The following is a 144,179-nucleotide window of genomic DNA, read 5'->3' on the forward strand; positions in this document are numbered from 1 at the left end:
AGAGGGTTGGACTAAATTACCTTGAATTACCTTTTAAATAAACTTATGACGTGACTTCCTCCATGTCAGACAGATAGTAAGGAAAAGGGCCTGAACCTAAACCCTGTACTCAAACTTCAAACATAGTGCTATTTCAACCATCATATGCAAATAACTTCTGGATTATATGTCTGTGTCAGCTTTTTCCAGATTTAAGACTTGAAACTTTCCTTAAGTGAACCTGCCTTTTGCAGAGTCAGTCATGAACTCTTAGTCGCCAGAGCCACTGGACCTTTGTCAATCCTCATCTTTCTTGATCTCTCTGCAGTCTTTGGCACTGTGGATCACGGGTACTCTCTTCTCTGCAGGCTTTCATGACATTTTCCTGCCTATCTGTAGGACTGCATTCTGAAGGAATTACTCTTGACAATGTGAGTCACAATTGTACAATCACAGAACGTTTAAGCTGAAGGGGACATTGGAGATTATTTCATAAAACTCTCTCACTTGTCTGATGAGAACAGTGAGGACTAGAGAGGTACAGTAATTTACTGAGGGTCACACAGGCAGTAAGTAGTAGAGACAAGATGCAAACACAGGCCATCTCACTCCAAATCCAATGCTCTTTGTTCCCCCACAAAAAAAAAATACTCTCATTCCATGCCTTCCTCAGTGACAATTCCTTTTTTATTTTCTTTAGGGGTCCTTATCCCCTAGTACCATACAGAGGAACACTGCACCAATGATCCAATTACACTCCCTACTCTTGATTCTTTATCCCAGGAATGCCCTCCCCTCCAAGCTCATTGACACATGATATTGGACCAGGAGCCAAGTGGTCTGGACTCAATTGGGTCTTGATTTTCTTGCCTATTAAATAAGAGGGTTGGACTAAATGATCTCTAAGGAGTGTGGTAAAAATTATTTGTGATAAAATTATTGCAGTTTTTAGCTGACTCATTTGGGAGGGGCCAAACCTGGCCCACCCTGAAGTTATGTATGCTACTGAGGTCAGAAGAAGAACTCTCCATAGGCAGTTTTTGAAGGACCTCCCCTTTTGGGGGAGGAAGATTGAACGCTCCCTGAGGGGAGGCTGAGGGACTTCCAGAATGCTAGCTCTCTCTCTCTGTTCTCTCCCCTTCCGGTGGCGGGAGCAATGGCAGACTTTCCAGGTGTTGGTGAATTAATTACGTAAAACCCTAAATTCCTTTGAATTAGCTTAATTGGAAATGATCTGGGGATTGCATAGGCTAAATTTAGAGTTAAGAGTATTTATCTGTATTTCTTTATTTCCTATTTCCTTATCTTTGATTTTATTAGTTTTATCTTTGTTATTTAATTTATTCCCAAGTAATAAAATCTGATCCTTCTGTGAAATAAAGCTGTAAGGCTCCTTTCTTATTGGCCTGGGAGATATATCTAAAAAGGGCAGTTCAGAGGGGAGGGTAAACCTAAAAGTTCCCTCATATTTCTGGGACCCCAATATTTAGGCGAGTCACCCAATTAACACTCTGTATATCAAATTTTGGCCCTCACAGGAGCTTTCCAGCTCTGACAGCTAGGAATTTACAAACCTTCATTATCTTATTCTTCTTTAGATAATCCATCCTCACTCATTCATGTAGTACACTGAATGTGTGCCCCTTCTTCATTCTATGACCATGGGTTGGTCTCTTCCCTTGTCTGAGTCTCAGTCTCCCCACATGGACAATGAGGAGGTTAGATTAGATCATCTCTAAGGTCCCTTCCAGCATAGCCATTCTATGGACATCCCCACTGGAGGAAGTTGCCATTTCCCCTGTACTCAGCCAGTGTTTTATGTTATCTTCTCCGTGTTTCAACATGCTACCCCCACATACCTATTGCAGTTATCTCCAGAATAAGTAGGACATAATAATCACTTAGTCCTTCAAAAGATCATTAGTAAATTTCCAGGTCTAAAATGAAACATATAGTTATTCTGTCAGCAAAAGACAGGAATGTTTACCAATCTGCATCCACTCTGGGATGTATAATAAAAACAGAAAAAAATGAACGGAGATACTTTCTAATAATACCTAGGCTGGCAAAGTACCCGATTCTTTGGAAATCAAAAGAACTTACAAGTTTCTGTCTTTTTAATTCATTTTATAGAGAATTCTCTCAACCTCCCTGTGAACTTGATTATAGGGAAGAAAAAAAAGGAAAGAAAAAGAATCTTCAATCATGGACATTGAGGCCCAAGTAGATGGTATCAGGGCCCTACACCCAGGCCAAGCCCACAATTTGGCCTAGAAGACAGGTATAGAACCACCAAATAAGGACAAAAGCACTTCGGGGAATGAGGATGATTCTCTTCCTTCAGAGGACCTTAGTCTGTGATATAATTGGTTTATAGAATCATCAGAATAGAGAGGAATGACTACTGGACCAGCAAAGTATGTTCTGTGTATATCCCCCCTTCCTTCCAGAGATCTGGTTGTTACAAGCACACTTATGGCTGGAACTCAGTCCTTATTCCCTTCTCACCTCTATTCCTACCTTTTGATATCAATCCCTTCCTTCAAGGCCTGGATGAGGTTCTGCTTTCCTTCATAAAATCACCCTGATGTGCCTACCTGATTTCCTACTTAGTTAAAAACAAAGAAGTTTGCCTGGATCCCTCCTCTGTCCTATTCCATTCTATCTATACCTTATGTCCATGGTATATCCCCTCTTGTTGTTCAATCATTTTTAGTTGTGTCCAATTCTCCATGACCCCATTTGGGGATTTCTTGGCAAAGATACTGGAGTAGTTTGCCATTTTGTTTTCCAGCTCATTTGATAGATGAGGAAACTGAGGCAAACAGTGTAAAGTGACTTGCCCAGGATCACACAGCTAGTAAATATCTGAGGCAGATTTGAACTCAGAAAAGATGTATCTTCCTGACTCCCAAGTCCAGCACTCTACCTATCCACCTAGCTGCCGTGTCCCCTCTATTCTATTATAAGCAACTCAAAAACAGGAACTGTGATTTGGTGGTTGTTGTTATTCTTGTCTTTATAATTCCAGTGTTGCACAGTGCCTCATATCATATGTGCTTTGTGCATTTTTGTTGAGTTGAAATGAATTGATCTAGAGCACCTGCTGGCTTTGAAACTTGCTTCCCATGACTATGATAGCCTCAATAGTAGCTGCCAGATCCAGCCCATACCTAGCTCAGTTCTGCCCTGGCTAGTTTCTGGCCTGGTTTCTATAAGAGAGATTCCAGTTGGTGAGCTTTCATCAAATCAGATCTATTACAATTAGCCCCAAAGGGACTATTTAAGATCCTTTGTCATGTGTAATGCTGGTATTTTGGATTGTGGTGTCAAAAATAGGTTGAAGGACCTGGGCCTTTGACTGGAAGTTTGGACTTTGGTTCTATAGAGATGTTTGTGGTGAGAGTATTTGTCACACAGGATAAAAAGTCATAGAGTCAATAAGCATTTATCAACTATCTAATATGTGTCAGGTAGTGCTGGGGATACAAAGAAATGCAAAAGACAGTCCCTATCCTCAGGGAGCCCACAGTCCTATGTGGGCAACAACATGAAATGCGGTGTTATGTAGTATAGAAATACAGGATTTACAGGCAGGGATTCAGGTTCAAGCCATCATTGTCAAGGGAAGCAAGTTTACTTCCTACATGAATCAGTTTCCGCATATGTAAATTGACTAGTTCCAGGTCCCTTCTTCTCTAAATCCTACAACTGTTTTATAACAGGGAAAGTGGAATGGACTGCACTGGTAAGTGTTTAACAACAGGTTCTCTTGGCGGAAGGTGGGGGAATGGGGAGGTGGGAATATATTACATAACACACTTTTAAGTTTAACCTATTTGTTAACATTTTTTCTTCATTTTCTTAACTCTAGACAATTAAACCACAAATCCACCCCTGATTTGTAGTGTTTGCCTATTTCTGAGGTATAAATATTACACAGATAATTTAACAATTGGCTTTCTAGAACTGGTTAGAGCTAGCTGCAGCACACTCCCAGGAATGGCTGGGAGTCACAGGGTGACAAGTATATCTGTCACTCAGGAGAACAGTTGGAAGGTCTTTAAATGTCCATTGAATAGCAGACCTAAGCAGGCAGATGGACAAGTATGACAGCTCCTCAAGAAAAGTGTCCAGAGACACCAGAATAAGCTATACAGCATGTTAATTTGGGGAAACTACAGGGTCTTAAGTGGATGGTGGAAAATGGTTAGAAATGTCTTCTTACTCATGATCATAGACTCATGGACTATTAGAAATGAAAAGGGATATACTGAAGGTGATTTAAATAAATTCTGTAGTGTATATGGAATATATTTATGTCTCTATAAATATATATGTAGTATGTATGGGTTATAGCCAAAGACCAAACATTAGCTCAAATCCACAGCAAAGAAAAGGTATGACCAGATCCATGAATGCTATTTGCATTTTTGCTGGGAAGTATAATCCATTGTTAATCTACTGTGTAGCTTTAGTACCAGAATATCTTTAACAAATCTAAGTTCTTCCTAAGTTTTGAATTGAGACAAATAGAAATTCAAACACATTTCTACTTACTACTGGCCACTCAAGTCCTTAATTGTGGTAGAGGGTATTATTACAAACAAACACATGAGTATGGGGGTACTTGGACCATTTTCTTTCTTCAGTTCTAATTCTTGAGGACAAATTGAATGCCTACAGAACCCATTGGACTTTTTTGTCAAGAGGAATTAATTTCTTCCAAAATATGACTGTATTCATGCTTGAAGGGGATAGGTTCCTCTCCAGCCATTGTCAATAGAAATAGGGAAAATGACTGAAGTGAGTTCAGAATTATCAGCATTTAAGAACGAATTGCACAGTCAGCATATTACACGAGTCTGTTTATACTGGTTTGTGTAAAAGGTAAATAACAGGGGGTAGGGAGAGAGATTGAGGCGATTTGATTAACTTGATGAGTCTTTGGAACTTTTGACTATGTCTTCTATGGGAGGACATGAGGGTGCTTTTGGAACTTCATTGAGAGAATAGAGGAATTCTTCTGGTCCTGAAAATCATTCATAGTTCACTCAGAATGAGTGATGACTTCATAGCAAGTGAGGCAACAAACATTTATTAAATGACTACTATGTGCCAGGCACTGTAATAAATACTGGGGGTAGAAAGAGAGGCAAAAATGGTAGCTGCCCTCAAGGAGCTCACAGTCTAATGGGAGAGACAACATTCAAGACCAACTATGAGCATATACAGTATAATAAGATAAATCAGAGGTAGTCCCAAAGGGATGACATTCACATTAAGAGAGACTGGGGGCAGCTAGGTGGAGCAGTGGATAGAGCACCGGCCCTGGAGTCAGGAGTACCTGAGTTCAAATCCGGCCTCAGACACTTAACACTTACTAGCTGTGTGACCCTGGGCAAGTCACTGAACCCCAATTGCCTCACTAAAACAAAAACAAAAACAAAAACAAAAAAAGAGAGACTGGAAAAATTTCTTGTAAAAGATGGAATTTTAGCTGAGACTTAAAGAAATCTGGGCAAATCAGGAGACTGAGGTGAGGAGGCAGAGCAGTCCAGGCCAGGGTAGGGGGTTTCACTGAATCAAAGAGTATATAAGGAAGGGGGAGGCAAGAAGAGGTATGAGTATGAGAAGACTGCATAGGTAGGAAGGAGTTGGATTACAAAGGACTTTAAAAACTAAATACAAGATTTAATATGTGATCCTGGAAGTAGTAGGGAACCATATTTGAACAGGATGATGACATGGTCAGACCTCTTCTTTAGGAAGATCCCTTTGACAGCTAAGCAGAGGATGGGCTTGAATGGGGAGAGACATCAGGCAGGGAGATGAAGAAGGCTATTGCAATGGTTCAGGCTATTGTAATAGAGAGGACCTTCCCCTTTAAAATTTTAGGATTGTAGACTTAGAGCTGAGAGACCTAAAAGGTCATCTGGCCAAAATCTACCATGTAGCACTGAATCTGAGGACCCATAAAAAACTGAACAACAATGTGAAGGAACAAACATCTGGATGCTGTCCTTCACTTTGTTGCGAGATCTTTATAAGATGCAAGTCAAATGAACAACAACAAAAAAAGATGCAAAGATGCAAGTCAAATGGTAAGGAGGAAAAAGCAGCTTCTCCACTGATCCCAAGTTTGTTTCCCTTCTGAGGAGAGTCCAAACTCTTTGGGTAGTGCCATTAGGCTGGAGGCCTCTGGGAGTCCCTGAGGTGAAAGTAAGACTCAACAGGATGTAACAAATCTGTAGGATCATAGATTTAGAGTAGGAAGGGACCATAGAGGCCATCAAGTTAAATCCTCTCATTTTATAGATGAGAAAAGTGAGGCATAGAGAGGCTAAATGATCTACTTGCCCACTGTCACAGGGTTTTCTCTCAGTATCGAATTTGTTTCCTTTCTGATTCCAAAGTATATTATCCCTAAAAGGGCCAAGCTTAGCCCCAGAAAAAAAAGTTGAGAAAAATGCACCTCCTTCCTTCATAGCAGGGAGCAGGGGATTATTTCATATTCTACACTGTTAGGTAGAGTTGATATGTTAGTTGGGTTTGCTGAACTACTATTTTTAAATTATTTTTTTATTTTTATGGTTTAATGACTAGGAAAGGGGAAAAGATGGGCATTGGTGCAATGGATAGAAAGCCAGGCCCGGAGTCAGGAAGACTCATTTTCCTGAATTCAGATCTGTCCAGAGATACTTTTAGTCATGTCACCCTGGGCAAGTCACTTAACTCTGCTTGTCTCAGTTTCTTCATCTGTAAAATGAACTGGAGAAGGAAATGGCAAAACCAGTCCAGTATCTTTGTCAAGAAAACCCAAAATGGGGTCGCAGAGTCAGATGTGACTGAAACAACTGAACAACAACAACTGCTACAGAAAGAAGGGAGAAAGGGATATATATATATATATATATATACTTCTGTTTAGAATTTTATTTACCAAATTACATGTAAAAACAAATTTTGACATAAATTTTTTTTTAAGTGAGGAAATTCGGGTTAAGTGACTTGCCCAGGGTCACACATCTAGTATGTGTTAAGTGCCTGAGGCCGGATTTGAACTCAGGTACTCCTGACTCCAGGGCCAGTGCTCTATCCACTGCACCATCTAGCTGCAAGATTTCTTCCTGGTTTCCTGCTGGGGTGGGATAGTCGAATTCCTCCTTAGGTCCTGCAGACAGCCCTGTATTTTCTTCCTGACCAGCTGTTCAGCCCTCTCACCAGACTGCAATATCAGTTCCAGAAGATGCTGGAGCTGCAGGTATTTCTGAGGCTCAAGGATAAGTTTCTCTGACACAGCCTGCCTGGGGACTGTATAGGTGCGATCACAGGATTAGACTCCTTTCTCAGCCCAGCACAGCCCCCTTTAATCTGTCTTTGGCTGGAGAATAATCTCTGCCAGTCTTGTTGTGGGTTTTGCTGCTCTAGGGGTTGTTTTATTTTATTGCTGTTTGGGGGGGTAATTGTGTCTGGAGCTCTATGTGTTTAATGTCTTTCCTCCACCACCTTGGCTCCACCCCTGGAAGACAAGAAAGGGATATATTTGGATATAAATGTGATATAAAGGACATTAACAACAATAATATCCATTAAAAAAAATAAAGTAGCAAATTATCTCCTAAGCTTCACTATAGTCCAGTCTCACAAATTTATAATCACATTGAATCAATGTTTGATACATTCCTGAGGGCAAAGTTTGAGAAAATAGAGGAAAGAGAGAGGAGGAGGACTCCAGGTAACTGACTGAGATGCATTTGTGTGGGTGGTGGGGGCAGACAGAGATGAACCACAGAGGAGAAAAGGGAAATAAGGTCCAGGGTTGAGCCAAGTACAACCTTCTTCATAAAAGGAGTCTTAAAGGGGTCTTAAACTACATGACAAACATTTGCCTATAATCAAAACATCAAGTCTAATGATACTTGTGTTCTATTTACCAAGATGAGAAGGGTCTTTTGATTGAGGACTGTTGATAATGGATGTAGAGTTAGGAACAGGGGGTGTAGACCTTTGCTCTGCCACTTAATAGCTGTGTGACCTTGGACAAGGTTTTAGAACTCTGTGGGCCTCAGTTTCCTCATCTATAAAAATAATGACAGTTATGTTTTGTTGGTTGTTAGAAGAAAAAACACTTTGAAAACCTTATAGTGTTACATAAATGAGAGGCATTATTGTCATTATCATTGCTGATGATAATAATGCCAATATTAAAACCAGCACTATTACATCAGCAGTCATGGCCAAGTTATTAAAAATCCATGAGATATAAAGAAGATGCTTTCAAAAATACTACATTTTTAGGGGCAGCTAGGTGGTGCAGTGGATAAAGCACTGGCACTAGATTCAGGAGGACCTGAGTTCAAATCTGACCTCAGACACTTAACATTTACTAGCTGTGTCACCCTGGGCAAGTCACTTAACCCTCATAGCCCCGTGTAAAAAAAAATACTACATTTTTTCATTCCTGGAAACCTTCCCAGTGGCAAGGACACTGAATCCTGAGGCATAGGACCTGAATTCAAACCCCAGATCTGCTATTTACTACCCATAAGCCTTTGGGCAAGTCTCTTCCTTTTTCTAGGCTCGAGTTTCCTCATCTATAAAATAAGTTTGGACTAGGTGACCTTTGAGGTCACCATCCCGCTCTAAAGCTCTAAATCTTATCTTCCTATGATCCTTGTGGTTGATTCCAGAGGCAATTACCAGGAAGGCCTTGTGGTTGAAATATGAAGGTAGGAGAAAAATGATGTCAGACTTTAAGAGAAGCTTGGAGGTTGAAAGAGAATCTCTCTAATTTATGGCCATAGTCATGAGGTGCTGTAAAAGGTCCTCATTGTGGGGGTTGTTCTTAGAGATAACTTAGTGCCACAAAAAGGAATTAAATACAGATTAGAAAACAACCCTCAGTCCAACTGGTAGAAGAAGCCTGCATGTATCATAGGCTGTGAAATGCACTCATAGTCTTTGTGTGGATGAATCTCTTCAAGAAAACTGTTGGCCAGGCAGCTAGTTGGAGCAGTGGGTAAAGCACTGGCCCTGGATTCAGGAGGACCTGAGTTCACATCCAGCTGTGTGACCCTGGGCAAGTCACTTAATTCTCATTGCCCCACAAATGAAATAAAAGAAAATTAAATTTAAAAAAGAAAACTGTTGTCCAGCACATCGACCATGTCTGACAGAATATGCACTATTATATACCCATAGTTCCCCACCTCTGCAATGAAGGGAGAAAGATGTATTTTCTCAACTTTTCTGTAGGACCAACCTGAGTCCTTACAATTATACAGGGTTCAGTTTTCATCTTATTATTTCCGCTGACATTTTTGTAGTTGTCACACCTGAAATTAATTGTCAGTCGTTAACACTGAGTTTCTAATGAGCTGTGATATGGAGGTAATAGGACTGGCTCTGGAATGAGAAGGCCTGGTTTCAGATTCTTCCTGTGATCCTCAGAGAGGTCCACAGGAGAGGGCTTTGGCCACCAGCCTCAACTGCCTTCTCCACCTGAAACTTCCTGTGTCACCTGGTGTCCACTTACCCAAAACATCACTACACCTCTCTGGCTCCCTTCTCCCATTAGCAAGCTCCTCCCTTCCCCTCTGTTTGGGGTAAGGGGCCAGGAAGGCCAAGCTTAACCCCTCCAAGCTATGCTCCTGATGTAGGACTTTGCCCCCGAGCTCCCGGGAATGTGCCCAAGGCCTTTCAACTCCCTTCAGGGTATTGTCTTCCATTGTTAGAATATTAAGTCCCTGGAAGAGAAAGACTGTCTTTCTCTAAGCCTGTATTTGTATTGTATATATACTCAGTGCTTGGCACACAGTAAACTCTTAATAAATGTTTGTGTCCCACAGCTGCCTTTACAAGGGCACCAAAATTTAGTCACAAAATTTAAAAACAATGACTGTAAAAGATCACATCTTTAAAATTTTTGTTACCTTTACATTTTGACAGAACTTTTATTAAGTCAATGTCATAGATATGATAGAATAATACATTAAAGTTTTTTTCTTTCTGACAAAAGAAAATTTAAAGCTATATGAGACAGTGACTGTGAGATGAAGACAAAAGACATCAAAAAACTTTTTATAAAGAATCATTAAACTAGGAAGCTCTCAGATACCATGCCTCCTTTCCATCCCACTCCCATCTGTGGGTTCTTCTTCAGCCCAGATGTACCATGCTTCTTTCTTGGTAATATATTAGAGTCTCTGTCTCCCTCCCATACAAAAACAGCAGTCAGTGTCTCAGGAATTTAGTACCTCATGGTATATTAAAAGGGAACATTTAGTGCTGCTTGCCCTGGGTCCCAAATATGTTATGTAGGGTTCTGTTAATGAGTCAAGGGGGAAAGATCAAAGGACTATCTACCCCTTCATTTTTTTTTTTAGTGAGGCAATTGGGGTTAAGCGACTTGCCCAGGGTCACACAGCTAGTAAGTGTTAAGTTTCTGAGACTGGATTTGAACTCAGGTACTCCTGACTCCAGGGCGGGTGTTCTATCCACTGTGCCATCTAGCTGCCCCAACAACCCCATTCACTTTTACAGATGTGGAAACTGAGGCCCAGAAAAGGGAAATGATTTGTCTTTTGGGGGAGGAGAAGAATATGGTGAATTTTGAGAAATTACAGCTTTGGGGTTGTCTGACCCAAGTAGAGTGTCCAGTCAGTTTAGGCCCTGGCACATTGAGGTCCACCCCCCTCCCTCCACTGCTGACATATCTTGCAGAGCTGTACACTACATGGCAGATACCAATCATGAAGCCCTACTGCAGTGACAACATTCTTCTCTGCCTCAACGGCATCCAGGAAGCTGCCTAGAGATTGTCTCTGGAGATCTTCACAATTGTTTCATGCACTAAATTCCCAACTTTCTTTAGATCAAAATTCATAACTTCCTTCCTTACCCATATGATGTTTACATGTCTATCCCAAGGTAACCAATGGTTCATAAATTCTTAGATCTTCCACTGAGTGTCACTTCCCATTCTTCTCTGACATAACCATCTAGGAAAATATTCCAGCTACAAACTTCTGGAGTATTTAATCTTTCCTTTTTAATTATTTTATCTTTATTTTTTATTAGGCCTGTGAGTTAATAGAGGGAATTCCCAATGAAGAAACTTCTGCTAAGAAAGATGGGCACTTACTCTAAAACTAAGTATTAGTTGTGTGAGCAACTTAGAGGTTAAGTGACTTGCCCAGTGTCACACAATCTATATATGTGTCAGAGGTGGAATATGAACCCAGGTCTTTTGGACTGCAAGGTCATATCTCTATCTACTATGTCATGTTCTTCTTGTGAGAGTTCATGAAATCACATTAAATCAGATGGTGTTCGTTTGAAATTTGTGATAATTCAGACAGAAGCTAATTCAAAGTTTGTCTTCTCACCATCTAGGCTTTAAGCAAATGAGTAGGGAAAAGGCCCTACTCACCTCTAACCTACCAAAAAGAACCATCTATTTTCAGCACATTAGAAGCTTCTAATTACATACAATTGATTATTGAAGCACTTTAGAAGCTTTTTATTGCATACAATTGATATTTTAATTTTGTATCATTCTTATGTATTCATTTATAGGTCCATACTCCATGAGGGAAGAGATCAATGTCATTTCTAAACTTTGTAACTGTATTCCCAAACTTTAATGCTTAAAACAGTGCTTACACATAGGCGCATAATAAATACTGGTTAAATTGAATTAAATTGAATGCATAAGGATTTTTATTAGTTTATTAGACCCTCTCTGGGTCCCATTTTTCTTATTTATAAGATGAGAAGATTGAACTAAATGAGCTTGAAGTTTCCTTCCAAGTCTAGATCGATGATTGTAGGGGGCAATGTGATACAGTGCAGAGCATATTGGTTTCAGAGTCAGAGGATCTGGATTCGAATCACACCTCTACTGCATAGTACTACTTGGATGATATTGGGCCAATCCTTTAACTCCTCTGGACCTCTGTTTCTTTCTTTTTTTTTTTTGCGGGGTAATGGGGTTAAGTGACTTGCCCAGGGTCACACAGCTGGTAAGTGTCAAGTGTCTGAGGCCAGATTTGAACTCAGGTACTCCTGAATCCAGGACTGGTGCTTTATCCACTGCACCACCTAGCTGCCCCAAGGACCTCTGTTTCTTATCAAAATGACACAGATTGACTATCTGTCCTCTAAGGTCCCTTCCAGCTCTAAATCTATTATCTGATGATGTATCATATGAGGACTGGCCTTCATAAGTTTATCAACACTTATTGTCACATTAATCATTGGGTGATACATTAAGGGGCCCTAGATACTCACAGACAATATCTACTATGGCAAAAAGAGTTTGTAATCACTATTGGTGTAAGGAGTATTCACATCAATGAAATCACTGAACCTTGAAGTGTTGAAGAATAAGAGAGATTTTACAGACTAGAAGCAATCAGACCCATTTGGTAGCTGGTGAGGCTTAGGAGAAAGGTTGGGGGCAGCTAGGTGGCACAGTGGATAGAGAACTGGCCCTGGATTCAGGAGGACTTGAGTTTAAATCCGACCTCAGACACATGACAATTACTAGCTGTGTGACCCTGAGCAAGTCACTTAACCCTCATTGCCCTGCAAAAGATGAAGAAGAAGAAGAAGAAGAAGAAGAAGAAGAAGAAGAAGAAGAAGAAGAAGAAGAAGAAGAAGAAGAAAGGTTGATCAGCTTCCATTGTAAACCAACAGGAATTCAATCTGAGTTTCAGGAATTGTTTTAGGAAGGTTACTTTGATCATTTAGTTTTTCAAATAGAGGGAATCAACACAGGAACCCAGGCTTTGTCATCCTTGCCAATGCAGGACATGCCCAGAACACCACTGCCCATTTCTCTGTTGCTAATGTTCCTGGGCTTTTCAACGTCTTCCTACCTGGCAGTTCCTGCTACAGCACTGAAATTGCTTTTCTACTGCCAGTGTGTATTTTATTTTGGCAACTGACAAAAGACCAAGATCCAGGCAGATTAAAGGCCAAAGTGAGCATCAATCAGGAGCTAGTATACACATTTCCTATTCTCCTGCATGTTTTTTCCCAAAGGAACACAGATTTATGGCATTGTGGGGAGAGTCTACCTTCTTTGCAGATAGTTTGAGTGAAGTCCTGGATGAAGTACAGGGTTGGGAGAGTTGTTGAATTGTATGGCCTCTAAAGCTCCCCTGAAATCCTAGGGGAGGGCACAAGTTAGCAGATAGAAGGATATGATTTTGATTCCACAATGACCTCTGCATGGAAAAGATAGGAGACACTAGTTGTGTGACCCTGGTCAAGTTAATTAATCCTATTTGCCTCAATTTCCTCATCTGTAAAATAATCTGGAGAAAGAAATGGTAAGCCACTCCAGTATCTCTGTCAAGAAAACCCTAAGTGTGGTTATGGAGAGTCAGACATGACTGAAATAGCTGAACAACACATAGTGTCTCCTACCTTGCTGCCCCAGGAGTTATCATTACTACCATATATTACAGAGGCAACATGCTGGAGTGGAAGGACCATTAGAGCCTGGAGTCTGAGGGGCTGAGTTCAAGCCCCACCTCTGATGTTTTTTACCTATTCTACCCTGGGTCACTTAACATTCCTGTGCCTCAGTTTGTTCATCTGTAAAATAAAAGGATGGACCAGATATCCTCTCAGATCCCCTATAACTCTAGGTCTCTGATCTTAGACTTGAGATCAGGAAGACATGGATCTCATTCCCTAGGACTTACTAAGTAAGTCATAAATGAGTCATGATGAGTGTTCCTAATGGCATTAGGGAAATAGGTCTGGACCTGTGATTTCTCTGGGATAGGGAATTCCCTTATGAAGAAGAACTCCCTCTACCAAAGCAGCATAGCATGTTTTTTGCCACCAATAGCCTTAAGAACTAGTTGCCTGGGTTGCTTAGAGGTTAAATGACTTGAGTGGGCTCTCATAGTCAGTGTGTATGTCAGAAGCTAGATTTGAATGAAGGTCTTTCTGGTTCTGAGACTGTCGTTCTATCACTATGCCACACTGCCTCTCTTATTAATGAAAAAAAGCACCCCACACACAACCCAAAGCATCCTTCAATATTTCACTGTGGTTTAGAAAAGACCCTGAGTTCTCAAAGTTTGGGACAACAGAACATAAGCTCTGGAATGTTCTATCAAACTATCACACCTTCAAGCATGGGCACAGGAAGAGGCTCCATCTGCTGTCCAAGGGCCAGCCTGGATGAATTCAAAGAGGGTCATCTTTAGGTTAGCCACAGGATGGTGAGCTATTTAGCTACCTTAACTCTGGAAGAACTTCAGATAATTGTAGAGGGGTTGCAATCTTCATTGTCCATCCTGATGAAATCACAGATCTTTGAAGTATTTTAGAAATATCAGTGAATTCATGAAAGTATTTGAATATTTGAAATGCTTGATGTTTTTTATTTTAATTTTGAATTTTGACATTTGAGATATTTAATTTATGAGAAAGTGCCTTGTAAGCCATAAAATATCACTTAAATATAAATGATCATGATGTATTATAGAGAGAGTCAGATGATTGTAGCCCTTTATACTTTTCAAAGTATGCTCACATCATGGAACTTGAAGACTGATTTTAAAGACATTCATCTTAACGTCATCCAATATTTGAATTGGTGCTCATAGTAGCCTTATTAAGGAAGGTCAGGTAGAGATTGTTATCCCCATTCCACAGATGGGGAAAATGAAGTTTTGAAAGGTGATGTGACTGGCTGAAGATTATGACATAGCCAAGATTTTCTGAATCCCTGGCCCAGGCTCATCCCAATGGCCAATATTGACAGTGTAATTGATTTCCTTTAGATATTCAGTATATGCTGTTATATGCCTCTATATTGGTCCATCTGATCCCTCTTAGTTGTCAGAGTTGAGCCAAGGAAAATAGCACTATGTTGGCCACTAATAATTCAAACCAAGAAGTTTATTAGGCAAATCATGCAGAGTGGGAGCTTGTATTACATTAGCTACACAATCACCACCAGGTCTGAGGAGAGACAATATGACATTGTGGAATGAACACTAAATCAATGACAAAGTCCTTTTAAGTCAAAGGACTTTCAGTTAAAATCCCAGCTCTGGCATGTAATATCTACGTCCTTGGAAAAGTCACTTGACTTCTCAGGTCTCCACGTCCTCATCTATAAAATGAGGAAGATGGATTAGTTAAGTTAGAGGTTGTGATGTGCTGGTAAAATTGTGATAAACAACTCTATGGGAAATATATATATATATATGTATGTATGTATGTATGTATACATATTTATTCACAAGGCATATTTTTAAGTTTAATCTTCACTATTAACTTTTTTCAATCATTTCTTAAGTGTAGACAATCAATAAACCAATAAATCAGGCTCTAATTTGTAGTATTTGCCAATTTCCAAGGTGTACTCACATTGAAAATATAACAATTATTTCCTACCAGCTGATTCGAGTTGGCTTGAGCTGTTTAGAGGTCTCTTCCAGCTCTAAATCTCTTCTTACAATTTTCAAACTCAGATACATAGTGGCCAAGATGGTACCAGAACATTCTCTAACCAGAAATGGCCAGGAACCATTCAGGACCAACCCCATTGACTGAGGTGACCTAAGGGTGGCTTCAGATAGGGGCTTTTTATATGAATTTCAGTTACAAATTAGCAAAAATCCTAAATCCAAAAATGGCTCAGAGGGTATTAAACCCTGCAGTGTGATGTGTGATCAATTATAGATAAGACTTAAAGCTTAGATAGAAATGGGTTGAATTGTGAACATCTAAGTTGCACATATCCAGAGGTTGTGGCTTTGGATCTTTACTGTTTTGTTCATACTACTTAAATGACATTAGGTAAGTCACCTCACTTCTCTGAGATAGCATGCTCATTTGTAAAATGAGAGAGTTGGACCAAATGGGCTCTAAGGTTCCTTCTGGCTCCAAATTTAATGATGTTTCAATCTGTGAGGTTAGCATAATGTACTACCCTAAACTCTAGGCCCACAGGACACTCTTATTCTTCTCTTTGAAGCTGTAAACTTTATAAACTTACACCACTGAATTGAAGGGCTGCTTCTGAAATATGATACACTGTGTGCCTTCCTACTTTGAATAGATAAGTTCAGATTTAACCATAACTAGATACATTACTAAACATAACTAACATATTGAATTGGAAAAACTTATGAGTACATGGAAGCTCAGTAGATCATATTGGGTGATCATAGAATTGGGCCAGTGTAGTTTCAAGCTATCTTTCCCCCATTGTGTGATAGCTGCATGTGTTAAAGGCAGACAGCATGCAGATCAGTATAAGGAAAAGCTTCCTTAAAAACAGAGCTGTTGAAAAAATGGAATGGATGATTTAGGGAAGTAGTGGTTTCCCTTTCACTGGAGGTCATCAAGTGGAGGTTATGATTGCTATGGCTGTTGTATCTAGGATTCATACTTTAGGGAAGGTTTGTATTAAGATAACCTCTAAGTTACCTTCCAACTCTGAAACAATTCCAGGGATACAGGGAGGAGCAATTCACAAGGACAATTCCAATAGGGGTATTATCAATAGGGGTTCTCTGTCAAAAACAAATCCCTAAAGTCTTCGCAGGCTTGCAAGGTCTCCTAAACCTCCATACTAGTCTTCAAAACTATAGTTAGACTAGGCTTCTTTTAGCAGATTCTAGAGCCACTTAATAATCAATACAGTCCCTTCTAGCTTTAAAATCCTATGATTCTAAGTAATGGATATGCACCAGTAAGCACCAAGGTGGAGCAGTGGATAGGACTTTAGACCTGGGGACAGGAAAACTCATCTTTCTGAATTCAAATCTGGCCTCAGACACTTACAAGTTGTGTGACCCTGGGCAAGTCACTTAACCCTGCTTGCCTTAGTTGGCTCATGTGTAAAAATGAGTTGGAGAAGGAACCGGCAAATATCTCCATTATCTATGCCAACTTATTCATTATCTATGCCTCCATTAAATCAGACATGACTGAAAAAAAATTAACAACAAATAAATTTTTTTAAAAAAATGAACAACAAAAGCACCAAAGTATTTCCCTAGAATTTCCAAAGAACTTCTGACAATAACTGTTGTACTTTCTGACTATCATGAGCAGGATTCTTCAATCAATATAGTCTCTAAAACTCTGGCCCTGTTAAGAATGCTAAGAAATCTATAATTCAAACTGAAGTATGCTCAAAGCAGTATTGTTTTCCTCACTCAGAAGAAAAACAGGATATGGTTTAGGATTTACTCTGGGATGACTATGAGGAATCCTATAAAATAGCAGTATAACCTCTCAGATAGGATATGATTGCTTTAGAATATTGCTGTAGTGGAGGAAATGGTGAGCTGGTTGATTTTGAAAAATATGGAAAGACTTGGACTTTTGAAGGAAGATGCTATCTACTTATGGAGAAAGAGATCACAAGTGGAAATATGCATAGTACAGTCTCACATATATGTGTATATTTATAGATGTTTATATATATATGTATATATATATATATATATATATATTTGTTTAATTATAGCCTTTTTTAGGGGTGGGAAAAGGGGGAAAGTGCACAGCAGAAAACAAAAGAAAAGCTACAAAGAAGGAAAGAAAAGCTAGGTACCTTGGAAAACAATATGTAGCATTAGGTAGATTTTTTTGAAATGGAAAGTTATTATTTTATATTGAATCTTCTCTTATGTTCTGCTGTGGGGCAGCTAGGTGGTGCAGTAGACAGAGCACTGTCCCTGGAGTCAAGAGAACCTGAATTCAAATCTCACCTCAGACATTTACTAGATGTGTGACCCTGGGGAAGTCATTTAACCCCAATTGCCTCAAACATCCATGGCCATCACCAGTCATCCTGATATATATCTTGCCTACTAGACTGAGATGGCTCTGAAGGAGGGAGAGAGTAGGGTTGGTGACCTTTGTACAGCCTTCTCTCACTTAAAATCCAATTCAGTGCAAGTCATGACATCACCTCAATGTCATGGTCCTCTTCCAGAATGAAAGACAATGTTCTACTGTATACATGACAATGTTCTCTTTTTTCTTTTCTCATCTTGTATTTAAGTTTAAAATGAATAAAAAATTTACGAAAAAGAATATTAAAAAACTTAATGTAACAAAATTATAAAACTCCAAAATGAATCAAATGAAGAGATTTGAGAGGATACTCCCAATCCACCACTTCATGAAGGTAGGTGCTGTTAACAGTAACAGGAAAGTTTGGAAGATGAAAGAGTTTTAGAGAGAAGATCATGAATTTCGTCTCAGGTATATTAAGTTTAGATGTCTTTACGACATCTAATTCCAAATTCTAATAAGCAGTTGAAGATGCAAAATTGGAGGTCAAGAAAAAAAAAAGATGAGAACTGAATAAATAGATCTGAGAATCATCAGCAAAGAGATAATAATTGAGTCCATGGTAGCTGATATTACCAATTGAGATAGTTTAGATGGAGAAGAGAAGCAGGCCAAAGACAGAACCTCAGGGAAACACCAACAGTGTGACCTGGATGAAGTGCAGGCAGGAGGAGAACCAAGAGAGAAGTGCATCATGAAAACGTAAAGAGAAGAGAGTATATACATACTTTTTGATTCCCCTGAAGCACTGAAGAACCCTGTGCCTACCAATACAGTAATCCAAAAATGGTTCCCCGGTGAACAAAGTCACTCTAGAATTCTCTCTGGATTAACACTGTGTCTCAATCTGATGCTTTCCCTTGTGATGAGGCCTAATTCTAATGTAATTGTATTCCTCTGTGCAAAGCCTCTGACCTCAGCATAAGCAGGACCAAGGTGTAAAGAGCCTCTGAGGTCGGAGTGAAAAGAACAAAAGCCAAATACTCTTGGATCCATGCATTTTGTTTCTACTAGTAGCTCCATTCTCCTAGTCACTAGGGGATATTTGCAATCAGGCAGATGAAACTTAAGGGACCAACCACTGAATCTTCTATCTTCTTCCTCTGGCAAAATGGATCAAGGCTGGAAATGCCCCACCTGTTCTCATCTAGTCCTCAGCACGTGGTAACTTTTGGGGAAAGAGGGGACAGGACTGGAGTTACCACTCTATTGAAATGTCCCATCTGTTCTCACTTTTGGGGAAGGAAGCATCTTCCCACTCTCTGCCACCCCTTCAGCCTGAAGTCAGATGGTAGAGTAAGCAGCTCCCAAACCGAACACAGAAAGTCATTTCAAGCTAGGATTCACAGGCAGAGAGCTCATGAGGAGAGAGGAGCAGAAAGGACAGGCAGAGATTGGTATCTCTAATTCCATTCCTGGAACTGCACTTGTTTGTAATGGGGTCAATGGGTTATAATTGAATCATCAAACTCTAGAGGTGTGAGGAACCTCAAAAGATAACTAGTCTCAACCTCACCTGTGTTGGCTTCCTGTCTTTCAACACCCCCCAAAGGGGATCAACTATTTTTTATCTGAAGACCTCTAAGAATAGTAGCACTCACTGTTCCTTTTTCTGTCCAATTCCACTCTCATGATTAGAAAGCTGGTTGTTTGTTTCCTTGTATGGAGCCACTTTAATCCATTGATCCTATTTCCAGAATCCAGGACCAAACAGTCTATATCTCCTCCTTTTCCCACCTGACAACTATTCAGATGCTAGTACACAACTAGAATATACTTCCTCTCCCAAGTCTCATTTCTAGGCTAAATAATTGAAGTTCCTCCAGCTGATCTTGGGTACAAGTTCCCATTCCTTCCCCATTAGGATGGTTCTTCTCTTTAGAAAACCCTAGATCTGGCTGGTTACTGCTTTGCCTTGGCTCTAGATTTGGTTGCTGCTAACTTCCTTGAGGAATGACCTTAACCTTGCTTGGCCTCACAGTTTCTTCATTTTCCAAATCATCTACCCAACCTACTTCACAGAATTGTTGATTATGAAATGAGGCAATTTATGTGGAAATTATTTGAAAGTTTAAAAGGCCTATACCAACATAAGGAATTACTTGGCTTCTAGCCTCATTTTTCTCTATACTATTCCCAAGACCTAGCTGGAGCCTGGTTTTGTTTTTTTTTTTTTTTACTGGTAAATTGGTTGGATTTTCTTTACTGAGTCTGCCATTTATGCATTCTTTTGAGACCAGCCTTTGTTAAATTTTTTTTAAACATTGTCAGGTAATAAAGAATTGACTGAATCTTACAGCTTCCAAGTGGGGTAGTGGAAAGAATTTGAATCAGGAGAAACAAGGGTTCAAATTCCAACTCCAGCATTCTGCAGCTGTGAAAAACTGGACAAATTCTTTAGCCTTCCCTTCCCTCTCCTGCCTTAGGTTTCTCATCTATAATATGAGGACAGTTCTATATTATCTCACATAATTGTTGCGAGGTTAAAATGAGAAGATGAATGTCAAGTGCTTCATAAACCTTAAAGCAAAATAAAGATATCAGATCTCATTACTGAATTCTTATAACACCAAAGAGTTAATGATTCTCCACTCATCAAACAGCACCTACTTTTTCTTTTTTGTAATTGGATCCTTAGCATTTAGCACAGTTCCTGCCACTAAGTAAAAGTTTAATAAACATTTTGTCATTTCTTCCTTCATCCATCCATCTATCCATCCATTCCTGGGAAGGAGGGGGAATCTAATCATTAAGTGTTGTTTTTTTAAGTGTTTTAAACAACTCCAAAAGAAGGTACCTGAAAATTTGGAGGATGTTTTTGCCATGGCTAATTTATAAAAAACACTAACAAAAATAAGCTTCTAAAATTAGAAATGATTGGATTCAAATGCAGGACTACTTCCCAGGAGGAGTGTCAGCATTTTTTGCCAGGAAGGATCAAAATGGGGTTTGAATCAAAGAGATGGAATGGACAGAATTAGACTCCTCTAGGGGAGAAGTCCCCCTTTCCCATTCAAGGCATCATTAAACCCCCATCCCTGCTCTGAGGAGGCTTCACTCATGCAGAACCCCTCTTAATTGACTTTGCTAGATATTTCTGCTTCTAACCCATCTGAGGATAATTCACAGCTAATGAAGTCCCTATTGGCTCCTCTGAGGTTCTTTCCCCCTCCCTCATCTCACCCCACTCCCAATCAGTAGTAACTTGGACTCCCTTGAAATCTGAATCCCTACAGAGTTAGGACCAAAGCCTGGTGATTTTGCCAGCAACCATGTGTTCTGTGAGCCCATTGATTTTGAAACTCAAGTGTCAGCAAAGCCCTAGGCTGGACACTCTAGGAGGATGCAGAGGGAGGAGGATAGAATATGCTTAGCTTCAGGGAAAATCAAATTCTTTTGCTTAGAAACACACACACACCCACACCCACGCACACACACAATTTTGAAGCACTTTTGTAATGGAAGCATCATTGGCCTAGGAGACATGAGATCTGAGCTTGAATCACTGCTCTGTCATCAATTTCCTGTGTGACCTTGAACAAGTCATTCCACCTCTCCAGGCCTCAGTTTCCTTATCTGTAAAAGGAGTTTGGATTAATAATAATAGCTGTTTCTATAGTACTTTAAAGTTTATGAAATACTTTTCTTGCAACAACTTGGTGACATTTTACAGATGAGGAAACTGAAGTGCAGGAATAAAAAAGTTATTCGTCCAGGGTCATACAGCTAATAATTGTTAGATCTGGGATTCAAACTCAGATTTCCTTCCTATACCATATCATCAATGTACCATGATCCTTTCTGACTCTGGGCCCTAAAGATCATATTTCACATAAAAAGCACAAAGTGAACAACGATACTGTTAATAGTAAGAGATATTTTTAGTGCTTTAAAGTCTGCAAAGTGCTACATACCCAATGACCTACAGTATGATAAGATTAATCAGAGGTGGTGCTCTGGTAGGGATTAGCCTGAAACTAAAAAGCCCCAAATTAACTAATTAGCTAAAAAGATTAAATATGGATTGCCATATGGGAAGTCATTCTTAATAAGAGGAATAGCTTGTACAGAGGGATGGAGAAGGTAGCACCTACTACCTGAAGCTTGGGAGCTCCTGAGAAAGATGTCAAAAGCATTAGCAGATTTTAAACAAGTTTTAATTCCATGAACAAGCATTGTATTATGCAAAAGAGGATCATGGGACATTAGAGGTCATCTAGTTCAACTCTCCTACTTTACATAGGTTGAAAATAAGGTCCCAAGAAGTCAAGTGACTTGCCAAAGATCACACAGAAAGTTGGTCTTAGAAGGAAGATTTGAACTCAGCTCCTCTGACTTCAGAGCCAATCCTCTTTTCCTTTTACCGCACCGGTTCTGCTTCACTATATAACTACTACTAGACATGTTCCGTAAACCATGACCTAAAATTCTTTGATTGATAACCATGATACCAAAACTTTGGGGACTCTGGAAGAGACTAGATAAGTTCTGTTCTTAATGATTAACGATCATCATCCTATATAAGAACATTAGAAGTGGCAGGTGCCCATTAATTGCTAGATGACTAAACCAGTTGTGGTATATGATTGTGATAGAATACTATTATGCCATATGAAATGATAAGGGTGGGGGGTCAGGAAAAACCTTGGAAGATTTATGTGAACTGATGCAAACTGAAGTGAACAAAACTAGGACAACATAGTACATAGTAACAGTAATACTGTAAAATCAACTATGAAAGACCAATAAAATGATCCATGACAATCTGTGACAAAGGACTCATGATCAAAAATTCTAGCTACCTCCAGAGAGAGAATGATTATCTCTGAGCATAAACTAAAGCATGTTTTTACCTTCTTTATTTTTCTTTCTTTTCTTACAACACAGCTAATATGGAAATATGTCTTGCATGATTTCATTTGTAAAAGAGTATCATATTGCTTGCCTTCTCAATGGTTGGGGGAGAAGCTGGGTGAAGAAAAAAATTGGAACTCCAAAAAAAAGAATGTTAAAAATAAATAGAAAATTTTTTAAAAGAAAGGGAAAACCACTTCACAGCAATGGTCCTCTAGCAAAGCCAAAGCTATCATAGGGCAACTGGCTCTCTGTCCTAAATGCCAGTATCCCAAGGGGCACAATATCCCTCTCTATTTTCACTGAACCACCTGCCTATATTCCCCTCCCCCACCATGAAAGTGACCTGTAGTCATCAAGACCTTCTCCTGAGACCACCTTCTCACTAGAGTGTGACATACTAGAAGCCAAAAGGACAACTGATCTGGAGAACTGTGTCCCCTGAATGTCCAGGAAAATAGGGGGAGCCTGTGTGGTGATAAGTGCCAAAGGTAGATAGTGCTCTAGCTATCAATGCTCCTCTCCCACTCCAGCCATCCCTAGCCCCCAGTAAATTCTCTTCTACCATCTTTATCATTTAAACCCTCTGGAACCATTCTCTATTGTGATAAAGCGGGAAAATTAGTGGATTTAGAGTCAGACCTGAGTTTCAGTCACTTCCGTTTTGTTTGACCTTAGACACGTGATCACAGTTCTACGGGATTCAGTTTCCTTCTCTATCAAATGAAAGACCTTGGACTAAACAGTCTCTAAGACCTTCCAGCACTCAGTCTAGGATTCTGTGACACTGGGTCTGTTCTTTTTACATTCCTTTCATTTTTTGTGTGTTCACTGAAGCCTAGCTTTCTTTTGAAGACATCACACCTCTTGACATCTTCTCTGAGTATGACTGTTCTTTCTTTCTCACTAAGGTATATAAAGCCAAAAGAAAGAGTTGACGCACATCCTGCACTCCATTACCACTCTCAGACCTTCTCTCTACCACCATCATTCAGGAACACTTCTTTAAAGTTCAGTTTATCTTCTCTGAATACTTGTTGCTGACATCTGTTGTTGTGTAGGTCAATCTCTCTCCTCTTCAGGAAATTTAGGACCCTGATCACAATTTTCTCTTCCTCAATGATGTGTTACCTTCAAACCAAAATGTTCAACTTTCTCAGTTCCAATGAGTAGTCTCCAGTTGACCTTAACCATATACATGAACAATCATACTTTAAATACATCCATCATACCCCCTCAGTGAAATTGTTCCTGGTGACAGAACCCCTAGCTCAAGAATGTTGTTTGGTTCATGTATAGATGGTATAAGAATGACCCAGAAAAGTAGGTTGGAAACAGATTGTGGAGAGCCTTGAATTCTATTTTAACCTCAGAGGGTCAAAAGAAGAGTTGTCCTCTGAATACCCTTTGTCTCCTTTAACAACCAGACTGTGGATTTGCCATCAATGGGTTTATCTAAACCTTCTGAAACCTGTTTAGAGTTTTATTCTTTGCCACCTGGGGTCTAATTTATCCCATCTGTTTACTCCCAACTGTGTAAAGCTGCCCCCTTCTAAGTTTTCCCCACATTTCTACATGCAGTTCTGAAGTCTGAAATTTTGTCAAAGGAGGTGGAGAGGTGAGGGGTAGACACATCTAGGAGAAAGGCCTCTAGATTCCTAGATTCCTTTTTTCAGCTCCCAGTCCTTACCTCCCCTAGAGTGAGAGGTGACTCAGCAGGCAACTCTACCACATTCTGTGGATGGTTCAATTCTGCCCCCCCCCATCATGTGATAAACTAATTCCCATAAACTTCAGGGTTAGTCTTCTGTAGAATGAAGGCAGGAGAGTGACTGTTTGGAACTCCAATGTACATCAGCAAGAACTTGTCCCATTGTTATAATTAAGAAATATATGGTTGATTCAGGCTTCATTTAAACCTGATGTTTACTGCCATATTTGCATTTGCCAAAAGTACTAATTTTGGAGTAAAAAGTTCAAATCCTGTATCTGTTCCTGACTACCTGTGTGGCCTTGAGCAAGTCACTAAATTTCCTTAGGCCTCAGTTCCCTCATTTGTAAAATAATAGGAGAGACTAAGTCAAAATTAAACAAGCATTTATCAATTCCGATGTTGAAGGTACTATGCTACATTCTGGGAATAAGCAAACAAAAAACAAATAATATCTGCCCTTAAGGAACTTACATTCTCAGTGATTACTAAGGTTTCTTTCAATTCTAAATCTATAATCAAATGATAACATGAAACAAATTATAGCTCTGTTCCTATTTTGAGAGAGCAAGAGACTCTGGAGTCTTCTCAAGTGTTTGCTTTTTCTATGGAAAAAAAGAGACAAACTTTATCCAAGTACTTATGTGAATGCCTGAAAAGGTTTGTGTTTGTCAGGAAACTCCTGTGGGGTGACAGTCTTTCTGCCCGCTTTCTCTAGGGCCTGACATTCAGAGGGATGACCACAAAGTCCCCACCAGGCTGCCAAAGCACACACACAGCACAGGGGCAACGTGAGGGGTGTGAAATGGTCATGTTGTGTCCATGCCGAGTTAAAAGGATTTGAGATGAAAGAATGAATTCCCGCAGGTTGGTTGCAGGCAACCCATGGAAGGACCAATAACAGGGGAGGGAAAAGGCCAGTGGGCTTAGAATCAATTATAGACCAGAACCACAAGGAAGTTGCTTGATTTTTTTAAGGTGAGATTTGAGGAGCAAGGAGGCTTGGTGGTTTGGAAGAAGGGAAAAAGTTCAGAACAAAAGAAAAACCTTTACAAAGAAGCCATGGCAAATGGTAGAGGCATCCAAGTTTGAAAACAAAAAGCTTAGCACAGTTGAGTACTCCACTAACAAGAACAACAAAATTCCAACGATCCTCTCAAATCATAATTATGTAGGGACTAAAGATCCAGTTTGTAGCATACCAGGCCCTTTAAATTTTTTCCCATCTGCCCTTTTTCTAATTTTGGATCTCCTCACTGCTACAGAAGATTTCTATAAGACAACATATAAGACAATGAAGGACATAATGCCAAGTAATGGTGTTTAGCATTATGCTCCCCACCTAGATGGAGAGCAAACCACTAATGATGAATAAAATAAGGTGGTCAGGCCATGTGTAGATTTTGATTCTCTGAGTCTTCCTCACCACAGTTATCCTACTACTTTCAGTAATAAGGAGCTATCCATAGAATCAAAGACTTAGAACTGAAAGGAACCTTAGAGATCAGCTAGCCCAAACCTCTTCCTCCCTCACTTTACAGATGGGGAAAATGAGACCTGGAAATGTTCAGCAACTTTTCCTAACAATACATGGCAAATTATTGATCCAGATCCAAATCCTCTGACTCCAAATGCACCAATTTTTCCACCATGCCTCAGTGCCTTCTTTAAAAAAAATGACACTTTCCTTTAGAAAAAAGGTTTAGAATAGCTGAGGAACGAATAGGTTTGTATTCATCTGCCTCTCTCAGTGTCTGTGCCTTTATGTTCTATCGCTTTATAGTCTTTGATCCTCTTTTCTAGTCCCAAAATTCTTGCCCTGGTCAGACCACATGTGGAGTATTATTTTTAGTTCTGGGCACCATATTTCGGGAAGAACATTGATAAGCTGGACCACATCCAGAGGAGGCCAGAATGATGAAGGGACTTGAAACCCCATTGTACAAGAATAGGTTGAAGGAACTGTAGAAGTGAAGACTTAGCAGGGATATAACTGTCTCTGGGTATCTGAAGAGCTGTGATGTGGGAGTACATATTGTCTCCCCTATTAGTATGGAAGTTTCTTGCAAGTAGAGATTGTTCCTTTCTTTGTACTTGTATCCCCTGTGCCTAGCACAGTGCCTGGAACATAGTATGTGCTCATTAGATGCTTGTTGAGCAACTGATTGATTATCCTTGGGCCTAGAGGCCAGGGCTAGTAGGAGGTAGAAATTAGATCAATAAAATTAAGTAAATAAAAATTTCCCAGTAATCTGACCTATCTAAAAGTAGAATGGGAGATAATTCTATGTCATTGGAGATCTTCATTTAGAAATTGGAGGGGGGAGGGTATTAGGACTGCTGACAAGAAGATACAGGTATGGGCTTGACCTGGGTGGTTTATAAGGTGCCTCCCACCTCTAAAAGTCAACACCTTTTCTGGGGCTGGAAGTGGGAGTTGATGTGGGCTGCTCAACTCCGCTTCTTGTCTGCAAGACAGAAGATATTTTCAAAATATTTTCTGATGGTGCTTTACTATCTAAACCTGATAGCTAAGACAAAGCAAAAATATCAAAAAACTGAGAGATAGACATTGAAATCGCCTGCCACTATTGTGTTATTCTTATGTTCTCTTATAGTTCAGTTCATTTCCTTCTTTTAAATTTAGATACTATGTGAATTGGAGCATATAAGTTTAATATTGCTATTGGTATATTTTCTAATGTTTCTTTCAGCAGGTGGTTTCCTTGTTTAATTCCCATTTATGTTTTCTTTTTGATTTGCCTGATTCATCTGATTTATCTTTATTTAATTTTTTATTTATTTTTATCTTAAAAATTTTTTTTTATCTTTATTTTAAAGAAAAGGAAACAAGCCCAGAGAAGGGAAAGTTGAGATCACATATCTAGTATCAGAGCAGAAATTCCAAGCCAGGGCTCCTGACTCCTGAATTCACTGCCCTTCCCATTACTCTATGCAGCCTCCCTTCAAAGAAGAAGTATTCTTCTCTTTCCTCCTTTTCTCCCACCTCCTCCTCCTCCTCCACAACAATAAGGACAAGTGTTTATTAAGCACCTGTACTTGGGGGGCTGGGCACTTGGGGATACAAAGAAAGGCAATAACAGTCCCTACATTTAAGGATCTTACATTCTAATATGTAGACAATATGCAAATAAACAAGGCATATACAGTGTAAATGGAAGATAACATCAGGCAGAAGGCACTAGAAGTGGAGGGGACAGGGAAAGGCTTCTTGAAGAAAGGATTTGAACTCAGCCTTGAAGGGAGGCTCAGAAGCCAGAAAGTAGAGGTGACAAGGGAGAGTGTTCCAGGTATGATGGATGACAACCAGAATAACAAGATACAGTGCCAGGAAGTTGGATGTCACGTGGAAAGAACCACAAGAAGACCAGTGGTGTTGGATCAGAAAGTACACTTAGAACACTGAAGTGTAAGAAGACAGAAATGGCAGGAAAGAGGGCAGGTTGTGAAAGTCCTTAAAAAGCAATGGAAGGGGGGCAGTTAGGTGGCGCAGTGGATAGAGCACTGGCCCTGAATTCAAATCTGGCCTCAGATCCCTGACACTTACTAGCTGTGTGACCCTGGGCAAGTCACTTAACCCCAATTGCCTCACCAAAAAAAAAAAAAAGCTATGGAAGGGGCAGCTAGGTGGTGCAGTGGATAAAGCACCGGCCCTGGATTCAGGAGGACCTGAATTCCTGACCTCAGACACTTGGCAAGTCACTTAACCCTCATTGCCTTCCTCAAAAAAAGCAATGGAAGGTTTGCATTTGTTTTCAGAGTTTATTGAGTGGGAACATAGAGGTTTGAACGGGTGAGATCTAAGTCTAAGAAACTTTGAAATTTGGCAGTTGAATGGAAAATGAATTGGAATGGGGAGAGACTTGAGGTAGGGAAACTACCCAGCAGGCCACTGCAATAATCCAGGCATAAGATGATGAGAGTCTATCTCAGTGTGGTGGGAGTGTGAGAGGAAAGAAGGGAGCATATATGAGAGATATTTTCAAGGTAGAAATAACAAAGTTTGCCAAGAGGTTGTATATGTGATGTGAATGAGAATGAGGAATCGAGAATGACATCCAGGTTGCAAGCCTGGGTGACTGGGGTTATGGTGGTGATAGTATTAAGGAGATTCAGAAATGAAGAAAGGTAATGAGTTCTGTTTTCGACATATTGAGTTTGAAATGTCTACTAGACATCTAGTTTGAGGTGTCCAACAGGCAATTGGTGATGTAAGAATAGAGTTCAGGAGAGGGGATTGATGTGTTGAATAAAGAATTCTGAGAAGCATCTGCATAGACATTGGAGCCTATGAGATCACTAACCAAAACAGTGTAGAAGGAGAAGAGAGTGCAGGATAGATCACTGAGGGAATAACCAAAATATAACCTGGATGAAGATCCAGCAAATGAGACTTGGAAGGAGCAGTCAGATAGGTAGTAGGCATGAAAACCTAGAGAGTAAAAAGTATCCAAGAGAATCAAGTGATTGACAATATCCAAAGTTGCTGAGATGCCAGGATGAGGATTGAAAAAAAAAAGCCATTAGATTTGGTATTTGAGAGATCTTGAAATCCAACTTTCTCAGATCAGTTTCCCTTAAGTGATCTTTCTCTTGCATAGAGATGAAGAGGTATGATCTGATAGAATCTACCTCTTCCTCTCTCTCCACACACACTTCCCTCAAGCAGTGGATAAGAAGTCCTGGAATTCTATTCAATGGCAAACAAAGCCAAATTATACACTAGTGTATCTGACTGACTGGCTTCTGCCTCTGCGCCAGGTGGGCTATGCATTGAGTGTTTATTTACTCTGCTTGAATCCAAAGGAGATTCTCAGGCAAATTTAATTCAAGAGGTTTGGGCAAAGGTGGAGTGGGGAGGGGGGAAGAAGCGATGCCTCCTTTGTGTTGGGAAAAAGTTGTGTGTTCCAAGCTATTTCCAATCACAGAATCACAGAAGGTTAGAACTGGAAATGCCCTTAGACATCATCTAGTTCAGTTCCCTCCTTTTCACAGATGAGCAATCTAAGGTCAAGGGAAGAGAGAGATGACTTGACCAAGATCACACTGGAACTGCTCCAGTTCTGAGTGGAAGCCAGGGAAACAAAAAAGAAAGGAAAAACAACAACAACAACAACCTCTTTCAGCTTCCTGATGGTGATCAGTGATGTCTGCTGGAGTATGCAGCCTTATGCCTTTAATTACAGTCCTAGACACGAAGCTGATAAATACCAAGTTCGGGCCATCACTGTCAGCTGAGCCCGGCCGGGCAAGTGTGGGACGGCTGGCTCCAAAAAGACTTTGATGAAGCAATGCTATCCAACCCAGCTACAAACACAGAGCAAAGGATCTGCTCAGGCCGTGCCAGTTCCAGGCATTAAGTATGCAAATTTCTCAGTGTCTCAGCTCCCAGGAACAGCGGGCGCTGAATGCAGTGGCAGCCGCGAGCCGCACGACATCATTCATTTCAATCATTAAAACAAAGGCGGGATAAATCGCTACCTAATTTGGAAAATATGCTTATCATATAGCCTCTTTGGTCTTTTAAGAAAGCAACAGCTGAATAAAAATCCTGGAATATGAGAGAGAGAGAGAGAGAGAGAGAGAGAGAGAGAGAGAGAGAGAGAGAGAGAGAGAGAGAGAGAGAGAGAGAGATTCTCCTGCCCCCTCCCCCTTTTTTTAGTAATTATTCTTTTCTCTTTTCCCCAGGTCTCCCTTTGAGGAGGAATAGGAATCCAGGCCTGCAGATGAAGCTCTGCTCACACATTCCATCAAACTCTCCCAACCTGAGCCCAGTAGTGTTTTCATTCCATCAGGCACCTTGCCCTTCCCCTGTAGAACAGTTCTACCTGCCCCAGCCTAAGAATGCTAGATTCATGCAGTGTTTCCACTGAAAAGAATTTCAGGTCATTCCCTTCTTTTGAAAGAGAGGGGAAAACATCTTGGAAGTTACAATTAGCAAGTGGCCAATCTTAGACGTTCTCCAGTCTCTGGCCTTCCAGTTTAGTGCTTTGGCTCTGCCCTATCTCATAGATGTGGAATTATTAGTTAGTCCAATGCTTTAATTCTATAAATAAGCACTTTTCCTTGCAAGTCAGTGAAATAGTTACTAGGAGAAATATTCTCATAAAAACACATACACACCTTATCATATCATCTTACAAATATTTTCTCATTTAAAACAACCTTGTGAGATAACTTTTTTTTTTTTGGCCTGGCAATGGGGGTTAAGTGACTTGCCCAGGGTCACACAGCTAGTAAGTGTCAAGTGTCTGAGGCTGGATTTGAACTCAGGTACTCCTGAATCCAGGGCTGGTGCTTTATCCACTGCCCCACCTAGCTGCCTCAACTCTGTGAGATACTTTTTAATCCCCATTTTGCAGATGAGGAAAATGATATTGAGAGGTTAAGGTAATTGGCCCAGGTCACACAGCTAGTAAGCTAGTAATTTTTTTTAAGCTAGAGCTCATGTCTTCCTGACTCCAAGTTCAGATCTCTGTTCACTATGCCACCTGGCTGCCTCATGAAGATGAGAAAACTGAGGTTCAGCAAAGAGAATGACTTTCCTACCTTCATACAGATGGTATGGCACACATATTCTAGGCCGAAACCATAGACTGTCATGATCATAGAATCCTTGAGCTGGAAAGGATCTTAGAAATCACCTGATTTCCTACACTTTCCGCCCCCCCCCCTTATTTTGTGGATGGGGAAATTAAGGCTAGAGAAATTCAAAGAAGCCCACAGTCACTTTGACTTGTTCAAGGTCACAGTTATCAGCAGATTTGACACTTAGGACCATGGTCACCGGACTCTGAGTTCAGCTAGCTCCCTTTCCTTTACACTATCAGTCACCCCTAAATCTCTAGGAAGGGGCCTTAAATATAAATCCTTCAGAGATTTATATTTCCTGTTCCTCCATTGGACACTACTCTAAGTAATCCCTTCTCTATTTAGGAATAACAATAGGAGCAATGATACTTTACCCATTTAAGAATTAGCAACCAGAGCCATAAAGAAGACATTATCTTGTGATTGATTGCATCCCACTTGAGCTCTCTGTGCCTCAGTTTCTCCTTCTGTGAAACAGGGGCAATAATGCTTGTTCCCAAGTACCATTTTAAATGGATAGATGACATGACAATAAATTAGGTAATACAAGGAAATGACTCAGTGTTTTTGGAGGAAAGGAACTTGGAAAAATCTAAGGAATTATTGTCATTGTGAATTATAGTCATTTCCAAAGGCATTGTTGATCTCTATTATAAAGGTGTCCCAAGGATTTCTATCCCAAGTTTAGATAGACATATTATGTATTGATGTTAAGTGAAAGGCAAAGTGACATATTAGAGGGATGACTAGCCATAGTCAGGAAGTTCTGGATTCAAGTCCTGAGTCTGACATGCCGTGCCCAGAGTAAGGCACTTAACTTCTCTGCCCTCTGACAAGTATCTAAAAATATGCTACCAAGGACTTTCTGATTTGCATCAGGAGAGTTTACTTCTACCCTGGGAGTCCCCTGAACTGATGAAATAATAAATCCAGACTAAGCCAAAAGAAGATCTCACTGAAAAGAATGAATTTAAATATATTTAATATTAAGATTCAGTTAAAAAAATTGATTAAGTCCCTACTGCAGTTTTAGCACTGAGGATGCAGTCCCTGCCCTCAAGGAGATTACATTCTATTGGATCAGATTACTCAGAATAATACAAGTTACCACTAATTCATCCTTTCCACTAAATCAGTGATTCTTAATCTTTTCTGTCATGAACCCCTCTGCCAGCCTGGAACAGCCTCTAGATCCCTTCTCAGAAGAATAAGACATATAACATTACAAGTCACAATGAAAGAATTGACAACATATTTTTTATAAAGAAGTCCAAGGGCCCCAGGTTGAGAACTTTGTTAACTAAGTCACAATCAGGAGTCTGTGAAGTTTTCTCTTCTTCTAGTAAATCATTCCTAGCTCCTTCAGTTCATTCTTGGTTGGCACTGGTGTGAAGACCTTCACTTTTCTGGCTGCCCTTCACTGGCAGCTGGGCTCTAGCATGTCAATATCATTTAGAAAACTGAGTTGCAAATGAAATTTTAGGGGGCAGGTAGGTGGTGCAGTGGATAAAGCACCCGTCCTGGATTCAGAATGACTTGAGTTCAAATCTGACTTCAGACACTTTACACTTACTAGCTGTGTGACCTTGGCCAAGTCACTTAACCCTCATTGCTCCACCCAAAAAAAAAAAAGAAGAAGAAAGAAAGAAAAGAAAATGAAATTCTAGAGATGGCCTAATGATAGTCGAGTATACAATAAGACTATAACTTCCCACCAGCTCAGAGGTCCAAGGACCCCTAGAGGTCTGTGAATAAATTTCAAGGGTCTATAAACTTTGATGGGAAACAAAACCTTTATTTAAATATAATTGGTTTCCTTTGTAATCCTATATATTTAATTTTATGTCTTTAAAAACATTATTCTGAGGAGGGGTCTATAGGTTTCACCAGATGTGCCCAGCAGTCCATGACACCAAGTTTAAGAATCCCTGGTCTAGCTGGATATTCTTCTTTGCTTAATATAACCTAATATTGCTCTGAGGCCTTGTGGCTGCCACATCACATTGATAAATCAGATTAAACTTTAAAATCCACAAAGATAACCCGGTCTCATTCTCTGTCTCTGTCTCTTTCTCTGTCTCTCTGTCTCTCTGTCTCTCTGTCTCTCTCTCTCTCTCTCTCTGTCTCTCTCTCTCTCTCTCTCTCTCACACACACACACACACACAAAACCTTCCCCACTTTGTACCTGTGCCATTGATTTTTTTTAGCTCAAATATATTACTACTATATTTCATCTTAGATCTGTCCTATTACTCTAGCCATGGAAATTATTTTAAGTCTGATTCTAACATATAAGCAAACCTGATCAGCTTAGTTACTGAAAAAAATTGAATAAAAGAGGACTGAGGATAGAGTCCTCTGGTACTACACTAGAGACAGGGGTATACTGGTAAATGTTTAACAGGTTGACTCTCTAGAGGGAAATGTAAGCACACATGCTTTTAAGATTTATCTGAATTATTAACACTTTAAGTATAGAAAATGAACAAAAGAATAAATCAAGCCCTGATTTCTGAGGTATAAATTCTCATATTAAAATTTTAATAATTGATATAACAAGCTGGTTAGAGCTTGCTCCAGCGCATCACTGCCCAGAGATTCATACCACCATCCCTTCCAGTTTGACATCATCAAGTTTATTTCCTTCATTCCTATACATACAGAAGTTTCAACCCAGAGAAGGGAAGAGATTTGGCCAAAGTCCACAGCTGGCTAGTGGCACAGCTGGGAATGGGAAAGAAAGCACTGTTCTTTACAAATACCTCTTTTGATACTCAAGAAGTCTAGCTGATAGGTACTATTATTAACCCCATTTTATATATGAGGAAACTGAGACAGAGGGTCATGCATCTAATAAATGTCTGAGGTCAGATTTGAACTTTAGTCTTCTTGACTCCAAAGCCAGTGCTCTATCTACTAGGCAACCTGGCTGTCTCTGAGACTAGAACCAAATCTCCATATTCCTACAATCTAATCCCTTTCTATTGCCTTTCCCCTCATGCACGGTGTCATGGTTTTGGAAGTATATGGGTCTAGGAAGTAGCCTCAGAATCAAAACTATTAAGCTACCCTTTGGAGGTCTAGTTTGCTAATTCATTGCAAGTTTCCTTAATCATACCACTATATAGCCCACACTTTCCCATTCTGTATATAAAGTTATGGTGTCACCCATGAATTTAATATGTTGATTTTGAACCCAGGTCCTCTGCCTCCAAATGCAGCACTCTTTCCAGAAGACAGGCTCACCAACTAATCACCTACCTCACAGGGTTGCTATAAGAAGGTGTTCTATAACAAAACCATCTAGTACCATATTCCCTGTCCTCCACAGCCCATCAAACCAATGGGGAAACAATAGTCCTAAGGAGCTGAGTGACCTATAAAAGGTGACATAGGTAATATAAGGGGTATAACTGGGAGAACAAAGGTCTTCTTACTCCAAATGCAATATTTTCCTAGAAATAAGCTGCCTTACCAATCAATCAAATTCACTTAATAAGTGCCTATTACATACCAGGCTCTGATACAAAGGCAGAAATGTTCTTGATCTCAAGAAGCTTACATTCCATTGGGGTATAATGAGTTGTCATATCTCTGGCTTGACCTACCAGTCTTGTAAACCTGTCCAAATAAACATAAGACAAAAGCAGCATGGAACCACCTATTGAGAAGAAAAGTTACTGAGGTGACTGAGGCTTTAAATGAACCTCTGTGTCCAACTGGCTAGATGTCCTCCACAAGAAGCCCCCTTCCCCCTGAGCATCACTTTGTCCCTGGGGATTCCTTGGTCTGTGTAGAGAGAGGGGTGCTTACCTGAGAACTGATTGAACAGGACTATAACATTGGCCCACTTATCCCCCACCTCCACTCTATTCACGGGTTTAGGGTTCCACCTTGACTAGTTCTGGTTCAACTGTCTAAAGTCCAAGTTCCTCCATCCATTAGACATGATTTCCAGATACTTGATACTTTCACCAAACCCATTTCCTTCTTATTGACCTTTCCCCAAATTTCCTCTACTTTTCCAACATGTTTCTAAAAAGTTGATTACAAAAGCAAAGTTATGCTAAATAAATTTTTGTTTTCAATGCATTAGGGGAATATGTTATTCTAAGGAACCCTGCCAGGGATCATTTACTTTAAAGACAAGCTCCTTCTGTAATATAAATTCCTTTCCTCTGATTACCATCACCCTTAACTTATTACTTGTAAACTGAATTTTTGCACAGTATTTTTCAGAAGGGGGCCCACCTGTCTTCATGCCAGGCTGCAATGTCTTTTTTTTGTCAGGGGACAGATTATAGCTTTCCTCCACTTTTTCTCAGCAGCTAACCTTGAGCTAGAATTTCAAGTAACCTTCTGAGAAGATCCTGAACTTTGGTTTCTTACATCTGTAGGAAGTCAGGAGGCAGCATGGGTCTCTTCTCTTGTTAGGATCATTGATTTAGAGGTAAAAAGGATTGTAAAGGCCATTTAGTCCAACCCCCCTCATTCTACAGATGAGAACCCTAAATAGCAGAGAGGATAACTGACATGTCCAAAGTCCGCCAGGCACTAGCAGAGCTGAGCTTCAAAGTCAGATTGTCTGATTCCAAATCTAGTGATCTTTCTATTGTACTCTAGGGATTCCACCTCCAGAAACACAGACAGGATCAGAGAAATCCCTAAACTAACAGTGATGCTAGGAAAGAGCTTCTTCTCCAGTTAAGTCAGCTTCAGCTCATCCAAAGGTCAGAGGGCTCTCAACCAGACTGGCCCCTGCCTGAAGGCAAGAACCTATGACCTCTCATCAGAGACTGAACTTTTACCCTTTACCCTTCAAATCTAAGAAATCTAATATTCTCCTCAATGTGCTCTTGACAAATGAATATATTTTAAGTTATTATAAAGAAGAAGTATAGTAGAATGCAGAGAAAATTGGACTCAAACCTAGGTTCTGGATCTGACTGTGGTTGATGATAATGATGATGTTAACAATAAATTCCTCAAAAACATTTAACAGTTTACAAAAAGCTTTTTATATATTATCCCTTTAGATCCTCAAAACAACCCTAAGAAGCACATGGGACAACCGTATTATTTTTCACCTGGCTGAAAAGGAAATAGAGATTCAGAAGGATAAAGTGAATTGCCCATCGTCTTTACCCAGACTGGGCCTTGGGTCTTCTAACTTTTCCTTCCACTACATCCAGTGTGCTAATCTTCTGTGACCCTAGACAAGGCAAGCCACCCCCTTCTTGTTTCAATTTCCATTATCTGTCAAATGGGAAAAATCACCTCTTTCGAGGGAGCCCAATTGTTCAGATGAATTCCTTTAAGACAGCGGTTCTTAACTTTGTGTCATAGACCCCTCTGGTGTTCTAGTGAAGCCTATAGACCCTTCTCAGAATAATGCTATTTAATGCACAAACTAAAATACGCAGAGTTGCAAAGGAAATAAATTATATGGGAATAGTAATAAAGCTGATTTTTTTTTAAAGTTCAAGGACCCCAGGAGAAGAACCCTTGCTTCTGAGGGCGTGCCTAAATTCTCTGTTCTAAAGGTGTCCTCATGAAACCATCCAGACAAGATCTCTCTTCTTGTAGCCAAGGAGATCCCCCTTCTGACTGGCCAAAGGCATCCCTGAGCACTTGTCTCCCATTGGTCCTTTTAGCATCCTTCAATGCAAATTAGTTCCTCTAACATTCCATTCCTGCCAATTAATCCTTCCTGGCCTGAGACTAGGGAGGGGAAAGCTGCGGAAACACAGCTTAATTATATGGTCCATGGGACTGGGAGAGAGGGGGAAGAATAGAGAAGGGAGGCTCTGAGCCTGGTGCCAGCCCACGAGCTCTTCTCTCTTTTTCCATTGTATTCTTCTGGTTCATCCCCTGACCCGTTTAACATTCATCAGGAGAGATGCATTGTCACTGGCTGGCCTGGTGTTGCTTGGAATACTATTAATCACAGAGAATTCATTAGGTTTTTCACTTGGGGATTGGATACCCAATTCAACATCCATTACATTGAAATTAAGCAACAGGGCCCGTGGCATTGGGACAGGGCTTGGGGGACTAAAAACTGGCTTCCAGAGTTTGTGGCTAGAAGCCAAAATCTAAGGCCCTCAACTCCCAGTTGGTCTCTAATTCTAACAGAAGCTCCAGTGCCAAGGTCAGTCTCAGATTTCTATCAGGTGGTCTGACAGTCAGCTGTCCTGGGGGCTTCCAAATCATAAACTAAAAAAGTGATTTTGATTAGGAACGCCGTGGCATGATGCAAACTTATAAATGAACAACTCTGCATAAAAGAAGGTTTGAGCATCATCTAACCCAGCAGTTTCCCAATCTTTTTGAATATGAGGACAGACTCCAAAGAATTTGTTTTTTATCATAAGCAGCTGTGTACAAAAAAATGGTTAAATAAGTATTCAAAAGGGGGTAAAATCACACCCCCTATTAGTCACTGACAAGGTAGAATTAAATGTACTAACAACGAACCAACAGAAAAAGAAAATACAAGATCTACCCTTTAACATCAAAAAAGTTCCTTGACCCCTGAAATTGCTCTTTTGGCATCTGTTGATTGAGAAAAATACTTAGTGACAAAAAGTTACTAGAAATCCAGTAGTCCTTTAAAATGAATTTATATTTTGTTCATCATAAGAACATTTGCATACATTTAAAAATATTAATATGTGTGCAAGGAATATTATTTATTCAGTTTCCAGAAATCTTGTTTGCTTATTTATAGATTAGCAGATGTGGTCTAGTGGGTAAAAAGCTCTGGTTTTGGAGTCCAAGAATGTGGTTTAGAATCCCAACTTTACCACTTCCTCCCTATGGAGCCTGTACAAATCAGTGGCTAGGTGGTACAGTGAGTGGATAGAGTGCTGGGCCTAGAGTCGGAAAGACTCATCTTCCTGGGTTCAAATATGTCCTCAGACACTTACTAGCTGTTTGATGTTGGACAAGTTATTTGACACTGTTTGCCTCAGTTTTTGCATCTGTAAAAATGACCTGGACAAGGAAATAGCAAACCACTCCAGAATCTTTGCCAAGAAAACCCCAAAATGGAGTCACAAAGAATCAGATATGACTGAACAACAAAAGCAAAAACCTCATCTGTGACCCAAAGTAGAATTCAATTCACTCCCTGCCCCAATACACACTCCAGGGTTTGTGGTTCACAGGTTGCAAACCACTGATCTAGTCCAACTCCTTTATTTTATGGAGGAGAGTGTTAGAGCCCAGTAAAGACATAGGACTTGCCTAACCTCACTCAGTTTGTCAGAAATCTAGCTGAGACTTGAATTTAGGTCTCCTGACTTTCAGGTTAGAGCCCTTTCCACTGTCCCACACTACCTCCATTATTTTGTCAAGTGTAGAAGTGGATAGAGCACTGGGCTTGGAGTCAGAGAGACTTGAGTTCAAGTCTCACCACAGACACTGACTGTGTGATCCTGGACACAGGATCTGCCTCAGTTTCCTCATCTGTAAAATGAGGATAATAAGACTTATGTGCCAGGGTTATTGTGAAGATCAAATGAGATAATACTTGTAAAATCCATAGCACAGTACTTGGCACATAGTAAATGCTTATTGAGTCCTTCCTTCCTTCTTTCCTTTCTATCACAGTTCAACAAATACAAAGAATTTGGGCAATATTAGACTTGGCCAGCATGCCCCATTGTGGGCATTCTCCTAGAACAAGTTCTCAGATTGCTCTTTCTTGTAAGAGTCAGAGAGATCAACTTCATAAGTCATTCTTTGAGATTGTGACATCCTCAGTTGGGCCTCCATTCTGAGTCCCTAGCCTCTGCTAGGGAAGTTGAGGAGAGAAAAGGGGAGTGGGGAGGGGGTAAGTGAGAAGGAGGAGTGTGTTCTAGCATGGGTGTTATATAAATATGTTGTGGGTATAAATATGTATTTGGATCATGTTTGGCCTCAATCCTGCCTGTTCTTCCAGCTGTCTGCTAACCTCTGCAAACAGCAGGGTCTTCCTGACAGATTGAGCCTGGGAAAACCTCTGCTCTTCTGTGGGAACATATTTAACTTGTTCAAAGACTGTGATTGTGTTACATTAATAAGCCCAGTGCAGGCAGAGGAGGCAGCTCCAAGGAAAGGAAGAGAAGGGAAGGGAAGAGAAGGAGGCATCCGGACTCACAAGTGCATTTTGTGGCGGTTTCTGGGTAATCCTGCAATTAAAATAAAGGTCCTGCAGGATCATGGGAAATGGGATTTGCATAATTTGAAATTTGAGGAAAATCTCTAAATACTTTAATTTTGATAGAAACTGTTTCCACTGCTGACATGTGTCTACACCTATAATTTCAGTTGATAAATTGCTGTAATTTCTCCTCCATTTCATGTTCTTTCTAACATTAATTGTCAGTTGTAGGGTAAGACACTATAGAAAGGGAGCTGAGGGGAGAGAGAGAATAATGCCATTGTGACGCTTGGGTGTGAATAGTCTTTGGGAGGATGATTGTCTATTGCACAGATGCAAATAAAAAAAAAAAAACTTGGCTTACACAAAGATGCATTGTCAGCCTCCCCCCCTCAACTCCCTCCCTCCCCATTCTGGAGAACTGAAGTTTTAAACCAAGAGAATATTATGTAGACATGACAGCTGAAATCTCTGAGAGATAACAGCTGTCACCCTGCTGAATCCTACATACACACGCGCACACACACACACACACACACACACACACACACACACAAAACCTTACAAGCTGGCTTCCTATCAAGACAGAGGATTGAAAAGGCTTTGGTTCTTAGTACCCCAGTACTAAGGCCCAGATAATGCTTTGAAAATTCCCAGCAGTCCCACAAGCTTGACCTTCTTTTAGTACCCACCGAAGGGTCACCCACTCTCCCACTTAGTTTGAGGTCCCTGTAATGCACCCCACTTGGAGAAATTGGGCTCTTGCACTTGGAGGAAGCCCAGGGTTTCTCCAATTTGACTGTCCAGTCAGAATTGGCCCAGTTGGCCCCACATGGGCCTGACACGGTGCCGCTGTCTCCTGAGCCATCTTGATGTTAAGCACTGACCTCCATTCCTCCAGGGCAGAGAGACAAAGGTAGCTGGCAGGAAACACACCACAATTACCTTGTAAAATTCATGAACTTTCAGGTCTGGGAGCAGTGATTTCCATGAGCTTAACCTTCAAAAGAGGATAACTGTGGATAAAATGTCCACAACTATTCCCCACTAGCTATCGCTCTCACTGTTTAGGCAATGGCATCTCTCTAAAAGAGGAGTTCTTAACCTGTGTCACTCCATGAATTGGAACGGGGGGGGGGATTATATACATATACACACTCATATGTAGATATCTTTATTTTTATGAATCAAAATTTAGCATTTCCTTTAAGTATGCACATAGGCAACAAAACATTATTCTGAGAAGGAACCCATAGACTTCACAAGATTCCCAAGAAGGTTCAAAAAAATTAAGACCCTTTGCTGTAAATCATCTCCTCCTTTCAGGGCTTCACTGGAGCCTTCTGGGAGATTCTGGTCCTTCTGATGCTGGCAGATAATCCTAATGTGCATAAACTATGCATCACTCAGAAAAACAAAAATAAAACAGGAATGCTCATCGGAGACAATTTATATGCAACCTCATCCTCTCCTTTCCTCTCTCTGTGTAATCTTTTTAGGAAGGTCAATGTCCTCATAGTGCCTAACACACACTAGCCACATAGACATCCTGTTCATTTTTTGGGGGGTGGGACAATGAGGGTTAAGTGACTTGCCCAGGGTCACACAGCTAGTAAGTGTCAAGTGTCTGAGGCTGGATTTGAACTCAGGTACTCCTGAATCCAGGGCCGGTGCTTTATCCACTGTGCCACCTAGCTGCCCCAAGCCTGCTCATTTTTTCAGGGAAAAAGCATCTTCATTTTTCTCTTACTATCCAGTCCATCCATAAGGGCCTTCATCAGTTTCCACGTCCAGTAAAAAAAAAATCTTCTAGGCATCTACAACCCCACAGTGCTCTTTGACTTCCCTAACTTCTGGGGCCTCTTATGGGATTGATTCCAGAACTAGACAATGCATTGGCATAGATTGTTCTCCTAGTCTCTCTCACAGGGTCTCATGTTCAGTGTCCATAAAGAAAAGGGCACTGAGATATGCTGGCTGATCTCTACTCCCTTAGGAGAGAGGCTAGTGTTGTTCTCATTTCACATAGAGGTAAGTGTAAAGTTAACAGTGTTGCCCCCTTCCTCCTCCTCCCACCCCTCCAACATACATAATTACCTTGATAATCAGATGCAGTAATTCTGTAGAAAAAGTATTGGAGCTAGTGGGTCTGGATTCAAATCTCTTCTCTTCCACTTAATACTGTATGATTTGGGGTATACAGTATTTTGTTTCCTCTTTGAGCCTGTTCCCTCATCTGTAAAATTTAGAGGTAGCACTATGACTAATCAGAGGTGCCAATCTCCCTGCCTCAAACACTTCAAAACTCCCAAATGTGACCTGAACCAGATTAAAATGAAATTTGGAAATATTTAACATAATAATAAAAATTAAATAAAAAAAGATAAAGTTAATGTGTGGTTCTCTAAATCAGGGATCCATTTCAATCTCAATCAATCAATAGACATTTATTAAGTATCTATTACGTGCCTGGTACTGTACTAAGCCCTGGGGATACCAAAAGAGGCCGAAGACAGTCTCTGTCCTCAAGTAGCTTACAATCTAAAGAAGGGGTCAAAAGGAAAACATTTATAAAAAGAAAGTTATGTAGAAGATAAAATAGGAATTAATTAATAGAGGGAAGGCATTAGACACCACTATACTAAATGATCTATTTCAAGGGAGCCTATCCAACTCTAAATTTATGATCCTGTGACTCAAAAACAGCATGTTATTATATAGAAACTTTGCAAGGATATGCTGTCTTGGGAGAAAATGTAGGCATAATACACTATTAAATTTAATCACATTATTAATACTTTCTTAAGTCTAGACAATCAATGAAACAATAAAGCCTTGATTTACAATGTTTGCCAATTTCCTAGGTGTAAATGGTCACCCTAAAAATTGAATAATCAGCTCTGAGTTGAGATGAGCTGGCTCCAGCAGCCCCCAGCTCACCTGTTAGAAATTTAAAATTCCAAACAGTCTTTGGTCCATTGGTGAGCATATCCCTATCCTCCATTGGCCATTCTTTTCTCAAGGAGCAAGTCATAGAATGTAGAGATGGAAGTGACCTCATGGGTCAGGGATTCTAATGATGTCAAACTAAAAGAGAGATGAGACCACTAAACCATTCTTAAGGATCCCTGTGGGCCACATATTGACTTAGGTTTATAGATTTCTTTTTAAAATTAATACAACAATGCATTAAAATCAGATAGGGACCACATTTTAACCTGGCCCTGTCCACACTGGAGAACACTGTGGACCCTTGAAGCTTGGGCAGCATTTGACGCCTCTGATTTAGTCCAACTTTCTCATTTTATAGACAAGGAAGGTCAGGACCAGAGCAGTGAAATTACTTCCTCAAAGCATTTGTCTAGGAGTAACAGAGTGGAAATTTGATTGGGCAGGCAGAGTATGTGGAGGAATCTTGGATTTGGAATGAAAGAACCTGGGTTCAAATCCCAGCTTTGCTATTCACAGCCTGTGTGCCTTGAGCAAATCACCTCAGCTCACTTTCTTCATCTATGAAATGAGTAGATTGGACTGGCTAATCAAAATGTCCCTTTCAGCTCTAAAGCTATGATTTTATGACCCCCAACTCCAATGTGAATATTTTTCCCTAATGCATCAAGTTGCTCACTTTTTAAATCACTTGAATAACAAGAAAAAAATCATTAGGATAATCAATTTGCTCAAGAAAAAAAAGTAGCATAAAGCATTCCAAAATTATATGAGTGACATGAGGGGCAGCTAGCTGGTGCAGTGGATAAAGCACTGGCCCTGGATTCAGGAGGACTTGAGTTCAAATCCAGCCTCAGACACTTACCTACCTGTGTGACCCTGGGCAAGTCACTTAATCCTCATTGCCTTGCAAAAAAAAAGTGACATGAGGATTATGTACTATTTATGGATTACCCATGGCAATATAGGTCAGCTAGCCAATACAATGGATAGAGCACAGGTCCTGAAGTCAGGAAGACCCAAGTTCAAATGTGATCTCAAACACTTATTAGCTGTGTGACCCTGGGCAAGTCACTTAATCCTGTTTGCCTCAGTTTTTTCACCTATAAAATGAGCTGGAGAAGGAAATGACAAACCACTTCTGTATCTTTGCTAAGAAAATCCCCAAAAGGGTCACAGAGAGTTGAACTTGACTGAAAAATGACTAAACAACAACAGCATGGCAATGTCTCTAAAGGTGGGTAGAGGGGGAATTCAGGGCCCTAAAAGAGGCTTTTTGGGTAACTAGCTCCATCTTTTTCAGCAGAAAGGATTCTGAGGTCCCGGACCCCTAAGTTTTTCAGTTTTTGGCCTAAGTAGTAAAACCAAAGAGATGATATGATGCCCACCCGTTCTATTCTGCAGGGGTCTGTCTCTTCTCACCTCAGCTCTCAGCACAAATGATCCTGCTCTGGTCCTCCCCTTCTCCCCCAAGCACAATATTCCAACGACTTGAACACAAAGCCCACTTTTAAACTGGGATGTAGTACTAAATTATTCTATTAATTTATTATTCATGATGAAAAATTATTCTAATAACATTTTCCATTCTATTAATATTCCAAAGATGAGCTGCTTAGAGCTACTTCCCGCGGTCCCTTTCTGTGGTTAGCTCCAATCTATTTTTAACAAAGTGTACTGAAATGAAAATCTAATCATTTGAAATATGCTACATTTAACAAATACAGTTAAAATATATGCATAAAATGAGGGGGGGAAGGAGCCATTCCAGGTCTCTGGGCTTAGTCCAATGTTCACAGGGAGATGAGAGTGATTTCTGTCTTTTCTTCTTAGCAAGATGGATACTAGAGGTTGTCTGCAGGCAGACTACAATTCATCATTTCCTAGTCGATATTAACCATTAATTTTCTCCTTTGTCCCCTTCCTATATGTATCTAGAATTGTCTATGGTTGATGAGAATTTTTTCCCTACTTGATTAGATGTTTTGGCCACATTTGGCTGGACTGTATGAGAATTGCTACTTGGATGAGAAAAGTAATGATACTATTTATATACTTTGATCCAGCATTGCCATTATTGGGCATGTAATGGGACTCCAAGTAGGCCAAAAGAAGAGAAAAGGGTCCTATATATAAAAATATTCACAGAAGGTTTTTTTTTTTCTTCCACCAAAATAGTGGAAACAAGGTAGGTGCTCATCAATTGGGGAATGGCTGAACAAATTATAGTATATGAATAGCACATTATTGTGCCATAGGAAACATGAATATGAGGTATTCAAAGAAGTTTGGGGATTAATGAATGGATGGGGGGTGGGAGAGATGAAGAAGCGTTTATTAAGCACTTATCTGCCAAGTACTGTGCTCAGCACTGCATATACAATGAGAAAAAGAAGAAAGTCCCTGCTCTTAAGGACCTCACTCTAACTGAGGGAAAAACACTCTTCTGTCCAGCACTTAGTACAGTATGTCACAGTTCTTAGCATAGTGCCAGAGACATAGGAAGTAGTTAATCAATGTGGGTTGACTTTATTGACATGGAGGAGAATTCACTTCAGGAAGACTGGAAATTCCCAGAGATCCTAAGAGTGCAGTCACAGGCCAGGTGGCAAGGCCAGGGATTCTTTAAGCTATACTGGGGTATCTGCCCCAGATGAGCAGCTTGCCACCTTTGGAAAGATGAGAGTGCTCCTAGGTGTTGGAGTGGAGAGTAGATTCTTGGTTACCTCTAGTAGGGATGGAGTTAGGGAAGGGATGGTCAGTGGATGACCAGGAAGGGAAAAGGGAAAGGGGGCATTGGCAGGAATGTTGGGGTGGCCTTTCTTTGGGGAAAGGGAAAGGTTAATACCACTTTGTTTCAGGTCCAGATGGGGTCTGCTGGGCACATCCCAATGAGGTCAGGGGCAGGCTGAATTAAAAGAGGGGGAAATTTGGCAAGTCTGCCAAGGAAGACCAGTATGAACTGATGAAGAGTGAAGAACAATACACATAGTAAACACACTAACGAATAGAGAAAGTGCACTGAGACATCAGAATTCAGATTAATTAAAAACCAACATTTATTCCAGAGGACTGATATTGAAACATATTTCCCACCTCTCAAAAGATTAATGCTAGAACACAACATACACCATCCTGGAACTGAGAAGACCCAAGTTCAAATCTGACCTCAGACTTACTAACAGTGTGACCTTGGGTAGGTCACTTAATTGCTATTTCCCTCAGTTTCCTCATCCGTAAAATGAGTATAATAACAGCATGGCACATAGTAGGTGCTATCCAAATCTTAGCTATTACTGTATACCTGATGCGCCCATTTGTTTTGCTTAACTGTTTCTTCTTGTTACAAGGAGGAGTATTGTTGTGGGCTGGGGGTTATTAGGAAGTGACAATGATGTGGAAAATGAAAAGCATCAATAAAATAGTTTTTAAAGAAAAAAAATAACAGTTGCTGCATGATTTAGAGAGGCATGCACTGGTGTTTTGTCAGCAGTGAACCTGGTACCAGAAAAAGAAGACTTACTTTTAAATTCATTAGTCTAATATGTGTTAAATACTTTCTATGCACTGAGTACTGAGGTAGACAGAGTTACAAATGTGTGCAAGACATTCCCTGTATTCAGGAGACTGGCTCACTCTTTTTTTTTCTCAGGGCAATGAGGGTTAAGTGACTTGCCCAGGGTCACACAGCTAGTAAGTGTCAAGTGTCCGAGGCTGGATTTGAACTCAGGTCCTCCTAAATCCAGGGCCAGTGCTTTATCCACTTGTGCCACTTAGCTGCCCCAACTGGCTCACTCTTTATCAAGATAGCTAAGACGTGAACACAAACATCTACTATATAAGGAAGTATAGGATTAGTCACATAAAAAGATTCACAAGCAGTGTTATAGGACTATAAAGGAGGGAGAAATTATTTCTATCTGGGTAATTAAGGGGAATTTCAAGAAGACAAATTAAGTAAATGTAAGGCAACAAGCATTTATTGAGAGGCAACTCTGTGCCAGACACTGTGCTAATTTCAGGGGGAAAAAAGAAAAGGGAGGAAAAAAACAATCCCAGCTATGAAGAAGCTCCCAGGCTAAGCGTAGAGATATTTCACCAAATCACAGAATCCTAGAATGAGAAGAGGTGGTCCAGCCTGACCAGGAATCTCCTCTACAATATTCCCAACAAGTGGAATTCTAACTACTATTTAAATACTACCAATGCTGGATAATTTACTTCCTTGCAAAGTAGCCCATTACTGATTCTGCTTGTCTCTAATTTCTAAGAAGTTTTATCTTATATTGATCCAAAATCAGCCTCTCACAAATATCCAATCACTGTTCTTTGGTGTACCCAGTGAGGCCAAGAACAAATATTATCCCTTTTCTATAAGAGAGCCTTTCAAATATTCAAACACAACTATTACTCCTTCTCTTCCCCTGTATGTTTGTTTCTCCAAGTCAAACACAATGAGCTATTTCAATTGGTCCCTCATATGGGGTTTCCTGACCATTCTAATCACTCTCCTCTGACTGTGCTACAGCATGTCAAAATTCAGGATCCAGACTGAATACAATACTAGAGATTCAATCCAGTCAAGGCAAAGCATAGTGAAATCATTACATGCTCCCATCCTGGTTGCAGTGTTTCTATTAATGCAGTCTAAACTTGCTTTTGTTTTTCACATGGTTGACATATTGAGTTTGTAGTTCCCTAAAATTCCCAGGTGTTTTTCATATGCTAGCCCTTACTTAATCTATACTTGTGCTATTGATTTTTTGAACCTAAGTATAATATTTTACATTTATCCCATTAGATCTGAATCATGGTTTAAGGCTGTCAAGTTCTTTTTGGATCTTCTCAAACACATTCACTATTCTTCTCAGCTTCATATCATTCTTAAATTTGAAAAGTATACAATCTATGCCATAATTTAAGTCAATAATAAAAATGTTGAACAGAATAGTGTCCAGGACAGACTCCTGGGAACTCTCCCTTCACTGGAGACCTCTCAGCAGGTTGCCATCACTCCATTAATCACTGGCTCTGGATGCAGTCATTCTATCTGTTCCAAATCCACTTTAATGTCATATAATCTAGCCCACTTCTTTCCAGCTAGTCCACAAGGATATCATAAGGGCTTATAAAATGTCTCAATCAAATCTAGGTACACAATGTCTACAATATCCCCCTGATCTACCAATCTGGCACTCCTAGCAATGCTTTGTTAATAAAAATATTCTCTCCACAGACACAGACTTGACAGATGTCTTCAAGAGTTTCTTCATCTAAATAATTCAACACCCCACAACCAATCTAATGATTAGACTCTTCAGACTTAGCCAGGCTGCTTGCCCACAAGACAGATATAGATAGAATTCATCATCAGACCGTAAACAAATCCTTTCCAGTTGGTGGGGATCTACAAGAGCTAGTTCTCTTCAGGCATAATCTTCAAGGCTCTGGGGTGTCCTTTGTACAACTAGCTACTAGGTATTAGTCTAGTATCTACACTGAGGAAGAAAGAAAAAAATGAAGTTAGTCTAGCACAATGTGGTTTTTTGTTTGTTTGTTTGTTTTGCAGGGCAATGAGGGTTAAGTGACTTGCCCAGGGTCACACAGCTAGTAAGTGTCAAGTGTCTGAAGCCGGATTTGAACCCAGGTACTCCTGAATCCAGGGCCGGTGCTTTACCATCGCGCCATCTAGCTGCCCCCACAATGTGTTTTTGAGGAACACTGCTTTCCTTTCTAGGTGCTGCAACCCATCCCTTTAATAATCAGAACACAAAAAGAGCTCAGTAGCCATGAATCCCCTCTATGACATCCTCAGTAAATGCTCATACAACCTCTACTTAAATCTGGTTACAAGGGAGCTTCTTACTTCCTTGTGACAAAAGAGGTGCCATTGGTTGTGCAACAACTGAATAAACTGTGGTATATGAATTGAATGGAACATTACTATACTATTAGAATATATGAATACAAGAATTATTCATATTCAATGAATATGAGCTATTTGCATGGCTGGAATTATTAGCAAGTTTTTCCTCATACCAAACCCAAATCATTCTATTCACAATTCTGCTCTCTTGGATCAAATAGAACAAGTCTGATTCATTTTCCACATGACAGACCTTCAGATACTTTAAGGCAGCTCTGGTCCTGCCTCCCCCAATTCTCTTCTCTAGGCTCAATATACCTAGTGTCTTCAACCAATCCTTGCTTGGAATGGTTCTCCTCCATACCATTGTTCTCTTCCTCTGAGGTTCTTTCCAGCTCTAAAATCCCATGGTAACTCTGTTCTATGTAGAAGAATCCCTTCTCTTCTCTATTTAGAAGAATCCCCTCCTTCTCTAAACAAAAGAATCCCCTCTTATTCTCTATCTAGAAGATCCCCTCTTTGTCTCTATCTAAAAGAACCCCTTTTCTTCTCTATCTATAAGAATCCCTTCTCTTCTCTATCTAGAAGAATCCCCTCTCCTCTAAATAGAAGAATCTCCTCTTCTTCTCTGTCTAGAAGATTCCCTTCTCTTCTCTATCTATAAGAATCCCTTCTCTTCTCTATTTAGAAGAATCCCCTCTTCTTCACTATCTAGAAGAGTGTTGCCATGGTGTGGAAGGGCATGCACCATAACTGTCTCCAACCCCAATCTTCAATGACAATAAAGTCAACAAATACTCATTAAGTTCCTAGAACTATGTGCAAAGCCCTATACTATATACTGGGAATATATATAAAGAAAATGACTTTGCCCTCAAGGATTACACAGTCCAATAAGTGTGATTTGGAAAATACATAAATAACTGTTGTGAAAACTAGAATGTGATAAATACAAAGGAGAGTATGCTAACTAGAACATGTATTGTGTTCTGTCAGGTGTAGGCTGGAAAACATTTAAGGACTGGCTCTGAAGTGGGATGGGGAAGTATGCAGGCGATACTTTTAACTTTTATCTACCTTATTTAACATTTCCCCATCACTTTTTAAAAGTCCTTTTTAAAATTACTTTTTAAAAAGTCTTTGTTAAATCAACAAAACAATACATCAAGCCTTGATTTGTAGCCTTTGCCAATGTCAGCTAAGCAGCTTTAGCACACACCTGGTTCACTCCCTCTTAAAATTATTTTGTATTACTATTGTATTACTTTTAAATTCAGTATGCGTGATGTATTTCCTTACCTGTGTTGTATCCCTGCAGGACAATTGTTGAGGGCTGGTACTGTTGAATTCCCTGCTCCTGTACCTAGCACAGGGCCGTGCACATAGTAGGCACTTAAGTATTTATTGAATTGAAACATCTAAACAAAGTAGGTACCCTGAGAAATTTGGAGAGCAGAAATCACTGGCAACTGGGTGGATCAAGGGAAGAATTCCTGCCAAGATTGCCTCCATGTTATATTGTATATAGCTTACTTATATAGAATTATACTTATGTCATCTCCTCCATTAGATTGCAAGACACCCAAAGGAAAGAACCTCTCTTTGTATTTCTAACATTTAGTCCAGCTCCTGACAGAATAAGCCCTTAATTAATGCTTCTGGACATGACTTGACCACTTGAACCTAAGTGCTTTGTGAGACGTTGGGTGGGGCCAGAGTTTACTATGGAGTGGAGCAGAGGGATCAGGAAAAGATGGGGAGATCATAGGATTTAGAGCTGAAAAGGGACCTTGAGGTCATCTAGTCTAGGAGCCTTAATTTACAGAAGAGGAAACTGAGGCCCATAGAAATGAAATTAGTATCCCATGGTCACATGGGTATTAGGTGGCAGTGTGGAGATTTAGTCCAGGTCTCCTCTGCAGGTAAGCCCAATACTCTTTCCACTGGCATTTGAACTGAGCTTTCAAGGATGCATATTTGGGGGCAGGGGGCGGGTAGGCAGAAGATTGAATATTGTCAGTTCTTTACTCTTTGTTTGCCCAAATTTTCCAGGGGAAAAAAATCATCTTTAAAGGCAAAAGAGCTTGGGCATTCCTAACCACAGTGGGTTAATGCCAGGGGAGCCATTTGCCAAGCCTCAGGAAGGCAAGGTCCAGTGTGGCCCTATGTCAGGGGAGGAAAGGGGATACTATGAACAACTACATTTCTTCTGCTCCCTCCTTTCTCAGAGAGATTTTAAAGTGTTAAAGTGTTAAATTGCCGTTCAAAGGGCATGACATTGTACAATGAGATGCACAGTGGGAATTGAAACTTAATGACAAATTAAATACAATATGTTACTTGAAGAAGAGCCTGGCAATGTGAGAGAGAAATACTGAGATGAAGAGAAATCATCAATAACTTCCCATTGCCTCTGGGTTAAAATATCTACACCTCAGTCTGGCATTCAAGGTCTTCTACAATCTGTTTTCAACCTTTTTTTCCAGTCTCATATTACATTGTTCCCCTTTGGGGACTGTGTGCTTGTGCCAATCTGGGTGGCTTGGTGGCTTATTGTATAGAGTCGTGGGCCTGAAGTCAAGAAGTCCTGAGTTCAAATCAGATATTTATTACCTGTGTGACCCTGGACAAGTTATTTAACTACTGTATCTCAGTTTCCCCATCCATAAAATGGAAATAACAATAGTACCTACCTCCTAGGTTGTTATGAGGACCAAATGAGCTAATAATTGTTAAAGCCTTTAGCACAATGCCTGACACATAGTAGGTGCTTAATAAATGTAGGTATGTGATGTAGTAGATGGAGTGCTGGGCCTGGAGTTATGAAGATTCATTTTCCTGAGTTCAAATCTGGCCTCAGACAGCAGCTGTGTGATCCTGGGCAGTCACTTAACCCTGCCTGTCTCAGTTTCCTCTTCTGTAAAATAAGCTGGAGAAGGAAATGGAAAAGCACTCAACTTTGCCAAGAAAACCCCAAATGGAGTAAGAGTCAGACATGAATGAAATAACTGAACAACAACAACAACAAAATAAAGGTTTGCTTCCTTCACCCCCCCCCTCACCCGTCCTTCCCTCTCGCACCTTACATTATGGGCATCATATTGTGTGAATAAATGCCTGGTTTGCAAAATGCAATAAAGTTGTCATACAACAAAATAACAGCTTTCTGATACATAGTGAAGATCTAGGTATAAGTAGTTCTGTGTATAGACCAGTTGGCTATCATCACTGTATGTTTATAGTCTTGCCATGACTGCCCTCCTAGAAAACAGAGAATCTCTGAAGGTCATCACTTCTCTGTTGGAAAATCTTCTGTGAAGATACTAATGCATTTGGTGGAACTGTGAACTCTTCTGGAAAGAAATTTGGAATTATGTGAATAAAGGGATTAAAATGTCCATACCCTTTGGTCAGAGATTCTTCTGCTAGGCAGATTCCCCAAGAAACAAAGCTCCACATGCACCAGAATATTTATAGCAGCATTATATATATACATATATATATGTATATGTATATATATATACATACATACATATATATATGTGAATATATATGTATATGTATGTATCAAATAATTGCACAGTAATTATCTAATTTTTTTCTCCTCTCTCTTTTACTAGATCTTGAGCTCCATGTGCAGAGGGACTGTGTCTTAGTCAGTGCAATAAAAATATATATCTGTCTACTACGTGCAAGGCCCATAGTGATGGGACCTGTGATTTCATTAGCATAAGGATCTCTCAGGTGAGAGAACTCCCTTTCCCAATGCCAATCTACACCTTCTGGACAACCTGTAGTCTTAGTTGTCTAGAGCACGAAGAGGTTGCCCAAGGTCACATGGCCAGTCCCATAAGGTGAGACTGGAACACAGGTCTACCTGGCCCTGAAACCAGCAATCTAGCACCACTTCCTCTCATTGTAAAGGAAGCACTGGAGATACAAAACCAAAAACGCACAGCCCCTACACCCAAGGCCTTCAGATTCGATTGAAGTTCTAGATTTGTCTTCTCCTCTGTGCCTAGCCCAGTTCTACATACTGTAGGTACTTAGTAAATGTTTGTTGAATTTAATTATTGAAACAAATCTGTATCCAGGGCCAGGGAAGTTACAAAACCATACTGTGGGCTATGCATTAGACTTTGAAAATGAGTCAGTTTGGACAAAAAACCCAAGGGGAGAACTTTAAAGATCTGTTGAGTCACCGTCTTCACCAACTCCATTGCTTGCTCACCACTTGGGTTTGGACACAGCTGTTTTGCATTCGATGCATTTAGCATTAGTCTTCTGACTTTTTTTTTTTTTGAAAAGAAGTCATCAATAGGGGAAATGGAACTCTCAGCCCTGGCAGAGCTGCTAATGCTCTGTGAAATAAGATCTCAATGGTTTCTGCTTGACTTTTTTTGCCTCCTTCATTAAAAAGGCAAAAGGGATGGGGGATGGGTTTCTGACATCAGGGAACATCATTTATCCCTTCTCAGGGTCTCTGATGCCTAAAGCCATTGTCCTCTCCCATGGCATCCAGTTCAGCCCTAGTCCTCTGGCCCAGGACATACTGTTTCCTAGGCTCTCAAGACCATCCCAGAAAAACAAACATTATACAATAGTTCTAAGCCTCAGAAGAATCCCACCCCCACAGCTCAGAAAGAGACGCCAAAGTCAGGGGTTGAAAGTAGCATCCAGAGGGAGTAGGTATTCTTCTATGAAATGAATTGGATTGGAAAATTAAATGACCCTTTTAGTCAGTTTTATAGACACATTCTTTGTATGAAGTGGATTTCAAAAAACAACAGAACCCCTAAATTCTACTATAGTAAAGTATGGCAGCAAAGGGAAGAAATCAGAATGAAGAAGCATGCCCCAGGCATCATCTATGGTATTTTCTTCTAAACACAGTCTGACTTCTTTCTGATTATGGAATCCTGAGTGTATGTGTACATAGCATCAGTGAATCACACTGCTTAATGCTTCTGGACAAAGTCACACAGCCAGGTTGAGTAGTCCACTATAGATTTATATTACTTTGTCTCACCTGGGCCATCTTTGCTGCATGAAGTCCCTTTGGTCTTCCCCAATTTATTTTTGTGACATTGCCAAATGGCTAGTTTCGACTTTCTCCTTTCCCCTCCAGCCTCCTACATTACCCCTTTTCCTTCCTTCAGCAAGGGACCCTGACTCCTTCCCTACTGGCTACAAATATGCCTTGATGTTTTTGCATCTTTAAAAAATTGCTTTCGGGGCAGCTAGGTGGCGCAGTGGATAGAGCACCGGCCCTGGAGTCAGGAGTACCTGAGTTCAAATCCGGCCTCAGACACTTAACACTTACTAGCTGTGTGACCCTTGGCAAGTTACTTAACCCCAATTGCCTCACTAAAAAAAAAAAAAAATTGCTTTCCTTGGACTTAAATACCACTCAAACTATTGTTCTAAACCTTTTATCCTGTCACAGTCAAACTCCTAGATAAAAAGCTATCTATATTTACTTTCTCTTCTTTCTCAACTCTTCTTCACTTCTTGGTCTGCATCTTTCTCTGTCTGCTCATCTTGCCCATCTTTTACTTGACTTTCAACTCCTTCTTAAAGTGGGGCGCTGCTTCCAGGCTGTACTATCCCAAGCTTCAGGGGGTCCCAGGTGGGACAGTTTAACAAAAGGCACATTCTACACTTGCCTGGCCTGTGTTCTGGTCTGAAAATAACCCCAGGCCTACTTGCTCTTCAACTAGAAAACATAATTTTTGTTTCAGTTGGTTAATAGCTCTGGCAATCCTGCACTGCTTTTGCACCAGGGCTACACTTCTTACTCCTTTGTGATCTGTCTTACAACTTCACCATTGAACTGAAACTACTCTCTCCAAGATAACCAAAAAATCTCTTAATTGCTAAGCCTACATTTCTCATCCTCAATCTCTATGCAGTGTTGAAGAATGTTGACTATTACATCTTCCTAAATGTTTCTTTGCCCTTGCTGCATGACACTTCCTCTGTCTCCTGGATCATCATCCATCTCAGATTGGTCCCCTGGGAGTCCTCTGCTCTTCCAGCCTGGGTGAGATGGAGAGACCCAGTCCTAAGAAAAGCAAAGCCAAGGAGAGGACAGGAAAGAACAGGAGAGGACAGGAGAAGATATTCTGAGTCCAGTGCTCTATACATGACATTACATGTTCCTTCTTGATCTAGGAAGTTCAAATACAGTAACTCTGATCTCCTTTCTGTTCTAGGTGCAAGATACTCCTTCTGGGCATTTTCTCTGGCTGCTCCCCACGCCTGAAATGTTCTCTCTCCTCATTTCTACCTTCTGGCTCTTCTCACTTCCTTTAAGTCTCAGCTAAAATATTACCTTCTACAAGAAAAATTTTCCAATCTACCTTGATTCTAGTGTTTTCCCTTTTTTGATCATATTAATTTATCAGGTGTATTTCTTGTTTGCACATAGTTGTTTGTCATACTCAACCCCCATTTGACTGTGAAATCCCTAAGAACATGTACTTTTTTGCCTTTCTTCGCATCCCTGGTGCTTAACACAATGACTGGTACACAGCAGATACTTAAGAAATGTGTGTTGGCTTGTGGACTGAACATTCCTGTAGTATTTAGAGGTGGGAAGGAACTTAGACATCGCATCTCCAACTCCTTCAGTTTACAGATGTATAAACTAAGGATCATAGAGGTTAAATGTTGTCCAAGTTCATGCACAAAGTAAATAATAGAGATATTATTTGAATTCTAAATTCAAATCTAGTGCTTATTCTACTATACTATGTTACAGACTCCCTGAAGTCATCTCTCTTATTAAATGTGAGTTAAAATTTATTCCAATATTATAAGGATCCTTGATACTTTATAACAATGATTTTGGCCAAATCTCTTCATTAAAAAATCACAACTTTTCTAAGTTGTGCTATATGATTGTGGTGGAATGGTCTTGTGCTACAGGAAATGACAAACAGGATGATCCCAAAAAAACCTTGAAAGACTAATGAACATCTATGTATAGTGAAGGTGAACAGATCTGGAGGACATTGTGCTTAGTGACAGCAGTATTGTTCAATGAGCAATTATGAATGAATTAATTACTCTCAGCAGTGCAATGATCCAAGGCAATCCCAAGGAACTAATGAGGAAGCTTACTATGCACCCCTATAGAAAGAACTGATAAAAAGAACACTTGTGGATTGTACATACATAACCTGATTGCGATCTTGTGGAGGGGGGAGGAAAGGGAGGGAGGGAGGGAGAAAAATTTGGAACTCTAAATCTTATGAAAATTAATGTTGAAAACTACCCTTACATGTAAATGGAAAATAAAATAAATGTTTGTTGCTGAAAAAACAAAACAAAACAAAACAAGAAAATCACAACTTTTCTATAGCTTGGTAGATGGCCTTTAAGAGTTGCTGAAGAGGGGCAGCTAGATGGCACAGTGGATAGAGCACTGGCCCTGGAGTCAGGAGGACCTGAGTTCAAATTTGGCCTCAGACACTTAACACTTACTAGCTGTGTGACCCTGGGCAAGTCACTTAACCTCGATTGCCTCACTAAAAAGAAAAAGAAAGAAAAAGAGTTGCTGAAGCATGAGACAGGAGGAGAGACACAGAGACGGAATCATTATCCTGCAGTCAACTTGGTGATGACTGGTTTCAAACTTAGATTGATCCTTCAGGGACAGACATACAGCCTGTCATCAGACCCATAAACAAAGCATTTCCGGACTTCTAACATAAAAAACATTGGCTATTTTTATTATATTCAGTTGACTACTTTTTCCTTTCAAAATGAAAAGTAATAGTGAGGAGCTTCAATCTTTCCCTATTGGAACTGGATAAGTTTAACAAAGAAGAAGAAGGAGGAGGAGGAGGAGCAGGAGGAGCAGGAGAAGTTAAGGAAATGAATAGAATCTTAGATAAGCTAGTTATAATAGATACCTGGAATTGAATGGGAATAGAAATGAATACACCTTTTCCCCAGAAGTACATGGTGGCTTTACAAAAACTGACCATATATCAGGATGTGAAAACTTTATATATAAATGCAGAAAAGCAGAAATCTTAAATGTATACTTTTCAGATCATAAGGTAATAAAATTATATTTAATAAAGAACCATGGAAACACATCTTAAAATTAATTAGAGACTAAATAACCTAATGTTAAATAATGATTTGATTAAAGAAAGACATCATTGAAACAATAAATAACTGTAATAAGGAGGATGCTAAAATGAAACATATCAAAACTTACGGAATACATCAAAAGCTGCATCAGAAGGAAATGTATTCAGAGGGAAATGTTTTTCTCTAAACACTTACATCAGTAATTGACCAATGAATTGGATATACAATTAAAAAAAACTAGAAAAAGAACAAATTAAAAGTCCCTAATTAAACACCAAATTGAAAATCCTAACATTGAATGTAAGAAAACCATTGAATTCATAAATAAAAGTAGAAGTTCGTTCTATGAAAAAACAATAAAATAGATAAAGTATTGGTTTAAAACTATTCATTAATATGATCAAAAATGAGAGAAGAAAATCAAATCATAATATCAAAAATGAAAAGGTTGAATACATCACTAATGAAGAGGAAAATCAAGGGATTTATTAGAAATTATTTTCCCAATTATATGCCAATAAATCTAACAATTTAAGTGAAAGGCAAAAATATTTACAAAAAATATAAACTTCCTAGATTAACAGAAAGGAAATAGAATATTTAAATAAATCTATTTTATACAAAGAAATTAAACAGGCTATAAATGAGCTTCTTAAGAAAAAGAGCATCAGGACCAGATGGATTTACAAGTGAATTCTACCAAATATTTAAAGATTAACTAATTCTGATATTAAATAAATTATTTGGAATAATAGGAAAGGAGTCCTATCAAACTCCTTTTATGAAACAAATATGGTGCTGATACCTAAACCAGAAAAAAGCAAAAACAAGTAAAATTATATGCCAAGTTCATTAATGAATATGGATGCCAAAATTGTATTTAAGTATTTTATTTCCTTTTCTGTTAATCTAGGCAATTATATTTTTGTAAATATTCATCTATTTGGGGACAGCTAGGTGGTGCAGTGGATAGAGCACCAGCCCTGGATTCAGGAGGACCTGAGTTCAAATCTGGCCTCAGACACTTAACACTTACTAGCTGTGTGACCCTAGGCAAGTTACTTAACCCCAATTGCCTAATACAAAAACAAAAACAACAACAACAACAAAAATTCATCTATTTCACTTAGATTGTCAGAATTATTCATATAAAGTTGGGCAAAATAACTCCTAATTATTGCTATAATTTCCTTTTCATTAGTGGTGAATTCACTCTTTTCATTTTTAATACTGGTAATTTAGTTTTCTTCTTTCTTTTTTTTTTAATCAAATTAACCAAAGGTTTATCTATTCTATTGGATTTTTTTTTTTTGTAAAACCAGATCTTAGTTTTATTTATTAGTTCAATAGTTTTCTTACTTTCAATTTTATTAATCTCTCCTTTGGTTTTTAGGATTTCTAATTTGGTGTTTAATTGGAGATTTTTTATTTATTCTTTTTCTAGCTTTTTAAATTGCATGCCCAACTTATTAATCTGCTCTTTCTCAATGGAAAAATTCTAAATAGAATGCTATCCCAAAGACTACAAGAATATATCACAATGATTATACATGGTGCTAAGTGGGATTTATAACAAGAATGTAGAGTTGGTTTAACATGAGGAAAACTATTAACACAATTGGTCATATCAATTACAAAAGTTTTTTTAAAATCATGATTATCCCAATACATGCAGAAAAGCTTTTGACAAAATACAACACTCATTCCTATTAAAAACACTCAAAAGCATAGGTATAAATGGATTTTTTTCCTTAAAATGATAAGAAGCATATCTACCTAAAATCATCAGCAGCATTATTTGTAATGGTGATAAGCTAAAAGCTTTCCCAATAAGATCAGGAATGAAACAGGAATGCCCATTATGACCAATATTATTCAATATTGAATTAGAAAATATAGCAATACTCTTTTTTCAGATGATATGATAGTATATGTGGAAAGCCCTAGAGATTCAACAAAAAATTAATTGAAACAATCAATAATTTTAGTAAGGTAGGATATAAAATAAACCCATATAAATCATAAGCATTTTTATATATCACCAACAAAATCCTGTAAGAAGAGATAGTAAGAGACACTCAATTTAAAATAACTATAGATTGTAAAAAATAACCCATGAATATAACTGCCAAGACTAACTCTGGAACTACATGAACACAATTATAAAACATTTTTACTCAAATAATTTTAGATTTAAATAATTGGAGGAATATTCATTGTTCCTGGGTGGGCAGAGCCAATAAAATAAAAATGCCAATTCTACCTAAATTAATCTCCTTATTCAATGCCATACCAACCAAATTACCCCCCCAAAATTACCTCATTGAGTTAGAAAAAATAATAAAATTCATTTGGAAAAACAAAAGGTCAAGAATTTCAAAGGAATTAAGAAACAAAGTAAAGGAAGGAGGTTTAGCAGTATCAGATTTTAAACTATATCTTAAGGCAATAATTATTAAAACTATCTGGTGGAGCAGCTAGGTGGCGCAGTGGATAAAGCACCGGCCCTGGATTCAGGAGTACCTGAGTTCAAATTCGGCCTCAGACACTTAACACTTACTAGCTGTGTGACCCTGGGCAAGTCACTTAGCCCCAATTGCCTTACCAAAAACAAAACAAAACAAAACAAAACTATCTGGTACTGGTTAAGTAATAGAAAGGTAGATTAGGGTAATAGAGTACACATAATACACAATAGTAAATGTTATAGTAATTTTCTTTTGGGCAAATGTAAAGATTTAAGCTTTTGGGATAATAATATACTATTTGGTAAAAAAAAAATAGGAAAACTGGAAAGTAGTATGGCAAAAACTAGGTATAGACCAATATCTTAGACTATTTACCAACATAAAGTCAAAATGGATACATAACCTGGATATAAAGGGAGATATAAGAAAACTAGAAGACCATGGAACACATTACGTATCAGACTTATAGATGAGAAAATTTTATGAATAAACCAGAAATGGAGAACATTCTTAGATAGAAAATGGATAATTTCAATTACATTTAAAAGGTTTGTACAAATAAAGCCAATTGTGATGTTTAAAATCTATATTGTGTGATCGCCTTAAATTAGAAGATTCAGCACCAGTCTTTGGGCATTAAACATTTATTAAAGCATACAGATATTCACAAGGAGTTCAGAAAGTTAAGAAAAAGCCTATCTAGCCTAGAGTTCCAGCCTGGTTGGGTTCTTCCTCAAGTCCTCCTCCACGAGCCTGCTTTAATCAGGAACTTTCCAGCAAGCTGATTGTGGAAGCTTTTTATAGGTCTGGAACAGAGGCAGTCCTTACAGCTGCTTCAAGGTGATTGGTTGGTGTCATCCAAATCCATTGGCTTTGAAGGTGTTCTCAAATTGAGTTCACAGTCTAGCTTCTGAGAACAATACCTTCTTAAGAGATAGCCAGGTGTGATTACAATCCAATTAACTTGAAGTAGGCTAATCAGTAGTCAATCACTCTCACTTGATTCAATTAGTCTAGATTAATCTCCAGGTGGGTCTTTGAGTATCTGCTGTAATCCCATTATTTCATCACACAATGCAGCCAAGATTAGAAGGAACACAGAAAATTGGGGGAAATTTTTTGGAGATATTTTCTCAGATAAAGGTCTTATACCTCAAATATATGGAGACCTTTCTCAAATTTATAAGAATATTCAATGAAGAAATCAAAACTATATATACTTATATGAAAAACATTCTAAATCATTATTAGCTAGAGAAATGTAGATTAAAACAACTTTGAGATCTTATCTCACAACTATCATATTGGCTAAAATGATAGAATGGGGGAAATAACAAATATTGGAGGGAATGTGGAAAAATTAGGACACTAATACACTGTTGGTGAAACTATGAACTGATTCAACCATTTTGGAGAGCAATCTGGAATTATGCCCAAACAGTTGTTAAAATGTGTATACCCACAGGGCGGCTAGGTGGCGAAGTGGATAAAGCATTAGTCCTGGATTCAGGAGTACCTGAGTTCAAATCTGGCCTCAGACACTTGACACTTACCAGCTGTGTGACCCTAGGCAAGTCACTTAACCCCATTGCCCTGCAAAAAAATAATAAAATAAAATAAAATAAAATGTGTATACCCTTTAACCCAGCAATACTACCACTCGGTCTGCTTCCCAAGATGATAAGGGAAATAACCTATATGTTTTAAAATATTTATAGCAGCTCTCTTTGTGGTAGTAAACAACCATAAATTGAGGGGATGCCCATCAATTGGGGAGTGGCTAAACAAGTTGTGTACATGATTGTGATGGAATATTACTGTTATATAAGAAAAGATGAGCTAGTTGATTTAATTTTTTTCTCTATTTATTAGAATTTTTTACCAAATTATATGTAAAACAAATTTTAACATTGATTTTTTAAACTTTGTGTTCCAAATTCTCTTCCTCCCCCTCCCTCCCCAATCCCCTTAAGAACTCAAACAATTCAATATGTTATACATATGTAGTTATGCAAAACATTTCCACATTAGATTGTGAAAGAAAACAGACAAAAAATTTAGAACAAAAAACTAACAAAAAAATTATGCTTCAATCTGTATTCAGATACCATCAGATTTTTCTCTGTAGATGGATTGCATTTTTCATAAGTCCTTCAGAGTTGTCTTGGATCACTGTATTGCTGAAAATTACTAAGTCATTCACAGCAGATCATCTTACAATACTGCTGTTATTTTGTATACAGTACATTTCACTTTATGTTAGCTCATGTAAGTCATTCCAGGTTTTTTGATAGCACCCTGCTCATCATTTCTTGTAGCACAATAGTATTTCATCATAATCTCATCCCACACTTTGTTCATCCATTCCCCAATTGATGGGCATCTCCCCAATTTCGAATTCAACTTTTTGCTTTTTGTTTTTTCTCTTTTTGGATACCTGCTAGTTGATTTTAGAAAAAAAAAAACATGTTAAGATGAATGAAATAATGAAAAGTGGAGTAGAACACAAAGCACATTGCATACAGTAACAGCAATATTGTTCAAAGAATAATAATGAACAACTAAGTTATTCTGAGTACTATACATACTCAATTCAAGTATAAAGGAGCTATGGGGGGCAGCTAGGTGGTGCAGTGGATAGAGCATCGGCCCTGGAGTCAGGAGTACCTGGGTTCAAATCTGGCCTCAGACACTTAACATTTACTAGCTGTGTGACCCTGGGCAAGTCACTTAACCCAATTGCCTCACTGGAAAAAAAAAAAGGAGCTATGAAGGAAGGTGCTATCCACTTCCAGGGAAAGAACTGGTAAATAGAAGTACATATAGTATGCTTTTAATTTTCGAATAAATCTATGTCAAATTGTGGCTTTTCTAGTGCAGGATGGAGAGGGAGGGAGACAGTTCAGAATTTAAAATGTTACAAAAATAAATTAAAATTTTTAAAATGGAAAGTAAACTGACTTTAGCTATCAAAATTCAGAAGTAAATAAATAAATGGTTAAATGTAGGAAGAGGGGTGAAGGGGTGTAAGGGACCAAGCATTTTTTTTTGCAGAGCAATAAGGATTAAGTGACTTGCCCAAGGTCCTAGAGCTAGTAAGTATCAAGTGTCTGAAGCCAGATTTGAACTCAGGTCCTCCTGAATCCAGGGCCAGTGCTTTATCCACTGCGCCACCTAACTACCCCTGGGACTAAGGATTTGTACAGCATTTATTATGTGCCAGCTGTGTTAAGTGTTTTTTAAATACCTCATATGATACTCACAACAACCCTGGAGATAGGTTCTATTATTAACTCCATTTTACAGATTTTAAAAGTGAAACAAAGATTAAATGACTAGCACAAGGTCACACAACTGGTAAGTGTCTGAGGTCAGTTTTGAACTTGAATCTTCCTGACTCTAGATTTGGCACTGTATTCACTGTTCTACCTACCGAGAGAGAGAGAGAGAGAGAGAGAGAGAGAGAGAGAGAGAGAGAGAGAGAGTGAGAGGGAGGGAAGGAGGGAGAGATGGATCATTTGATCTTTTTCAGGTTTCTTACACCCTACACTCCCTTCCCAGGTACTCTTCAATCTAGTGACACTAGCCTTCTTAATGTTCCTCTCATAAGACACATGAACTCCTGCCTATAGGCATTTTCACTGGCTGTCTTCCATATTGGAATGCTCTCTCTCCTCATCTCTTCCTTTTGACTTTCCCATTGTCCTTCAAGTCTCAGCTAAAATGTTAGCCCAATTCCCCTACTGCTAGTGCCTTCCCTCAGTTGATCATCTCCATTTGCCCTGTGTATATATTGTTTGTACATAGTTCTTCACCAGTATATTGTGAGCTCCTTGGGAGCAGGGATTGTTTTTTTCTTTTTTATCTTCAATGCTTAGCCCAATGGCCAGCACATAATATGTGCTTAATAAATGTATGGTGACTAGATAGCTCTATTTCTTTAGGTCCCAGCATTTCTCTTTCCATATCTAATCTCCCCTCTCTCTCCATCCCACTTTTTTTATTTCCTGCTTTTTCTCAGACTCCTGCCCACTGTCTATATTTATCCCTCCCTGGTTCACACCCTCCAGTGCATGTTGGTGGTGGAATACTTTCTGCTCAGCCTTGCCAAACTCCTGTTAAAAACCTGCCCTGGGCAACACGATCAGCAGCCACTGAATGATCCCATCACTGAGTGATGTGAACATGTTGGGAGGGAGGGCCCCCAAGCTGAGCACGATACCATCAATCTAATCCAGAGACCTATACTTCAAGAAGGAAAATAGAACGACCCAACCACATTAAACAAAATGCATATTTGAAAGCTAAATCTGAAATTGATATCTTTACCCTCAAATAATGTAAGAAGACAGATTCAATTAAAAATATGTCTGTCCAATATTCTGGGCTAAAAAGCAATAAAAAAATCAAATCAATCTTTCAAAAATTCCATAGTCTTATGTGGGTTTCAGCAGAACAGAAGCCCAAAATATATTTTATTGAATTGAGTCCTTAAGGGCTCAACTTGGTAATTTTGAACACTCTGTATCCGCACCTGACAAAATGATGGGGTCATGAGTCACACTATATACCTGTGTTCAACCACAATTCAGGCCTTTTAGATCACTCCAAGGAGAGATTCTGTTTAACTTCTTTGTACCTGGTCAATGATTAGAACTTGTATATCCACCATTTGGGAAAAAGGGGTACCCCCAAAAATTTTGTCTTTGAGGAATGACAATATTAAAGTTGGAAGGATTATGAAATCAAAGGCTTTAGAATAAATGAGACTTTTATTTATAGTCCAACCTACCTCATTTCTTAAAGAACCTGAGAGCCCAGTGAAGGAAGAGACTTACTGAAAGTCAATAGCCAGTTGTTGGTAGAGCTAGGCCTCATACCTACACTCCTGATCTGGCTTTTATTTCCCAAAGCTGGAAAGCATATGGAGTGGGGATTGGGCCCCTTACCCTCCCCCATCAAACAGGAGACCAAGGAAAACCTCCTAAGGCAGGTGAGGCAGAGCTCTGCAATCCATAATCGGTCTGTTGTTTCTATGAATAACCACCTACTCAGTGCTGACTTTGAACTTTGAGGACAATCAAGTCATTAATTCTAAAATGTCACCAGCTAGCTGTTTCAGGGATTGATCATAACTTTTGGCCACGGATGACCTGGCCTGGACCTCAGCTGGTGCCCTACATAAGAAGAAAAGAATCTTCCGTATCCCATTAACAAATCTACTCCTTTACAACAGCACCTCACAAGTTTGTGCTGAGCTACAAGGTCAAAGTACATAATCCACGTTAATACCTCCAGTTCTCAGAAGAAGGGGCCCACCCAGGTTAGATTTTTTCTTATCAAAATTAGCTCTGTGTGTGTCGCTGTCATATATATATATATGTGTATGTATATATATGTGTATATATATATATATGTGTGTATATATATATGTGTGTGTGTGTATATATATATAATACCCATATTATACACACATATATCTATATGTCTATATATCTATATCTATATTTATATCTATATATATCAGGAAACCATGGACATTAGGTTCTCAGTGATCCACTTTTCCCTCCTCCCATCCCCCATAGCATGGTGGATAGAGTACTGGACTTGGAGTCAGGAGTACCTGAATTCAAATTTTGCCTCAGACACTAGTTCTATGAATCTAGGAAAGTCATTTGGCCTGAAACTCATTTTCCTCATCTGCAGAATTGGAGTGGGGGTGGACTTAATGGTTTCCAATGTCTCTTCTAGTTCTAAAACTATGATACTATGTATAACTAAGTGCTTAATAAATGCTTGTTGATTGATTGATTGATTGATTGCATTAGACATCCTTTGCATTGTTGAACCAGAGCTTCCAGAAGGAAGAGACTACATTGGACTGTTTATATTCACATTAGGCACAGTGCTGAATACTTGGCAGAAACACCAGACCTAGAATTCAGAAGAGCTGAATTTCAATCCTGCCTCGGACATTTATTCACTGTCACTCTGGGCAAGTCACTTAATTTCAGTTTCAATTTCCTCATCTGTAAAATGACTGGTTAGACTTACTGGCCTCTGAGGTTCCTTTCACTATTAAATACACAGTCCTAAAAACATTGAAAGGAGCCTTGCATGTACAGCAGAGAGAACAAAGGACCCAGAGGGAGCATGAGGGATGTCTTAAAGGATTTGAAAGTCTGTCATAGTTAGAAGAGGGATATTCAATTTGTTCTATTTGACCCCAGAAGGAAGAACAAGGGATGACAAAGTGGAAGTTGCGGAGAGACTGATTAAAGCTAGATATAAAGAAAAACTTCCAAATAATTTAGTGTTGAACAAAACTGAAAGGGGCTTTCTTGAGAGATAGTCAGGGATATTATAAAGGAGATTTCTGATCATAAAATCTCTTCCAACTCCAAAAGCCTTTGTGTCTAGCTTCTAAATTCTCTCTTATTTACTAATATTCTGTGATTCTGACCCTCCCTAGAAACAGGGACCTGCTCATGTGATTCTTTTTTGCACTATGCTCCTTATGACTTTGTTAGAAGCAGATGATCAGATAATGTTTTTCTATCTTCCAAGGAAAGCACAAAGCTGAGAAAAAAAATAATTCGCTGTTGCTACCCTGAGGAGTAGGTTTATTTCCCTAAAGAAGCCTGAGTGTGATTACAGAGATCAAAATTAGGGTGGGACAACAGAGCGGCTGATAAAGAAGGTGTTCTTCCCCCAAATCTCTTACAAAGCACTCTTCTGTGTACATGCCTAGCACTTCCCCACATCTTCACCAAAATGAGGGGCTGCCTAGTGATAAGAACTCTCCATTTATGCTATCTTGCCATAAAACCAAGTCAAGACCTCCAACTCAACAAAGTTGTCCCTTCAGAGTTTCATAGGATTTAAAGCTAGAAGAGACCTTAGGGATCATCTGACCCAGCCCCATCAGTGAGCAGAGGAAGGATGCCTATGACTGAGGCCCAGAGGTGGAGACTAAAACACTGTGAATTCACGCTAGAGCTGAGCATAAAGTTGAGGTCTCCTGGCTCTTGGTCCAATGTACTGTAATGATTGGAATGACGCCACCTGCTGGAGACTTACTGTAGAAGAGTTCCGCCCATGAAGCGAAGGTCTTTGAGGGCAAGACCAGGAGTCTTTTCCTTGGCGTCAGGAAGTGGCGGGGCTAGTGGGAGGAAGGAGGAAGAGACTAGCGCTCTGCCTGGGGCTCTTTCCTTTGGACTCTGGTGTAGAGTGGAGCTAGAAATGTGCTCTCCCTTTAATAGATAGGAATCTAGGCCTTTCTCTCTCTCTTTACCAAATTCTTATTCTCCTTAATAAATGCCTAAAAGTCTAACTCTTGCTAAAGCTTATAATTTATTGGCGACCACTCATTAGATATTTTAGACGGACTAGCTAGAATTTTAGCCCTTAACAGTACCTTCCACTGATTTATGCTCTTTTCAAACCCTAGAACCTCAGGGGCCCCATATAAACAGCTCAAAGGATGAATGAGTTATAGAATCCCATGCAGAAAGAACTCTTGTAAAGCTCGTTGATTTCTACTTAAACTAGCCTATGTGGAGAGGGCATCCAAATGACCCTGAAGTCTCATGTTTATCTCCTTTCTTTTTCTTAAGCAACACGTTCTTCCCAACCATTTCAGAAAAGGGGATTGAGGGGTAGGGTACAAAGATAGTGGCAATGATTTGGGTCTGTGCGACCTCCAGCTGTATAAGGGACAAAAGACAGAGGGAATAGAGATGGAGGGGGCAAGGAAGGACAGAGACAGAGACAGAGAGACAGAGAGAGGCAGAGAGACAGAGATTACAAGATTGTAGCACTGGCTTTGGGACTAGGTCCTGACATTTACACATTTTACATAATATAGTATTTTCCATTCAGCAGAAATTCCTCTTCCAAGTAGGACCTTGAAGCAGTTTATCATTGTGTGATAACAACCACAACTACACTGCTTTAATGTTTTTTTCCCAATAGAGGCCAGAAACCTTTAGCTGTGCTCATGGCACCAATTAAACACGAGGGCTGGTGTTGCATGTTCCTAAGAAGCTTTTCTCAGAGAGTCATGGATGTCCTAAATTTTTTTTCTCCCTGCATTAGATTCAGTAAAAATTGTAATTAATTTCTCTTTCAGTAAAAGGCAAAGCTATTTTTAAATTGCATGCCTGATTGAATTAACAAAGTGTTAGACAATTAACAGTTCTTTTTATTTTTTTTTCATGTTCTTTAAAATGCAGATTCAATTGACTTTTTTTTATTTCCCATCCTTTTCATGTGTCCTAATTGTTAGCTAAGTAGTGTCAGGGCTGCATGTTATCGACCTAGGCAGGTGTCAGGTTTAATATTATTAAAGATGCAATTACTCCTTTCTCAAGCGCTGCTTGTCAGCTTTGCTCACCAATTTATATATCAATATATTTTTAAGGAAAAATTCTCTGTTGCCATTCCATAATTATCTCCTCTATAGCCTGCCCCTTGTTTCCAAATGTTATTCTTAACCTTACCCTCCCCTTTCAAGTCCTATTGGAGGAAATGGAATGTGACAACCCTATAGCGTCTTGGGCATTTTCTAGGCCATGAGCTAATTTCTGAAAGTCCCAGAGACTGGAACTTCAGATTCATTTTAAATTTTGTGCTCAATGGAATATCTACTTTAAAATAAGGACTTCAGAGTGAAAGAAGAAAGGAAGTGAGGAAGAAAGGAGGCAAGAAAGGGAGTAAGGAAGAGAGGGAAAGAGGAGAGGACAAAGGGAGAAAGGAAGGAAAGAAGGGAGTAAAGAGGAAGGAAAAGAGGAAAGAGGGTAGTATGGAGGAAGAGAGGTAGGGATTGAGAGAAGAGAGGGACAGGGAAGAAGGTAAGTTATACAAATATTAAATATTATTATATGAGTTGTAATAGCACTTATACATATATATCATTATCATCATCATCATTATTATTATTATTATTATTATACCACTTGAGCCTCACAATAGCTGTTCAAGGTGGTGAGAGGATAGGAGCAAATTGTTGTTTTTCCCCCTTCTATAAAATGAGGAAACTTGACATTCAAAGTTTAAGTAATTTGCCCAAGGTCACATGGCCAATAAGAAATTATGTTAGAACCAGAACCCATTGTTGAGTCTACGGCTGTTTCACCATATCCTGTGTCCTTTCTAAAAGCCACAGTGATTAAAAAGATTCTTTACAGCAAATTTCTCTGAAAAAGGATTAATTTCCAAGATATGTATAGAACTGATTTAAATTTATTAGAATAAATAAATAAATAAGTGTATTAGAATAAGAACCATTTTCCAACTGATAAATGGTTAATGGATATGAACAGGAAGTTTCAGAGGAAGAAATCCAAACTAACAATAGTCATAATTTTTAAAAATGCTCCAAATCAAAAATATTTATATAAATATAAAATCACCCTAAGGTTCTGGCTCACATCTATCAGATTGACAAAACTGACAAAAATGGAAAATTATGCTGGACAGTGAAGTGGTGCAGTATATAGAGTACTGGGCAGAGTCAGGAAGACTCTTCTTCCTGAGTTCAAATCTGGCCTGAGACGCTTACTAGCTATATGACCCTGACCAAGTCACTTAACCCTTTTGCCTCAGTTTTCTCATCTATAAAATGAGCTGGAGAAGAAAATGGCAAACTGCTCCAGTATCTTTGCCAAGAAAACCCCAAATGAGGTCACAAAGAGTCAGACATGGCTGAAAAACAACTAAACATAAATGCTAGAGGGACTATGGAAAAACAGGTAAATTAATGTATCATTGGTGGAGTTCTGAACTGATGAGATTATTCTGCAGTGCAACTTGGAACCATGGTAACCCCCAAAAGTTACTATACTATGCCTACACTTTAACCCAAAGATATCACCACTAAATCTAGACCCTAAAGAAATCAAAGGAAGGGGGAAAGAACCCATATGGATTAAAAAAAAAGAAAAGAAAAGAAGAACCTACAGAAGCGCTTTTAGAAATGGCAAAGAACTGAAACTAAGGAATGCCCTTCAGTTAAGGAATGGTTGAACAAATTTATGGTAAATGAATGTGTTTGGAATGCTATTGTGCTACAGGAAATGAAGGGGATAGTTGTTAGAAAAATTTGGGAAAACTTGTATCAACTGATACAGTGTTATCAGAATTATCAGTAAAACAAGTTTATACGACAACATCATAAAGACAAACAACTTTGAAAGACTTAAGAATTCTGATCAATATAATAACCCACCACAATTACAGAAGACTAGTGGTTGAAATGTTATTCACGTTCCTGGCAGACAGGGGATAAACTTAGGGTACATATTTAAGCATACTTTTAAATATATGCCCAACATGGAATTTATTTTATTTGACCATGCTCATTTGGTATAATGGTTCTTTTTCTTTTTAAATGGGGGGGGGGAGGAAGGAAGTGAGGAAAGTGTATTTTTGTTCATTAAAAAATGAAATCAAATGTAAGTAAATAAGTAGATGTTCTGGTGACTGCAAATCATGAAGCAGTCAAATAGGATGCTTGGAATTTATCTGACTCTACCTCTAGTCCCATAACTCCCCCTTAAGAGATTAAAGTAAAACAAATGAGTGTTTTATAAGAAGAAATTTGTGAAATGTCTTGGTCAGCATGAAAAGTACCCCTTTCTTAAAAGGACAGACCTTTCCTGAAAGATCAGTATTAATGACTGTGTGTGCATGCATGTGTACATGCATGTATATGTTTCTGCATGGATGTGTGTAGTTCTATAACCATTCAAGGAAATACTAAGTATGTGTGGGACCAATTTTTAATTGGGGAGTGCTAGCTAAGCGGCTCGCCGCAATATTGGGGCAAGGAAGGAAACCGGCAGCCTCCCTCAAAACAGAACAAGATTTATTTTAGCAAGAATGAAACTTAAAAAACCAAAACACAAACCGGATCAGTAGGATCAAGGGAAAGGAAATAAAATGGGGAAAGGGAAATTATAATACCTGAAAAAAATACCACCGCCCAGGAATCGGCTGAAAATACACAGCAGAATGCCTGTCGCTTTCCAGCTTCCACCTAGAATGCCCAATTTCTCCCCCCCTAACACCTAGAAACACCCCACACAGTCCCAGCCAATGGGATGGCCGCTCTGACAGTCACATGACTGCCCTCACTAGGCTTCCAATCATTATAATGTTGCCAGGCTCATGTAGGCGTCGGCCAGTGGTGATGACGTGAGGTGCCAGAGACCTGGCAAGGGCTACCTTGCGGTTTGCGGAGCCCCAGGCCAGTGCTCGCCCGAGGCATAAAAACCTCAAATAACAATTAATTCTTTACAGTAAAAATCATGTCTGGATTTTTTATATATAGAAGTTCCTCAGCCAGTATAGCAAAAGGAGAATTTAGAACTCAGGCTCATGTGTAGAACATAGCATATATTTTCAGATATTTTCAATGTATTGATTAGTTTTGCTGATTTTCTTTTCTTCCTCTTTCTTTTTATCCTTAAAAAATCTCTTTCATTATATGGACTAGCTCTCTGAAAGGGGATAAGAGGAAAGAAACAGGAAGATGTGATGTAAAATAGGTGATGTAAAATAAGATATTAATAAAATATTACTGAAACAAATTAGAAATTGGAAAAGTGGGCAAAACATGGTGAGTAAATTCTCCTAGATGAAGTTGTCAAGGAAACTAAAGCAAAACTTGAGTGAAATGAGGAAGAGCAAGGGGTCAAGCTGTGAATCTGGAAGAGGATGAGGGGAACCTCAGGAATTGTTGCTCTTCATTTTCTCTTTTTTTTTTTTTCCTAATTGGAGGGGGATCAAGTGGGAGTGATCAACCTAAAAAAAACTTAATGAAATGAGAGGGTTGTTATTTAATCTGGTTACCATGTCCTATAAGCAGCTGAAGAGAATCAGGCTGTATCTTTCTTGTAGCAAAGCATACATTTGTTTCTACTCACCATAGCAGTTCTGATGGACAAACTTCTCTGTTTAATTGTGAAAGCCTTTCACAAGCTGTCTGAGCCTGCGTTGTCAGACCTATTGACTGTTATTCTCCTTCACCCGCACTAGGGTCCAGCCAAATCAGCTTGCTTACTGTTCCTCACGCAAGACATTGAATTGGCCATTTCTGTAGATTAACTGAGGTAGACATGGCAAATGAGTAAATTCCCAACTCATGTCCTTTCTTTGAATCACTAGTTTTCTTCCAAGCACAGATTAAATTCCACTTCCTACATGTTGTCTTTCCTCATTCTCTTAGCTTTCAAAATTACCCTTGCTTTCAAAATTACCTTGCATTTGTTTTATGTATAGGAGGATGTGCTATTTCCCTCCAGTAGAATGTAAGTTCTTTGAAAACAGGGAGTATTTCATTTTTGTCTGTATTTCTGCCACTGAGCACAGTTACTGGAAAATGGTAACTGCTTAATAAGTGGTTGCTTGCTTGATTAATCAACATTTCACATCCACCTACAAATTAGTCAATGAATGACAAAGAAAAGTCAATAGTATAAAGAAGAATATTCCCAGGTATAGAGGTTCCAATGAGATTTTTTTTGTAGGTGTCCAAGGGTTTGGTTAGGGATATAATTGCAGCCAGCATTTTCATTAAGGGAGAAAAAGAGGGAGCAAACAGTAAGGTAATGAAATTTGCAATTGATACTAATTTGGGAGTTGTTGCAAACACCAATAAGGACAAAGAAATTATGCAAAGCAACTGAGAGAGGGATAGAAATATGGGCAAGATATACAATGAGATTCAACTTGGGAAAATGCAGATATACTAGGAAAGTAATCAAAAGCACTTCCAAGAGCATTGAAGAGAGCCTTTTTCCTGCAGATAGTGAAACTCAGACTAGGCCTCAAAGTGGCTCTGACTGAGGATGAGGAGAAAACCAGTGTCATCTTAGGATAAAACCATCAATTATGTGAGTGTGGTTTAAACTAGACCTTTTTAGGAATCTGACTGTTTGACCACCTTTTGCAATATCATTTACCATTAGAGGTCCTTCTGGTAGACTGGAATAAGGAGAGTAATGACTTCTTAGGCCTTTTATTTGACTTCAGCCAGAACTATAAGTGTCAGGAAATAGATTTCAATATGAGTCATGTGACTGGACAGAGAAGGCACTCTATTAACAGGGAAGGAAACCCTTTCTTCAAAACAGATTCATCCCTTGAAAGAGGACATAGCCACAGGCCTTCAGAACTGACAGAAAGTGTTTACCCTGCTATGAGGTTGTTTCAGTTCTCCAAAATAAAACAAGAAACCTCAGAGCTGAATAAGCATAGATCTTAATAGTTGACCTAATCAGAATCAAGCTAGACAAGACACTTAACTTCAGTGCCTGACACAGAGAAAGTGCTTAAATGTTTGTTGACTAACTCTGGGCTCCAGTTTCCTCAAATGTAAAATGAGGGGATTTGACCAGATACCCTTGACCTTTCATCTCTAAATCTACTTTTCTATAAAAGTAATAGGCAGAGGTTTAAGGCACAAATTTTCTGAGGTTGTTTCTTCTTGACATTTCTCTTTTTCCTTCATGTTGAGCTAAGAAGCCTCCCTGGGGGTTTCCTCCTTCTCTTTCTACCTGGCAGACATTCTCTCTCCTTGTCTCATTTATGTTCCAGAAAGGAGAGAACAAAATCTGCTCGTTTGGAGAGCAGAAGAGTGACCAGCAATTTTTTCTTTCCTTCTCATGATTTTTCTCTTTATCTTTTAGACGTTGGGTTGTCTGAGCAGCTTTGTGCCAATATAGGTATCCATTGTTAATTTTCAAAGCATGGATGGCTACTCACACATGGATCTTGATATCATATGGTTACTTACTGTAAATAATTTTGATGAGCTGATCAAATAGAAATCTATAGAATAAAAAGGAATTCTATTTAAAATAACTACAGAATGTATAAAGTATCTAGAAGCCTACTTACCAAGATGCACATAGGAATTACATGACTGTGTCTATAAAACACTATGTGAATACTTAAATAACTGAAGAACAATTCATGACCACGCCAATAAAAATGGCAATATTGCCTAAATTTACAACCCAGTGCCATATTAATCAAACTACCAAAAGGTTACTTTGTAGAACTTGAAAAAATATAACAAAATTCATCTGGAAGCATGAAAGGTCAAAGATCTCAAGGGAATTATTGAAAAAAGTGAAAAGTTCTGGATTTATTACTTACTTCATATGTGTGTATCCCTAAAGACATCAAAACCAGAAAGGACCCATATGAAAAAAAAATATGTATAGACTCAGTCTTTGTTTTAGTAAAGAACAGAAAGCAAAGTGAGTGACTGCCAATTTAGGAATGGCTGATTACATGCATAAGTGTAATAGAATATTATTGCTCTATAAAAATTATGATAAGAGAAGGATTTGGGGAAATATGGGGAGATTTGTATAAACTGAGGTAGTGAACTGAGCAGAACCAAGAGAACAACTTACACAATGACAACAACATTGCAAAGGAAAACAACAGAGAAAGACTTAAGAGCTCTGATTGATGCACTGATCAATCACAACTACAGAAGATTGATGATAAAACATGTTTCCCACTTCTTGGCAGAGAGGTAATGAACTGTAGGTACAGAATGGTACTTACATTTTCAACACAGGTAATGTGTTGATCTGTTATGCTTGATTATTCCTATTGGTTACAAGGGAGGGCTTTTTATTGGGAAGGGGAGATATTTTCCAAGAAAAGAAGAAAAGAGAATGGAATGTTTTTTAAAATACTCAGAAGAAGCAGTTTAGAAGGGAACAAAGAAAAATAGGGCCATATTAGAACTACTATGTTAAATTTAATAATACTTTTTAAAAAGTTCTACATAGTAATGATTCATGATGTCATGCATAACCCTTATTCATGTTTTTGTATATGGAAATATTAGTGTTTATTGCTGTCTAACAAAGTCATAAAAATAAAAAATAAATTTTAAAGAAATAATTTTACCAGATGAGTTCTTTTTTTTCCAACATAACAGATAATGAGAAAGAGCCTGATTTAGTATTTCCCTTGTTTGGCTTGGTTTCTGTCCAACCAGAACCAATACAATGAGCATATATTTAGAAAAGCAAAAGCAGTTCCTGACTTCAGGGAGGTTACATTTAAATGATGGGCTATAACACACAAATAAGTAAATGAATAAATAATGAGCTGGGGAGAAACAGTACTAACCACTAGAAGAATAATGAAAGACTTTCAAAGTACATGTTACATAAGCTGGGTCAAAAAGGAAGCCAGTGATTCTTAGAGCTAAATGGGACAAGGAAATGTATTCCCTGTATAATGGGGAGAGGGGGGCAGCATTTGTTTTCCCCCTCCCCTGATAGTTGATATAATCACAGAAAGTAAGGAGCAGATAACAAAGGTAATGATATTTTAATATGCTTATGAAATATAAATGCTTATATTCTGTTATCTCTTTACAATGTGTGTAAAATTTCTCCATTTGAATTAGAAAAGGAGCTGGCCATTGACCAAGTAAAAATGGCAGACTGTTAAAGATAAGCCTATCAGCCTTGAAATAATTTGAGGAGTCAATACATTTGAGGCAGAAATTAGCTCTGTGGAGTATGACCCCTGGACTTCTTTGAGACTTGGTGCAAGAGAAGTAGAAAATGTTTCTCTTTTCCCCCTTCTTCCACAAATGGGCTATGGATTCTAACAGTGAGGCCATTTACCTAATAGGCAATATCATGTCTAATAGAGAGTAGATGAGATGCACATAGCAAAGAGCAGAGACATACTCTCTATGGAGAAACAGACCAAGAAAGAAGCTACATTCCAAGAAGGAAGGGCTTCCAAAAAGCATAACCTTTCTCAACAGAGAATCAAGTGTGTGGCAACCTAGCCCTGGAAGTTGGAAGCTGATCCAAGAACAGATTAAGAGAATGGCCCAAATGAGTGACCTGTCCAGCAAAGACATTGCACTCAGTGAGAGCAGTGTCAGGATAAAATGAGAAGAGAAAGGACATTGGAACCTGAGGCATAAATTTTCTTGGACACATTATCTCTACCTGTGTTCCTCAGGTGTCCTCTTTTCCCCTGCGCAATGCTTATTTCTGAGAGTGTACACTCCAGATTTATAAGGAAATATTAGGTAACTACAATTTACTTTTATTTTATTATATTTTTATTTCTTGCTTTAAATGTTCTCAAATTACATTCTTAAAAATTTTAACATGATTTAAAAAAATTTTTAAGTTTTAAATTACCTTTTTCTTCCCTCCTGTCCTTCCTCCACTGCTTAAGAAACCAAACTATATACTATTGATTTTACACATGAAGTCATGCAAAACATATTTCCATATCAACCATGTCACAGAAGAAAAAACATGCCAAAAAAAGAAAATGAAAATGAAAAAACTGTCCTTCAATCTGTACTCAGAATTCATCATTTATCTTTCTGGAAGTGGATAACATTTTTCATCATGAATCCTTTGGAATTGTCTTGGATCATTGTATTGACCAGAATAAGTAGCTACCATCCTTGCATTTTAGTAAAATGCCTTTCCTTTGAGCTAATTGTTTCTACTAACTATTAAGCTTACCATTGGGGACTCATGAGGTACAGTTTTGTTGTTGTTGTTGTTGTTGTTTTGGGGGGTTTGGAGAGCAAAATTAGACTTTTATTTTTTAAATTACATGTAAAAGCAAATTTTGACATCAATTTTTTAAAAAAAACTTTGTGTTCCAACTTCTCTACCTCCCTCCCCTCCCACCCCCACCCCAAGAACTCAAACAATTCAACATAAATTATACATGAGTAGTCATGGAAAACAATTCTACTTTATCTAGGTTGTGAGAGAAAACAGATAAAAACAAAACTTCAGATTAAGGAATTGTCAAAAAAAATGTGTTTCACTGCTTTCAGATACCCTCAGTTCTTTCTCTGTAGATGTACTGTAATTTTCATAAGTTCTTCAGTGTTATATTGGATCATTGCCTTGCTGAAAATAACCACGTGCTTCCCAGCAGATCATCTTACACTAATGCTATTATTTTATACACAGTAAATTTCTCTCTGCTTCAGTTCATGTGGGTCTTTCCAGGTTTTTCTGATAGCATCCTGTTCATCATAATTTTTATATAGTACCTTAAACTTGACAGAGAATTTTCTTCACAATAGCCCAGCAGAGTAGGTACCACACATTTTGACATTGTAGTCAATCATCATAACTATTTCCTTCCATCCCATTCCCTTCCAATGATATTTACTCTATTGTCTAACTTATTTTGCCCTAATCCTCCTCAGAAGTGTTTTGCTTTTTACTGCCCCCTCCCCCACTCTACCCTCCCTTCATTTACCCTTCCTTCCTTATCCTCTTCCCCTCCTATTTTCCTGGGGTTAAATAGATTACTCTTTCCAATTGGGTGTGTGTGTTATTCCCTCCTTGAGCCCACTCTGATGAGGTTAAGGCCTTTGAGCTAATTCTGTTTTCTAAATTTTTCTTCCTCCCTCCCTCCTCAACTCTCCCTATGAAATCAAGCAATTCAATATATGTCATACATGTGGTGTTATGCAGAACATCTTCACCTTCCTCAAAAGACTTTTGCTTTTTACAGGATCCCTCCCCCAAACTTCCCTTCCCTCCTTCCCCTCTTCCCCCCATCTCCTTCTCCTTCCACTTTTCCTCAGGGCAAAAATATATTACTATACCCACTTGAGTATGTATGTTATTCCCTCTTTGAGCCAATTCTGATGATAGTGAGGTTCATTCACTCCCCCTCTTCCCCTCCACTCCATATGCTTTTTGTCTTGTTTCCTTCATGTGAGCTACCTCTCCCCATTCCACCTCTCCCTTCCCCCCTCCCCCAGTCTATTCCTCCTACCACTCACCTCCATTTTAAAGATGTCATCATGGGTTAGCTAGGTGGCACAGTGGACAAAGCACCAGCCCTGGGCCCAGGAGGCCCATAGTCCAAATCCGGCCCCAGACACCAGACAACCCACCCTGTTTACTCCATAAAGGAAAAGGATACACAAAAAATAAATGCTTTACAAATACCATCCCTTCATATTCAGTTCAGACCTGTATGCTCTGTGTATTCCTTAATGAAAAAGTTCTTATGAGTTGGAAGTATTATTTTCTCATGTATGACTGTAAACAGTTTAGCCTTTTAATGCCCCTTGTGATTTCTTTTCCCTGTTTACCTTTTTATGATTCTCCAGGGTCTTGCATTTGAAAGTCAAATTTTCTATTCAGTTCAGTTCTTTTCATCACAAACGCCGGAAAGTCCTCTTTTTCATTGAAGTCCCACATTTTCCTCTGAAAGATTATACTCAGTTTTGCTGGGTATGTGATTTTTTGCTGTAGTCCCAGTTCCTTTACCCTCTGGAATATCATATTCCATGCCCTCTGGTCCTTTAATGTAGAAGCTGATAGATCTTGCTTTATCCTTATTAGAGCTCCGCAGTATTTGAATTCCTTTTTTCTAGCTGCTTGCAGTATTTTCTCCTTGACCTAGGAGTTTTGGAATTTGGCTATAATATTCCTGGAGGTTTTCCTTTTGGGATCTCTTTCAGGAGGTGATTGGTGGATTCTTTCCATTTTTATTTTAGTTTCTGCTTCTAGAATATCAGGACAATTTTCCCTCACAATCTCTTGGAGGATGATGTCTAAGCTCTTGTTTTGGTCATGGTTTTCAGGTAGTCCAATGATTTTCAAATTATCTCTCCTGGATTTATTTTCCAGGTCAGTTGTTTTTCCAAGGAGATAATTCACATTGCCCTCTGTTTTTCATTCAATTGGATTTGCTTTACCATGTCTTGGTTTCTCATAAGGTCACTAGCTTCCATTTGTTGAATCCTAATTCTTAGGCAATTTTTTCATCAGCCAGTTTTTTTTATCTACTTTTCTATTTGGCTTTTCTCATGACTCTGCTGCATCACTCTCATTTCTCTTTCCATTCTTTCCTCCCTCTCTCTACATCTTCCTTCTATCTATCCTACTTTCTCTTCAAAGTCCCTTTTGAGAGCTTCTATGGCTTGAGACCAGTTCATATTTTTTTGGAAGCTTTGGATATAGGGGCCCTGAGGTTGATTTCCTCATCTGATGGTGCCCCTTGATCTTCCTTGTCACTGAAGAAGCTTTCTATAGTTCTGAACTTTCTTTGCTTGCTCATCCACCTGGCCTATTCTCTGGTCTGAAGATAACCCATGAGGAACAGTTTTAAGAGTGGGGAGCCCATTGGGTACTCCTTAGAACCTGTATGTATTGGTCACCTGCTTGGGTTGGCCTATGCTATAAAAGTTATGAAAATAGCTATGGGAAGAGATGCTATGCTGACATGGTGGGGGCTCAGAGGCAGGAGATGAAATGTAAAGTCTCGGAGGCAAGAGATGAAATGTCAGGTTTGGAAAGTAGCAAATAAGACTTTTTTCTGGAACAAGGAATGTATGAGGGGGAATAATATACAATGTTTGGAAAGGGAGGCTTTCAATGACTAGCTAAGGCATTTGTATTTTATACTAGAAACAAAAATAGGGAACCAGAGTAGGTGGCCACAGAGCAGTAACATAGTCAGACTTGTGCTTCAGGAAAATTATTGTGGTATCTGTGTACAGGATGGACAGGGATAAATTGGAAAGTTATGGTCCAATTAGAAAGTTGTGGCAATTGTCTAAGCAAGAGGCAATGAAGACCTATATTCGGATAGTGGCTTCATTACTACTGAATACTGCACTAGATAGGTAAATATGGGATATATGTTCTAGATATAAAATGAATGAGACTTGGTAATTGGATTCAATATGGTGGGGGAAGGAGAAAAATTAGGGGTTATTCTGAGGTTCAGAAGAACCTGTGTAACTGGGAGGATGGTGGTGTGAGTGAGATTTCCCCCACCTCTTAAAATACAAGTGATTTAACTATAGTACTAATTGGTTTATAGACTACAAATTAAGACTTAAAATATTTAGATATCTTTGGTAGCTTAAGAGTTAAAATATAGATATTCTTTCCTAACTTGAGTAAGATAGATATTGAAAGGAGCTAAGGGAGCAGCTAGGTGGCGCAGTGGATAGAGCACCTGCCCTGGAGTCAGAAGGACCTGAGTTCAAATCCGGTCTCAGACACTTCACTCTTACTAGCTGTGTGACCCTGGGCAAGTCACTTAATCCCAATTGCCTCACCGTCCCCCCCAAAAAAAAGAAAAAGAAAAGAAAAAGAAAGGAGCTAAGGCAAATGCTAACTTTTCTACTCTACAAGCTTGACCAAATATTCAACTGTTTGACTTACAGTTGGGTTAGGTATAGCCACCAGTCAGCTAAAAGGTTAGATACCTAAAATAGTAACTTCTGCAGAGAGGGAGAGAAGTTAGAGAGCCAAGCTTAACCAATATGGTGGAAAGTCTTGATAGCTAAGAAACAACTCAGGGAAAGATAGGCCAGAAAGGCTATGTCTGAGACAGCAAAGACAAAATTCAGTAGATGGCTTATGTTATGAGCCTGTTACTTAGTAACAGAACTATTTTAAGTAGGACATATAGAATGGCAAGTGATTGCACCTGTGTATGACTGATGGTCTCTTTCTTCCTATTCCATACTTATTGTATTTGCACCCCTTAGATTATGTTAATTTGTGGGAGGAGTCATGGTGTATAAATATCCATGGATCCTGAGCTCAGGGTCTTTTGAGTCCTAGACCTGAGACTGGTTTTATTGTGAGACAGGTTCCCTCTCTCAATAAATCTATTTTCTTTGGCTTGGAGACTTTGTTTTTTTTCTTTGTCTAACATCAGGACTTAGAAATTTTCAGAACAGTCATACCTTCAAGAGAAATAGGAAAGTTTGGAAGAGGAGTTGGTTTAGAAAGATAATGAGATAGTGAGTTCTATTTTGGACATGTTCAGTTTGAGATGCCTATGGGATATCCAGTTATAGATGTACATCTGGCAGTTGGTGATGTGGGATTAGAGCTCAGAGGAGAGATGAGGGCTGGAAATGTAAATTTGGGATTTGTTTGTATAGAAAAGGTAATTGGATACATGAAAGCAGATAAGATCAAGAAGGAGAATATATACAGTGATGAAGGGATTTCAACATTTAATAACTCCTTTATTTTTCATTTTCAACTTATGATACCATAGCATCACATATATATATATATGAGATAATGCAAATTCATTTCCTATATATGTATATATAGGAAATTGCATTATGTGTGAAAAATCAAATCTCATAAATGCCAAAAAAAATGTTTTCAAAAAGTTTTAAAAACCTTGTGACTTTTGTCCCACTCTATAGTTGAAAAAAAAAACAAAGGGAAAGGGAGGGGCAAAATAAAACTTTGAAGTACACTAGCATTAGCATTTTGTGTTAATCAAGCAAAGATAATGAAGAATGGTAAGACAGGTAAGGTAGGAGGACAAATGGAAAAGAACAAAGCCATAAAAAATAAAGGAGTTATTGTTGTATTAGCTATTTTCATAGTTCTACTCACTTCACTCTGCATCAGTTCATACAAGTCTTTATGGTTGTTTTTTCTAAGAAATTGACTTTTATCATTTCTTTATTATTTTCATAAGCCATAATGTATTCATTCATTCCCTAACTGATGGGCATACCCTTAGTTTCCAGTTCTTTGCCACCATGAAAAAGCTGCTATAAATAATTTTATACATACTTATAAAGATTTAAGAACTCTGATAAATGTAATGATCAACAATGGTTCCAGAAGACTAATGATGAAGGCTAACCAGAACTTGACAGAGAGGTGATAGGCTAAATGTGCAGAATGGGACACATATTTTGTGACATGTACAATGTGAGAACTTGTTTTGATCAACTATGCATATTTGTTACAAAGGTTTTTCTTTATTTTCAATGAGGAGTACAAGTGGGGGAGGAAATACATGCTTTTTAGATGAAAATAAAATTTAATTTTTAAAAAAGTATTCAAAAGCAAGTTGTTAAGAGTATCAAGTTTTATTAAAAGATCAAAATGGATAAGGATAGGAAAGACCAACAGATTTAGCAATTGAGAAATTATTGGTAACCCTGGAGGAGTTTCAACTAAATTAGCAAAGAGCTGAGGAGCAGGAAAAGGGAGGAAAGGTAAGAAAGTTAGATGATTTTCCTCTAAGTTTTTGCTATGAAAGGGGGAGAAATAAAGGAATATAACTTGAAAGAATAGTGGAGTCAATTGGAGGGGTTTTTGAAAGATAGATGCATGAATACATTTGTAGACAACAAGAAAAGAACCAGTACATATGGAGAAATGAAACATAAAACAGATGGGGAATTGTAGAAGGGGTAAGCTCTAAGAGATGGTGGGAGGAGATGAGATCAAGGGTGCATATAGATAGGTTGACCTTGCCAGGAAAGACTACTTATCTCTTCATTAGAGGATAGAGCAAGGGAAAAGAGAGTTGTGGAAGGGTTTTGAGATGTGAAGTAGGAGAAAAGAGGAAGCTCACCACAGATAGCTTTTATTTCCTCACTAAAGTAAGAGTCAATGTCTTATGCTGAGAGTGAGGGTGAAGTAGTAGTGTGGAAGGATTGAAGAGAGAGGAGGTTTTGGAACAGCAGCTGTAGGAAAGTAGGATAGGTCAACTGGGGAAGAATAAAAGGATGGAAATACAGCAGTCAGGACCGAGATGAGATTGATAACATGAATTTGTAGTGGACCCAATGAGCTTGATCGTGTGACTCTCTCTAACTCTGTTCAACAGTACTTGTGTAGGAGTAGAGAATATCTATGCTAGGACTAATCCAAGGTCGGAGTTTGGCAAGACATGATCTGGTAAGACCTGACCAAAGAAGATACATTGGAGTTATTACTACCATCTTCTAAATTCAATGCATCTATTATTGAAGTCTACAATCCTGATTTTAGTCTCTCCAATAATAATATTCCTTGATGGTTTGGGTAAATAGATCATAGAGTCATAAATTTAGAACTGAAAAAGACCTTAAAGCCATGCCACATTATACACATAAAGAAATTTATGCCCACAGAAGTGAAGTAGTTATGTCTAGGGTGAAAGATCTAATATTTGAAGAAAAATTTAAAGTCAGGTGTTCTTGATTCCTAGTCCAGCACTCACTCCACTACAGGTGTCAAGACTTCACTGGGGACATTCAGAAATGCCACCAGTCATTAGGTGCCACCAGGTGGCACAGAGAAAAGAAGGATTGAATCAGGAGACCTAGGCTTAAGCCCTAGCTTTGCTAGGGGTTGCATGTATATCCTCTGACATATCACTTCATTAGAATATTTGTTTCTTTATTGTAAAAGAGGGAATTGGACTCTATGGCCTCCATGGCACCTTCCCATTTGGGTCTAAAATTCTGTGACTCTATGGGTTCTAGTTCTAGTTCTCTCAATAACTGGTTGTATAATTGTAGCAAACTACTTCATCTCTATGGGCCTCAGTTTCCTTGTCTGTAATATGAGGTCCAAGAGATAAGATTATCTTTCAGTCGATTTCCATGGACTATTAGTGGAGTAGCTATTATCCACTGACTTCCAAGATATTTTGAACTCAATGAGTTCAGAGCCTGTGTCATAGTCTTTCTTTCCTCTCTAGTGCTTGTCTTATACTAGTGGGACTTCAACATATTAATATATCCTCAAATACCTAACCTTAACAGTGCCTTAATTTATTTCCTGTGACCTATTCCTCTACCAACCTCAGATGATCATACCGTTGATCTTGCCATTGACTCACAAATGTTCCACTTCCATATTATGAACTCTGAAATTCATTTATCTGATCATAATTTGTTGTCAATCCACCTCTCCCTCTGCCTTGCAAATCTCTAATCCAGTTCTTTGTCTTCAACATGTCATCCAATCTCTTCATCTCTCAGTTCTTTCCCAGGTTTCATCTCTGCTCTAGCTATATTCTCCTCCCTTCCACATCTTGTCTCCTTGGTGAATCAGTTCAACTCTGCAATGCCCCATTCTCTTGAATCCCTTTTTCTCTTATCCAGTTATCAATCTTAACTTGGCCTTGGATTTCTTCCACTATCTACTGCATTCACTCCTACTTATCTATTTCTGAATAAAGCTAGAGAAAACACAAAAGTGTGCTGCCTAGTCACCCTACAAATTTATGTTACCCAATTTAACCTGGGCACTCACCACAGCAAGACAATCCTATTAGGCAGCCTTCTGGGTGGCTGAGTGACACAATGGATAGAGATTCAGGTCTGAAGTCAGAAAGACCTCAGCTCAACTCTAGTCTCAGGTGAGCTATCTGACCCTGATCAAGTCACTTCACTATTGTTTGCCTCTGTTTCCTCATCGGGAAAATGAAAGTAATAATAGCACCTATCTCCCAGGGTTGTTGTAGAATCAAAATGATATAATAATATGAGCACTTAGCATAGTATCAGGCACATAATAAGTTCCATATAAATGGTAGCTATTATTAATACACATCCCAATTCACTTCACTATTTCACTAACAATGGTGGCTTTCCCAGACCATTTCATTCTTCCTCAAAACCTCTCATGGCTCACCCTTCCCCTACTCTCTCAGCTTGTCTCATGTATTACTGAAAAAAAATGAGACTTTCCTGAGAGCTCCTTGTCTCCTCTGCTTCTCATCTCATATCATTCAGATGGCCTTCATCACTACCTCCTGCTTCCCTCTTCTTACCAAGGCAAATCCCTCTACAGTCACAAATTATCTCATTCATCCCACTTGCTCCAGTAGATTACTCCAGCTTTAATCTTTACTCTCTATAAATTTCAACTTGTTCCCATCTAGAATCAATTTACACTTGTCATGGCAATCAATTTCCTTCCTTCCTTCCAAACTCCACCTCTTTTTAACTAACTTCCCTATTACTGTCAAAGGCATCATCATCTTCTCAGTCACTCAGGTTTACAATCTAGGTATCATCCTCAAATCTTCACCCTGACTCCCTCATATCAAATTTGCTACCAAATCTTGTTGATTCAAATTTTGAAATGTCTTTTGGATGGGAGGGAATTGTGGGAAGATGGCAGAATAAGGCAGGAAATTACCTGACTCTCCCAAATTCCTCTCACAGATAACTTAAAATACCACCTCAGAGTGAATTTTAGAACAGCAGAAATAAGTAAATCAATTTGACAGAAAAAGGAAATGATAAATGATGGAGAAAGTGAGGGAAATTTGAAACTCTACTGCATTGTTAGTGGAGTTGTGAACTAATCCAACCACTTTGGAGGACAATTTGAAACTTTACCCAAAAGGCTATAAAACTGTGTATACTCTTTGATCCAGCAATGCCACTACTATGTCTGTATCCAAAGAGATCATAAAAAATGAAAAGGGCCCATATTATAGAAAAGTATTTATAGCAGTTCTTTTTGTGGTACCAAAGTATTAGAAATTTAGGGGATGCCCATAAATTGGGGAATTTCTGAACAAGATGCCATAGATGAATGTAATGGAATACTATTTTGCTACAAGAAATGATGAGCAGGTGGATTTCAGAAAAACCTGAAAAGAATTTACATGAACCGATACTGAGTGAAATGAGCAGAACCAGGAGAACATTATACACAATAAAAGCAACATATGAATGATCAATTATGATGCTTAGATCTTTTTAGTAATGGAATGATCCAAAATAATTCCAAAAGACTCATGATAGAAAATGTTCTCCAATATCCAGGAAAATAAATATGATGTCTGAAATAAAGATCAAAGCACAGTATTTTCACTTTTTTGTTTTTTCTTTCTCATGATTTTCCCCTTTTGTTATGATTCTTCATTCACAACATAACTAATGTGGAAAGAATGTTTAACATGATTTTACTATATAACCTATTTCATATTACGTGCTGCTTTAAGGGAGGGGAAGAGAAGGGAGGGAGGGAGGGAACTCAAAATCTTACAAAAATGATGTTGAAAACTATATTTACATGTAATTATAAAAGTAAAATATTATTAAGATAGGGTAAAAGAAAAAAACTACTGATCACTAGCTGAAAGATATTCCCAAATGAAAACTCACAGGAACATTATAGCTAAGTTTCAAAACTCCCAGGTCAAGAATAAAATGTTATGAGCAAGTAGAAAACAACAATTTAATTAGCATGGAACTACAGTCATTATAAGATTTAGCAGCTTTTACATTAAAAAAACCCAAGGATATGGAATATGACATTACAAAGAGCAAAGAATCTATGTTACCAACCAAGAATAACTTTCCCAGCAAAACTGATTATGATCCTTCAAGGGAAAAAAATGGATATTTAATGAGTTAAAGGACTTTTAGAAGTCGTGGGATGAAAAATCAGAACTGAGTTGAGAATTTGACTTACAAAAATCAGGTAGAGAATAGAACACTGTAATCATGAAAAGACTAATTATAAGGGATTTAATAGGTATAAACTATTTACTTTCTTATATGGAAATTATATTTGTAATTCTTAAGAATGTTGTCATTACTAGGTTAGTTCAAAGAATATACATAGATAGGCTTAGGGCTCAGTTGATTATTATGGGATGATCCTAAAAAAAATAAAATTGAGTAGGTAGAGATAAAATAGGAGAAAGTCATCTCATACAAAAGTAGCATGAATAGAAAAAAATTTAACAGTGAGGAGAGTAGGAGGTGGAGGGCAGGTAGTGCAGGAAGCTTATTTGCATTGGAATTGGGTTAAAGAGGAATAACCATACATTTGGTAGGGTATAAAAGTCTCTCTTACAGAGAAAGTAGGACAAAGGAATGTGATAGGATAAGGAAGGGGACTCTTAGAAGGTCGTGTGGATTAGGGAGGGAGTAGTCAGAAGGTAAATTAGACTTCTGTGGAGGGATGAAAGAGACAGAGAGAGAGAAGAAGGTACGAAGAACAGAGACACAGAGAGTGAGAGAGAGAGGATAAACAATGAGGAAAAATTGGATGGAGGAAAATAACAACTAGCAATTATAATTTTGAATGGTAGGACTCAACCATAAAATGGAAATGGATATCCGAATGGATAAAAACCCAGCATATGCTATTTAGAAAGAAACACATTTAAAAATTAGAAACACATAAGTAAAAATAAAGGGCTGAAGTAGAATTTATTATGCTTCAGCTGATATAAAGAAGAGATAAGCAATCATAATATCAGACAAAGTTAAAGATAAAATATATTTTAATTAAAGGAGATAAACATGGAAAATACATTATGTTTAAAGTACCATAGATAATGAAGTAATATCAATACTGAGGATAGCTAGGGGGCAAACTGGATAGAGCACTGTCCTGGAGTCAGGAGGACCTGAGTTCAGATTCAGCCTCAGTAAACTTGACATTACTGGCTGTGCAACCCTGGGCAAGTCACTGAACCCAAACTGCCTAAAACATGCAGGGTCATCTAACTCTGGAGTCATTCCTAATGTATATTGGCTCTGGAGGAGATAGGCAGCTGGTGACTGCATAGCTTGTCTTACTTAAACCTAATTCACTGCCAGTCATGACATCACCTCCCAATTCTATGATTCTCTTCAAGAACAAAAGGCAAACAACAATATCAATACTAAACATGTATGCACTAAATACTATAGCATCCAACATTTTTAAAGCAAAAAGTAAATTAATTACAAGTGGAAATAGATGGCAAAAACTACAATGGTGGGGGACTTAAAACTTTCCTTCTCAGAACTAAATAAATCTAGCCAAAAAATAAAAAAGACATCAAAGAGAGAATAGAATTTTGATAGCTAGATATGATAGACATCTGGAGAGATTGAATGGAAATAGAAGGAATATACCCTTTTCGTGTCACCTTGACAAAAGTGTGGCTATAAATTGCGCATATAAACTTTATAGCCAAATGTAGAAAAGTAGAAATATTAAATATATCCTTTTCAATTAATAAATGCAACAAAAAATTATGTTCAATAACCATCATAGAAACGTGGATTAAAAATTAATTGAAGATATAATAAACCCAATTTTAAAGAATGAGTGGGTTAAAGAAAAAACTCATACTTTGCAAGCCTTAGAATGCTCTCTGTAACAGCTATTATTTTATATTGCTATGGGCAACTGTATGAGGAAACCCAGTTTCCCCCTCCCATTAAGGAGGTGGTGGAGAATGGTACAGAATATTTCATAGGTTGTCAGACATGATGGTTATGCTGTCCATCCTTGATTGGATTTCATTTCATTGTTATAAGAAAGAATTAATTCTATGGGATGGGTATTGGTTTTGGTAAATAACTTGTATAAGAAAAAAATTAATGATAATACTTATAATAAAATAAATGATAAAACATTTAAGTAAAACAAAAATACAAAAAGAAAAAGAAGAAAGCAGTTATAGAATGGAATAAATAATTTCATTAAAGAGTGATAATAATAGAGACACAATGCCAAAACATATGGGATTCAGCAAAAGCAGTAATCAAGAGGAAATTTATTTCTCTAAATGCTTACATCATAAATAAGAGAAGAGCAGATCATGGATTGAATATGTCATTTAAAAAACTGGAAAAATAACAAAATTTAAATTCTCAATTAAAAAACAAATTAAACACCAAATTAGAAATACTAAAAATTAAAGGTGAGAGTCAAAATGTAAGATAACCATTGAATTCATAATAAAAATAGGATTGGTTTTATGCAAAAACAACAAAATAGAAAAAACATTGGTTAATATTTTTTTAAAAAAGAGAAGAGAAACAATCATTAGGTTATCAAAAATGAGTAAGGGTGACTACATCATTGATGAAGATTAATTAAAGCAATTATTATGGCAATATATGCCAAACAAATTAAATAATTAAGTAAAATTGAAGAATATTTAGAAAAATATAAACTGCTATATTGACAGAAGAGGAAAAAGTATATATAAGGAAACCTATTTAAAAAAAAAGAAATTGAACAGGCCATAAATGAGCAAGAAAAAAAGCATCAGGACAGGTGATTTACAAGTGAAGTTCTACCAAAATTTAAAGATCATCCTATTTCAAATATTACATTAATTATTTGAATGGATAGGCAAAGAAGAAGTCCTATCAACTCCTTTTATGAAAGAAATACGGTTCTTATACCTAAAGCAGGAAGAGCAAAAACACAGAAAGAAAAGAATAAGTCAATTTTACTAATGATTATTGATGCAAAATTCCTAAATAAAATACTAGCCAGGAGACGTACACCAACATATTAATCACAAAGATTATACACTGAGACCAGTTGGGTTTATACCATGGAATGCAGGGTTGTTTCAATATAAGGAAATCTATTAACATAATTGATTATATCAAAAACAAAGGGAGGGCAGCTAGGTGATGCAGTGGATAGAACATTGGCCCTGGATTCAGGGGGATCTGAGTTCAAATCCAGTCTCAGACTCTTGACAACTTTACTAGCTATGTGGCCCTGTGGCAAGTCACTTAACCCTCATTGAACCACAAAACAGAACACAAACACAAAAAAAACCAAAAACATTGAAAGCATAGATATAAATGGAGTTTACCTTAAAATGATAGTATCTACATAAAATCATAAGCAAGCATCATCTTTGTGGGGATAAGCTAGAAGCCTTCCCCAATAAATCAAGTGAAACAAGGATACACATTATCACCAATATTTTCAATATTGTACTAGAAATTCTATCAGTAAGAAAAAGAAATTGAAGATATGAGATATGCAATGAGGTAATGAAGCCATCTCTTGCAGAAAATATGATAGTATATTTGGAAAATCCTAGAGATTCGACTAAAACGTAATTGAAACAACAAATTTAACAAAGTAGAAGGAGATAAAATAAACTTACATAAATCATAAGTATTTCTACATATCACCAATAAAACCCTGCAAGGATAGTAAAAAATATTTCTTCTAAAGAAGCATAGATAATATAAAATACCTGGGAGTATACCTGTCACGACAAATCTGGGAACAATGTATTAATTATAAATCAATTTTATACAAATAAAGTCAGATTTAACTATTTGTGAAAATATTTTTCACAAGTAGGTAAAGCCAATATAATAAAAATGACAATCTGACCTAAACTAATCTACTTATTTAGTGCCATTTCAATTCAGTTGCCAAAAAAAATTTATTGTGCTAAAAAGATAATAACAAAATTCATTTGGAAGGACAAAAGGTCAAGAATATCAAAGGACCAAATGGGAAAAAAATGTAATGGAAGGATGTTTAGCAGTAGATCCTAAACTAATATTAAAACTATCTGGTACTAGCTAAGAAAAAATGGTGGATCAGTGGAATAGAGTAGATATACAATAGGAAATGATTATAGTAATCTTGTGTTCAAAGATTTAAGCTTTGGAACGTAGAATTCACTATTTGGTGAAAAAAAATTGTTGAGAAAATTGTAAAGCAGCTATGGCAAAACTAAGTATAGACCAATATCTTACACACATTTGTCAAGATAAAATCAAAATGGTAATATAACCCAAACATAAAGGAAGATAGCATAAGTAAATTAAAAGAACATGGAGGTGGCAGCTAGGTGACCCTGGGCAAGTCACTTAACCCTCATTGCCCCACAAAAAAAACAACAAAAAACCCAAAAAAGAACATGGAATATGTTAGCTATTGTTTGTGGATAGGAGAAGAATTCATGATAAACAGAGATAGAGAGCATTGTGAGATGTAAAATGGTTGATTTAGAAAAACATGGAAAGATTTGCATGAAAAAATGAAATAGAAGTGACCAGAACCAAGAGAACATCATATACAGTAGCAACAACATGGTATCAAATAGTAACTGTGAATGACTAAGCTATTATGAGTAATATACTATTCAAATCAATTACATAGGGCCCATGAAGAAAAATGCTACCTACCTCCAGAGAAAAAACTGATACGTGAAAGTATGTACTATATGGTTTCACATATACATATATGTATATGTATGTATGTGTGTGTGTGTGTGTGTGAAATGTTGGCCTTTTCTAGAATGGGGTTAAGAGGGAGAAAGGGAGACAGCTTAGAATTCAGAATATAGCAAAAAATACATTTTTTAAAATCTCTCTTATATGTCCTTTTCTCTCATCGGACACTGCCATGACAATGATGCAGGTCTTCATCACTTTGTGCCTGGATTATTCCAACCACCTTCTAGTTTTTGTCCCTCAAGTCTCTCTGCATTGAAGTCCATCATCCACTCAGTTCAATTTGACCTTCCCAAAATGCATGTCAACATGTTACTCCCTGCTCCATTCAGTAAATTCCAGTGGTTCCATATTATCTCCAAGATAAAATATAAAAGTTTTTGTATGGATTTTAAAGATCTTTGTAACTTGGCCCCTTTCCACCTTTTTACACCTTACTCCCCAACTCATGCTTGAAAAACACACTCCATCATCCTACTCCAAGGATTTTAACCAACTGCCCCCTGTACCTGTAATTCTTTACTTCTTCATCCCCATCCCCTGACTTCTCTGGTTTTCTTCAAGTCCCAGCTAAAATTTCACCTTCTACAGGAATCCTTTCCCCATCCTCTTTTCTCTATGATTATCTCTTGTACATATCTCATGTGCACACAGTTGTTTGCACGTCGTCTTTTCCATTAGACTGTGGGCTCATTGAGAGGAGGAACTATTTTGGTTTGATTTGGGGTTTTTGAGCTTTCTTTGTATCCCTAGAACTCAGAATTGCACTTGTCACATAATAGTTCTTTAATAAATGCCTGTTGACTTAACTGTCAGTTCTGACATCCTAAAGGGCAAGGGAAAATACCTTCTATTTTTATTTTTCAAAATATTTTTATTCCATTGAATATTTTCCAATTGTAAAAATGTTTTATGACCTTTTGAAAAAAAAATTGTCTCAAATTTCTTTCTTCCTTCAGCCCCTTCCCCCAACCTTAAGAAGGCAAGCAATTTTATTTTTGAATATACATGTGAGGTCATGCAAAACATATGTCCATTTTAGCATGTTGCAAAAGAAAAAAACACAAGCAAAATAAAACACTAAAGATAAAGAATTTTTTAAAATCATACTTCAATATGCATTCAGATTTCATTGATTCGCTCTTGGGAGGTAGCATTTTTCATCATGGGTCTTTGGAATTGTCTGGGATCATTGTCTTGGTCAGAGAAGCTAAGTCTTTCAAAGTTTATCAGTCCTATACATTACTGTTATTTTGTACATGTTTTCCTGGTCTGTTCACTTCACTTTGCAATGAAGTCACATGTCTTCCCAGGTTTTTCTAAAACTATCATACTCAGAATTTATTATAGGGAAAACACCTTTTAAAAACCTGTGAATCAAATTTTCTATACACTTGACAAAGAATAGTAAGCTCCCAAGTAATACTCATTTTGGGGGTGGAGCAATCAGGGTTAAGTGACTTGCCCAGGTCACACAACTAGTCAAGTGTCTGAGGCTGGATTTGAACTCAGGTCCTCCTGGAATCAGGGGATGGTGATTTATCCACTGTGCCACCTAGCTGCCCAAGTAATACTCATGTTACAGAAATACAATGGATCTTTTGAACATCATACAGGCTGACAGTCTTATGCACAAGCTTAGTAGTTCAGTAATCTTTTAGTCTGCTCAACATGAACAGTTATCTAATCAACAAGCATTTTGGAGAAGTTTATTAAATGCAATTTTATTAATGTCATGCTTCAGTGTTTCTTTGTGCTATGGTGGTGAGTCCTGGATTCTTGATGGCTATACCAGCAAGGGATAAGCTCTGCTGTGACTAGCAAAGTTTTGAGATGGACCCAGCCATAGACTGTGTGCAAACTGGCTAAATTCAGAGAGGTTCATTTACCAGAAGGGATACGAAGAAAGGAACTATCAGGCCTCAGCAATTTATGAACTTATCTACTATTACATGGAATAGTTGCATGTTGTAAAAGGGAGTACTCATGTCAATGAAATCAAAGTTCTTTTGAAATATTGTATCATAAAAGGAAGTATTCTGAGCAGATCTTGTGCTAGACACATAAGGGGAGCACAGTCCCTGCCCTTGAAAAAACTAGTAGTCTTGTAGAAAGAAGACAAAACTAATTAGAATGCAAAATAGAATAAGAAAGAGCAATTTGAGAGGATTACGGGACAAAGAAATATGCCTCTAAAGACAATGTCCCGTAGACCAAGGGTTCTTAACTGTGACTCCATGTACTCTCAAGGGATATGTGGGTAGATTTCAGAGTGTCTGTGAACTTGTATGGGGAAAAGTCCACCTTTATTTTTTCTTTCTTTTTCTTTTTTCTTTTTTTCACTTTTATTTTCACTAACCTCTAAGTGAAATTTAACATTTTCTTCAATTATGTAAAATATTCTTTTGAGAAGGTTTGGCTTCACCAGACTTCAAGAGGGTTCATGCCCTAGACAGTTCATTCTTTGACTAGGAACACATTATCATGTCTGCTTTTAGCCTTCCCGTCATAACTAGAGCCTGAAGTTCAACCCAGACCCATGGGAGACTGATGCTATTTAAAAGCAGAGACTGAACTAAAGCATTCTTTGCTCCTGGTCTGGCCACAGGCCAATCCGTCACTCAGCTCATAGAAAAAGTCCTTCATACTGTGCTGGTTAGTAGAGGAAATCATCTGAGCCAATGGCATCAGTTTAATTCCTGATCCTCCAAACAAACATTTCTGAAAGAGCTCTGTTACTGTTGTTCAGGTCCAGTCAATTCAACCCCCATTTATGAAGACCCCTGTGTTGCCCAGCCTTGTAAGGTCATGCTGTAGGGGGAGACTGAGAAAAGGAGAGGACATGGTTCCTTCAGGTTACAAATTCACTGAGAGATGACATAGACAAGGCAAACCATATTTGAAAAAAATGCCAAAATGAATGGTACAATATTACCAACAGTCTAAAAGGAAGAAAGCAAAGCCACAGGACGACAAAGCATCACAGAAGTGGAGAACTAGAAGGGCACTCAGGATATGCCAACTAGTAACAAACCTGAATCTGAACAGGGATCCTCTCTATGGTTGTTCCAACCAGTGGTTATGTACCCTCTAATTGAAGATCTCAAGTAATGGAGGGACCCAACTAACCACTGAGTCATTCCATTCATTTTGGGCAGCTCAAATTATTAGGAGTTTTTCTTTATATCCAGCCTAAATCTGGCTTTTCTGCAACACCCACCCCACCAACACCTTGTTCATAGTCCTGGCCCTTTAGTGCGGAAAAAAAAAAATCTCATCATTTTCTATAATACAATCTTTCAAATATTTAAGATCTCTTTTGCATTGCCTCCCCAAGCTTGTTCTCAAGCTATAACATGTCCAGCTCCTTCAGTAAAGCCTTGTATGTCATGCTTTCTCACCCTCTCTTCAGCCTGAGTCAGGCTCTTTTTGATGTTTTTTGTTTTTTTGTTTTTTTGTCAAGGGCATTCCTAAAATGTGGTGTCCAGAACTGAACACTAAATACTCTCGATACTGTCTATCCAGGGAAGAGCACAATGGGAATATTATGTCTATCTTCTGGACATTATCCTTCTATTTTTTGTCTAAACCTTTGACTTCATTGGCACAGGTAACTCAGTGCAAAAACTTCCTCTACCAAGGCATGTCATCAACTGGTATGCCATTTGCAGCCATAGAGTTGCCAGGGTAATGAAAGTTTGAATGATTTGCCCAGGGTCATCTAGCCAGTATGTGTCAGAGGTTGGCCTTCAATCCATGTCTTTCTTCACTGCAAAATCATTTCTCCACCCATGATGCTATATCACCTTTCTGTTCTTCTATTAATATAGCTTAATTTTAGTTGTGGGGTCTTTTTTGGATGTCATGTTTCATTGTTGGTTTATACTGAGTTTTCCCCTATATCGTTTTCCTTTTAACTAGTGTCTAAGTATGATTCTCCCCACCTTCCTTTCTGTTTTTAGTTGATTTTTGAACCCTTATAAAGACTTGTATGTATTCATAATAATTTTTATCTTATGATGTACCTCTCATAATTTTAGCCTGTGAAGATCTTTTTCAACCTTTCTTCTGTCATCCAGCATGTTAGTTACCCCTTCTAGCTTTGGGCCATCTGAAAATTTGAAGAACAGTCATTTATGACTTCATCCAAATCACTGATAGAAATACAGAGAACAGGTCTAAGGACTTGCCACTAGAGGCTTTCATCTGAGTTGACACTGATCTATCAAATTGAATTCTTTGAGTTTTATCATTTAGCTGTTTCTGAATCCCCTAACTATTCCTTCATCTACTGCACATTTCTCCATCTTGTCTATAAATGTAACTTGAGAAACTTTATCAAAGGTCTTGCTGAATTCCAGGCACACTTTGTTTAAGGCAGTTTCCTGATCTCCCAATGTAGTACATCTGTAACAAAAAGGAAAAGAATTTGTTTGATGTGTTCTTGATGAACCCATACTGATGCTTAATGATCATCATTTCCCTTTCCAATTACCCACAAAACGTCCCTTTAACCCTTTTCCTAGAACTTTGTAAGGAATTAAGCCAAACTCACCAGTATAAATTTGAAAGAAGATGCCTTTTTAAAAATTATTAATTAATTAAAGAATATGCCTTCTTCTTTGGAAAATTGAGACAATGTTTGCTTATACCTAGTTCAGTGTCACCTCTCCTATTTTTCAGGATTTTTCAAAGAACACTGATAGAAACTCAGCAATCTCGCCAGTCAGTTCTTTCACTGCCCTGAGCCTAGTAGCTTGAACTCATTGAACCTTACTATCTCTCCTCTCTTAATTTGTATTTCAGTTCCTTATTAACTTCTTTTTATTCTGAGGCCAAAAAAAGTCATTACTCTTGACTGAGAAATTTCAAAAAATATTTGAGTCAATTAATTCTGACTTCTTTTTTTTCATTCATTATCATCAACACATCCATCCTAAGGAATAGCTCTATACTTCCTTTGATCTTCTCATAACAACATAGCTTAAAAAGTTCTTTTCATTGTCCTTAGCATTCTTTACTAATCATGGCTTATTGTGAGCCTTATTTCTACAGAACTATGCTACTGCTATCTTTATGCTATTTTTTTTATTTTAAATTATCTTCCCTTGTTGCCATCTTCTAATATACTATGTGTTGATAGGCTAAATGATGTGTTTAAGGTCATACAACCAATATTCTTCAGAGCCTGGATGTGAACTCTGGTCTTCCTGCCTTATAGGCCAGCTCTCTATCAGTTATACCACATTACTTCTTATCCTATTTTAGTTTTTTAAATACATTTCCTGAACTCATCCATTTCCTCTTTTTATCTAGAAGGGTATTAGTTTATTCCCACCAAAATAATACTAGCATTTCTCCCTAGATTGATCCCCACCCAAATGTGGTTCATGATATTTCCCTGTTTCAAATCATAGGTTTCCTCTGTGTACATATTTATTGTTTATTGTTCGGTCTTTTCAGTCTGTCTGACTCTTCATGACCCAATTTGGGATTTTCTTGTCAAAGATATTGGAGCAGTTTGCCATTATCTCTTCGCATCTCATTTACAGATGAGAAACTGAAGCAAAATGAGTTAAGTGACTTGTTTGGGGTCACATGCTAGTAAGTATCTGAGGCCAGATTTGAACTCAGGAAGCCGAGTCTTCATGACTTCAGGTCCAGCACTCTATCCACTGTACCACCTAGCTGTCCATCTGTAAGGTATGTTGTGTATGTTTGCATGTATGTATGTAAATATATGCATATATACTGAATATATACAATGACTGATCAGATTAGTTCCTTTTTGAATAAGGTATGTGTCACCAAGCCATATTCAATTCAACCAACATGCATTAAGCACATCTAGTGCTTGAATTTGCACATGTGACTTCCCTTACTCAACCTATTCTAGTGGCTTCCTATTGCCTCTAGAATAAAACCTAAACTTGTCTGGCTGGCCCTAAACTATATTTCCAGTCTTATTGGCATGACTCCTCTTCCCATATTCTCTGTGAGTTCAGTCAAACTGCTTTCTCAGTTCCTTACATTTCCCTGTTCATGCCCTTGCAATGGCCATTCTTAGGCCTGGAATTCACTTCCTCTTTGCCTACCTTCATAGAATCTCCTCTTTCCTCTTTTAATAGCAGCTCAGGCATCAACTCCGCCAAAACTTGTGTCGTATAAGAGAATGTGAGGCTAGTTACTTCAAAAGAAACAAATTTTAGTAGTTAGCCAAATCCTTCATGTCCTACCCTCACCCCATGATTCAGTGAATGTCTGGGAAGATTTACACCTAATTGCTGACTGCACAGGGGGAAAAATCATACCTTTCTGGCCCCACCTAAAACTAAAATGCAGTCATTACTCAAGGATTAATATGCTTTTACTTTCTAAGTCTATTCATGAAATATACTGTTGTTGATGAGAAGTGAAGAGGATCTGAGATTTTAGAGCTAGACAATGATCTCAAGAATAGTTTAATTCAACCAGACATTTACTAGCTTTGTTACTTTGAGCAAATCAAAATTATATCTGCCTCGTTCTCTCAACTGTAAAACATGGAGATAATAATAGCACCATCACATAGACTCTTTCTTACTTAGTAAAGAATTGCCCTGTGCAAGAGGTGGGGTGGAATTGTTAAGAGAGGAGCTCCACGTGAACTGATCCAACCATTCTGGAGAGCAATTTGGAACTATGCCCAAAGGGCTATAAGCTGTGTATATCCTCTTGACCCCAGCAATACCACTATTAGGTCTTTTCCTTAAGAGATCATAAAAAAGGGAAAAGGACCCACGTGTACAAAACTATTTATAGCTGCTCTTTTTGTGTAGCAAGGAATTAGAAATTATGGGGATGCCCATCAATTGGGGAACAGCTGAACAGTTGTGGTACATGAATGTAATGATGGAATCCTAGTTGTGCTATAAGAAACAATCAGCAGGGATCACTAGGTGGCGCAGTGTATAAACACCGGCCCTGGATTCAGGAGGACCTATGTTCAAATTTGACCTCAGACACTTGACACTTACTAGCTGTGTGACCCTGGGCAAGTCACTTAACCCTCATTGCCCTGCAGAAAGAAAGAAGAAAGGGAAAGGAAAGGAAAGAAAGGAAAGGAGAGGAGAGGAGAGGAGAGGAGAGGAGAGGGAGAGAGAGGAGAGGAGGAGGAGAGGAGAGGAGAGGAGAGGAGAGGAGAGGAGAGGAGAGGAGAGGAGAGAGAGGAGAGGAGAGGAGAGGAGAGGAGAGGAAAAGAAAAGAAAAGAAAAGAAAAGAAAGAAAAGAAAAGAAAAGAAAAGAAAAGAAAAGAAAAGAAAATGAAAAGAAAAGAAAAGAAAAGAAAAGAAAAGAAAGAAAGTAAAGAAAAAGAAATAATGAGCAGGTGGATTTCAGAGAAACCTGGAAGGACTTACTGAACTGATGCTGAGTGAGTTGAGCAGAACCAGGAGAAACATTGTACAACAATATCAAAAACATTATATTTTGAGCAACTGTGATAGACTTGACTCTGTCTCAGCAATACAATGGTCCAAAATAATCCCAAAGTACCTCATGATGGAAAATGCTCTCCAAATTCAGAAAAAAAAGAACTCTGGAATCTAGATGCAGATTGAACTATAGTATATCTACTTTTTTGTTTTGTTTTGTTTTGGTTTTGAGGGTTTTCCATTTGTTCTGGTTCTTCTTTCACAACATGACTAATACATAAATATGCTTAATGTGGTTGCTACTATATAACCTATATCAGATTGCTTGCTGTCTTGGGGAAAGGGGGAGGGAGGGGAGGGAAAGGAGAAAAATTTGGAGCTAGAAATCTTAATAAAAAACAAATGTGAAAACTATCTATACATGTAAATAGAAATAATTAAAAATTAAATTAAAAAAAAAAAAGAAATCCACTTGAAATAAAGATTCATATAGGTTAAAATTTAAAAAGAGAGAGAGGAGCTCCACTATGGAAAAAGCTGACATGGGAGGATCTGGCTATCTCCATCACATCCCTATTCTCAGCTTACTACAGCTAAGAGATTTTTAGAGAACTTCCCTTGGATGAGTTCTAGGATTCTATTTCTTGGTTGAGAAGAATTACCTACTTCTGATGGGAAAGCTCCTTTTGCTCTGTATGTCTTGTTATATTCTGCTATATGTATACTTTCTCTGATTTCTATTTTTCTATCATAAATGACTTTGCTGATTGCTATGTGTATCTTTGTGGAATTGGTATTTGGTGGGAAAAGAGTCAACCTGGATATAGAGTCTGGGGTCCCTTCCACACCCCTTTCCCATTAAGATCACAATTTTATCTTGAACCTAAAAACCACATCCTCTAAAGTAATAATATTTCAGGGAACATATAGATATAATCTTACCCCAGTACCTCATCTCTCTTAGAAGAGCAGAGTGGTCAAGCATGTACCTCCCTTTCTGACAAAAATTAAAGTCTGCCTTAGAGAAAGGTGTGGGAAAAAGACTAAAGAAGTCAATCTTCTTCCTCCCTTCAAGACACACAGCAACACTCCTCTGATACATATGGAGACAACCCTTGCTACAAAAGTATATATTAATTTGAACATGATAGCACCAACACTGCCCTGTTTGATTTTATCCTCTTTTGAATTTCCTTTTGCTCTTTTCTGGGAGTTTCTGAGAGCTCTTCTGAGAGTAATTTTTAAATGACTCATTGACAGTTTTTTATATCCCAACAACTACTCTCTTCTTCCCCCAAACACTAGCCTTCCCAAGAAAACCAACCTATTTATAGCCATATTTTAAAAATACTCCATATTACTAATAATTAGAGAAATTCAAATAAGAGCAGCTCTGAGATTCTACTTCTCACCCATCAGATTAGAAAAGTTGACAAAAGTGAAAAATGAAAAATGTTGGCAAGGTTATGGAAAAAACAGGTACATTGATACACTGTTTGTTGGTGATGCTATGCGTTGTGTAGGTGCCAGGAAGAACAGACTGGCCAAGAAAGAGAATTGGACCAGTAGAGGATTCTCAACTCAAAAAATCAAAGAATTCCCAAATGAACAGTACACAAGATTTACATAGATTTTAAGGAGTAAGAAATGGGGAATGGAACAAAAGCTGGTCTATGAAGATCCTTTTGGGGGCTTAAGGCTGATCTGACACAATAACCCTTTCACTCAGTTTGGGGGGTTAGGAGTTTCTGCATAATAGAATTCAGGGGGTTAGGCTATTTCTCAGAACAGGTTGCACAAGAGTATACCATGGCATGTCCTATTTTGCATGGCAAGCATTAATTGGATAGTGCAAACATATATGTAGTAGCTCTGAATCCACAACTGGTACAGTCATTCTGGAAAGAAATTTGTAACTATGCCCCCCAAACTTTATCAAACTGAGCCTACCCTTTGATACAGTAGAACTACTATTACGTCTGTACCTCAAGAAGATTTTTAAAAAGAGAAAATGCCCCACTATATACAAAAAATATTTGTAGCAGCTCTTTTTTTGTGGTGACAAAGAATCAGAAACCAAAGGGGTACCTAATAATAGGGGAATGCTTAGACAAATTATGCTATGTGAATGTAATTTAATATTATTATCATGCTATAAAAATTGGTGACAGTATTTCAGAGAAACCTCGAATAATTGCACGAACTGATACAAACTGAAGTGAAAAAAATTAGAAAGAACAATTACTCTATAACATCAACATTGTTAGAAGAAAAGAACAAGGACAACTCAAGGAAGAAGGAAGAATCGTAATTCAAGAAGATCAATGATAAAGAATGCTACCTATTTTCTGACTGGGAAGTGATGACCACAAATGCAGAATTAGACATGTTTTTGGACATGGTCAATGTTAGAATTTATTTTACTCAGTAAAGCTAATTTTGACAAATGTTTTGTTTTGTTTTATTTTTCCAGTGGGAAGTAGGAGGAAGTTGGAGGGAGAAGAAATAAGTCCTTGATAATTGAAAAATAAAATTTTAAAAAACCTACCTCTCCCCCAAAATAAAAGATATCCTTTATAACAAATAGAATCAAGCAAAACAAATTCACATATTGTCAGTTTGAAAATACATGTCTCATTTTGTGCCCACAGTAAAGAAGTGAGAAATGTGCTTCATCATAAGTCTTCTGATTCATCATTGCATCATTACATTAGAGTAGCAGCTGGAAAGCTAGGTGGTGCAGTGGATAGAGCACTGGCCCTGAAGTTGGGAGGATCTGTGTTCAAATCCCACCTCAGACACTTAATAGCTGTATGACCCTGAGCAAGTCACTTAACCCCAATTGCCTTAAACTTCTGCGGCCATCTCCAGTCATCCTGATATATATCTTGCCACTGGACCCAGATGGCTTTGGAGGAGAGAGTGAGGCTGGTGACCTTGCACGGTCCTCCCTCACTTGAAATTTAATTCGCTGCTAGTCATGACATCATCCAGATGTCATCTTCCTCTTAGAGAATGAAGAACAAACAACAAAAAGAGTACCAGCCTTCTCACTTTGCCTCCATCATTTTCTGTTTTTATCATCTCTGTCAGTTTGATAGGTGTGAGATGGCATCTCAGAGTTGTTTCAACTTACATTTTTATTCTAATTTGTAGCATTTCTAATATAGTTTGGATAGTTTTCATTTCTTTTTCTTTTTAGAACTTCCTTGTTATATTATTTAATCACCTACTGTACATTTGGGAACATTATTCCTGCTCTTATATATTTTATCAACTCATATATCATTGATATTAGTCCTTTATCTGAGCAATGTGCTACAAAAATTTTTCCCAGTTCATTGTTTCCTTTAAAATTCTAATTGCACCGATTTTGATTTACAATTTTTCAATTTAATGTACTCAAAACTGTACTTTTAGCTTTTAAGTTCATCTCTGCTCCTTATTTTGTCAAGAAGAGTCCCCTTTTCCACAAGTTAAAATGTTATCCTTTCTCTTCTCTTTTTAAAAATTCTGTCTTTATGATCCACCACCTCTCTTTCCCTGCCCCCTGTTGTTTCCCTGTTGAATGTAAAGTACGTTCTAGAATTCAACACTCCAGGTTCCAGTTTGGATAATAGTAATAAGGTTTATAAAATGTTAACTCCCAGTACCTTTCATGTTTATATACTTTTCTTGTGCATTCAATTATAGAAATCATTAAATTCCTTGCCCTTCTTCCCCATTTCATTTTTCTAATGAATTCTTCCCCCTCCCCTCTCCTTTTTCCTTTTTTAAAGCCAACAAAATTGAATAAGACTACACCAGGCCTTGTATTCTCTTTTCTCAGCTCCCCCCTAGATCCTTGAAGACTAGAGTTCTGAAGAAATACTTATCTCTCTATTAGATGCAAATGTATTGTTATCCTTTAGCGCCAACCAATTGCTCAAATATATTTCCATCTGTGATAGGTGACTCCACTTGCTTTCCTCTCACTCTCTCCTTAAACCCTTCACAATTTGGTTTCTGACCTCATCATTCCTCCAAAACTGCTCTCTCCAAAAGTTACCAGTGATCTCTTGGATGCCCAAACCAATGACCTTTTCTCAATCCTTATTATCCTTAACCTATTTCCAGCCTCTGGCATTTTTGATCACTGGATCTTCATCTTGATATTCTCTTTAGGATACTACACTTTCCTGGTTCTCCTCCTACTCACCTTCTTGTAGAAGATGGAATTTCATTTGGGACTTAAAGGAAGACAACTCTTTCTTAGTCTCTTTTGTTGACTCCTTATCACATCTTCCAACCACAGGTGTCACAGGGGTCTGTTCTGGACCTTCTTTTTCTTCTTCCTATATACTATTTCACTTGGTGATCTCATACATTCCCATGATTTAATTACCATCTCTATGCTTATGATTCTTAAATATGTCTAACTTGCCCTAATCTCTCCGCAAACATTCAATCTCACATCTCCATCTGCCTTTCAGATATTTCAAACTAAATGTCTGGTAGACATATGAAACTCAAATATATCCAAAACTGACTCATTATCATTCCCCAAGCCTCCCCCCCACATTCCCACTCCTACCTTCCCTATTACTGTAGAGGGCAACACCATTCTCATAGTCCTTCAGGCTCCCAACATAAGAGTCATTCAATATTCCTCACTATCTCTCATTCTGCTCCCCATATGCAATCTGTTGAAATGCTTGTGATTTTACCTTTGTATAGCTATTGAATATAGCCCTCCTCTCATCTCTGACACTGACACCACTCTGGGTACGAGTCCTCATATGGCAGCATTCTGGTGATCTGCCTCAAGTCTTTTCCCTCTCAGATCTATCCTACATTCTGCCATGAAAATGATTTTCATAAACACTATGAGTTCCTGGAGGGTAAGAACTCTCATTCACCTTCATTTTGTATCCCCAGGTATAGCACATGTATCCTTGGATTTAGTGACACTGGCCTCCTCACTGTTCAACACACATGACACCTCTCCACTTCAGGCATTTTCTCTGGCTGTCTCCCACATCTGAAATACTCTTCCTCCTCATCTCAGTCTATGGATTTCCCTGTCTTCTTTTAAGTCCCAACTAAAATTCCGTCTTCTACAGGAAGTCTTTCTTAATCCTTCTTAATTCTAATGACTTCCTTTAGATAATTATTTCCTTTTTATCCTATATGGAGCTTGTTTGTAGGTATTTGTCTGCTATTTCCACATTCGACTCTGAGCTCCTGGAGGGTAAGAACTCTCATTTCCCCTCATATTTGTATCCCCAGGCTTAGTACAGTGTCTGGAATATAGTAGGTACTTAATAATGTTTATTGATTGACCTTTCTTGCTTAATTTTTAAATTATCTCTTTTGACCTATTTTCCAAGTCAATTATTTTTGATGGCAGATACCTTACATGCTATTCCAATTTTTTAGTCTTTTGATTTTTTCTGAATATTTCTTCTTGTCGAATGGAGTCAAATTCTATTTTTCAGGGAATCCACTACTTAAAAGTTTTTCCATCTTATGTTCCAAGATATTTGGTCTCCTTACAATTTTTTTTTCTTCTGGAGGTCTTTTTTATTCATTTTTCATCTCTTGCTTTATATCAGCCACTCTTAAAATCCTTTCAGCCAAACCATTATTTTTTCTGAGATTCTGATTGTATTGTTGTATGGACCTACTTGTATTTGTTGTATAGACCTACTTGGGGTCTATTTGTACTTGTGAAGTTTACCTCTTGGGCATCTCTTAATCCATAGCCTTTCTCCATTGTGTTGTATATTTCATTTGTTTGCTTATTTTTTCAGCCTCTACTATTTGGTTGGAATTTTGTGCTGTCAGTTCCTACCACCTCCCACACTCTTGGATAGGGGTGGGGAAGATTTGTTTTGTCCTCTCTCTTCTGTAATTTAGATACTGGTGCTCCTGCAGTTCTGGATGGGATAGGTGGGAGCAGGACCCATCCTTTGCTTCAGTTTTTAGCTTCAGCCTCCTCTGATGGTGACCCAATGTAAACATTGGCCATTGCCTATCTCCTTTTCCTTCTTGGACAATCCTCAGACATTAAGTTGATTTCATTTTATGATAGATTCCAGTGGAAGTTGAAAATGTTGCTAGTCTCAGGCCTCCTACAAACCAGTCCAGCACATAGGCCTAGATATTGAGTTGACCTTATCTGTGAACATGACTCCAAATGTTTGTCCCAAGACATGCACCTTCCTCCTTAAATTGTATGCTGTCTGGGGAAGCTAGGTGGCGCAGTGGATAGAGCATTAGCCCTGGAGTCAGGAGTACCTGAGTTCAAATCTGGCTTCAGACACTTAACACTTACTAGCTGTGTGACCCTGGGCAAGTCACTTAACCCCAAATGCCTCACTAAAAAAAAAAAAATGTCTGCTGTCCAGTGAGAGCTTGCTCTACTCCCTATTTCTGTTTGGACAGGTCAGGACCAGTATTCCCCTGGTTTTAGGTCCTAATTACTGGAGTTTGTGCTAGCTTCAACCTGCCTTGTTGTGTTCCCATTCAGAGCTAAGTTCAGTCTCCTCTTTATCCTGGTGCTGTCACTTAGAAGGACCATAAGCTATACTAGATTTGGCTGGGTTCAAGCCCTTCTGCTATGTTCCTCACCCAGAGTTCCCACAAACTACAGGTCACTTACAGCTCATATCAGTTTCCACCTCTCCTGGCATGAGTCTTTTCTTTTCTTTTTTCTTTTCTTTTTTTTTTGCGGGGCAATTGGGGTTAAGTGACTTGCCCAGGGTCACACAGCTAGTAAGTGTTAAGTGTCTGAGGTCGGATTTGAACTCAGGTCCTCCTGAATCCAAGGCCGGTGGTCCATCCACTGCGCCATCTAGCTGCCCCCATGAGTCTTTTCTTAGTGCCCACAGGCTTCTGGCTATCTTCTTACTCAGTCCAGGACTAGAAGGGGGAGTTTACTGATGTTTCTTTTTGATGTTCTTAATTTATCTGATGCCCTTTTAGATCATTGCCAAAATGTATGTGGGACAGTGGTACTTCTCTATGACCTTTCACATTGCCATCTTAATTGAAAGTCAAAATGTCTAGACTAGTCTCTAATTCTTTTTTTTTCCCAGAAGGGTCCTCAGAAGAGAAAAGTAGGTATAGAGAGTGATGAGCTAGTTAAGAAAATGGAATGTGAGAATGGGATTTGGATTTGGGAGAATAAATATATTACTCCAAGTACCCATGGGTTCTCTAGTATGGGTGTTCCCTTCACCTTACTTGCTATGTTTTAGAGAATATAATCATATAGATTAGAGAATAATAAATCACATAATGATTTTTATTTGAATGTTTCATACTGTACAGATTCAATCCAAAGAAATAGCATGAAATAATGGGGGGGGGGATAATTCAATCTGGTGTCCAAAGGATTGGATTGAAATCCTTACACTTCTACTTCCCATATATATGACCTTGGACATGTCAATTTTCCTTTCTGAACCTCAGTTTCCTCATATGTTAAAAGGGAAATTGAACTCTGTCAGTTCTATATCACATGACTTAGGAATTAAAATCATGTTCCATATCCAATACATGTAACAAAGGATAGTAAAGTGGCTCACTTTCTATTTCTTTCTCTCCTACTCCATCCATCCTTCTTGCACACAGCAAACTGGCCCACAAAAAACTTATGGGGGCAACAGTAATTAATTGGGCCAGTTCCATCACGTGAGCATCACCTGGGAACTTCTACTCTGATGTAGGAGAAACAGTGCACATTCTTGAGCATTTTGTAGTCTGATGGGAGAGTGAATGAATGAATGAATGAAACCATTTATTAATTATTTGCTTATACATATACTGTACTAAGTGCTGGTGATGCAAATAGGAAAGCAATACAGTTCCTGCCCTCAAGGAGCTCTGTAGACAGAGACAATGTACACAGATGGTTTCAGCAGCAAGTCAAATGGAAAAGATTCATGGTCTTTAGGGGGCAGTGGCAAAGCAAATGGCAATTCATCTTCTACTGTAATGTCACTTCTATTGACAAACCCACATCTGTTTCTGATGTTGACCAATTTGACAGTGCCAAAGACTTTGGTAAGAATAACTTTCTTTTCTGGGTCTTCAGTAGCTGTAGTTGCTGAAGATGCAGGGGCTGCAATACCCTTAGAGCCAGTTTCCAACTTGCTTCTCCACAGGGGTTGCTTCCCAGAATAATGATGGTTATAAAGGTTGAGTTGAAAACAAGGTCAGGGGAATTCTGGTATTCCCAAGGCTCTTGGGCTTACATGCCTTTCAGTGGCAATTGGTCAGCAGTTGGTGTTAGAGCTAGTGAGGAAAGTAGACCCTTTCTCTATAATGATTATCCTTAATTATGGATTTAGAGCCTGGGCTAGAATGAGGGTCAGTGGTCTGGGGGATGTTGCTATTCCTATCTCTTGGGTTCAAGATCCTGGGATATCTCACTGGGGTCAGAGGGGAAGTGGTAGACAAGGTAGTATTGGTTTGTATTTCCTGGCACATGCTGCCTCTTGTCTCTTAGGGTTTATAGCTGCTTTAGATATGCTGATCTGCATGTCCCACAGGTGGCCACTGGCCAAAAGTTGGGGATGACTAGCCCCTTCTCTGTAGGAGTTGTTTCCCTGCCCAATGACTTAAAGAGGTGGTAGTACTTGAAAAATGTCACCCCCACAATCAGGAAATCTTAATCTATTAGAGATACAGAGAACACCATGTGACAGTAACCACATAAAAGTAACTAAAAACACCAAAAGAAAAACAAGCAGTTAGTTATACAAATATTATAGTGACAATTCATTAGAAAAGTTCTGAAAATCTTCAAAACAAAGAAAAAACAACAGCCAAAATGAAGTGGTATGATTCTGGTAAAATTTCCCCAAAGATTGCTTTTACGATGATATTTTAAGTTTTTTTTGTTCCCTATCTCTGACAAAAGTTCAAGATGACCTGCTCTGTGTGTCTTTGAAAGTCTCCAGCTCCAGAACATGTATTAACAGCCTTATACAAACACAGACAGGCCCGGCCAAGACATCATTCATTAAATTTGTTCATTCATTCATCCATCCATCCATACATTCATTAAGTGGATAGACTGCTGCATCTGGAGTCTGAAAGATCTGAGTTAAAATCTAGTCACTGGGCAAGTCACTTAATCTCTCTTTCCCCCAGTTTATCTGTAAAATGGGGACAATAATAGCACCTACCTCCCAAAATTGTTGGGAGGATAAATAGAGATAATATGTGTGAAGAGCTTTGCCCTTAGCAAACTTAATAAATACTTGCTATTATTCATTCATTTCATTATTTGTTCATTCATTCATTCATTCATTCATAAACACCATCTTGCCCTAAAGGAGCTTGTATTCTATTGGTGGAAGAGGAGGGAATGGGGAGGAAGCAACATGTGTACAGAAAAACAAGTACAAAATATGTTGAGTAATACAGGGGTAGAATAGGGCCCTAATGACTGAGGAAGCAGGAAAGGTCTCTTCATCTCACTGCCTCTAGCACAATGTGTAGGAGATGATAAAGCCTTGTTTTTGAGAAAAGGAGCTCTGATTAAGTAGCTGAAGAGAAGGACTAAGGCCTCTGGCTACATCCTCTGTCTCACTCCCATCTTCAATGTTCCAAACAACAGCCTGGCATCTCTCCCTCACTCCCTGCCCTCAAGGCCACACTGCCTCATCCTTCCAGGGCACACCTGGATGGGGGTGATCCCTCACTTCCCAGAACACCTGGACTTGCTGGTGAGACTTGCAATACCATAAAGTAGGTTAATTTGTATCAGAGAGCCAGAAATGACAACCTGCAAGTATGATTTCTTAAAATTGCTGCTTCCTTTATTACCAACCAGGGCGCTGATAAGTTTAACCTTTTTTTCAACTGCTAAATTGCCAATCATCTGGAAACACGCTGCAGTTTGTCCATTACATAAAGGAAACTGTTAGTCTAATTTAAAACAATATTGACCTTTTCTTCTTGCCCTTTCCGTTTTGACTAAATTGCAGGGTACATTTTTGAAACGCGCCTTTCATCTGTACTGTGCCAAGTGACCCTATTTTAGCACAGTTTCCAACCTTTCCTTTCTGTCTTCAAGTTTAATTAATGAGTTTTTTCATTGCTCATGGACATAAGGAAAGGATGTATTTGAATTACCTTTTTTTTCCCGGTCATCCATCCCTGCCTGCAAGGGTCCTTTCTTCAGTGAAGGGAGTTAAGAGGGCTTTCAAGGGCCCCCATTGTCTGTTCCATCCATTACTGCAGAAATACCTTCAGGGAAATCCTGGGCTACTTTCTGCACATCCTTGTAAATTTTTGCCTTTAACAGAGGACCACAGATTTAGGACTATCAGAGACCTCCAAGGATATCCAGTCAAACAACCTCATTTTATAGTGTCAGAGAAGAAGATATTAGCTTAAGGTCACACAGTCAGACAATGGCAAAGCTTGGATCTGGTAACCAGATTTCCTCTCTGTAGTTCTTCCTATCCCTTTCTTTGTGTGACACAATATTTTCATCTCTAACTCCTCCAAAAACACTTGACAGAAGAGTCCTATTTTTTGACTTGTAGGGACAAAAAGAGCACTGGAATTTTCAAGTATGAGGATCAGGTTTCACTTTAGCTATACCATGTCCTACATGTTTGAGAGGTCATTTAACATCTCTGCTTCTCAGTTTCCCCCATCTGTAAAATGTGGGGCTTGGATGAGATGATCTCTAACATTCTTTATTTTTTGTGAAGCAATTGGGGTTAAGTGACTTGCCCAGGGTCACACAGCTACTAAGTGTCAAGTGTCTGAGGTCGGATTTGAACTCAGGTCCTCCTGACTCCAGGGCCGGTGCTCTATCCACTGCGCCACCTAGCTGCCCCAATGATTTAGTTTTAAGAATGTTAGAGATCAGGGCAGCTAGGTGGCGCAGTGGATAGAGCACCGGCCCTGGAGTCAGGAGGACCTGAGTTCAAATCCGACCTCAGACACTTGACACTTAGTAGCTGTGTGACCCTGGGCAAGTCACTTAACCCCAATTGCCTCACTTAAAAAACAAAACAAAACAAAACAAAAAACTAAATCATTGGGGCAGCTAGGTGGCACAGTGGATAAAGCACCGGCCCTGGATTCAGGAGGACCTGAGTTCAAATCCGGACTCAGATAATTGACACTTAGCTGTGTGACCCTGGGCAAATCACTTAACCCTCATTGCCCCACCAAAACAAAACCAAACAAAACAGAAACCCACCTAAATTTATGATTCTTCAATAAAGAAGCGAATCTTTAATGATGAGGATACAATAACTCAGGCTTTCCTTGCACTGAGGATAATTATCCACTATTACCATAGTGTGGAAGATGTAATATTTCTAGCCAGTCCCATCATGTAAGATCAGCTCACATTTCAGGTCCTGTTCAAACTGTCCATCCTGGACATCTCCTCACCAACATTCTTCCACTGCATTGCCACACCATGTTGTTCAGTCATCTCAGTCATTTGCAACTCTCCATGACCCCATTTGGAGTTTTCTTGCCAAAGATACTGGAGTGTTTTGCCATTTCCTTTTCCAGCTCATTTTACCCATAAGGAAACTGAGGCAAACAGGGTTAAGTGACTTGTACAAGGTTACACAGCTAGTAAATATTTCAGGTTGAATTTGAACTGAGGTCTTCCTGACTCCAGGCCCAATGCTCTATCACACTGTCCCACCTAGCTGCACGAACTGGCACATAGAAAATGCTTGATAAATGCTTCTTATTCATTCATTCATTCATTCACTCACTCACTCACTCACTCACTCACTCAATAACTCATTTATTCACTGTGGCCTCCAAAGCTGGAAGGAGGTAGAAAGCATAATGATATAGTGATGAGCACTAAACTTAAGAGTCAGGAGACCTGGCCTCAGATCCTAGATTGACATTTTCTATGACCATGAAAAGTTTATTTAACCTCTGGGAGCTTCAGTTTTTCCATCTGTAGAGTGAGCAAAATAATAAATACACTAGCTACTTTATAGATTCATTATGAGGAAAGTGCCTAGTAAACTTTAAAACCCTAGAAATGTGAGTTAATGAGATTCTGTGTCAGATGATGGTTGTGAAAAGGTCTCATAACTCACACAATATTTTGTTTCCACGTTTTTGTGCTTACACAATATTTTGTTTCCACCTTTTTCATTTACAATGTTCTATTTTGTATTGAATTTAGCTCTATATGCATCATATCTCCATATCAAGCAATTAGCAAGCACTTAGGAAACAAGGACAAGAACCATGTTATCACCCTTGGTGCCTACCAAAGGACACTGCACTTTTGCACTTAATAAATGTTGGTCATATCAGGAAAATGCCCCAAGACTTAAGCAGAGTTATCAGGAAAGATTTTCTTCAGGAGACGACACTGGGTACTAGACAAATAGAATTATGTGAAAGCCATCCAAAGAGAAGAGCATAAATTGGTTAAATTCAATTCACCAAAAATTGGAAAAAAAAATCTTAAGCTCCTGCTTTATACAAGGTACTGTGCTTTAAAACGCAAAGGCATGGACCTTGGCTAAAGTATAGGATGTGAGACCTGGAAAACAAGGCTAGAAATGTAAACATGAATCAGCTTAGGGAGGGTCTTAAATGGTGGGACTTCATTCAGTAGTCAATGAAAAGTCAAGAGCATTATGTTTGTTCTTAGACATATCATTTAGCTTCTATGGAATTTATCTGCAAAATAGGGGGAAATTATGATTGGACCAAAGAAAATCAATTATAATCTTGAGAGTTTCTCATAAAAATGCCTCAGGCATGTGACCCTATCCATAAAATTTTTTTTTGCTGTTTTTTGGGTTTTTTTTTTTGCCCAGGGTCACACAGCTAGTAAGTGTCAAGGATCTGAGACTGGATTTGAACTCAGGTCCTCCTGAATCCAGGGCTGGTGCTCTTCCACTGTGCCACCTAGCTGCCCTACCCAAAATAATTTTGACAGTGTTTATATTTGGTCCATTCTGCACTCTACCCTGACTCCCTTAAAGGCAGTGGGGCTAAAAACATAAAATATAGGATAGGTTCATTTCTATACTAAATATGGAGTAAGTTCCATTTAACCTTTTCCTATCCACCAAAACACACAAACACACATACACACATTTCTTATGTAAGCACTTTACTTTCTGGAATATTTTAAGTAATCCTCCTCTTTTAAAGTTCCCACTTTCCCTCAGGATCTACAAAGTCTACATAAGTCACAGTACCAACAAAGAAGAATGGTTAGGTTGCTTTTTTATAATCTGGGTCAAAGGATTTGGACATCTAAGTTATTTTTTTTCTTTGCAACAAACATTTATTTTATTTTTCCTGTTACATATAAGGATAGATTTCAACATTCATTTTCATAGGATTTAGAGTTCCAAATTTTTCTCCCCCCCACTCCCTCCCTTTCCTGCCTCCTCCACAAGACCACAACCAGGTTATATATGTACGATCCACAAGTGCTCTTTTTGTCAGTTCTTTCTATGGGGGTGGATAGTAAGCTTCATCATTAGTCCCTTGGGATTGTCTTGGATAATTGCATTGCTGAGATAGTTAAGTCATTCACAATTGCTCATTGAACAATACTGCTGTCACTATGCACAATGTCCTCCCAGCTCTGCTCACTTCACTATACATCAGTTCATGAGTCTTTCCAGGTTTTTCTGGAATCATCCTGTTTGTCATTTCCTATAGCACAAGACCATTCCACCACAATAATATACCACAGCTTCTTCCATCATTCCTCAATTGATGGACATCCCCTTGATTCTCAATTCTTAGCCACCACAAAGAGTTGTTATAAATATTTTTTGTGCAATTTTTCCCCTTTTCTCTTTTTCATGATTACTATTGTTAACTGTTTCCCTTCCACCCTATTCCCTTCCCCATGATATTTATTCTATTATCCATCTTCTTTCATCCTATCCCTCTTCAAAAGGGATTTGCTTCTGTCTTTCCCCTCCCCCAATATGCCTTTCCTTCTTTTGCCCCTCTCTCTTTATCCCCTTTCCCTCCTATTTTCCTGCAGGGTTAGAGAGATAATCCACCCAATTGAGTGTGTGTGTTATTCCCTCCTTGAGCCAATTCTGATTAGATTGAGGTCTTTGAGACAATTCTGATGAGTGCTAGGCTCATCTACTGCACAGATTAAATAGATTACACCACCCAGTTGGGTGCATATGTTAGTCCCTCCTTGAGGCAACTCTGATGAGTTTAAAGACTTTGAGCCTTTTCTGATGAGTGTAAATTTACTGCCCTGCTCCTCCCCCATCTCTTCCCCTACTCCATAAGCCTTTTCCTGTTTCTTTCATGTAGGGTTTCACCTCTGCCCTTCCCCCTCCCCCAGTTCATTGCCCTCACCCCTCAATTTAGCCCTAAAGATGGCATCATGGGGCAGCTAGGTGACACAGTGGACAAAGCATCCACCCTGGACCCAGGGGGATCACAGCCCAAACCCATTCTCAGACATAAGACAGTCACCCACTGCATGCCCCCAGGTAAGTCCTCCAACTCCAATTTTTTATGGTTCTCTAGGGTCTTGTATTTGAAAGTCAAAATTGCCATTGAGTTCAGGTCTTTTCATCAAGAATACCTGAACGTCCTCTTTTTCATTAAAATCCATTTCCTCTGAACGATTATGTTCAGTTTTGCTGGGTAGATGATTCTGATTGTAATGCCAATTCCTTTGCCTCTGGATTATCATATTCCATGCCCTCTGGTCCTTTAATGTAGAAGCTGCTATATCTTGTGCTATCCTGACTGGGGCACCATAGCACTTGAATTCTTTCTTTTTGGCAGCTTGTATATTTTCTCCTTGACCTGGGAGCTCTGGAATTTGACTATAATATTCCTGGGAGTTTTCATTTGGGGACCTCTTTCAGGAGGTGACTGGTGATTCTTTCAATTTTTTATTAGCTTCTGCTTCTAGAATATCAGGACAATTTCCCTCACAATCTCTTGGAGGATTGGTGTCTAAGCTCATGTTTTGGTCATGGTTTTCAGGTAGACCAATAATTTTCAAATTATCTCTCCTGGACCTATTTTCCAGGTCAGTAGTTTTTCCCAGAAGATATTTCATATTGCCCTCTATTTTTGTATTCATTTGGATTTACTTTATTGTGTCCTGGTTTCTCATAAAGTCACTAGCTTCCATTTGTTAAATCCTAATTCTTAGGTAATTATTTTCATCAGAGAGGTTTTCCATTTGGCTTTTCAAGCTGTTGACTTTTTTCATGTTTTTCCTGCATCACCCTCATTTCTCTTTCCATTTTTTCCTCTACCTCTCTAACTTTATCTTCAAAGTCCTCTTTGAGGGCTTCTATGGCCTGAGACCAATTAATATTTTTCTTGGAAGCTTTAGATATAGGGGCCCTGACATTGACATCTTCCTTGTCACCGAAGAAACTTTCTATGGTCCTCACCTTTCTCTGTCTGCTCATCTTGCCTTTCTTTTATTTGTCTTTTAGCTCCTTAAAGTGGGGCACTGTTTCCAGGCTGCACTATCCCAAGCTTCAGAGTCCCAGCTGGTATGAATAAGGAATATCAGGTTCTTCACTCACCTGGCCTGTTCCCTGGTCTGTAGATGACCCCAGACCAACTTGCTAATCAACAGCTTTGTGTGTGTGGTTGTCAGCTCTGAGAGACTGTGCCCCTCCCCCACCTGGGCCCCCTGCTACTCAAGCTACTCTGCTGCCCAGCAGGGGTGAAAACCCATGTTCTGCCTCAGCACCAACATAGACCCCCTGTAGTCTCCCTGTGCCAAGGGCTCAGCCCTATCACCAGACTGTGAAACTAGTTCCAGATGGACGCTGGCACTTTAGTGATTCAGAGGCTCTGGGAGTCTCCTTTTCTGTGAGGCCTTCCTGGGATTGGATCTGTGTCAGGGTGACTTTGGGGTTGGGCTCAACTTCTGAACAGCACAGCAGCTCCCTCCTTTTGACCCTTCCAAGCTGTTCTGGTTAGAGATGATTTCAGCACATTCTTATGCGGGTTTTGCTGCTCCAGGCATATTCTTATGGCATTATAGGATATTTTTTGGAGTGATCGTGTCATGAGTTTGAAAGCTCACTGCTTTTCCTCTGGCCAATCTTGGCCTCCATAGGTAGCTTTTTTGATATTCTGTTTTCCTTGCTGTGCTGATACATTACCTTTGGGTTGGGAATATGGTTCACTCCACAGCCAAGTGAGGCTAAGCATCTCTGTCAAATGCCTCATCTTCTCTCCTTGAGGTTCTGAATTTTGTCCCTTACTCATGTATAGGTTCTAGCATCTCTCTTGGGTCAGATCATTTTTTTCTCCTCTAAAGACTGTCTATTTTCAACTGTGAAAATTAAACTATTCTCAGCAATTAAAAGATCCAAGACCATCCCAAAGTACTAATGATGAAGCATACTATTACCCTCCAAAGAAATGAACTGAATTGATTGAACACAGACTAAGCATGCTATTTTTCACTTTCTTAATTTTTTCTTTTATTTCAAGTTTTCTTGTACAAAACAACTAATATGGTAATGTTTTACATAATTGCACATGTATAACCCACATCTGATTGCTTACTGCCTCAGGAAGGAGGAAGGGCAGAGAGGGAATGAGGCATAAAATTTGGAACTCAAAACTATAAATAAAAATGATTATTATTTTTAAAAAAGACTATCTCTTTTTATTTTTTTAATTTTTTTTTAGTGAGGCAATTAGGGTTAAGTGACTTGCCCAGGGTCACACCGCTAGTAAGTGTGAAGTGTCTGAGGCCGGATTTGAACTCAGGTCCTCCTGACCCCAGGGCCGGTGCTTTATCCACTGTGCCACCTAGCCACCCCTATCTCTTTTTATTAATGCACTGTTGGTGGGATTGTGAACTTTTTTTCTTTTGGTGAGGCAATGGGGGTTAAGTGACTTGCCCAGGGTCACACAGCTAGTAAGTGTCAAGTGTCTGAGGTCGGATTTGAACTCAGGTCCTCCTGAATCCAGGGCTAGTGCTTTATCCACTGCACCACCTAGCTGCCTCCTGGTATTGTGAACTAATCCAATCATTCTGGAGAAAAATTTGTAACTATGCCCAAAGGCCTATAGAACTATGCATATCCTTTGATCTAGCAATAGCATAATTAGGTCTGTTTCCTAAAAAGCTTTTTTTAAAAAGCAGGGGAAAACTTATTTGTACAAAAATAATTATAGCCACTCTGTTTGTAGTGGTAAAGATTAAAAATTGAAGGGATGTCCATCAATTGGAGAATGGCTGGACAAACTATGGCATATTATTGTAATGTAATATTACTATGATCTATGAAATGATGAGCAGGCAGATTTCAGAAAAACCTGGAAAGACTTATGTGAACTGATACATATATGATGATCAACTGTGAATGACTTAACTATTCTCAGTAATACAATCATCCAAGACAATTCCAAAGGACTCATGATGAAAAATGCTGTCCCCCTCCAAAGAAAGAACTGATGGAGTTTGAATGCAGATTGAAGTATATTGTTTTTCACTTTATGTATTTTTTTCATGTTTTTTCCCCTTTTGGTCTGTGTCTTCTTTCACAACATGAGTAATATGGAAATAGGTTTTGCATGATTAAACATACATAACCTATATCAAATAGCTTAGTATCATCTCAGGGAAAGGGGAAGTGAGGGAGGAATGGACAAAATTCGGAATTCAATTAAAAAAAATGAATATTAAAATTATCTTTATGTGTAAGTGGAAGAAAAATTATTTTTTAAAAAAACTGTCTTTTTATATCCTAATCTGTGGCTGGATGGTACATATGGTTCTCCACAGAGACTGTCTGAATGCACAGGCCCCTCTTCCAGTCTATTTGAGCCCAATATTTCTTTTTTAAAGGTCAAGCCCAAGGGCTATTTCAGATTGTGAATCTTGATTCCTGAGGTGCCAACTCACATAGTCTTCACTCCTACCACAAATTGGAAACTAAGAATTTGAATCAGTGCCTGGAATAAAAGCCTTATCAGCAGGACAATGGGGATCCCAAACATGGAGAATTCCCATCTTATCAAAAATTAGTAGGAGAGATAAGGGGCTTACCCAAAGCCTGTTGGAGAACTCCAGGCATCAATGTGCTGATAATTGTTTAACAACCAGTTTCCCAGGAGGAAAAATGTATAATATGCATTATTAAAATTTTCTCCATCACTTTCTTAAGTATAGACAATCAACAAAATAATGAATTGAGTCATGGTTTTTAGCATTTGCTGAATTCCAAGGTGAAAATGCTCACAGTGACAATTTCCAGTTTGACTTGAAATCAGCTTACCCATAACTCTTGGGTTTACCTGATATAATAACACCTCACATTTCTATATGACCCTTTGCAAGGTGCTTTTCTCCCAGCAGGGACCACAGGTTTCTACTGATGAGGAGGCTAAAGCTCAGAAAAGCTAAGTGATTTGCCCAAGGTCATATAACTAGTAAGTGTCAGAGTCAGGATTAGAACCCAATTCTCCCCTGAATCCACGTTCATTGTTGTTTTCACAGTACCATACAACCTCAATAATAGTATACACCTGTTCCACCTACCTGAGAAAGCTGTTATGAATAGTCACTGAGAAAATAGATATGACAGTGTTTTGCAAACAACTCAGGAACTTTTATAACACTTTGCAAAATAAGTTGCAGTAGTAGTTGTTGTAGTGGTTGTGGCTGTTGTTGTGGTGGTGGTGATGATGGTGGTGGTGGTGGTGGTAGTAGTAGTAGCAGCAGCAGCAGTAGTAATAACATTTATATAGCATTTTAAGGTTTGTAAAGCACTTTACAAATATTTCATTTTATCTTCATAACAATACTAAGGAGTAGATGCTATTATTATCCCCATTTTATAGATGAAGAAACTGAGGCAGATGCCAACTGACTTGCCCAGGGTTATAATGCTAGTACATAGCTATGGTCAGTTCTCAATTTATGTTTTCCTAACTCTCAAGTCCATATCTCTATCTACTGTACCACCTAAGATGTCATGATTATCATCTATAATTTTCATCTTCATGGAAAGATATTTTCTGGTCCCCCTACTTATCCTTTGAGTCAACTCTTTTCACTAGAGCCCCCTCAAAAGGTTTCATCATATAAGGTAAGGAACATACTAGATTGTTTTAAGATTTCACAAAGACTTGCAGTGTCTAGAGGTAAATAAGGAACAAATGGAATAGCTACTTATTTGGAACATTCGAATTTAACAAGGCCAACTACTCTCTCATTAATGTATAATTACATGGTAAAACAACTCCATATTTGTACAGTAGCTACATATCCTATGGATTACCTGATGATTTTGCTCAGAGTTAGCATGTGAATCAGAAATAATACCCAGCATAATGTTCAATCTCATAGTAACAACTTTACTTTTGCAAAGCAAAATAACCATGTGATTACTCTGCAATTACATGATAGTTACTAATCAATTACATCCACAGACGTTTGCCATGTATTTACAGAGTGGTTAATGGCTATTTACACCTTGCAAGTAAAATGTTATCTAGTTCCCCTGTTGACAATTACAAGACCCACTGTCACCTTTCCAGCTGGGAGAATAGTGTCATTTGCCCTGAATTCTAGAGTCTCCATGTCATTGCTCAATAAGATTCAGATGAAAGTCTGATGAACTCTTCATATTGTCTTTTTAGCAAGAGTTTACTGCTGACTTTATGGCATCCCAATATTTGTAGCCACATTGATCCCTTTGGTTATGGGGGCTGGGGGAGTGAGTCTACTGGTGAGAAATTTCTTGTAGCTATAGTAAGGAGTGGCGGAAGTAAAACCATTATTTCTTTCAGAAATGCACAGAGACTGACTCTGACAAAAAGTCACAATAGAGGAATTAAGGCTGGAAAATGAACAAACAGAAGAAAAATTACAATAAAGGATTATTATGGATCTGAGGATGCCAAAGACAAAACTGCAGAAGAAGGAAAAAACCCTCCAAACAGATATAATTGCTAACATAATAATAGCTAGCATTTAAATTGCACTTTAAGGTTTTCAAAGTGCTTTACAAATATTATCTCATTCTATCTTTCAAGCAAAATCCCAAATAAAAACATAGCCTTGTCACAAGGTTTACTATAATTCCTAGAAGAAATAGAGTAAGTTTTAATTTTTTATTGTAAATTAAATGAAAACACTAGATGATATGATTTAAAATGAGAGCTCTAGAAATAAGAACTGTAAATCAGGATTTCTTAATCTGAGAACTGGGAACTTGTTTTTTAAAAAATATTTTGATAACAGTTTCAATACAATGAATTTCCTTTGTAATTAAATGTATTTTATTTTATGAATTTAAAAACATTTTTCTAAGAAAGAGTCCATAGGCTTCACCCGACTTCCAAAAGAGTCCACAAAACAAAAAAGAGTAAGAATTCTTGCTGTAGATGAAAAAATTAAAGGAGAATAAATAGTTTAGTAGAAGAACCTTATTTAATACAACCACCTAAAAATTAGAATGTACAAAGAGAAATCAGTGACTTCATGAGACAACAAGAGATAGTAGAACAAAAGAAGGAGGAGGAGGAGGAGAAGAAAATGATGATGATGATGATGAAGAAATCCATGATATCTCCTATCAGAAATAACTGATCTAGAATATGGGCAAAAGAAAGAAAATATCATCATCATCAAATTGCCTGAAAGCTATATCCAAAAGGAACCTGATTTCATATTTTCAAGAAATAATTAATGAAAACTGCCCAGACCTATTTGAACCAAAAGACAAAGTTATAGTAAAAGGAATTTTCCAGTAACCTCCCAAAAAAGTACCAGAATGAAAACTCCCAAGAAGAGCACAACAAAATCCAAAGAATCTATAAAAAAAAAACAAAAAACCCTCTATAAACTGACAGGGAAAAAAGAATTCAAGAACTAAGAAGCCACCGTCAGGGTCACACAAAATTTGACAGATATTACTTTAAAGAAGAGGCAATATTAGAAAAATTATATTCCAGTAAAGAAAAACATAAAGTTTAACAATAAAAAATAACTTACCTGGCAAAAATTAAGTATAATCATACATAAAGAAATAATAGACTTTCAAGCATCCCAGATAAAAAGCCCTTCGCTTAGTGGATAATTTGAAATGTAAACACCAAATTCAGGAACAATATAAAAACGTTAATATGTGTGAGCAATTGGAGAATACTAATTGATTATGAATTGTTTACATCCTCATAGAGGATGAAGAAAAAACATTTTCTCAGAAGTCTAATATCTTCAGTGATGATAGAGGGAGTTTAATAAAACTGTAAGAGATGCTTTTATGCTTTTATGATGCTAAGACAATAAAAAAGTAAAGAAAATAGCAAAATAATCTGAGATTTGCATTTATAATATAGGTATCTATCATCTAGATTCATGTTGACCTTAATATATTAGTTAATTCTGATTTCTGTATTCAAGCTTGAAGCCACTAACTTTCCTTCGCATATACTAAAAGCTTTACAGTTAAGGAGTCAAAATGTTATTTTGATGCCAACAGAAAAAAGATCTCATATCTTGAAGGAGATGTCTAATGTGTTTTTCAATAGAACCTTAGTATAGACCTTGTTATCATTCATGTGCATCAAGTAATTAATCAGATGTTTTGGATTTATTCCTTCTTTAATTTGGAAGCCATATTGATTGCCTTTTAGCAGAAATGGCAATGGATCTAAGGTTTGACAGAATCATAATGGGTTTAAACTTTCTCCCTGAAAAATACCATGTTTTATATAAATTGTTTTCTACATTATTTTATTGATTGCATGTTTTGAATAGTGATAAGCACTGGACCCTTGATTTTAATGGTATAGGGAACTCCTAGGGAAGGAAACTTACTTTAATTTTGTTTACCTACTGACCTCCAATTCCTTGACTCCTCAATTCTCTCCCAAGCCATATTCATTGAATTAGCCACTCTTTCCTCCTTTCCCCATCTTGACTGCTTGTGGAACCAATACAACTCTATACTGTCCTCTCTTGAATCTTTATCCCCCTAACGGTTTTGCCAATTATGTCCTTCCAGGTATCAGGATTGGATGAGTACCAGCATTTTCCAACTTTATTCTTACACATATGTCCCTAAATGAAGGTGGAGAAAATCATTCCAGCATTCTGACTGGATCCATTACAAATTCATGTTACACAACCCCAACTGGGCTCTCACTGTTGCTGGGCAATCCTTCTATTCCTCCTTGTCAACTCACTATCACACTCTCCACAGAGGCTCTTCTGAACCTTTTCGTCCTTCCTCAAATCTCTCATTGTTCACTCTCTCAGCTGAGAACCTTGTCTCATTTACAGAGAAAAAATTGAGGTAACTCACCAAAATCTCTCTCTTCTCTTCTCCACCTCATATCTCTTAGATTCCTCTGCCACTATCTCCTCCTTCACCCTTGTCTCACATGATGAAGCATCCTTACTCCTTAACTCCTTTACCTACTCAAATGATTCCATTTCATCACATTTCCTATAACAGATCAACCCCTCTGTCATTCCCACTCTATCAATTATTTTCTATCTTTCCCTGTCTATTGGCTTATTCTCTATGACATACAAACATGTCTATGTATCCCTCCTGAGACTTGATGCTTTTAACTCTGCTAAATACCTTCCTATGTCTCTTCTGCCCTTTGTAGCTAAATTCCTTGAAAAAACTCTCTAAAATAGGTGCCTCCACATTCTCTCTTTTCAAGTTCTTCTTAACGCCTTAGAATCTGGCTTCCAATCTTATCATTTCACCAAAACTGCTCTCTCCAAAATTACTAATCATCCTTGCTTGCCAATTCCAAAGGGCTTTTTCTCTATTATCATTCCCCTGAACTATCTGTAGTCTCTGACATTGTTAATCACCCTGTCTTCCTTGACATTCTCTCCGAGACATCACTCTCTCCTGGCATTCCTCCAACCTGACTTCTTTCTTTGTCTCTTTTGCTGCATCTTCTTCCAGATCACATCCTCTAATTGTAGGGGTCCCTTGGGATTCTATCCTGGGCCCTCTTCTCTTCTCCCTATATATTATTTCACTTAATGATCTTGGATTCCATGGAGTTAATTACCATCTATATGCTGATGATTCTCAAATCCACCTATCCTGTCCCAAATTCTCTGATGACCTCCAATCTCACATCTCCAACTCTCTTTCAGACATCTCTGAACTAGATGTCTAGTTGAAATCTTAAATTCAACAAACTGCCCTCATCTTTCCTCCTAAACTCTCCCACCATTCTCCTTTCCCTATTATTAGAGAGAGCATCACCATCCTCCCAGTCCCTCAGGCTCACAACCTAAGAACCTTCCTCCACTCCTCAGTATCTCTCACCACCCCCCTTATAGCCAAGCTGTTGCCAAGGTCTGTCTGCTTTCAAATATGTCCCCTTTTCTCCTTTGACACTTCCACCACTCTGGTGCAGTCTCTAAACACCTCATACCTTGATTCTTGCAGTAGTCAGGGTGTGCCTGCATCAAGTCTCTCCCCATGCCAATCCATCCTCCCTCCATTCAGCCCCTAAAGTGATTTTCCTAAAAGACAGGTCTGGCCATATCACTCCCCCTACTCAATAAATTCCAGTGGCTCCCTATCACATGTAGGATCAAATATAAAATCCTCTGCTTTGCATTCAAAACCTTTTCCAGTCTTATTATACCTTACTCCCTGATTGTACTCTTCAATTCAGTGAGACTGGTCTCCTTGCTGTTATAAGAACAAAGCACTCTATCTCTCATCTCCTGGCATTTTTTTCTCACTCTCCCTTCATGGCTTGAATGTTCTCCCTCCTTTTCTCTGCCTCCTGGATCCCCTAGTTTCCTGTGGGAAACCTTTCCTAATTCCTCTTAATTCTAATGCCTTCCCTCTGTTAATGATTTCCTTTTTATCCTGTATATAACTTGTTTTTGTATATTTGTTTATTATCTCCCTTCTTAGGTTGTGAGTTCCTCAAAGGTAGGGACAGTGTTTTGCCTCTTTTTGTATCCCCAATACTTAGTACAGTGCCTAACATATAGTAGGCACTTAAAATTTTTTATTGATAGATTGATTACTAATGCAGATTGGCTCTTTCTATGCCATGTATGGTCTTAGAAAGTTGCCAAGATGATTTAAGTGACCATGGGTCACATGGTCAATATGTTTCATAAATACAACCCAAACCCAATTTTCTTGGCTCTGAGGCTAGTTCCCAAACCACTCCATCACAATGTCTTTCCACGTTTTAAATAGAGAACAATTTTTCATGTTGACATAAAATACTCATTCCTCTTGGGTCTAATGTGGATATTTGCAGTACATGAAAAAACCATAAGGATAGAACAGAGTCAAAGACCGTATAATAATAAATAGGGGCAATTTTTAAATGGTCTCAGGCAACTTGTTTAATTATTACTGACAACCCCAGAACTTTGTGTCACTCTTTTTTGCTCCTCCTTTGCTTTTTCTTATGTTTATAATTTTCTTCAAATTTTGTCATAAAATCTGTGACTATTATATAAAACATATAAACACATACTTGGCCTATATTTGGAGGGGTCTGGTATTCTCACCTTTTGGGAGTAGATATGTAATATTTTCTTCACTTTTATACTCTGACCATTTTCTTACCTTCCATCATGCTACTCTGAAACAACCCTTTGAGCTATGAAACTCAAACCCAGCAGCCCAAGGTGTCCTGATTGGTAAATACTTCACAAGGCCCATTATATCTAACTGGCCCCATCCAGGCTTCATTTTAAACTCCAGCTGTCTTCTCTCTAACCACTTTTCCATAACTCTATAGATCTGGAGCCATAATCAAATAAAAATTGCAATTGCTACTAGAAAGAACCTGTCAATTAATTCCCTTATGAATTTTTTTCATTATTCCTGTGACTTTCAAAGCCAAACACTCCTCACTAGCCACCAGTTCTCTATATGTGTAGTACACTGGATTGGAGCCCTGGGTCTAGAGTCATGAAGACCTGAATTAAATCTTGACCTCAGACACTTACTAGCTATGTGACCTTAGGTAAGTCACTTATTATTATTACTACTACTATGAAGTATATAAGATAGTACATGTTTTTCCTGGTCTCACCACCTCCCTGTTTTGTCAAGAAGTTAGAATGTTAGTGACAACCCTTGATATAACCATGTTGTCATTCCTTACATTAACTAGCATTGCACAAGCTTTCTATTTCACCTTTAATTCAATTTACGTATTTTTTGTTGGACTTCTTGAAACCATATAGACTACTAGAGATTTTCAACATTCTCCTTCATGGGTTCTCAATCTTCCAAAGTTCTTGCTTTTCAATCTTCTGTAGTAAAGTTTGGGATGGTTTTTGAATCACTTGTTTTCTTTTTTGTGCTGTTTTGTTTGTTTTTTGTTTTTGTTTTTGCAGGGCAATGAGGGTTAAGTGACTTGCCCAGGGTCACACAGCTAGTTAAGTGTCAGCTGTCTGAGGCTGGATTTGAACTCAGGTCTTCCTGAATCTAAGGCCAGTGCTTTATCCACTGTGCCACCTAGCTGCCCCCTTTTGTGCTATTTTGACTTGTATTGCCTTTATCTTTTGAATGTCCCTTACAATTTCTAATAAAGGGAATCTAGAATTTCTGATTATATTTCTTCTTTCTAGATTTCTTTCCACATAAAAAAATTACCTTTAATTGAGTACAGTGTCAATCAAGTTTTCTACTGCATATACCAGTTAAATGTTGGTGTAATTCTACAACTAATTCCTTTTTTAAAAAAATAGTTTCATTGATGTACCTTGGTTTGTTGACATCATCATAATTTCCCCCAGTTTTCCTCCACCATTTCTCTCTGATAATCATCTTGTATCACAAATAGAATTTTAGAAACAAAAAAGCAAAAGACAAAAAAGTCAGCATAACTCATTAACATATTGGAAAATTCTGAAAATATGTTCAATGTACAACACTTATGGGCCTGTTACCTCTGCAAAGGGATAAGGTTGAAGTGTCATATCTCTTCTTTTGACTCAAGCTTGTTCTTTATAAATTTTTTATCATCTACTTTGGATTTGTGTGTAAATATGAGGTTGTTCTTTCCATTCTGAGAATTTTTAATAGCTCTTCCAAATCCTTTCTGACAAGATGTTATTTAGCACCTATCCTCAGTATTCATTGATAGCTCCATCTTTCCTCCTATAATTCTGACCAATAAGTCAAATCAAAAAACATTTATTAAATGCCTACTGTGCACTTGGCAATATACTAAGAACTGGGGATCCAAAGAAAAGCAAAAGTAGTCCCTGACTTCAAGGAGCTCACAATCCAAAGAAGATTATAACATATAAACAGATGTATATTACATGTATAAGATAAAGGAGAGATAAACTCAGAGGGAAGGAACTAGAATTAAGGGCGACTGGAAAAGTCTTTTTGTAGAAGGCATTATTTTAGTTGAGACTTGAATGAAGTCTTACCAGGGCAATGGCCACCACTTATATAATCATTTGCAAGTGCTAAATAATTTTGTGTTCAATATTCTGTCCAACATACATTCATTATAGTTATAGCATGTCATCTTTTTAAAAAATTACTGTTTGATGTATATTAGTTGAATTATTAGTATATTAGTTAGATTTGTGCTGTCAAATTAAAAAAGAGCCTTTCAAAATTCCAGTCTAAGTAGACCCATCTCCTTTTAAAATATCTTAAATGATATCAAAATATCAGTATTATTTTTGTTTTAAAATAGTATTTCTGGAGTTTTAAGTAGATATTTTATTGCCCTTGGGTTCTTCAACTTTTCCCTCCAGATTCTAGTAATCTCTTAATTTCATCTCTTATTCTTATTCATGATCAGTCAGCTTTTATTGGGAATATGTAGTTGAGTGACTTAAGTTGCAGGTACCACTGACAAAAAAGAACATGAAACTCTGGACCATAACTGGAAAAGATGTCTCCAATTTTGTTATGATATTGTACTAGAACAAAATGAAAGTATTCATATATTCAGGCCATTTCATGCACACTCACAGATTGCCCACTTTGGTTATCTGGGCCACTTAGGCAGAAGCATTCCTAACAGGAGAGGTTATAGTTCTGATTCATTCCAATTCAGCCTGCTTTCTTGTGGAACTAGAAAGGACTCACCTGTCCTTTAAATCAAGCTGATCATTACAGAAATTTCAAGTAGGATCAAGTTGCAACCCCATGACACCCTATCTTTGACCCTTATGATCCTTAACCTGACTATTTATTGAATCACATCAGTTATATATTAACACAATCACCATTACCTCCACCCAGAACCCAATTTGATAGCATTTCAGAGTTTAATGCAAGCTGTTTATTTTAGTTGACAGGCAAGTCAAGAAGCATTTAACTGTTTAGTAAATTCTCAAAATCCTGTTAAACTAGTGTAATAGTCACGGGGCACATAAAGTTCTCCCAAGCACCTCACCCTGGTTAGTTTTGCCAAGGTGAGGGATGGGAGGTTGGCATGGATAATGGGTTAGACTTTGATGATATTGTTATTATTGCTGTTGTTATAATTACTATTAACATTTCTCCCCACCCCTAGCCCCAGCCCTGACTTCTGCCACTTAAGGCTTTCTCCAATAGAGATTCAGCAACAATATACCTACTTCTATCCCTCCGCAGTATTCAAACCCAAACCTACCATGCTAAGCCAGCCATTTTTTTCTTTTCTTTTCTTTTCTTTTCTTTTTTAGTGTGGCAATTGGGGTTAAGTGACTTGCCCAGGGTCACATAGCTAGTGTTAAGTGTCTGAGGCCGGATTTGAACTCAGGTTCTCCTGACTCCAGGGCCAGTGCTCTATCCACTGCGCCACCTAGCTGCCCCAAGCCAGCCATTTTTAATACTCATCCTCCAGAACTTTCAAAAACTCACATAGTTAACATTTCCCCCATTTCCCTTTATTTTCTACTAAGAAAGCCTTCAGCTTGGAAAATCTGGATGGATGTGAGGAATGTGGCCATGGCAGCTGCCAGTTTCTCACTGAGAATCTCTCTGCCTGAGCATTATCTGAGGGTGGAACACATTCAGCTTTGATTTATTAGATTGATTTTCTGACTAACTTAGGCACAGAGCTTGAGTCCTATATCCCCCCAAAATGGGTATTGCTGTTTGATTACAGGACTGGGTTCATTTCACTGTAGGACTTTAGCATTTATTAAATAATATCCCCCAAAGACACATGGAGAATTAGAGACTCCTGGCCTCCTGCTCTCCTCTCCTGTGCCCAGCCCACCATTTATCCATAATCAACTATCCATAATCATCCCCTTCATCATTTCTTATAGCACAATAATATTACATTACATTCATATTCCTTAACTTGTTCAGCCACTCCCCAAATGATGGGTATCCCCTCAGTTTCCAATTCTTTGCCACCACAAAGAGTACATGTATGTACATACATACACATATCGATACATATATTTACATATCATAGATATTCATGCAAGGGTCTTTTTTTCTATTCTTTGAACTCTTTTGAGTATAGACCTAGTAGCAGTTTTGCTGAATTAAAGCATCATTTTCCATCTCTTAATAAAAACTATCTTAGCCACAAATGAACTAATTTTACCTCCATGCTAAACATTTGGAACTGGTAAGGCGGAGAACTACAACAAAGTCAAGATTTCCCATCTTTGCATTCATTCATCCTTGTTCTAAACCTGGGCTCTTCTTAGAGCCAAACCTCCATGGAATTCTTCAGACTTATGTCTATTTTCAGTAGTCTTTTATGATTTTGAAGATTGAGAGTATCAGCAAAGGGTCTGCTTGGTGCTTAAGTATGCATTTGAAGGACCTGGGATGACTGAAGCCTCAGCTATCAATCACATGCTGGTCCCTCCCACCAAAAGACTAAGGGTGACCTTCCATTACCTGACCATGGGGCAGGGTCTTAAGTCACTCTCTTCTCAATATCTCTGCCTCTCTAATAAGGAGAAAAAACAATGGAGGCAGACAACTTCCCTGCAGGATTAGAGGCATCTGGCTTGTAGGAGCAGGGAAATAAATACCCAGAAGGTTAGGGACTCACATAGACTCTCCCAAGATTCTTTATGCCTCTTGTCCCAAATAGAGAGAAGTCAGGATATTGGCACATGATGGATGCCTTTATAAGTACGAGGTGAAGGTCAGGGAGGCATTTTACACATATCTCTCCAGCAGGGTCAGTTAGTTATTTCTGTTTCATATGAGGACATCCTGCTGAGTTGGGATCTGCCTTTCCTTCATGTGACAAGCCTGGAGGCAGAAAGGGAATCTGGCTCCTTGGTGCATTTTTTTTTTGTTTGTTTTGGTTTGGTTTAGTGGGCCAAAGAATGTTAGAGCTAGAAGTAAATTTAAGGATCATCTAGTACAACCCTTTCATTTTACAGATGAAAAAACTGAGGCTCAGAAAGAAAAATAGTAACTAGCCCAAGAGTACCCAGCTGTGACAGGGCCAAGACCCAAACCCAGGTACCTTGATTCTGTCGCCCAATAAAATGTAAGCTTTTAAAGAGAAAATCATGCTTCATTTTTTTCTTTGTACCCCAATGCTTAGAACAGCACTCAGCATATAGTAGTCAGTTAATAAATATGTGTTGATTGTGTGATTGATTTTGTGTTTATTGTTTCCCCTCATTGAATGTAAGCACCATGTGGGAAGGAAACAATTTGTTTTTTGTCTTTTTTCCCCATTACCTGGTAAGGACCCTAGTGTCTAATAAATGTTTATTGACTGAATGATTGACTGAAGTCTTATGTTGGTTCCCTGAATTCAAAACTCCTGGTACATCTATTCCAGCTCCTCTTATTACTCCATTCCCCACCTTCCTCTCCCACACATGAGGTGTTTATTTGAAAAGAGATTGGTCTGGGGCTTTATCTGCCTTTGTTAGGTTTCTTTTAGGTGGCTTTAGCTTATCTCCCCAACTGTGGCTCACCAGCAGAGAAGGGACTCTGCTTTCAAGAGGGATGGCCTGGCCATTACAGTAGTGACTATGGAAAAAAGGGAGACTTTTAATGTCTTCCCCAAAGGAGTAGGAGGCCTGATCTTCCCCTCTCCTGCCTTTACACGACAGCCAGTGTTCAAGACCTCCCTTTCATTAGTGTTTGTAACTGCTATAAAGCACTCCACCAAGATCATGCCCAGTTTCTAAGACCTTATGATCCTACCATGTGGACATCCACACACCTAAGTCACTGTTACAAGGCACAACCAACCATGTAATTAAATGGTCGTTATTGCATATGTGCAATGATCACATGGCTATTTATGCTATGCAGATTATATGATTATTTGGAGTTCTCAAAGGTTAGTGGGCAATTTGTGTCGTTCAATCCCATGGTAACACTTTAGATTATAAGGGGCACAAATAATCATGTAATTGTTTTGAACAAAATGCCTAGTATAGCTCCTTAATAATTACAGGCCCTATTCAGCAAAAATTCACTGCGACCTTAAACATCAAAGAAGGTCACAGTGCCTGCTTCTGCAAGCCAGATGAGCGGTACTTACTCATTTTACTTGATTGCCAAAGCAGTTATTCTTTCCCTGGTTATGTTGGGGAGGATTTAGCTGTGGGATTTCACTAGTGTAGAGAACTCTTGGTGCAGGAACTCCTTCCACCAAAGCAGATTGGCACCTGTCTATAGCTTACAATTTTAAAGCTGCCTAGAGGCATTGCAAGGTTATCAATTCATCAACAGTTATTAAGAACCTACTATGTGCCAAGCACTCAGCTAACCACTTAGTTTTTATGTATCAGAGGAAGTACCTGAACCCAGGTCTTCCTAACTCCAAAACAATCCTTTCATCAAGTACACCATAGTTACTCAATCCCATAGCTCTCTTATGCTTTTTACCCTATGAGGAAAAAAGATATATCCCATCTGACGGGGAGGACGGTGTAAGAAGACTGGAAAAGTAGGAGGGGGGTAGGTTATGAAGGACTTTGAGTGCCAAATAGAGGCAATAGGAAGCCACTAGAGTTTATTGAGTGGAGGAATGACAATCGGACCAGCATTTTAGGAAAATCACTTTAGTGGCTTAATGGAGAATGGATTGGAGTGGGGAGAGAATTGAGACAGACAGACCCATCAGCAGGCTAGTGCAATAATCAAAGCATGAGGACATGTGGGCCTGCACTAAGGGGGTGGCAGTGTCAGAGGAGAGAAGAGAGCCTATTCAAGAGATGTAGAAAAGGTGAAATCAGCAAGACTTAGCAACAGATTGAATATAGGGAGGGTGGTGGGGATGAGAGACAGTGAAGAATCCAAGATGAGTCCTAGACTGTGTTCTTGAGGAACTGGGAGGATGGTGGTGTCCTTGCATATGTATGTATGTGTGTGTGTATGTATGTATGTATAAAACATATTTATACATATATGGAGAGAGAGAGAGAGAGAGAGAGAGAAGGAAGGTAGGAGAGTGGCAGTGTTTAGGGGGAAAGATAATGAGTTCTATTTTGGACATGCTGAGATTAAGCTGTCTACTGGACATCCCATATGAGATGTCTGAAAGGCAGAAATTGGAGGTCAAGAATATTAAACTAGGGGGCGGCTAGGTGGCGCAGTGGATAAAGCACCGGCCCTGGATTCAGGAGTTCCTGAGTTCAAATCTGGCCTCAGACACCTGACACTTACTGGCTGTGTGACCCTGGGCAAGTCACTTAACCCCCATTGCCCTGCAAAAAAAAAAAAAAAAGAATATTAAACTAGGAGTCTGAAGATGTGAGTTCAAATCCTAAACTCATAGCATAACCTTAAGTATCATATACCTTCCCTAGACCTGTTTTCTTGTCTGTAAAAAAAACCTAATGAATTAGATAGTTCTAAGCCCCTTCCTATTCTAAAACCCTGTGATTGGTGATTCTGTAGATCTGCAATTTCCAGTGCTAAACAATTTGACAGCATCAAGGATATTGTTGGTAGGAAATTCTTTTCTGTGTCTTCAGATGCTGTGGTGGTAGCACCTGAAGGAGAATTTGCTAGGATGCACCACCATAGGATGACAGCTGAGAGTACTGGGATGTATCACTGCTATTCCCAAGATTATTAGATTTAAAGTCCTGGGATCTCTTCATTAGAGTATGAATTTAAAAATTTCCAAATTTGCAATTATGCCCAAAGGGCGATAAAGCTGTGCATACTCTTTGACCCAGCAATCCCACTTTTAGGTCTTTTTCCCAAAGAAATCATGGAAGGGGGAAAGGGACCCACATGTACAAAAATATTTATAGCTGCTCTTTACGTGGTAGCAAGGAATTGGAAGTTGAGGGGGTGCCCATCAATTGGGGAATGGCTGGACAAGTTGTGGTATATGAATACAATGGAATACTATTGTGCTGTAAGAAATGATGAGCAGGAAGAGTTCAGAGAAACCTGGAGGGTCTTACGTGAGCTGATGATGAGTGAGATGAGCAGAACCAGAAGAACATCGTACACAGTATCATCAATATTGAGTGTTGACCTACTGTGATGGACTATATTCTTCTCACCAATGCAATGGTACAGAAGAGTTCCAGGGAACTCATGACAGAAGAGGATCTCCAAATCCAAGAAAAAAAAAAAAGAAAGAACTGTGGAGTATAGATGCTGATTGAACCATATTATCTCTTTTGTTTTGGGTGCTGTTGTTTTTTTTTTCTATTTTGAGGTTTTGCATCACTGCTCTGATTCTTTCTCTTGTAACAGGATTAATGCAGAAATAGGATTAATGTTATTATGTGTATATATATGTGTGTGTGTATATATATATCTATATGTATATGTATAGAGATATATAGATATAACCTATATCAGATTACCTGCTGTCTGGGGGAGGGGGGAGGGAGGGGAGGGAGGGAGAAAAATCTGAAATTGTAAAGCATGTATAAACAAAAGTTGAGAACTATCTTTACATGTAACGGAAAAAATAAAATACCTCATACATTAAAAAAAATTTCCAAATTTGCAAATGAGTAAAGTTTATATCACATCAGTAGCATGATAAAATGGAAAGAGTAATGGATTTGCAGATTTGAATACTGGCATTGACTCAGTCTGTGTGACTATAAGCAAGTCATTTCATTTTTCTGAGCCTCAGTTTATTCATTTGTAAAATGGGAACAATAGTTACTTCCATAATAAGGTTATGAGAAAAGTATCTCGCAGACTTAAAAGCAATATGCTTAAAACAAGAAACAGTATGATGCAATAGAAAAAGTCATGGATTTGCTGTCAGAGGACATGGGTTCAAATTCTGTCACCTAATATCTGTGTGACTTTGAGTATTCTACTTCATTTCTCTAGACCTCAGTTTTTCACCTGTAAAATGAAGTTGGTGGACTAAATTATCTCTAAGTTTCCTTCCAGCTTTAAGTCTATAACCCTTAATATAAGTGGTATAGAAATGAACTATGATTATTACAATTATGAACAAAAAGACCTGCTAATTACTAAATTCTGGGAATCCTGTGATTGGTAAAGATTTGACCATGTTCTGAATTCAGTCAACACATTTCATGTTATTTGTTGTCACTTTAATTTTTTTTGGTGAGGCAATTGGGGTTAAGTGACTTGCCCAGGGTCACACAGCTAGTAAGTGTTAAGTGTCTGAGCCTGTATTTGAACTCAGGTCCTCATGACTCTAGGGCCAGTGCTCTATCCACTGCACTACCTAGCTGCCCCCTCACTTTAATTTGTAACAATGTTTTACTGATGCTTCCTTTAAAAAAATACTTACTTTGTTACTTGCCAATTCCCATCCTCCAGTCTAAATCTTCTAAAACATTCCCTTGTAACAAATAAGTTCAGGTAAAAGAAACAAATGCTTGTTAAATGTTGCCGATATTGGAGGGTAGAAGCCATTACCCTCATTTGTGAATTCATCCCCAACACCACCATGACCACCCTGTCCCCTCAGATGGAGACAGCCTAAAACCCCAAATCCAAGAGCCTTGGGAATAGCAATGCCCACCCCCAATGACCAGATCTGCTTCCATCCCACCTCCCATAGCCATTGTGGAAGTGATATATATTAAAGAGAAGGGGCCCACCTTTATTAACACCAGCAGCACCAACTGTTGACCAGCTGCTACCAAAAGGCAAATAAATTGGTGTGGAAGCACTGGGAGTGGTAGCATCACTAAATCACTGATCCTGCTTGCAGTCCAGCTCATGGCCATCATTAAGAGAAATGGCTCCTGTAGAGCAGAGACCAGCCATTCATGCCAACTGCCACACACAGGACAGGAAGCCAGTCTAACTGAAGAAATAAAGTGTCTTGATGGAGAGAGAGGAGGTAGCATGTACCAGGCAAGTCAAACCACCCATCTCCCCTCATACCCTAATGAAGAAATCCCAGGACCTTAAATCTAAGAATCTTGGGAATAGCAGTGATATAGCCCAGTACTCTCAGCTGTCATCCTGTGGTGGTGCGTCCTGGCAAGTTCTCTTGCAGATGCTACCACCACAGCTTCTGAAGACACAGAAAAGAATTTCTTACCAACAATATCCTTGATGCTGTAAAATTGTTTACCACTGGAAATTGCAGATCTATACCAATCACAAAACCCCCATCATTTTCCACTTGCCTGCATTCCTGGATTTCATCATCTCTAAAAACCCATCAATCTGTAAGATGAAATAAACTTTGAAACCCTCACCTCCTCAAATCATTCCCCTTCCTAGGGTGCAGAACTTGATCATACCCCTAGTTTTCCCACACTGGATCATCTCTCACACTCACTTTTCAGCTTCTTTTTCAATATGTCTTAGTCGCCAATAGACTGAGCTCCTTGAGGGCAGGGACCATCATCCCTTTCTTTGTATCCCCATCACTTAGCACAGTGCCTGCCACATAGTAGGTGCTTTAGAAATGCTGATTGATTATGAATATGATATGATTTAACCAGTAGAAATGAAAACAAAGAAGAGATATTGGTATCTACTTTGCCATTGCACCCCAAGGATGATTGGATCTTTCCATCTGTCTTGAAGCTGAAATCTTCCATATGTGCTTTCTCATTGAAATGTGAGCTCTCTGAGAGCAGGAACTATCTTACTTCTCATATGTATTCCTAGCACTTACCACAGTTCTTCGAATGTAATAAAAAACTTTAAGAAATGCTCCATTCATTCATTTCTTGTGAGATTCTTGGGCTATTTCTGCATTGATGAGGTGTGCAATCTTTCCTTCCTCCAATTTCCCTCAAAAATACAAATGAATTTTGGTTTATAGTCTTCATATATAGTTTGGAAAGTGCCTTGCTAAATGGATTTTGTATAAGCAATACTCACTATTTGGCAAGAGTAGAAATAACTTCTGATACTACCTCTTTTCCTCTGATCTAGGAAGGATTGTGAATGATAGCAAAGAAGCAATCCAACACCAGAGAGTAGAAAGAATGCACGTTACCAATTTGAATAGTTATCCATTTGCCCAATTAAATCTTTTGATGAGTATCAGGTGGGAAATTGTTTACTTTTTCCAGTAGATTGGTTGGCTTGTATAAAATGCCACCAAAATAAATGACATTAGTATGAACCTTAAATTCACTAGCCATATCTATCTTTGTTCTTCTCTGCCTATGGGCCATACACAAGGGAGAAAGGGTTAGGGCTGGGACTAGATGGATTTATAAGCAAATTCTATCAAACATTTAAACAACAATTCAAATGAACTATTTGGGAAAAAAAGGTAACAAAGGAGTACTACCAAATTGCTTCTATGATACAAAAATGTTTTTTATGCTTAACCACAGAAAGCAAAAACAGAAAAGAATACTATAGACCAATTTCCCTAATGAATATTAATGGAAATTTTTAAATAAAATACTAGCAAGAAGGTTACAAAAATACATTACAAAGATTATACACCATGACAAGGATGAATTTATACCAGGAATATAGAGCTGGTTCAAATTAGGAAACTATAGGAATGATTAACTATATCAATAACAAAAATCATATGATTATTTTATGGATGTAGAAAAAACTGTTGACAAAATACAACATTCATTCCTATTAAAAACAGTAGAAAACATAGGAATAAATAGAGCCTTTCTTAAAATGATGGGTAGTATCTATCCAAAATGAAGAGTAAACATCTGTAATGGTGATAAACTAGAAGCCTTTCCAGTAAGATCAGGGATGAAGCAAGGATATTCCTTATCGCCATTACTATTCAATATTATGCTATAAATGCTAGCTATATCAATAAGACAAGAAAAGGAAATTGAAGGAATTAGAATAGCAAATGAAGAAAGAAAACTGTCACTCTTTGCAGATGATATGATGGTATACTTAGAGAATCAACAAAAAAGTAGTTGAAATAATTAACAATTTCAGAAAAGTTGAAGGATATAAAATAAACCTACACAAATCATCAGCATCTCTATATATTACCATCAAAACCCAATAGGAAGAGTTAGAGAAAATTCATTTAAAATTATTGTATTCAGGAAAGAATACTTGGGAGTCTACCTGCCAGAACACATACAGGCACCATATAAACATAATAAGAAAACACTTCATATAAATACAGATCTAAATAATTAGAGAAATATAAATTGCTCATGGGCAGGATGATCCAAAGGGGCAACTAGGTAGTGAAGCAGATAAAATGCTGGGCTTGAAGTCAGGAAGATATGAATTCAAAACTGACCCCCACACACTTGCTAGCTGTGTGACCTGGAAAAGTCACTTAACCCCTATCTGTCTCAGTTCCTCATCTATAAAATGGAGACACATTTGAGAAGGAAATGGCAAACCACTCCAGTATCTTTACCAAGAAAATCGCACAGACAAAAGTCCATGGGATCATGTAATCAGATACAACTCAACAACAACAACAACAAGGGTAAGCCAATATAATAAAAATGGCAATACTACCTAAATTAATTTTTTTTTATTCAGCGCCTTAACAAACTACCAAAGAACTACTTTATGGAACTAGAAAAAAAATAATAAAATTCATCTGAAGGAGCAAAAGATCGAGAATATCAAGGAAATTATTTGGAAATTATAGCAGATCTCAAACTATACTACAAAATAGTAATGATCAAAAGAGTCATGGTGAAAGGGGAGAAAATTCACCTAAATATGTCAGGAAATATGGAGGTTAAAAATCAAATGAGAGCCTAAATCCTCAAGTCTCTTTGCAAAGAAAGAAAAACATTAATTATTGGTATGCTTGTTACATGATTATTAGATTACAATTTTCAGTCATGTAAAATTCTTACTATCTTAGAAAAACTTTCAGTGTTTTACCATTGATGCTCAATATAACAAGCCAAAAAGATGCTTCAGGGATCTTTTAGACACTCCTTATGCTTAGTTTTCTCCTCCAAAGAATTATATTCTCAGTGGTATAAGACTTAATAATATGGTGAAAGTATAGTAGGGATGATTGTTATGATGCTGATATGGTGGTGGTCAGGAAGGGAGATAAGAATACCACAATAATTACTAGATCTGAAATTTCTTGAATGTGAGTACTCTCTCTGTCAATGCACATCATGACACCTCTAGGAAAATCAGCCTAGCTGACACTGAAAGGTACCCTGAGGGACAGAGAGGAGGTAGCATATGCCAGGCAAGTTAAACCACCCATTTTCCCTCAGACCCTAAAGAAGATGGCCCAAGACCCCAAAACTAAAAGCCTTGGAAATAGCATTGTTTGAAGCCCAGTTTTGGAAACTTGCTCTGGCTAAAAATTTCATTGCACCATAGCCAATCTGATAATTAGGCTCTTTGAACTTAATCAAGTTGGCCTTCAGATAATAGACATGATGTGCATCTCCAAGTTCATGACCAAACATTTTAGGTTGGTAGGACATGATAGGCCTTGGAATCTATTGGCACAGGTTCAAGAACCCAAGGTCATCCCCTCATTTCATCAGAGGAAGATTTTAGTGGACAGTGGGTATAAACATAACTGTTACATTTAAAATGTTATGTGTTGTTTTATATTTTAAGAAGGAATTCCTGAGTGGAGCCAAGATAACAAATTAGAGGCAGCAGCCTGACTGAGCTCTCTCTATATTCCCCTCTAAACAACTTTGATATAATTCCTCAAATCTAACTTTGGAGTGGCAGAGTCAACAAAAGGTCAGGGTGAGACAATTTTCTGGCCTAAGAAAACTTAGGAGGTCAGCAGGAAGGGTCTATCTAGAGTGTAGACAAGCAGTACCAGCAGCAGCTTCAGGAGCTCTCAGCCCAGAGACTGGGGTAAGAAGGGAAGGGGGATGGGGGTTGGAGAACCATTTCTAGGGCAGAGAGGAGCACTTGTGGTTTGTCACAAGGGATCAGGAGCCTTTGTGCAAGTTCCAAAATACAGAGGAGCATGAGCACATCTGCAGGACAGCAAGGGATCTAGTCACAGTTCTAGGGCCAAGAGGAATGATAATGCTTGTGGCTATAAGGGAACAAGGGCCCTTCCAGGGTAAATGGCAGAGAGCAGACCAAGAGAACAGTGCCCACTTCTCCTTGGATCATAACACCTGTGAAGCACTGAAAACTTATGGATCCCCAGAACTAATTCTGAAAATAGCAGCACAAAAAAGCCTGAAGCTTAGAACAGTGCCTACCCCACCCCCAGGTGAGCAAAGCCCAACTTTAACATAAAGTTCAAAGACAAAAAATAGGTTAGAAAACTAAGCAAATAACAACAACAAAATATCTTGACCAAAAAAAGCTACTAAGGTGACAGGTAATACCAAGGCATAAACTCAGAAGAAGAAAATATTATTAAACTAGCTACAAACAAAATATCACAGAAAAATGCTAATTGGAGCCAAGCCCAACAAGTATTCCTAGAATAATTTTTTTAAAAAGAGATAACAGTGGGAAAGGAAAAATGGGGGGGGGGAAATGACAGTAATGCAAGAAAATTATGAAAAGAGAATTACTAACTTGGTAAAGGAGGCACAAAAATACTGAAGAAAATTATATCTTAAAAAAAAATGACCTAATGGCAAAAGAGGAGCAAAAATTCACTAAAGAAAAGAACTCCTTAAAAAGCAGAATTGGCCTAATTGGGGTGGGGGAGATACAAAAGCTCACTATAGAAAATTATTCCTTAAAAATCATACAGATCAAGTGAAGCTAATGACTCCATGAGACATCAAGAAACAGAGTCAAAAGAATAAAAAAAAATAGAAGAAAATGGGAAATATATCATTAGAAAAAAAGAACTGACCTGGATAATATATCAAGGAGAGATAATTTAAGAAATATGGAACTACCTGAAAGCCATGGCCAAATAATAGCCTAGACATCATTTTAAAAGAAATTATCAGGGAAAACTTCCCTGATATCTTAGATCTAGAGGGTAAAATAGAAATTGAAAGAATCCACCAATCACTTCTTGAAAGAGATCCTGGAATGAAAATTCCCAAAATATAGCCAAATTCCAGAGCTCCTAGGTCAAGGAGAAAATATTGCAAGTAGTCAGAAACAATTCAAATGTTATTGAGCTACAGTCAGGATCACACAAGACTTAGTGCCTTCCACATTAATTGAATGAAAGACTTGGAAATATGATATTCTAGGAAGTAAAATTATAACCAAGAATAACCTATTCAGAAAAACTGATTATAATCCTTCAGAGGAAAATGGAATTTAATGAAGTAGGGGACTTTTAAATATTCCTGATGAAAAGAAAAGGGCTGAACAGAAAATCTGGCATTCAAACAGAAGACTTCAGAGAAGCATAAAAAGGAAAACATGAAAGAGTAAGCATAAGTAGCTCACTAAAGTTAAACTGTTCACATCCCTACGTGGGAAGATGATATATGTAACTCCTAAGAACTTTACCATTATTAGGACAGTTAAAAGGAATTTACATAGGCAGAAGGCATGCATGTGAGTCAATTAATTGGAATGATGTCCCCAAAAAATGAAGGAGTGAGAAAGAAAGATTCACTGGGAGAAAAGGGAAGGAAGAAGTACAGTGAGGAAAATTTTCTCATATAAATGAGACTTTCAAGGAAAAGCTTTTTACAATGGAGGGGGAAATGGAGGGGTGACAGGCAATGATTGAACCTTACTCTCATTGGAATTGGATCAAAGAGGGAAGGCTATATGTGGCTAAAATGGAAATGTTTTGTTTGATTTCATGTGTAGAATTGGAAAATGTTATGTATCATATTTTGTGTTATGTTAAAGTATAATCATGGCACTGGTGAAAAGGGGAACCTTCTTATAATGTGAATGTCAGGATACAGAGATAACCTCGTAATACTGGCTATGGGCAAAAAAATAATGCTGAAACATTAATGTCAGAGTGTGCTCTGTTACAGTGCTCTTGGGATAAGAAAAGGAAGTGTTTTCTTTGTGGGGTTGATCTCCATTGATTGCCAGATCCAGTGGCCTCTTCTCAGTCCTCATCCTTCTTGCCATATCTCCAGCATTTGATGTTGTTAGCCACCCTCAATTTACCTAATTCTGTTTTCTCCTGGTTCCCTTTCTACATATCTAACAATACTTCAGTCTCCTTTGCTAGATCATCATCCAATTTAGATATTCTAACTGGGGATGCATCCCAAAGCTCTGTCCTGAGAGCACATTTTAAAAGCATATGTACCAGGCACTATGAAGAGAATTGACCCAACTGATCTCATATGAGCTTCACATTTAATTCTGAAATGTTAGTAATATTGTTATCACCATTTTATAGATGAAAACTGAGGCAGATAGAGGTTAAGTGACTTGTTTCAAGGTCCCACAGCTAGTTTAAGTGTGTGAAGCTAAATTTGAACGTAGGTCTTCTTGACTGCAGGCCCAACACTCTATTTAATGTACTACCTAGCTTCCTCAGGCTCCCTTCTCATTGTATGACCTCACCAGCTCCCATGGGTTCAATTATCATCTCTATACAGGTGTCTCCCTGATAAAGTCATCCAGTCCTAGTCTCTCTCCTGAGATCCAGTCATGTATCACAAATTGCCTACAGGATTTCCTGTAGCTGTCTCCCAAAAAAGCATGTCCAAAACACAACTTGGTATATTCCTCCTCTCAAAACCCACTCCTCTTCTAAACTTCGCTCTCATCACAGAAAGCAACACCATCCTTTCAATACAACCTTGGTGTCATCCTATATTTCTCACTCTCATCCCATATCTTCATTCAGTTGCTTAATCTTTGTATTTCTTTCTCTGCATAATTTCTCTGACATTTTCTCCTTTCCACAACCTAGCTTCAAGCTCTCTACACTACTATCCTGGTCTGTTGCAATAGCCTTCTATTTGGTGTCCCTGCCTCAATGATTGTCCATTGCACTCCATCCTCTAGACTGTTCCCAAAGTGATTTTCTTAAATCAGAGCTGTGATCGTGTCATGCCTCCCCTCCTCTCCATTCAGTAAATCCCTATAACTTCTTGGATCAAACATAAATCCTTAGTTTTCCTTCAGAAACTTTTCATATCTGGTCCCTTCTTGACATTTGAGTCTTCTTATATCTTACTTCCCTCCACACTGTCAATGGTCTATCCTTACAGCTCTGTTTCTCATACAACACTCCATCTCCCATTTCTGTGCCCTTGCCTTGAATATATTCTTTCCTCCACCTCTTGGAATGCCTGGTTTCCTTTAAGACTCATCTCATGCATCTGCAGCTACATGAAACCTTTCCTGCCAATGCTCTTGTTCCCAAAATCAAGTTGTGTTCTTTTTGTATATTCTTATACATGTATTTTGTTATTCATGTTGGGGTTTCCTCTCATTAGAATTTTAAGCTTCCTTATTTTTAACAAAACAAAATCCTCCCCTTTATTTTTCATGTGCTATTATTGAAGTTCTTGGTCACCATATTTACCAACATGATCCCATTAATAGAATGTCAACTTCCGTTATTTTTCAGGCGCTCATACCTAGTGGTTTAATTGCATTTGGTTCTTGGGACTAATGATGTATGTTATTTAAGACAATAAATTAAAACATGAATTTATCTGAGGTGCTAAAAAAAGAATTAAGCTTCTTGAGGACAGGGACTGTTCCACATTAGCCCTTTAAATCCTCAACACTTAGCAGAGTACTTGACATATATGTAATAGTCACTTATAAATGTCTGATGATTGAAGATTAATTGCTTACACAGAGGGCAGAGTTGTATCTCACTATAGTAAAATCTACACTTTTAGTGGGTGTAAATTGTATGGCAGCTTTCCTGTCTCTTCTTTCGGTTTGCTGAATGGATGAACAGATGGTTTGGGTTGAAATGAGGAAAAATCTCACAATTTTGCCTGACACCTGCAAATCCAACAGATTTCCCATTCACCTTGTGGAGGTGAAATACAAAATGGCACCTTTTTTCCCACCCACATATATGGCAGGGTTCAGGCTATCTTTTTGTTTGTTTTAACTAGACAAATTCCTTTGTCTATTCTTGTTCTTCCTCTTTTCACCCTAATTTATCCCCTCAAACACTATATCATCCTCATAGCTTCATCCAAAACATAGTTGCTTTCTGCTATTATATGACCCAGACCTGTCTACCATAATGTTGGTGGCCCTTAAGTTCACAAACAGTTAAGAAATGCAATGCAATATAATGTGAGAAGCAGCATTGTTAGTGCAGTTATTCTCATACTTCTTGATTACAGGACCCTGCCCTTGTGCCTCCCCAAATCAAGACCCCACAGAGCTTTTGTTTCTATGGCATATACTTTATTGATAGTATCTGAAATTAAAGCTAGAAAGTTTTTTGAATATTTACTAATTCATTAAAATAACAATAAACTTATTACATTGTTAATGTAAATATTTACAAAATATCTGTATTTTATAAAATGAAGAAATGAGTGATAAGTAGGATATTTTACACATCTTTTAATGTTTGGCTTAATAGAAGACAATTGATTCTCATATCGACTTGGCATTCAATCTGTTATGATATATTGTTTAAGATATAACTTCACAGCTTCAAATAGATAGGTAGTTAGAAAAGAAAGGGTGTAGTATTTTAATAGGCAAATTATGTCAGTATTATTATGGAAATTATGTTTTCATTATTTATTATTATGAAAAATAGTTTTTGACACTGCAGACCCCCCTGAAAAGGTCTTGGGATCACCAGAGGTAGCAGACCACACTTTGAGAACTACAGATGCAGTGGGTTGAAACGTGGCCTCAGAGTTCAAATGGGACCTGGGTTCCAATCTCACTTCTGACACATACGGGCTGTGTGAATGTATCCAAGTCACACAGATTCCTAGTGCCTCATACTGTTCTCTGAGATCTGCAGAGAAAGATGCAGATCTGCACTGGCAAAATGAGGGTCCTCACCGGCAACTCCCTATACCAATGAAATCACAGGTTTCCACTCCCCTCCACCCAGAAGAAAAATACAACTGGAATGTGAGCAAGAAGCAGGAGATATTTTCTGAGGCACATGGCACTCATCCTGACTCCCTATATCCCAGCTCTGAATATGTACTTTCTCTCTTTTCCTCTCCTGCCTGTCACCTTCTCTTCTCTCCTTTTTTCTGACCGTTTCTTCATGTTATTAGTTCTCCGTCTTAGCAGCTTTAAAAACCTCTTACAGGTATTTTTTTTATTTAAGGGGCAAGATAAAAAAACTCCGTCAACAACTATACCCAGGTCCAGACAAAGGGATAACTCCTGTTAAAGCTAACTCATATGAGTAGAAGAGAGAATATTTTCTACATGAACTCATTCCAACCCATGAGATTTTTTTAAAGTCTTCTTAACCAAACTAGTCCAGCATAAAAAGAAAGGCCCAGATTTCAGTAGTGGGTGAATGTTCTGACTTTGTTTCCACTCAATTTCCCCAGGTGAATAAATATGATGAAGTAAGTGCCCCATATTGACAAGAGGTAGGCCAGGAGGAAGGGGAAGCTTGAGGAGAATAGACAATATGAAAATTCAGAAAATATTCTTTATTTGATGAGAAATGCTATATTTTCAAGAAGATAAGAAAATATTAATTAAAATAGACAGATAGCCCTTTAAAAATAACAGCAGCAGTCTGGGAGGAGAGTGGCTCTAATCTTCATTCCCTTTAAAATTCTGTTCTTTTAAGCAGGACTAAACAACCAGCCACCAAAACACATCTTTATTGTTCTTTTCAATCCGCCTTGCTTTTCCCACAAATATATCTCTCTCTCTTTCCTCCTCTCCTCTCTCTCTCTCTGCTCTCTCTCTACTCTCTCCTCTCTTCCTCTCTCTCTCTCTCTCTCTCTCTCTCTCTCTCCCTTCCTCTCTCTTTCTCCCTTCCTCCCTCCCCTTCCATTCTTCCCCCCCTCCTCCTTACTCTACTCTCGTTTTAACAAAGGTGGTGACAGTCCATTCTCATCATCTCTAAGCCCTCCTGGCCTGTGCACACTTCTGGGTTTCAAGCAAGTCTGAGAAACCCAAAATGAAGAAATAATGATCTCTCCTTAGGACAGGACTTAAAAATAAATTAAGGGATAAGACTCAGCGCCATGTTTTGTCCTGTCACTCTCTGCACCACGTTTCTAGGGGAGGCAAAGCTAAGCTACAGAGTGAGTTCCTACCTTAAGCAAACATCGAAAATTGACAAATAGGCTTCCTGCACCCCCAGCTTTCTTTCTTACTTTGAAAAGGTAAGTGTCATCTGTGCGTGCCCAGGCTGGGAAGTAGGTATTGAGATTCCAAAGGGGAAGCCACATCTTTAATGATACATTTGATAATTAAAGAATACAATAAACACAATTAGCATATGTTTTAAACAGTTTATTAGTGAAGCTTACCATAAAATCAGAATATATAGCGCTCGGGGTTTGTTGGGATAACAGCTTTGAATCCTTAGAGTCATAAAATCCCCTGGCTTGGAAGAAATGGGCATCTTTAAAATGATGGAATCAGCAGGCCTTGAGTTAGAACACACAGATTACAAACTCCAGCAGTTGGGCACTGTTCAGTGACTGTTTGCAATGCAGTGGGGTGAAGTCATAGCTTAAAACTGCCAGTGGCTCAGCCAGGATAGGGAGGGAGGATGGGAAATAAGGAAGGGAGAAGAGAGAGAAAAGGGAGAAGGGAAAAGGAAAGAAGGAAAGGAGAAAGGAGGGGAGGATGCTGTTCAAAGAGGGAGGATTAGAATGGGTTACCTACCACAAGATATAACCAGCCAGGGAATAATTACTTTAACTCTTTCCACCAAAATTTATTTTGCTGGATTATGCATATTTGTTATGTGTGTGTGTTTTTTTTCTTTTTGCTATTGTTTATTGGGAAGGGGAGAGCAGTAGAAATGAGAGTTAACAAATCCTTATAAAATTAATTTTTAAAAATTTCACGGGGGTGGGGGGGAGGGGATTTGTAAACTGAGATAGTAGTCTCATAGGTCAAGATCTACAAGGGAACAAAAAGGTGACCTGGTCCAATTTCCTCCTTTTAGAGATGAGGAAATCGAGGCCCAAGAAGTTTAGGTATTATTAGTCACTTATTCCCAGCTTAAGTCAGAATATAAAACCTTTTCTGTGTGCAAGCAGAGCCTAGCAATCCTGCAGGAGAGGTTGGCCAAGATCATAGATGTAATGGCAGGGAAAGGACCTTAATCACCGAATCTAACACCACCACCCTCATTTTATAGATTAGGAAACTGAAACCCAGAGATGAAGCAATTTAGCATCGGGCACACAGGAAGTAGCATAGCCCAGACTCTTACCCAATTCCTGTGCACTGGACCTAGAGCCAGGAGATTTGGGTTCTAGTGTTTCCTCTGTGACCCCTGGCAAGTTATCTACACCTCGTGAGTCTCAGTTTCCTTATCTGTATAATGGATAAGACCTTACTTCCCCAGTTTTTTGTGAAACCTAGTATTTTCTAAATCTTAAGCGAGCTCATCATCTTCCCAGGCTTTGGGAAGGACAAATGCAAGGTTATTGATCAGATTCGATCAAAGATGACGTGGAGAACCCGCCTGACCAGGTGGCCTCGCAAATACGATTGGCTTTCTGTCTTTAGCAAAAATCCCTGCGGGTCTCGAGGTAATTAATGAGTTGCCGCAGCTTCATCAGCGCCCTCCAGAAACCGGACTCAATGCCGGGCAAAATAAAGCTGGCTGAGCCATTCAAACTGTCTGACACTTGCCTTGCTGGCCTCAGTCCCAAGTCCCACTCCTGCTGTTGCCTTCCTTTGGCGCACTGCGCTGATATTCCGCTGTAAATGAGCAGCACAGGAACAGTTTCTCATTCCAGAGGAGGAGCTCGCTTCCCAGGGTTTTTGGTGTTCCATTGTCTGGCTGGGGTGGGGGCTTTGCATGTGTGTGGGGGGCGGGGGGGGGGGAAGAGGCGGGGAGGAAGGAGCAAACTGCTCCAATTCAGGTGTTTCAAATTTCCAGCGGAGCAAGCGAGCAGGAGGGTATTCAGCTCAGAGTCACCATCGGATAGAAAGGTTAGGCTTTGACTGCTCTGCCTGGCATCGGGGTGAATCTCCAATTGTCAACTTCATAATGAATCTTCATCAGCTATGATGACTTCTCATTTCTGCAAAGGGAAGAAAGAATGGAAATCGAGCTGATGTTTGAATACATTCTTATGGGGAAATTGGGATGTTTGGACTTTAAATTAGATATGAAGACAGCTGATCATCTCCATAAAAATGCGAGTTTCACTCTAGCACAGACATTTCAGATGTGCTAGGCTTTGGGTCCCTGGTGAACAAACTCAGTCACCGCTCAGCTGGGAATGTAACTCTGCTTTCTGTGGGGAATTTTAGTTTATAGTTATATTGTTGTACACCAAAGTGCTGCCTGAGATAGAGCAGTGAGAGTCATGGGTTAAAATATTTTAAGAAAGGTGGACCTAACTTGCAATTGAAATTGTAAAAAAATTCTCACATGAATTTTCAGGCATCTTGCATTTACAAAAACACACACCTATCATAAGAACAGATCTGGAAGGGCCTTCAGAGGCCACCTGGTCCAACTTAATACTCTCCTTTTACACATGAGGAAACCAAGGTCCAAAAAATATAAGTGATTTGTTTAAGGTTACCCACATAAGTAAATGACAACAGAAGGATTTGAACACAGGTCTTCAGACTCTAAAGGCCAGGCTCGTTCCCATTATAGCATGGCCACCTCTCTTACCTGCTCAGTTTCAGAGATAGGAATGAAATTTGCACAGGTTTCTCCTGGGAAGGGGACATTTCTTCCCTTTATTGGAAGTCAGTGACCCATTTTTTAAATTATTACTTCATTGGGTTATGTTCTGATATGAACCTGAAGTCTCTACAATTTAATTGTCAGAGGAGCTTTCTCCACAACCCTCCACACACCTGAATCTTCAATAAGTGACTCTAGCAGAACTTTCTATCACCTCATGGCCTTTGGGCTATGAGCCTCCAGCCTCCAGGCTGGTCTTTGGATGACCTTCACTCATACCTTAACAGCCAGCTGGTGAAATGGATAGAATACTGGTCCTGAAGTCAGGAAGACTTGAGTTCAAATCTGACCTCAAACACTTACTAGTTGTGTAACTAGGCAAGTCATTTAGCCTCTGTATGCCTCAGTTTCCTCAACCTATCTCACAGGTCAAATGA

This window comes from Dromiciops gliroides, chromosome 2, assembly GCF_019393635.1.
Source record: "Dromiciops gliroides isolate mDroGli1 chromosome 2, mDroGli1.pri, whole genome shotgun sequence".
NCBI lineage: Eukaryota > Metazoa > Chordata > Mammalia > Microbiotheria > Microbiotheriidae > Dromiciops > Dromiciops gliroides.